General features: G+C 47.6%; 3 protein-coding genes across 10 annotated transcripts; 1 reads left to right on the top strand and 2 right to left on the bottom strand.

The window, feature by feature from the left end:
• The first annotated feature begins 28563 nt into the window (after nucleotides 1–28563).
• TEX48 (testis expressed 48) lies at nucleotides 28564–34202 on the top strand. The gene is made up of 4 exons (XM_046021824.1): nucleotides 28564–28579; nucleotides 31567–31689; nucleotides 32918–33046; nucleotides 34099–34202. Exons 1-4 carry the CDS (start codon nucleotides 28564–28566, stop codon nucleotides 34200–34202), a joined length of 372 nt encoding a protein of 123 aa, XP_045877780.1.
• Nucleotides 34203–47161: 12959 nt separating this feature from the next.
• On the bottom strand, nucleotides 47162–74724 carry TMEM268 (transmembrane protein 268). 8 transcript variants are annotated; one of them, XM_046023599.1, is made up of 11 exons: nucleotides 72932–73936; nucleotides 70067–70407; nucleotides 69804–69951; nucleotides 69367–69554; nucleotides 64557–64666; nucleotides 62279–62386; nucleotides 60782–60931; nucleotides 57127–57237; nucleotides 54985–55065; nucleotides 53886–54071; nucleotides 47162–50489 (listed from the first exon to the last, which is right to left on the bottom strand). In XM_046023599.1, exons 3-11 carry the CDS (start codon nucleotides 69812–69814, stop codon nucleotides 50310–50312), a joined length of 1125 nt encoding a protein of 374 aa, XP_045879555.1. In that variant the 5' UTR covers nucleotides 69815–69951; nucleotides 70067–70407; nucleotides 72932–73936; the 3' UTR covers nucleotides 47162–50309. The 8 variants fall into 8 exon arrangements, with proteins under 8 accessions (XP_045879555.1, XP_045879556.1, XP_045879563.1 ...); XM_046023600.1 differs by lacking the exon at nucleotides 70067–70407 and having other exon boundaries at nucleotides 73659–73936; XM_046023607.1 differs by lacking the exons at nucleotides 69804–69951; nucleotides 70067–70407; nucleotides 72932–73936 and adding an exon at nucleotides 74693–74724.
• A 6846-nt stretch (nucleotides 74725–81570) lies between these two features.
• On the bottom strand, nucleotides 81571–89059 carry ATP6V1G1 (ATPase H+ transporting V1 subunit G1). The gene is made up of 3 exons (XM_046023461.1): nucleotides 88895–89059; nucleotides 85318–85418; nucleotides 81571–82362 (listed from the first exon to the last, which is right to left on the bottom strand). Exons 1-3 carry the CDS (start codon nucleotides 88974–88976, stop codon nucleotides 82189–82191), a joined length of 357 nt encoding a protein of 118 aa, XP_045879417.1. The 5' UTR covers nucleotides 88977–89059; the 3' UTR covers nucleotides 81571–82188.
• Nucleotides 89060–106037: the final 16978 nt, after the last annotated feature.

Raw genomic sequence — 106037 nt, forward strand, 5'->3', positions numbered from 1 at the left:
GTAGGGAGACTCTGCCGGTTAAAATCAGAGGCCTCAAAGCAAAATTTCACTCCCCCATTTTGGGGGGTGGAGTAGAGGAGAAGGGTCAACTATGTTGGGGCACAGGTCACATGGTAAGAAGAAAAAAATGCCCTCCCTCCAAGCAGCAAAAGGGGGTTCGAGAGAGCTGTTGTTTGTTGACATAGCTCAAAACTGAAAAGACAGAGGGAGCCAGAAGGTCCTTCATTTAATGGCAGGTGGAAAACCTGACATCCAGAAGAGGGAAGGCGTGGAGCCAAGGTCATACAAAGATTATTGGTGGAGCTCAGATCAGAAGCCAGGAGGCCCCCCTGGAAGGGGAAACAGGCATGTAGTGTTTGAGCCTTTGGTTCAGAGGGAGAATGAATGTGAGGGTGAGGAGTTGTGCAGGTAGGTGGTGGTTAAGCTGCCAGAAGTCCTGTAGGGGATGCCGGCCCAGGTCCTAGAGATGCTGGGGAGGGAAGAAGACCAGAAGACAGGAGCCGTCGGGCCCAACAGAGCCCATGCACGGGAGCAGCCTCTGGGGCTCTGGGAACGGAGCTCTCTCACATCTGGGCGCAACGGGGACTTCCCCAGAAGCTGGGCCTGGGGACGCCTCAGATTAGAAATATGGTGGGCACACCACTTGAAAAAGAAGGGGTCCTGGGGTGAAGGAAAAGGCAGAGAAAGGCGGCAGGGGGAGTGGCTCAGCACCGGAGGGACCTGTTATAAATTCCAGCTCTGTGCCTTCCGGGGGCATGGCCTTGGGCTGGCACACCCCGATGCTTCCAGTTCCTCCACTCTAAAATGGAGACCATAAATATGCATCTTGCAATAAGCGAAAGGTATAGAAGAAGGACTTAATAGCTGTTACTAGCTCCCGAATCCTGAGCTGAAAAAAGACCCCCACGCATGCGCACACGCATCCTTCAACAAGACTTGGGGCTGTTTTTGGATCATCCCCTTATCTGTCATCATACTGATGGGTCTTTCGAGGACGTTCAGTCTTCAGTCGTGACCAAATCTGGCTCTCCAATGGCCCAGACAAAATCTCAGTGGGTTGTGGAATCAAGACACTCCAGACTTTCCCTTCCCCCTCATTCCCACCATCCCTGGCTGTGCCAATGACAGCATAGAAGACAAGAGCATGGGTTCTGGAGTCAGGCAGCGCTGGGTTCAAATCCTGCCCCCGCCTCGAATTGGCTGGGCAAGTTTGGCCAAGTGCCCACATCTCTAAGTCTTAGTTTCCTTTTCTGCAAAACTGCAATAACAACAAAGACCTATTTTGTAGAGTTGCTGTGAAGCTTAAAGAAGAAGGCATTAGAGCCTGGTTGGCCAGCATTTGTGGTCGCTGCTGCTGGGAATACCACTGGACACCATGAATTCAGGGCAGGCTGCCTTCCCCGGGCAGGTGGCCAGATGTGGTGAGTCTTAGACATTCTGCCTCGGCTGTGTAGTTGTGCTATGATCCTGAGCAAGTCACTGACCTCCCTGAGCCTCCATTCCCCTCCCCTGGAGAAGAGACCCAATGCTGCCCAGAGCTCCGAAGGCTTCTGCAAAATCCAGCTCAGACAATGGAAATAAAAGCAGTTAGAAGACTCTGTGGCCTGCCTCCCTCCAAGGATGATGATTATTCAGATGTGACTGGATGTGTGATGCAAAAATGCTTTCATCCCACAATTACCCAGCATGTGGGTAAAAAAGAGATAAAAATTAGTAACGGGAGAGCTAAGAGGAAATCAAAGGATTCTAAAAGCTTTGAATGGCATAAAAATTCACTGGAAGTAGAACATCAGAATTTCATCTGAACTGGTTTTCGGTTGCTCTCAATCTCTTTCTGCTGAGATTCTTTTGCTGTTTATTTTCTAAGAACATTTCGCCTTTTTTCTCTCCTTACTAAACCCTATCAACATTCCATCTAAGAGCTTTAATAAGAAAAAGCATCCATCTGACTTGTCAGAAGCCAAAATAAAATCACACAAGATGACGTACACGAGGCCACTCCAAAGCAATGGAGGCTGTTCCCATGAATGGGATGAGGCATTCCAGAACCCCTTAAAAGCATCAGTCCCAGAACAGATCTTGAAAAGTAGCTAGGAGCAGGGCACTCTGCATTTCTTTCGGCCTCTCAACGACCCAAGAGGTCGGGTAGATTAGAACTGATTAACATGGTTTTAGTGTTGACCAACCGGAGTCTAGGAGGAGTGAAGTGACTTGCCCAAGGTCACACTGGGGTGGGACGGGAAGGAATACTTGTGTCCCTAAAGGGCTAGATCCATGCGCCTCCAAGCAGGAGACCAAGAGTCCCCACACAAAATCCGCTACTCAGGGAGGAAGTCAAGACCTCAGTCTCCTCCTGGAGAGTGAATGTGACTCAGTCTCCCCGGCCCGACTCCCCCACCTCCGACCTCCTCCCAACACACAGAGCAGCCCAGCTGACCGCAACTGGGCTTCCGACACCTGCTCCAGGTGGGCAGGCCTGGCGGTGACTGGAAAGCAAGCCAGAAGGTTCTGCCCCGCAGTTTCCAGGATCTGACGTGTTTGCCTGCTGCTCACCTGCTGAGGGAAATCTCTCCCCCAGACCTCGTCAGCAGGTTTACAGTAAAGTCATCTTCTATAGCTTCCAGCCCTGGGTCCTGATTCGTCATGTCCCCTCCCATTTCCCTCTGAGGTGGGAATACAGAGATCGCAGAAATGGGGGAAACTACTGGCATGTTTTGAGCCCCACAAGGGCCTGTACATCTAAGCTACCAGCATCCCCAGACTTCTAGGAGTTGGGGCAAGAAAAAAACCCAGAGACCATCTAATCTAGGGAAAGGCAAACTTTTTCTGTAAAGGGTCAAAGAAAGTCAGGTTTGGTGGGTCACATCCCTTCTCCATGGCATATTCTTTATTTTTTAAAAAACACTCTAAGATTATAAAAATCATTCTCACTCAGGACTACACGCAAGGCCGCCTCTGGCAGAATTAGACCTCAAGGCTGTGGTCTGTGATGCCTGATTCATCCAACCCTCCCATTGCACAGATAGAAAAACTGAGCTCTGAAGGGTTCATAGTACATTTGTCCAAGGTCACTCAGCATAAGGACCGTCACTCATCCTCAGATCTGACTCCCAGACCAATCTGCCTCTAGAATGAAAAATACTTCATTTTATTCTATTTTTTCAAAAAATCTGTTAACCCCTAGTTTTCAACCAAAATACTTGATTAATTGCATTTTTGATATTTAATAATACAAAGACTGCATTCATGCTGTACATGAATACAATCGAAAAAAACCGTTATTGAAAATCAAAACTAGCTGTGGTGGTTTCTGCCTCCCAAAGGCAAGTAAAAGCATTCCTATTAGGATGCCGGGTGGCTTGGTCAGTTAAGCATCTGCCTTTGCCTCAGGTCATGATCCCAGGGTCCTGGGATCCAGCCCTGGGTCTCATCAGGCTCCCTGCTCAGCGGGGAGTCTGCTTCTTCCTCTGCCCCTCCCTTTGCTCCTGCTTGGTCGCACTCTCTCTCTCATGTACTCTCTCTCTCTCACATAAAATCTCAAAAAAAAAAAAATCCCATCAGAAGAAAGATACATGTGTGCGGTGACCTCTTCTGTGGCAGAGCTGGTAGGGAGAGAGAAAGGACAGGCTGACATTTCAACCCTTGTCTTGGTTTTGAAACACTAAGATGCTCTACTTAATGAAAGGAGAATTGGGGGCCCAGGGGTGGAGGTCCAAAGAATGGATAGGAAGAGGGAGTTAGAGGAGAAACAGGACAGCAGAGGGACGTGAGGACGTGGTGTGGACGGACCAGTAATATCAGGGATGTCTAATGTTCACATTAAGGGCTTTGCATTAATAGGATCTAACCCCCCCCCACCCCTTTATATCCCTTGAACATCTCCTAGAGTGTGCCCCACACCAGAAGCCTTCCTTGCAGGAGCGTCTGTGTTGTTTTTTGAGCGGACTGAAGGAAGGCGGTCATGGAGAATGGAGAGACGAGGCCAGCACACACAGAGGCAGTCCAAGGACAGAGGGAAAACATCCAGTAGAACCCATCTCAGGAGAGGTGGTCCGGGGAAATAGGAGCCTCTCCTCACTACAGAATCATGTGCTCAGTATCCTTTCCCCTTTCTTCTTGCTGTCAGAACCCCAGTCCTATTGGGGGCCACAGAGTGCCCGACCCTGTTCACGAGCCTCAGTTTCCTAGAAGGAACAAACATGGCTAACAGCACCGCAGCCTGTCTCTCGTCCTCTTTCTTTCTCCACAGAGATGGAAACGTTCTAGATCTGCACAGACTTCGTGCAGGAGACACCCGCTTGAAATGCTGCTAGCGTGACCGAGCAACTGAATTCTTTGTAATTTTTATTTTTATTGAATTTTGATTCCCCTATCCCCTACATTTCAACAGCTACTTTCGGATAGGAGCTTCCTTGTGGGACAGCTAGGTGAGAATCGTATACTCTCTTGCCCTGATTAGGAGCCGTTTACCTCCAAACTCACTGTGTAAGAAACATAAGTCCCGAATTTTTAGTCATTGTAAATGGAGTTTTCTGGTGCCTGCAGTCAAATGCATTCTAACTGGCAGTACCGGGAAGAGAGACGGGGAGAGCCCCAGAGCTCCCACTGTCCAGGAGATCCTATCCAAGCCATCAACCCCATTTCATCTGTATCTCAAAGGACATCAGCTAACATCAGGGTAGGGGAATATGCAAAACAGAAGGGAAGGGTGGGGGGTGCCTGGGTGGTTCAGTGGGTTAAAGCCTCTGCCTTCAGCTCAGGTCGTGATCCTGGGGTCCTGGGATCAAGCCCCGCATCGAGCTCTCTGCTTGGCGAGGAGCCTGCTTCCTCCTCTCTCCTCTCTCTCTGCCTGCCTCTCTGCCTACTTGTGATCTCTGTCTGTCACATAAATAAATAAAATCTTTTTAAAAAAAAGAAGAAGGGAAGGGTGGAATGGAGCCGTCCCCTCCCTCACCTAGATTCTCTCTCAGATTCTCTCTTTGACCAAAGACCAGGCAGTGGGGGAAGCTGGCAAACCTAGGATTGCAATGAATATAGAGGCAGAGGTACAGGGAGGCTGGCCCAAGGGAAGATTTGGATCCTTTCCCTGCTGCACTCACCTGGGGAAGTCACCTCTTCTCGCTGAAGCTCATATCCCTCCTGTGTAAATGGAAGGCCATCAAGCCCTTCCTGCCTAGCTCAAGGCAATAATGTGTAGGGCCCCACTAAGAAGGGTTAGAAACACATTTCTACACATTTCATACACAGGGAAGTGCTAGTGAGGAAATCCCGCAAAAGGATGTTCTGGAAGGACAGGAGGCCTCCTAAAGTCCCAGCACCTGGCCCGAGACACAGGAGCACCAAACATTCTGGTCTGGTTGGCTCTCCAAGCCCAGATTCCATCTTTCAGCTGGAAAGAGTTCCACCAGCCTTGCTCAGGGCCAGAGAGGTGACATGGGGTGGCCCGGAGCTGGGGGAGTCCAGTTCTCCTAAACAAGGCACAAGGCACCCCCGGCCCTTGAGTGACCGTGTCAGGAGGCCCCTGAAATGATAGCCAATCAGTGCCCATGGACAGATGCAACCTGAGTCCTTATCACCGCCCCACGGGAGGGATTTGCAGCCCCCACTGCATCACGAGGGGGCAGATCCAAACACAGAGTAGGCAGATTAGCAAGGCTTCCAAGGTAGCTTCTAAGTGGGGAGCGAGGAAGAACGGATCCCCTCCCAGGCAAAGCAGAGAGAGGAATGCAGAAAACAGTTTGGACCAGAAAATCAGCCTGTCGGTCGGAAGTACAGTGAAAGGCTTATCCATCCCCCACCTTTGGCCTTTACCTACCAACAATGCCAAAGAGATCGGTGCTGCAGTTAGCTACGTATTGTTCTAGGACAATCTCCCTTTTAAAGAGACCTAATCATGACTCTCAGAGAAAGATAAAATCAATGTGCATCAAAGATTTTGTTTAGCTCCTTAATTAGGGAGGGAACCGGCGGGATGCCACGACTAATTCACAGAATCACACAGACACAAATGAGAAGAAATGCTGCAGTGAAATCATAGAAAAGGCACACCGCTGGCTTATGCCACAGGGGGTGTGGTAAACCAGTTGTACTTCCACGGGAAAAAAATCATTTGTCTATCCCCGAATAAGAACCTTTTGCATTGCTCCTGTTACCTACAACTGACACAGTTTCGAATTAGTTCCAAGGTGGTGAAAGGCACAGAGGCCTCAAAGACACCTCCTTTTCCACTGAAGACACCGAGTCCTGTTTTCGGGCCGGGTCAGAGGCAGGCACCATCGGGCCTTCAGCATCTGGGTCATACCTCTCGGAGATGTCAGTGGGATTGGCCTTCGCAACGGATGCCAACGTTCCAGGAAGCTCAGGCTGTTCTAGGTCGAGGGCAAAGGGGACGTAAGCACTAAGGAGGTGTGATATAGAATTCTCCAGCTCAGAGAGACCAAATACTAAGGACTTTATCTTACAGAAGCAGAAACTGAAGCCCAGAGAGGAAAGGGTTTTCCCCAAAGACACCTTATCCTCTACTGAATACAATTTTTTAGGCAGAGGAACTGAAAAAGGAGATGCCAAGGGGCTACTCATACCCCCGGACCTCAGGAGGGTGACCAAGGAGGCCCATTCCCCCTCCTTCCCCATGAGCATTCCATCCTTGAATCATATTTGCAAAACAGGGGTAGTAATAATACCTCTCTCCCAGTGCTGGACATGATTTTATACAGCATGATTTAGATAAAATGCCTCCCAGCAGGTGCTCCCCTGGAGTCATTTCCCTTCCCCTCCAGAGTAGCCCTGTGACCCCAGGGCAGTGACAGGGGTCATTCTGCTTTCACTCCCCCAAGGGGTGGCAACAAAACAGAAAGACAGAAGCCTCTTGCTCAAGATGAGTCACACGCTCCTTTCTGGCCCAGATTCAATTCCACTGGAACAGCCTCGGGCTACCACCGCATTTCCTGTGCCAAGCTAGCCCATTAAAATCAATTTGGGGGAAAACACACAAAAAGAAGCAAGCACACAAAAAAGTAAGTCTAGCAGTGCCTTCCACCAGGAGGGGCTCAGGGGTAGCGGTCAGACGGTGGGTGGTAGAGACGGCTAGGCAGCAGTGGGAAGGGGGGAGCCGGAGCCCCAGGGAATCGTCCCCCCCCCAGCACAAGGAACCCACAAACAGAGACACTGAGTTTGTTTCCCAGCAGGCTAAAGTCGGCATGACCTTCAAACAGCCCGCAGGGCAGGGCTCTGTGCGTCTTCTGAGTCCTGATATGACTGAGCACCCGTCACAGAACCATGTTGCGAGCAACTCGGGCTCAGTTTTCTGCCACAGTCTCAATTTCGGGGCATCCCTGATTTCCCTCTGAAGAAGCCCCAGACTAGAAAGGGGTAGGGTTTGGTTTGGTTTGGTTCCAACAGGCAACAGGGCAACAGGGCCTTTCCCCTTCTCTGAGAGGAAAAGTGGGCAAAAAGTGTCAAAGTTGGACCGGAAAGGACCCCCAAAGCTTCAGGATCCTGCCCCCTGACTTCTGTGGGGTGAACCAAAAAATCCAGTGCGGGGCAGAATCCTGGTTCTTCCAGGACTGATCAACACGCAGACCTTGGAGGAAGGTCCTTCACAGTTCTTCCTACATTTTGGAGTTTACAGACCGGTTTTTGTCCCATCAGAGAAAATCTGACCCTGTTATGCCAGGTGAGGAACTGGGGACACGAAGTTAAGCCAGGACTAAAACCCACATCTTCCATCATAGATGTCCGCTGTAGCGATGGGAAACTGAGGTTGTGGAAGGGAAAACAACCCGCCTGAGGACACCCAGCAGGTAACCAGCAGGACTGGGATTGGAACCTGTGTCCGTCCCCACTCAAAGCCCTTTTGTCTTCTACCAAAGACTTGCTTTGCTCTTATTGGAGATCTCTAACCCCAGAAACTCTCTCTGTGGCGTCACAGACATTGCATCTTAGCTCAAGGATGACAAATAGATTTCCCCTCAGGTGGATGGGTTGGCAATGGCTGCCTGGAGTTCCCTTGTTGAGAGGACCCCAGGCAGACATGAGCTCAACAGGGGAGGCAACACTCACTGGGCCATGTCTGCCATCAGTATTAAAGGTAGACTGGTCACTCTAGATTTCCTGTTCCTGTCCAGATTCTCTTTTCCCTCCCTTTTCTCTTGTGTCGAGTGGCATTACCGTAGGCAGACCACGAACATGGCAGATACAGTCCAATCTGGAACGCAGTCTTCTCCCTGAGATTGACAATAAGACAAATGTTGACTTTCGACTCCTGAGAGCCGCCATCTTTAGAAGAATTCCAATCACTCTTGGAAAAAACCAAAGTTCACAGCTTGAGTTCACAGCCACCCTGAAAGTGTGCTTCCCACTATGCGAATTTAACATATTTCTCTGTAGCTAAGTGGATGGCTACTCCCAGTTCTTCCCCACCTTGTAATGATTATTAGGACTACATATTCTTTTTGCTTGTAACTTGACACTATCTCTGAGTAGAAAAGGTAAAGTATGCATCTGAGCCGGTCAGCACCCGACTTGGCCATAAGACTTGTTTTAGCCAATGGGTCATGGGTGGAAAGGACCGCATACCCATTCCAGATGACAACCTTAAGAGGCATCACATGCTTCTGCTCCCATCTCTTCAACTCCTGTTGCGTGCCATGGTAAGAGTCTCCCCCAAATAGTTTCTGCCCTTTCACTTCATGTTCTTGGAATGAAGACATGGGAAATAGACCCAAACTGACCCCCTTCCTAGTGCAAAGCCTTGCTGATCCAAGCAAAGCCCAACAGAGCCACATGGACGGACTGCAGATCTATAAGAAAAAGATACGCGATTAAAGCCACTGATGGGGGGAGGGTATTGTTATGCAGCCTTATCAAGCAAAAATAATAATAAAACACAGACTGTTATTAGGTCATTCCATCTAAAACATAACCTCAAAATTTAACCAGTATTTTCACGACATGTGATACAGACAAATGGACACATATTTAATTTATATAGGTTGTAAATTGACACCATGACATCTAGCTGCACATCAGTCTCTTATGAACTTGGGCAAAATGAGTCTGCTGCCAGGACTGATCCCTGCTTAGGAGATCTTCAGAGATTCAAACCAGGGCCAAGAGCCAGAGATACGAAGACAGGAGTCACAAAAAAGAAGACAAACAAAAGTCCACTCAGTGCTGAGATGTTACGAACAGCAAAGGGTTTGGGGAATTATGTTTCCTCGCTGCCCCCTCATGTCCCTGGGAATATAGAGAAACAGACGTTCTCAGACAGCAAGGGTGGGTCACATTTGTACGAGGTGAGAAAGAGTTGGAGCTTCCTTTGCAATTGCAGAAGGCTTTGAACAGAGTTTCACATGGATCCTCAACTTAGGAAGCTGATTAGAATCTGAGCCATGTCCAGCTTGCTATTCTGCCTAAAACCTGTGTGAGCGCCAGGGCCCTTCCTGTTCAGCCTGTGTCTGGTCCCCTGGGATGAGGGCTACCTGGAAAGCTGTCCTAGCAGAGGAAAGATGGAGGAGGGCAAAGAAGAAAGAGTGATTCTCCGTAGAGAATGAGGAAGCGAGGCGAGTTTAGGGTCTCTAAAGGTTCACTCCCAACAGCACGTTCCAGATGCTTCCCAAACCAGCACTCTAGAGTTAGTCATTTTCACCCTATCTAGAACACAAACTACAGGTAATGAAATCACGGTGAATCGGGATCCCAGAGGCACGCCCAATCCTGCCCGCCATCAGCAAGTGAGACCGGGACTGTTGCTTCTCTCCGAAGACTCCAGATGCAAGGTTTCGTTCGGCTCAATCAGCAGGTGCATCTCCTGTATTAGAAGGCATCATTCTGCCCACAGGCATCGTTACCCCTTGTGAATCAAAGTGACAGGACCAGAGTCCCTGGGCCACACTCCTCCTAAGAACTATTTGCCCTCTGACCAAAGGAGATTTGAGGCACTCCCGGGAGCCCTTCCTTCTCACAGCTGTCAGCGCCGGGTGCTGACTCCTTCAGTCTCATTCTCAGACCGAGTTCATAATGACAGGAAGTCGCAAACAAGACTGCACCAAGACAAAGAAGGCCTCTCTTCCATACTCCAGTACCAGCCACAGAGGAAAAGGCTAAAAAGATTGAGACAGAATAAGACAGACCTTGGATCTATTTAACAAACTTACAGGGGTGAGGCTGTGCGCACTCAGGTAATGAGCAAATAAAATAACTTCTGTTCCACTTTTCCCTGGGGCAACATCATATGACTTTGTTTTCTCTCTTCTGAGAGCAGATAGAGAAATATGTTTTGAATTAGTGCTTCTAGGAACTGGCAAGTCACCATTTAAAGGGACGTGACCTGTGTAGGATGGAAGGACAAGATCTGATGCAATGTACTGGGAGCCCCGAGGAGGATCCAGTGTTCCAGATGGTCCCCTGAGACTGACCAAGTCTCTCCTCTCCTGGTCCTCAGTATTCCCCAGAATTGGAGGATTGGGAGAGGATCGGAAAAGACCAGCTCAGGCATTCAAAAACCAGCTTCTCAGAAATTGCCCTGCTTTGGTGCCCTTGACCCTGAAAAATCAGCAGGATCTGCAGATGCCAAAGAATTGGATCTAACTGTTTGCTTTTAAACCAGCTAAGCAAACAAAATATTTACTTTTTGTTGAAGATTCAGGAAAACTGCCGGAATCACTTCTACAACAGAAGGAAAATGACCAAGTGTGTTCATCCTCACACCATCCAAACAAATTAAATTTTTCCCTGACTTTGAGGGAAACATGGTCACGCTTAACTGCTAAGTCTCTTGCATCAGCTATTATGAAATTTAAGATCATGAATTTTCGCATTAACGATGTTTTGCTTTAATTTCCACACTAACCATCATTTTATGACTTTATTTTTTACTCCAGGCATCATTTTACGACACACAAATATTTAAGCATTATTGTAAAAGTGTTTGAAGCAACTAATGAGAAAGGAGGTTCAATACATATAATAGAAAACTAAATTACCAAATTTATGGCCATTGGAGGAATTTTCATCTTCTTGGAGGATACATTATCATTGGCACCTGGGTTGCTCAGTCCGTTGAGTGTCCTACTCTGTTTCGGCTCAGGTGGTGATGTCAGGGTTGTGAGATCGAGCCTTGCGTCAGGCTCTGTGCTTAGCTCTTTTCCTCCCCCTGACTCTCTCTCTCTCTCTCAAATAAATAAAGAAAATCTTTTTTTAAAGGAATATATTGTCAGGAGTTCAAACATGAAGACTGAAAGAAAAATGTATTTTTTGTAGCTTCCTCTCTTGCTGACAAGTACTATAATACTTAGAAATCGCCCAAAAGAAGCTCATATTGGTGGTGGTATTTTTTCTGGCTTGGCAGAGGCAGCACTGAAACCCAGGTCGCTTGCTTCCTAGTTCAGTTCTCAGGCCACAGCACAACTGTCTTCATGTTATGAATTAGCTCTTGCTGAAAAGGCTTCTTGTCTCCAAAATAGAACTCTTCCCAACCACTAGGTAAAGCTTGTGAAGACTTTCATAATGACTCATGCAGAAGCAAAGATTCCCCAGCACAGAAGCAAGTCATAATATAAACACCCCACCGCCTGGGGCTGTGACAAAGCTCTTGTCCTGGGCCACCATGGGCAGTCCCCAAACCAAGATGGCCCCAGCACGGCTAACCCCAGAGAGAACCAGAAACAGGAAAATGCCCTCTAGTGCCTCCTTTGCCCTTATCATGGACACAATAAAGAGCACTTCCTCCCACTGTCTGCCCTTTTTCTATCTCTCTTTCCATCCATCCCGCTCTCCCTTTTGTCTGTCTGTTGTAGATCGGATGCATTAAGGCCCCATTTCTCATCCCAACCTATGCCCATATCTTTGCCAGGTAACAGTCAAACTTTCCCCCTCTCTGTCTTTGGCTCTTACCCTGAAACTTGCTTTGGCCAATGGGATGTTAGCAGACATGTCACAACCAAAGGCAAGAAAAATTACCTGCACATTTCCACACATTCTTTCTGGTCTCTTCCACAAGTGTGGGCTAGCCTGCTGGGATATGAGACACACATACAGCAGAGTCAAGCACCCCAGCTACAAAATCATGGCCGCCGTTGATCATCCAGTAGCTAGCCAACTCCCCAGACGTGTGACCAGCTCAGCCAGTTTCAACAGAGCTGCCTAGCTGACCACCCCAGACATGAGTAATAAACAGGCATTGTCATAAGCTACTGAGGTTTTGTGGTTATTTATTACTCAGCACTATTATGGCAACAAATAACTGATACAAGACCCAGGAACATTTTTCCAGTGTCTTCTACATCTTAGGTTGACTTCTGAACAGTAGAGGAAAATCAGTCATGGCCCTTCCTCTTGGGATCCCAGTCTACTGGAAAAGATGCAGAGAGCACCTCTCTATCTAGGAGGATCGTGTCCCACCATCCTCTAGCAGAACTCCCAAGACCTATGTCTTCTGTCCTCTTACCAACAAGAAAATTGATCTGAAGGCAGAATGAGGTAGTGGGATCTCATTAAAAACAAGGTGTAGGTGCAATTGACAAATAATTTTTAGGAAATAACAGCTGTTAAACACATGGTTTTATTCTCCCACATAAAAAGCTCAGAGGTGAGCATGCAGGGATTTTATTGTGTTGTACAAAGCCATCCAGGATCCTGATCTGGATGCTCCACCATCCTCACCATGGCTTTCACCTCAAAATCCATGACAGCTGCTCAAGCTCCAGCTCTTACCTCCACATTTCAGCCAGCAGGATGGAGGAAGGACGAAAGAATGTGCCCAGAAGTCACACAGGACACTACACCTTACATGTCATTGGCTAGAACTTTGACTCGTGGCCACCTCTACTGCAAAGAAGACTGGAAGCGAAAACTTTTTTCCAGACAGCTTTACGCCTAGTCACAAACTGGAGCTTCTGTTATTAAAAGGGAAGTGGAGGATGGAAATTGGGGGAAAATTCGTAGTTTCTGCTGTAAGTACAAACAGGGTTTTAGATCAAAAAGACCTAAGTCCCCATGATGGCTCAAGCAGGGGCTCAACTTCTAACCTTGGGAAAATGCTTTCCTTCTTTGGGCCTCAGCACCCCAACCTTTATCTTGGGGAAGGCAGAAGTTCTGAAAGCCTCTTAAGTCTCTCCTGGCTCTTTCCTTTCCAGGATCATAGGATTCTGAAGGGATTGGCCCTCCATCAGATGCTGGCAGAGATCCACCTGTTTATTCACCCCAGTGACATTTCCCCTTCGGTCTGAAAGCATTTACGGAGCAAAGAGGTAAGCATCAAGCATGAACTAGCATCAGACATACAGAAAGACCACATGAGCTCTCTCGTGGCGGCTTTTCCAGTTACATAGAAGTGGCTGTCTTCCTAGAAACTTCTTGGCTGGTCTGAGCCATAATAACCCCCAGGCATCTAGTAATGGTCAGAGAACAAAGATCAGATTATGCTGTTCAACTCCTACCCTGGACCCAGTACATGGAAGCTGTGTGACTCAAAAAAATTTGAGAAGGGAGCAGTCAGATATTCAAAATCCAGCCAGGCACTATTTATGTGGCCCTCTTTGGAGAGAGGGAGAGAAAAATACATTTTAATGTATCACATCAAATTACATAGCTTATATGTGTACTTTACAGAGGGAAGAAATCTTTGTTCAGAATCTAATTAAGACCTTCTGCAATGCAGTGTTATAAAGCCTTACAGTTACCTTGTGGGCTGAGACAATATCTCAAGGCTTTCAAATCTTATAGAGTAAAAGTGTCTTCTATCTAATACACATAAAAACAGCTTCTTTCCAAAAATGCCCAGATCCATAGGCTGTGTCTTTATCTACCTGGAAATCATCATTACCGGATTTGTGGCCAAAGTTATTACATTTTTATAAATGAGACTCATTTAATTTCCAACTCCAAAATCCTCCTACTTTGATATTCAAGTATTTATTTCTCTCCCCCCTTGGGAGAAAAAAAAATTCAGAATCTCACTGAAACGCAGAACATTCTGTCTGCCATGAAATTTAGGGCTGCCTGAATTTTGTATGAAATGTCTGAATAACAAAAATCAAAATGGCAACATTAGGTATGGAATGTTGACCCAGAACTTTCAGTTCAACATCTCAAAGAAGACTTAAAAAACTCAAAGAGGTATTATGATATCATTTAGAGGCAAGGACATCGAGGCTCAGAGAAGCCACATAACACATCCAAGGTCACACAGCCAACTGTGTGAGTTGGGATTTCATCCTTGGTCGTTGCTCCAGAACAAAGCACTAAGTACAATCCCTGGCACATGGTTAAGACTCAGAAATGTTACTATCCTTCCAACTCCCCCATGAAATGATCCTTGCCTATATTTGGGCAAGGCGGTCCCAAGGTGGGATCTAACCACATGTCATGCTGACTTGCATGGGAAAAGTCACTCTCCTATGGGGTACAAGCCCCCCACCAACCTACCAAAGACCAGAGGATTTGTCTTATGTTGTTGGTTTCTGAGAATGTTGCATTTCACTTTTCAGGGTTTCATCACAACAATCTTAAGAAATCAGCTCTTCCATATCCCCAGAGAGCTACTAAACCATCTTGGAAATCAGTTAAGTAAAGGGTTAAGTGAAAGGGTTAAGTGAAGAATGATCATGAAAAGAGTGGAACCCCTCGTGGTCTCAAACCTTCCTTCACAAGAGCAGCTTCTAACGTATCCACTGCGGGAACTGAGGAAGCACATTCAGGTGGTCAGATGTCGGAAATGGAAAGGGGGCTGCATGTTGCATGCCAAGTATTGGACAGAGAAAATTCTGGAAGAACGGAAGTGGAAACACCAGTAGATAAATCCACTGACTTGGAAACATTGAATTTCCTTCTTGACTGTTTTTACAAAATTTTTTCTGCAAGAATTTGGTGTTTGCCTAATCACACAGTGCTCTCCTCTCCCCCTAGAGCTTATCTCTGTGTGAGAGTGTGTTTTCTCCCCCCGCCTCTGTTTACTTCTTTCAGTCAGCAAGGCAACAAGAAAGTGAGTTTCTTACTCAAATCCGGTCTTATCTATGCACCATCTTCCATGTCTACATGGCACCGTGCTGGGATCTGTGTGTAACAGAAGGAGATACCGTCAATGGTCCTGACGAGGGAGCAGAAGGCTGACTGAGGACAAAGCACAAGGCTGACACCTCGCAGTCTCCCCTTCACTCCCACTCCTGGGTGGGACAAATGTGACATTGTTTAAGAATCTCCCAACTATCTTAATATTAATGGCTTGCTAAAGGGGAAAGACAACCTTGACACCTGCAAGGCCTCCAGTATCCAGTATCTTTTTTTTTTTTTAGTTTCACCGTTAGTGTTTATTTGACTTCAACATGATCTTTCCTTGTATAATTTTTTTTAATTTTTTTTTATTTGTTTATTTACAGCATAACAGTGTTCACTGTTTTGGCATCACACCCAGTGCTCCATGCAGTATGTGCCCTCCCTATTACCCACCACCTGGTTCCTCAACCTCCCACCCCCCCCGCCCCTTCAAAACCCTCAGGTTGTTTTTCAGAGTCCATAGTCTCTCATGGTTCATCTCCCTTTCCAGTTTCCCTCCACTCCCTCTCCTCTCCATCTCCCCATGTCCTCCATGTTCTTTGTTATGCTCCACAAATAAGTGAGACCATATGATACTTGACTCTCTCTGCTTGACTTATTTCGCTCAGCATAATCTCTTCCAGTCCCGTCCATGTTGCTACAAAAGTTGGGTATTCATCCTTTCTGATGGAAGCATAATACTCCATTGTGTTTATGTACCACATCTTCCTTATCCATTCATCCGTTGAAGGGCATCTTGGTTCTTTCCACAGTTTGGCGACCGTAGCCATTGCTGCAATAAACATTGGGGTACAGATGGCCCTTCTTTTCACTACATCTGTATCTTTGGGGTAAATACCCAGCAGTGCAATTGCAGGGGCATAGGGAAGCTCTATTCTTAATTTCTTCAGGAATCTCCACACTGTTCTCCAAAGTGGCTGCACTAACTTGCATTCCCACCAACAGTGTAAGAGGGTTCCCCTTTCTCCACATCCTCTCCAACACACATTGTTTCCTGTCTTGCTAATTTTGGCCATTCTAACTGGTGTCAGGTGGTATCTCAATGTAGTTTTAATTTGAATCTCCCTGATGGCTAGTGATGATGAACATTTTTTCATGTGTCTGATAGCCATTTGTATGTCTTCATTGGAGAAGTGTCTGTTCATATCTTCTGCCCATTTTTTGATATGATTATCTGTTTTGTGTGTGTTGAGTTTGAGAAGTTCTTTATAGATCCTGGATATCAACCTTTTGTCAGTATCCAGTATCTTGTAGGTCCTCTTTAGCATATGAAAGTTCTATTGAAACCTCCCTTTCCCTTACTTTCCCCCAACCCCATGGTACATAACCTGCCATCCCTCACAACCCGGGGCAGCAGCTCTTCCTGTCCATGGGTCCTGTCCCCGTGCTTTAATAAATCACCATTTTGCACCAAAGGTGTCTCAAGAATTCTTTCTTGGTCATCGGCTCCGGATCTCACCCCACTGAACCTCACCTAGATTCTAGAACGTCATCAGTACTGCTGAAGATTGCCCACTTATCCTTTGGTCTAGTTACCCCATTCCCTCTGGGTCAGGTAAAATGATGGAGCTCCGTGAGCATAAAAGCTCCCAGAGGGAGCCCAGGGATGTGGGTGGCCACCCAGAGGCAACCCCGTGTGACACCAGGGAAGGCACAGATGTCCTTCCAAAACACAAAACACAGTGCAGAGCAACAAGCAACTTTACACACACGGGTCTCCTCACCCTGGGTGAGGCAGGAATTGTGGCTGCCATCTTTGACAGGAGCAGATGAGACACAGAGAAGGGAAGTGTTGTACCCTGAGCGGGAAGAGCAGAAGTGTGACTCCATCTAAGGGTGAGTAATCTTTGGGGCCACGGACCTCCTAGATGACTTGGTGTTAAGGGGAAAACATCCTTGGAAGGAATGGGGGAAGCCCACATTTGGTCTCTGCATTACACGCTGCCCTACACTACCCCCAGCTCTGCGGTCTCTACCCGCTCTCCCAGAAGAGGAGGGAGGGAGACTGTAACTCAGCACCAAGAGGGATTGCCCACCAGGCGTTCCTGAGAACCTAATCGGTCACCATTGTGCAAAGCCTCAGGAGAGACTTGTCAGGGGCATGTATCCCCCCTCTTCGGGAGCTCAGGCCTCTCAGTCGCGGCCCTGAAAGACCCAGAATGAAGCCCTCTGTCTCTGCACCACAGTAAATCCTGCCACTGTGAAGTTTCACTGTAATAAAGAGATGATTCAGGAATGACTCAGAGAAACCACAGAATTTCAGAGACGTTCTCCTGGACCCACAGCAGGTACAGTGATGCAAGCTTTGTCTTCCTCCTCCAGCCTTTGTACTTGGTGTCAGATCTGAGTAATAAGTGATATATTAAATGACTGGTGACAGTCCTTACCCTTCCTTCCTCCCCACCCCCACCACACTCAGAAGCCTGCCGGCATGACAACATTTCAATACCAAAACCTTCACCGAGAACAGTGAAACTTTTCTCCTCTTCATTTTCCCACAAGTCTCAAAATGATACTGGAAATTTTTTTCTGTCTCCAGTGTAATCGAAAAATATGTTTTTATTTAGAAGCCATCCAAAAGTCAAGCCTATTTTTAGAATGTGAATTTACAGAGGATTTTTCCAAAGGGTTCTTAAGTATTGATTGTGTAAGAGCAACAAAAGGGTTTTATTTGTAACAATCACCCTGGGGCTTTGGAGGGGGCCCAGAGGTTAGGATTCCTGGAAGTTGAGAAGCCTAAATCCTTTGAAAGAATAAACCAAATTTCCAACTTAGAAAGTATGGACAAGAGATGATTTCACATTCAAAACGATGTTCTGTAGAAGGGACACATAAATTCGTCCCATAACGTTTACTATATAGGTCACAGATCTGCTGCCACACAACAAATCAGTATCTCCTAAATTCCATGTAGTCCCACAGTATCGGGCTTCCCCTTCTTACCTTTCTCATCATTTCCTTAATCTTTGGTTTTCAACCCTCTTATTCTTTTACACTAAAACAAACGTATAATGACTACCAACCGTGGAAAAGTTCCACACAAAAATAAAGTTAGTAGAAACGAAACAAAGTGCTTAAGTTCTGGTCTCATGTGGTCGGCTGCCAAAGACTCTGAGCCTGTAGGCTGTTTTCTTCTTGCTGAAAAGAGAGATCAACAGCTATTTATAAGGCTTACAGAGCAGGCAGCCTCTGAGATCTCTCCCTCCCTGTCATCGAAAGGACTGCATTGGTATGATCTCTTACATGTGAAAACTACAAAACAGAACAAACTCAATAAGGTCATGGGTGTAAAGAACATATTGGTAGTTGCCAGAGGTGAGGGGTGTGAGGGTTTGCGAAATGGGTGAGGGGGGTCCAAAGGTATAGCCTTCCCGTGATAAAAGAAATAAGTCACGCGATGCCATGTACGGCATGGTTATTACCATTAATAACATCGTATTGCATATTTGGAAGTTGCTAAGAGAGCAAATCTTAAAAGCTCTCATCACCCAAAAACACATTTTTGTAACCACTTAGGGTGACAGATGGTAACTAGACTTACTGCGGTGATCATTGCCCAGTGTCTAGAGCCATTGCATCTTGATGTTGTACACCTGATACTAGCCTAGAGCTACTTGTCATTTATACCTCCGTAAAAATAAATAAAAATAAAAGCAAAAGGACTAAAATGAGATTCTCTCCCCATGCTAGGATTTAGCGCTACATAATATCATGTCCATGTTCAACCATACATCATCCTACTTCCCACCAGGGACTGTGCCCCACACTTCGGGAAAATATTGTGGTGATGCCCACACCTATAGCAACATCCTGCGGACTGTAAATGATCAGAGCTCTTGTTCAAACAGAAGTCAACTTAAAACTTAAAAGAAAGTGGAGTGAGCAATCTCTGTCTTTCCTCTCATGTGGACAGTACCTTGTGTATGTAAGGAGACCTCATGCCCTGTGTCTTACTTAACCACAGGTTAACCACCCCAGAATTCAGTGGCGACAGTCACTTATCATCATTTCCTTGTGCAGGACTTGCATGGGGGTTGACTGATCTCATCTGGGCTTAGCTGGGTTGTGCATCTAGAATGACCCTGATCTATGCCTCTCATCCTTCTCCTGGACTAATGGGTAAATGGGACCATATTCTTTTGTGTCCATGGCAGAAGAGGAAGGGCAGAAGTGGTCTGAAATTCTAATACTGTCCTTTTGCCCACAAACCACTGACCAAAGCAAGTCACTTAGTCGAGTCCAAAATCAAAAGCAAAGAAATATACTCTGCCCATGTTCCATGTTATGGTGCTATGGCAAAGGAATGACCATAGGTGGGAATAAAGAATGGGAAGGAACAATGCCATCGACCACACTCCATATCTCATTTAACCTTTCCAGAAATCTTCATTTGACTATCCCTTACAATATCAACAGCAACATGCTCAGAAGTAAATTTAAGTTCCTACATTTATGATCAACTTATTCTCCATGAGAGTGCCAACACCATTCAATGAGGAAAGAACAGTCTTTTCAACAAAAAGTGCTGGGTCAACTGGATATTCCCATGTGAAACAATGAAGTTGGACCCCAACCTCACACCAAATACAAAAATTGACTCAAAATGGATTAAAGACCTACATGTAAAAGTTAAAACTATTTAACTCTTAGAAGAAAATATAGAAGTAAATCCTCATGACCTTGGGTTAGGTGTTTGTTTAGACATGACATCAAAAACACAAGCAACAAAAGAAATAATTAAATTGAACTTCATCAAAATTAAAACCTTTTGTGCTGAATTCAAAGGACACTTCCAAGACAGTGAAAAGACAATCAACCAAATGGGAGCAATATTTATGAATCATATACCTGATAATGGTCTGGTATCCAGAATATCTAGAGAACTTTTAAAACTCTGAAAAAAAAGGTTTTTTACAGTCAATCCAACTTTAATTTTTTTTCGGAAGATTTTATTTATTTGACAGAGAGAGAGATCACAAGTAGGGAAAAAGGCAGGCAGAGAGATGGGGGGAAGCCGGCTCCCTGTCGAGCAGAGAGGGATGCAGGGCTCAATCCCAAGACCCCGAGATCATGACCTGAGCCGAAGGCAGAGGCTTAACCCACTAAGCCATGCAGGCACCCCTCAATCCAACTTTGAAATGGGCAAAGGATTTTAATAGATATTCCTCCAAACAAGATAAACACATGGCCAATATAGACATGAAAAGATGCTCGACATCATTAGGGAGTAGGAGAACACAAGTCAAACTATAATGAGATACTACTTCATACCTACTAGGATGGCTAAAATAAGACACAGACAATAGCAAGTGTTGCCAAGGATGTCAAGTGAATGGGACCTTCGCACATTGCTGGAAGCACTGAAAACAGTACAGCCACTGTAGAAACAGGTGGGCAGTTTTTCAAAATGCTAAACATGGAGCTATGTGTGATTCAGCAATTTCCCTTATACATGTAGAGAGAGAGAGATACACATAGATCTGTATGCAGATGTGCATATGTCTATATATCTCCAAGAACTGAATCTGTGTGTTACACACACACACACACATATCTCCAAGAAAAATGACAACGTGGCAATTAAAGACTTGCACACAAGTATTCACAGCGGCGTCATTCACAGAACCAAAAAGTGGAAACAACACAAATGTCCATCAACAGGTGAATAGATAAAATATGATATATTCATATGAGGGAATATTGTTTTTTTAAGTATTTTATTTATTTATTTGAGGGAGAAACAGTGCAACAGAGACAGTGAGAGAACATGAGCAGGAAGGAGAAGGAGAAGCAGGCTCCCTGCTGAGCGGGGAGCACAAAGCCCGGCCTAATATTAGGACCCCAGGATCACGACCTGAGCAGAAGGCAGTTGCTTAACTGACTGAGCCACCCAGGTGCCCCAGGAACATTATTTGACCAAAGAAATGAAGGACTGATACATGTTACAATACAAATGAATCTTGAAAAGGGTTATGGTAAGTGAAAGAAACCAGACACAAAAGACTACATATTGTAGGATTCCATTTCTATGAAATGTTCAGAAGAGGCAGATCTGCAGAGACAGAAAGTACAGGTCTAGTCGTCAGGGGTTGGGAGGAAGAGGAACAGAGAGTAACTACTAATGGGTATGGAGTTCCTTTGGGGGTGACTGAAATATTCAGGAATTAGTGGTAATAGTGGCATGACTCCATGAACATAATAAAAACTGAATTTTCTAGAAGTGTGAATTTTGTGGCACATGAGTTATATTTCAATAAGCTGTCATTTTAAGCATGAATTTTAAAAACAATCCAGGGGCACCTGGGTGACTCAGTCGTTAAGTGTCTGCCTTTGGCTCAAGTCATGATCCCAGCGTCCTAAGATCGAGTCCCACATCAGGCTCCCTGCTCAGTGGGAAGCCTGCTTCTCTCTCTCCCACTTGCCCTGTGTATGTTACCTCTCTTGCTCTCTGTGTCAAAAATAAATAAATAAAATCTTTTAAAATTTTCAATTAGAAAATGAGTAAAAGGCACCAACAGATATTTCACCAAAGAAGGTGTGTGGGTAATGAACAAGCCCAGTAAAAGGTATCCTACATCATTAGCCATTAGAAAAATGCACATTCGATTCTCAATGAGATACCAACACACACCTGGCTAAGTGGAGAAAATAAAAAATGGTGGGGGTTTAAAAAAAAACCCACTTGAGCAGATGCAGAAAAATAGAACCACTCATACCTTGCAATAGGAATGAAAAATGGGACAGTCACTCCAGAAAATAATTTGACACTTCCTTTCAAAAGTAAAATTGTATTTACCATACAATCCAGCAATAACACTCTGGGGCATCTCTCCGAGCTTATTTTCACATGGAAACTAGTCCTTGAGTGTTCATAGTAGTTTTGTTTGTGACAAAGACCAGAAACCATTTAAACATCTCTCGACCCATGAATAGTTAAACACACTGTGATCCGTCCATACCATGGATTATGACTCAGCAGTTCTAAGGAATGCACTACTAATACACACTGTAACTTGGATGAACCTCAAATTATGCCGAGAGAGAGAAAAAAAAAAAACCCAGCAACCTCAAAAAGATACATATGTACTGCATGTTTCCATTTATGTAACATTCATGAAATGACAATTACAGAAATGGAGAAGCATTGGTGGTTTCCAGGGATTAGAGGTGGTGGAGAAAGAGGGTAGGTGCGATAAGAAAGGGGTAATACACAGAAGCCTTGTGGGGATGGTATTAAGTGTCTGGATTGTGGCACAACACAGGAACCGTACATGTAATGAAATTACACACAGCAATGTACATGTGGACGTGCCAATCCACGTATAACCCGTACACTTTGATTAGCTCTGTGGATTTTAACAATGTTCATTTCCTGGTTGTTGTTGTTTTTTTAAGATTTTATTTATTTATTTGACAGACAGATATCACAAGTACGCAGAGAGGCAGAGAGAGAGAGGAGGAAGCAGGCTCCCCGTAGAGCAGAGAGCCCGAGTGGGGCTCGATCCCAGGACCTTGGGATCACGATCTGAGCCAAAGGCAGAGGCTTTAACCCACTGAGCCACCCAGGCACCCCCATTTCTTGGTTTTGATACTGTTTGTGATGCAAGACATTATTAACATTGGGGAAGTCTGGGTAAAGGGTTTACAGGATCTCTCTGCACATTTTGCGACAACTTCCTACAAATTTATGATTATTTTCCAAACGAAAGTTTTCAAAAGCCTGAATTTGTCCTCATCCAAAATGTGCTCCTCCCCCTGACTTCTCCCATTTCTCATCCACAGAAGCGAAAGCTAGACACAAAGTAATCTGCCCATACTCCTCCTCATCCTTCCCTCTCAATGTCAAATAATAATAATGACGATAGTGACAATGAAAATAATAAAGCAACATTCATTGAGTGCTTCTTCTCTAGACTTCTTACAGCATGCATGGCTGAATTTATTCCTCACATCAACTCAATTACCTTTAGAATCATCCCATTTTAAAAGTAAGGAAATGAAGGGTCCAGGGGCTAAGAACTATGGTCAAGGTCGTACAGCAAGCTAAGACAGACCTCTCACCTGGCAGTCTGACCCTATTGCCCATGACATATGGAATCACATATTGACATATTGACAGATTCAACATCCATCCCCTCTCAATGCTGGCCAGTGTCTTAGTTCAAGATTTCATGATTCTCTGCCTGGACCAAGAATCAGTAGAGGAGCCTGCTGACTAGTCACCTACCCCAGACCCAAAGGGAAGTAAGGAAGCATACCATATATCTTTGAATGGTAAATGACCCCAAACAGAACACACTCCCCCAGTTTCTCATGCAGAGAAGTCTTAAAGTATTTTTGCCAACTTGCGTAGATAAATGTTCAGTGCTATGGGTGAAATAAACCAACCTCCAGTTACGGGAATGCAGTACGATATGTATTCACAATGGCATGTTACATAAAATACATGAATTTGGACATACTGCTATCTTCACCCACTTTCTGAAACAATTCACAGACAACTTTAATATTAGCCTTCATCTCACACTGCTTTCCAAAGTCAATTATCTCCATTTCTTATTTGAAAAATGATGCTTTTGAACCCATTTATGATGCTGTCCCTGAAGAGCTAAAGGGACTCATTCATACAACATCGAGAAAATTTAGGTTTTTTATATTTGCTCTATAGGTCAGTGGTTCTCAACACTGAAGGAGAATTAAAATCATACCATATTTAAAAAGACAAGGAAGGGGCGCCTGGGTGGCTCAGTGGTTTAAGCCTCTGCCTTTGGCTCAGGTCATGATCTCAGGGTCCTGGGATCGAGACCCGCATCAGGCTCTCTGCTCAGCGGGGATCCTGCTTCCCCCTCTCTCTCTGCCTGTCTCTCTGCCTGCTCGTGATCTCTCTCTCTCTCTCTGTTAAATAAATAAATAAAATATTTTTTTTAAAAAAAGACAAGTAAAAGTCAAAAAGATCATACTGTATTATAAACTTCCAAGCCCCCAAAGACTAGATCTTCATCGTTCTCAACACAAAAAAGGGAATGATCATTATACAGTGTGATAAAGGTGTTTGCTACTGCTATAGTATTGTACAGTATTACAATATTGTAATAAATATTAAATAAATTTGAAAATGGTAAATTACAATTACATTACAGATATTCATGTATCAAACCAACATGTTCTAGACCTCAAGCTTACACAATGTTACATGTCAACTATATCTCGATTTTTTTAATTGGGGGGACCACCTGGGGAACTTTAAAAACTATCAAGGCCCACATAGTGAGTTTACTGGCCTGGAGTGGACATGGGGTGTGGCATTATTTCAAGTTCCTCCCGTGACTCCAAGTGCAGCCTGGGCTGAAAACCACTTGTTTACAGGCATCGAGATCTCCACCAAGTATTTCTGTGGCTCTCGGTCTTGTTTAAACACAAGAATCACCAGGAAAGTTTTGTAAAAATCCTGAAGCTCAGGCACCACTCCCCATTCCCCCCCAAAATACTCTGATTTAGTTAGGTTCCGGGGCATTCTTACATTATAAAAACACCTCAGCGGGATCTCATCTGCGGCCAGATTTGAGAACCTTCGACACTGCGTCTTAAGAGTATTGCTTTATAAGTGAGGTTCAAAAGGCTGTTTTACCTACCACCCAATACTTATGACGGTAAGGTCACACCCCTCTCCCAGGTAAGTCCCTCCCCCATTGACCCCATGACTACAGAACTGCATGGAATGGCTTGGTTGTGTATCAGGTGACTTCTATAAGCATCCAAAGATAGCACTGATTAAGAACCCTTCAACCTAATTTGGCTTCCCCAAATAGTGCCTGGTTGTCCTACATAAAGGAATTGGAAGAGTGCCCCTTAAGGTGAGAGATTTTGTGAGCACTCAAATACAAAGCAATTCTCTTTTTATCTGATAGATAGATTGGGAAGATGTCGCTTTATTTTTGCACGTTTTATTAACAGCTATTTCTTGAACGCTTACTATAGCTAGCACCATGCTGAATGTCTTTTATCTACCTGATCTCACTTCATCCTAAAAGTATACCTAGACCATGCAATCAGCATTATTTCCATTTTGTAGAGTTGAAAGCCAAGAGGTGAAGTCCATTTGTCCAAGGTTAGCACCCAGCAGGTGCACAGAGACAGAAGGTGGACCCCATCTCTTATGTCCAGCACTGGTCTGCACCTTCCGGACCAGCTGTCCTCGAGTTGCTTCCACGGGAGGCTTCTGGACTTCTGTTCCAGTGCCCAGATGAACACCACGGCAGAGGGCATGGCCTCATGGACAGAGGGTAGGACCACCAGAGAGAGGATCCACGGTCCTCTCCCCTCCTTCCTGAAGCTGTGGTCCAGTCAAACCCCACTGTTCCCAGCATTCCCTGGTTCCCTGGCTCTGTGACATCACAGCCTCCTCTCTGCTCTGCCAGCTTCAGGTGAGTCAGCCTCAAAGGTTAGATCTGAGACCAGAAGGCAGTATTTTTTTCTGTACTTAAAGGGACAATGTCTCCATCACTCCTGGACTCCTCTGCTATAGGAAGCAGACACTACCCCTAACTTGCCTTGACCCTACCATTTCAGTCTCCGGGCCCCAGTCTCCCTACTTGTGCTGAATGAGCCCTAAGTGCTCCTCCAGGTCCAGAAGCCTTCCTGTTGGACCTCGTTGGATCTTTCTTGGTCTAGATCAAGTGCTGTGAGTCACTGGACACCTGAGGCTCCCAGTCCCCTGGGCATAACCCAAGGGCCGTTTTCTTTGGCTCCTGTCTCCATCTAGAGGTGGGCAGTGGTAGTGCAGGAAACCTCGCACCGTCCTCCCACAGCTAGCCTCAACTCCACACCACTGTGGTCCGCATCAGCATTTAACTTTACCATAACTTTTGCAATGTACCAGGGAGCTGAGCTAAGCACTTTCCATTGTTAGTTAATCCTCACAACCACCTTCTAGGGTAATCGTCATCCCCATTGTACAGATGAAAAAACTGAGCCTTAAAGGAAGTAAAATTCTTGTAAATTTCATAGCTTAATAAGTAGTAGACCCTCAAGAATTATCCCCCAAAGAATGTGCCTGTAACTGCTACACTAGCTTCCTTGAAAGCCTTTCCATTTCTGAAGAGGTCTCAAAAGTCCAAACTCTTTGCTACCAAGACTCAAAGAGTTTGTGCTCCCCTTCTTTTTCTCACGAAATTGCTGGCTGGAGTAAAAGTATGGAAGGCGTTGATGCTAGATTCAAACAAACCTACAGTTAAACCCGTGCTGCACTGCTAACAGGGAATGATCTCCAGGCTGTTTGTACCTCTGGGAGCTGCTGTAGAGAAGAGACCTCCATTCAGTGTGCGAAATAAAAACTGAATTTCTTTCCAGTTCAACAAGAGAGGATCAGGCTTTTATGACAAAGTCAAAGCTAATGGCTGACATACAAGGGGTTCCGGGAGATGGAGAGTTAATGAGAGGTGGCATTTCAGAGGCAGGATTGCTTGGGAATGGTACACCAGCAGCTGGGAGATGGTACCTACTGTTGTGTACTTTGCACTTTCAGGAGAATGGTCACTAAGGCAAAGTTTCATTAACAGGTGAGTTTAAAATAGGTTCCAGGAGATTAGCTGTTAACCGTGGTTACAGAGCAATCTATGTTAGGAGACTGGGAACTTCTTATTTATTCTCAGCTGCCCCCTTTTGGTCCTCCCTCAACCAAAGCTTCAGGAGAGACCCTCAAGGACTGCACACATGTTCAACCACTGCTGTCCACTCTCCTTGAAGACCCGGTTTCCCTTTTCGACCGACAGCGATCTGACGTTCAATCTGAGCATCAGCTAGCCTGATGTCTTTTGGTTTTGTCTCTGAATCTTCTACGGAGCTATATGTTGAGCCAGCGGCCCCAGGAGATCCTTTGGCTCTCTGGACCACAGCCACTGAATACAGGGAGAACAATATTCATTTAAAAAGCATGGAGCACTGGGTGTGATGCATAAACAATGAATCATGGAACACTGAAAAAATAAAGTTTAAATAAAAAGAAAAAAGACAATAATAATTAAAAGTTTAATTATTAGATTAAATAATTAGATTCATTAGAAGAAGGGTCTGGGGCACCTGGGTGGCTCAGTGGGTTAAGCCTCTGCCTCCAGCTCAGGTCATAATCTCAGGGTCCTAAGATCGAGTCCCACTTCAAGCTCTCTGCTCAGCAAAGAGCCTGCTTCCCCATCTCTCTCTCTGCCTGCCTCTCTGCCTACTTGTGATTTCTCTCTGTGTGAGAATCCAAAGGTATTCTGTTACCCATGGGAACTTGAGCTAAGGGTTTGCAGCTGGTTGGTTGCACTCCAGAGTTTGGGCTGTCTTATTTGCTATGTCAGCCAAAGTGAGAGAAAAGGAGCACCTTGGGCTGTCCAGCTCCTATGGACAACTCTGTCCTCAGAAGTCTGGTCCACCCTATTGATATTTGATAGCCTGGAAGGGTTCCATTCCTTCCAACACCATGTGAGACGACATAGTCCACTGCAGATGTTGGGGAGTTGTACACGTGGAATGGTCCAAGTACTCATCACACAGAATAGTCCTGGTTCTGGTTGGCATTGAAGACCCTGCTTTCCACCTAAGAAATGAATCATGTCAACAAGCAGTATTGTCTGTCTATATTTGTGAACAATTCCCCTTGAGAGTTTAGAGGAAGGGCAGGAATGTGTTGAATGCTAAGGTCTCCTCCGAGTGGCATCCCTGGGCAGATTTGAGACAAGAGTCCTTCCCATGGCTTTCTGCTCACAGTAAATACAAGGGTCTTTATCAACAGGCTTCACATTCTTTATGGACAGAGGAGTTTTGATTCCTCTTTATTTCAGGAGCCAACTGTTTTCTCCAAGAGGCCATTTCTGATTAATCTTGGAGGACTCTTTGGAAATGATCCTGAGATCTAAGCTGGCATTTCCCATTCCAATTTATTTTTATCTAGGTTCCCTATTTTAGGTCTGAGTCTTTCACAGAGAGAGAAGGGAAGCCTCCTTCTACTTAAGCTGTTGGTCTGCCCTAGAATTTCTTGGAAAGTGTCTCGAAGTCTATTACATTAAATCTCCCAGTAATTCATCTTGACTTTGTTTGCCATTTTGAATCTTCGCTCAATCTACCCAGAAGAGGAAGCCTTTTCAAATACTTTCAGATGGTACATTTCCTATTTTTCTTCCCAAGTCCACTTTTTTGAGTTATGTGTCAGGGGGTTATTTAAATCTTCTGGCCTGGGCGCCTGGGTGGCTCAGTGGTTTAAGCCGCTGCCTTCGGCTCAGGTCATGATCTCAGGGTCCTGGGATCGAGTCCCGCATCGGGCTCTCTGCTCGGCAGGGAGCCTGCTTCCCTCTCACTCTCTCTGCCTGCCTCTCTGCCTACTTGTATCTCTCTCTGTCAAATAAATAAATAAAATCTTTAAAAAAAAAATAAATAAATAAATAAATCTTCTGGCCTTTTCCATCCTGCTGCTCCTAAACATGTTTCCCCCTCTCTGAAGGTCAACCATTAAGTGAAGTGATGGGTACAAATATGGTGGTCAAGACGGGTGAGAATAACTAACAGAATCCCGAGTTCAATACAGCCGCTTTCTGTCATTCTGAAATTTGGAATGATTCTAAATCTTTGCCCTCAACTCCTCTGTTACCCAGGGTTTGAATTCAGTCTCTCGGGACCCACCTCCTGGTATAGGGGTTTGGGGGGGATAGTGTATGATGTTGAGGGTTCTTTTCTACAGAAATGAAGGGAATTTATTTAGGCAGTCATGGGAAGGAATAGAAAGAGTGTTAAGTGGGTAGTAATGATGAAGCTGGGTGGAGAGAGAAAAAGAGATGTAAAGAAAGTAGGTTTCAGAAGGTTTGAGTAGGAGTACTTTTTTTTTCTTTCTGAGGCCAGAACCTACCAATCAAGGAAGCTCTCTCTACTGAATATTTGGTATTTTTGTCTTCTCTTTTTTCTAGAGTCCCTCTGAAATCTCTTATTTTTGACATTAAAGGTTTGCCATACTGCCCATAATTTCAAGTCACCTGGTGAAATTTGTCCATTTATTGATGTACGCACACACTTGAAGGGACATAGAGTGAGAGTGTCTATACGAAGCAGGAGTTTTTCTAAGAAGAGGCAGCAACTTTGGTGTAAATGAGACCATGGCAAACAGGAGAGGACACACCACAGTTGACCTCAGTTATGCATAGTGTCTTGAATTTCATGCCCTAAGAGAGCCCAGAAGAAGTCATCTGATCAATAACCTGGAAATCCTCACTCCAGAACATGCACTGAGGAAAGTGACCTTTCATTAATTAAGCTAACAAGAGAGAACAGGGGCTCATGAAGGTTTGTGGGAACCCAAGGCAGAGTTTTAACAATTACCTTTCTACCCACTGATCACCGCCTAATGGACCTCTCACCGTGAGTCCTCAGAGCTGACCTGTGGTGAGAGCTTGTCAGACCTATGCTTCCATTCCTTCCTTAGGAAACACTTCCTTCAACATTCAATATATGTGAGGCAATCTGGAACAAAGGAAAATCCCACAAGGCAAGAATTTACAGGAAGGAAATTGAAACTAAAGCAAGCAGCAGAATAAACATATTAATGGCAAGGATATTTGCTAAATGGTGCATTTCCAAAACAAAAGACCTCATTGCCTTATATAAATTTCTATCTGTTTATCAATCCTAAGAAGATACAAAAAGTTCATCAAAGAGAGCTCAAGGAAATATCAGAGTTCAAATCGTGTCAAAAAACTCACTTGGCAGCAAATCCCAAAGACTGTTGGAGATGGGGGCTCACTGGACCCCTGGAGGATCTCTTGGGTCCAAGAATCCCGCAAAATGGAGACATTCATATGTGTCTAGTCGGCTAGATGTATCTAGCCACAATACAGAAATTGTGCTATTATCAAATAGCATATGTGCCAGAAGTTAAAGATTTTGTATTAATTTAAGAGGTCAAGGGTAAAAGAAGCAAAAGATGTTAGGAGACTGTTGTTCTAATTCAGGCAAGAGATGATGGTGGCTTGGACCAGGGGAGAGCAGTAGAGAAATTGAGAAGCGAGTGTCCATGAGTGAGGCAGTTCACACAGGGAACTAGGTCTTGTGAGGGACATCAGCCAATACCATAGTAAGAATTTCCTAAAAGGGGGTCTTGCCATGGAAGGAGGGAGTGAGAATAGGAAGTATCCAGAGACAAAGGAGTTTGGGAGTAAAACAAGGTTTTATCATTCTGGACCAACAGAACCAGAAAGATCCGTGAAGGCACCATCTAGCCCAACTTCCTCTTCTCCTTGATGAAGCCCCTGAGACTCAGAGATGCACATGGACTTGCCCGCAGCCAATCAGAAAGTTAGTGGCAAACTGTGGAAAGAACCAAGATGCCCTTCAACGGATGAATGGATAAGGAAGATGTGGTCCATATACACAATGGAGTATTATGCCTCCATCAGAAAGGACGAATACCCAACTTTTGTAGCAACATGGACGGGACTGGAAAAGATTATGCTGAGCGAAATAAGTCAAGCAGAGAGAGTCAAGTATCATATGGTCTCACTTATTTGTGGAGCATAACAAAGAACATGGAGGACATGGGGAGATGGAGAGGAGAGGGAGTGGAGGGAAACTGGAAGGGGAGATGAACCATGAGAGACTATGGACTCTGAAAAACAACCAGAGGGTTTTGAAGGGGTGGCCGGGGGGGGGGGGGCGGGGTGGGAGGTTGAGGAACCAGGTGGTGGGTAATAGGGAGGGCACGTACTGCATGGAGCACTGGGTGTGATGCCAAAACAATGAACACTGTTATGCTGTAAATAAAAAAAATAAAATAAAAAAAAAAAGAAAGTTAGTGGCAGAACCAGGACCTAAACCTGCATGACTGAGCTTCATTGCGTGTTCTCCTGGGAGCTAGACCAGCTGGAATATTCTGGAGCCGATGAACCACATGGAGGGATGGGAGAAGGGATGGAATGGCCATTGACTTGGCATTTATTGGCATTATTGTATGCCAAGCACTATGGGGGGGGGTGACTTTTCACATATTTAACCCTTTACTTCTGCAGCTAGATACTTCATTCCCACTTTTCCCATGAAAAGACTGAGGTTCAAGAAGGTTAACAAATCTACCCAAGAATACGCACCTAGAAATGGGGCAGAGCGTGATTGTATGTTGGCATAAGCCAGGATTTTGTGGTCAGGGGATTCTACCTAGAGTGTGAACACAGGTAAAGGACTAGCGTTTTTCATTCACAGTCTTATGTTTATTTAGGAAACAGTCCTGCTCCGGGAACTGGGCTCCAAGTCAAGATCAGCTGAGTCAACCAAGCGCCCCCTACAGGCAGAGCTGGCAGAGTAAAATTTCAACTCCTCTCCATGGGTGAGAAAATTACGTAGAGAATGGGGAAATTCATTCTAAGAGAGGACAACATACACAGACGGGTCTGGGTCTTGGGGGTGGGGAAGGCTATTCTATCTTGGGCAGACTGACCCAATATGACCCCCATCACGCTGAATTTCCAATGGCCCCCGTCCCTTGACCTCCTCCAGCAGCCCACCAAAACCTGGCCTCGAAGATCTTCTGCTTATGCTGCAGAGACTGTGAGGAGCCCCACGCCATGGACGACTCCAAGGTCCCCAATCAAACCCAAGAGCATCAGCCATCGAACTGCAGTGGGTACCAGAAAGGAACAACCCCCCGCCTGACCTCTCTAGACCTCCTTGTGTCCCTCCCCCTTCTGCTGAGATTCCCTCAGATGTCCTTCAGCTTTTGAGTGCTAATTCCAACCTAAAATCAGGTGGGGGCTTCCTAACCCAAACCCATAAACAACAGGCAGGGAGACCAGTGAGGTGGTGAGGACCATCCCATTAAGAGATGGAGCCATTCAACAGCAGGAGAGAAATTCTTGTGGCAGATTTTACCAGAAATCCATCCGGGGGGTCTTTCAAATACTCCCCCTGGAAATAATTTCACAATAAAAGCCCAGAGCCTTAAAAATGTCTATCCCTTTTTCCAAGACAATAACCAGGATGGTGACTGAGCCCCTAGTATGCACAAGGCACCGTCTAAGCATTAGGGACCCAGCTGTGATCAGGTAAGTCCCCCCGCTGTTTCAGAGCGGACACGGAAGAACAGCAATATGATTTGATCCCTACAATCTCTGAGAAGGGGACGTGATTACCCAAAATGGATGTGTCATTTTGCAGCTCTGAAAACAGGCATAGGAGGGAAGGGATTTGCTGTGGTTACGCATTTAGTAAAAGACGGAGGTATTTGTTACAGGATACAGCTCAATCTTTTGCTCTACTTTTAAGAATTTAGAAGTCTGTATTAAAAAAAGTCTCCTGTACAACCACATTCACCATAACGGTGTTTATGTAGTGAAAACAACCTAAACACCCCCCCACAAAAAAGGAATATTGGTTAAATGACTCTTGAATTATCCGCAAAACAGAATATTCTACAACCACTATTTCTTAAAATTTAGTGACCTGAGAAAAATGTTTCTGATACATCATATATGAAAAAAAGTAGAATGTCTACATGACATGTAGGATATAATGGGTTCTGCAAAATTACGCACGAGAAAAGATGGGAACTGTGATCACATCTGAAGGGATGGGCGTTTGGGGCATTTCTATTTCGGCTTCACACTCTTTGATATTTTGCAGCTTTTCTGTAATGGATATGCACTCACATTTATAAGCAGAGAAAAAGGTAAACTTCATGTTTTGGAAAAATTATATATTATTTTGAACCCAGCATGTGCGTAAGAGAGCAAACACTCAGCAGAGCAGGGGAGGGAGACCCGGGTGACCCCCACCCCATCAGAACCACACCTTCACCTCCGTCACCTCCCCTGACCCTCCCTGCCCAACGGTGTGGAATTATCACCATCAGGCTTGCAGAAGGTGGAGCTGACCAGCAAGGGTTCCAAGCATGCTCAGGAAGCCTCCAGCTTGCCTTTGGGACAACCTCTGATCCACCCAGAAAAGAGAGCCTCTTCCATCAGCAACAATGAGTGTGAAGGTGAGTCCTGAACAGGGGTCCTAACAGACCAGGAACCCCCATGGTCCCGATGACTAAATCCCACAGATACATGAGCTAAGCCAAATGGGGTGACAGGAGAGACGGGACCACTCCCACCAGGAAGCTGCAGTCATATTCTGAGACCTGCCTGCATAATCTCCCGAGCTAGGAATTACATGAGGAGCTGCGGGTCTGGGAGGAAAGGACACATATCCAGGCTTCTCTTCTAAGCTCGTGTCTGCACTGGCCACTAGAGGGGAAGTCCCAGGAAGGCAGCTGTGCACCACCAAACCCAGCCAGGTGCATGCCAGAAGATGCTATGGACTAGAGGGTAGTTCAGCGGGGGGCAAAACACCTCAGGGTCATGGAAGAAGGACAGAAGCCCAGTCCAGGAAGAAAAAACGAGACCACATGGTTGTGCACCGACACCACCTGGGTGACCCGGCTTACCTCACGAGCACCCTGGGAGGCCAGCTGCTGAGCGCCAAGGACCAGCCCCACCCAGACATCACAGAATTCTCAAAACAACTACACCTCCCTTGCAAACAGTTTCACATAAAGTCCAATTGCAATAAAAGTCCAGAGGGGTTTCTCCTGGGCTTGAATCCAGGGTAGGGCCTGGGAGCCCTACGAGCTCTGCCCCTCCCTCCTTGTGCCTCCCAACCCCTACAGGGATCCATGGAACAGTTTAAAAACCCACCTCCCATTGTATAGAGAAGACTGAGGCCCACGGGTAAAGGGACTTTCCAAAAGTCCATGGGAAGTAAGGTTGGTGTTAGAAGCAGGATGGGCCCGTTTCTCTCCCTTCCCAAGCCACTGCTCTTTGAAAGTCCCCTGGTCCTCATTGAATACACCAATGAAGTTCAGATACGGAACCTATGGACACGTGTCCCTGTCGCAAAGGACTTCTGAGCCCCGGCCTGGGGTCCAGGTGGCTCACCCAGTATTCCAGAATCTGATCATGCTCAGGGCTGGAGATGACCAGGATGGGCCATCCGAGCCCAAGGCAAAGGTTCCACCCAGCATCATAATTTCTTCCTTTCTTCTTTTAGAATGGAATACACGTGTGTGCCCAAAAGGTTTTTACAAGAGAAACCTGAACCGCTACTCTCAGGACCACTGGCCATTCCAACCATGCCACATAGGGAGACCCTGACCATTCTAGTCCGCAGCTCCCAGGCAGGCCTCCAGGACTGCGTGCTGCTGGAGGGGCTCCGGGAGGAAGGGGGCGGTGAGCAGGGGCCATGAAGACAGATTCAGAAACTCCCCCAAAGGAGAAGACGTCTGAGCCACCTCTAAGCCACCAGCAAGAATTCCTTCGGCTCCTGAAAAAGCTACTGTGGGGGGAGCTGCCTCCCATTAAAGCCCTTGGTGATATCACGGGACTGTGTCTCCTCCTTCCCCCTCCTCACCAGGGAGGAGCTCTTTCAAATGCCTTACTGTTGTTAAATACATGGTCCCATCTAACTAAGTTAAAACAGAACACTTAAGCTTTATGGATAGATTTTTTCATCTTGAATTTATCTTTTTATTAAGATTTTATTTATTTATTGGAAAGAGAGAGAGAGCAGGAGCAGAGGGGCAGAGAGAGAAGCAGACTCCCCACTGAGCAGGGAGCCCAACAGGGGCTGGATCCCAAGACCCTGGGATCATGACCTGAGCTGAAGACAGACACTTAACCCACTGAGCCACCCAGGTGCCCCCCCATTTTGAAATCATCTTGAACTTACTGGAAAGTTGCAATAGGGACAAAGAACCCATTTACCTTTTACCCAGATTTCACAATTGTTTACATCTCCCCCACTTGCTCTAGCCTGTCTTTTCTCTCTTCCTGTTATTTTTTTCTGCACTACATGAGAGCGAGTGGTGCACATCAGATCCCATTACCCCTGAATGCTACAGTGTGCATTTCCTAAGAACAACGATATTCTCTTACATAACTTCAGGACAGTTCTTGAAAACATGAAATTCAACACTGATATACTATTACCATCAATTGCCCCCCAATGTTTTCCAGCTGCTTTGATGCTCAGTACAGGATCGAATCCAATATCATGAGTCCCATGTCATCATGTCCCCTCTGTGTCTTCTAATCTGGAACAATTCCGTCCTCCATGAGTTCCCCATTTCTGAAGCACACAGGCATGATTGTCTTACAAAGCATCCCTCAATTGGTGTTTAAAATACCAGTTTTGCCTGTGTGGCAGGAAGACCATGGAAGGGACACTGCATCCTCCCCAGTGCATCCTATCAGGAGACACATGGTGGAGGTAGGTCCTGCCATTGGTGACATTAACTAGATCCCTTGTTTAAGGTGGTTTTTGCTGCCAGCCTTTTCCACGGCAAATGACTGTCTTTCCCTTTGGAATGAATGAGTCATTTGGGGAAAGATTCTGTGAATCTCCCATTGCTCATCAAACTTTCACTCACTAGTTTAAGTGTCTAGAACCCCCCCTGAGAAGAACGTGCCCAGCTAGCATACTATTCTAGGATAGATAAGAGATGCATGAGTTGGGCACCTGGGTGGCTCAGTGGGTTAAAGCCTCTGCCTTCAGCTCAGATCATGATCTCAGGGTCCTGGGATTGAGTCACGCATCGGGCTCTCTGCTTGGCAGGGAGCCTTCTTCCTCCTCTCTTTCTCTGCCTGCCTCTCTGCCTACTTGTGATTTCTCTCTGTCAAATAAATAAAATCTCTGCCTACTTGTGATTTCTCTGTGTCAAATAAATAAATAAAATCTTTAAAAAAAAAGAGAGAGAGAGAGAGAGATGCATGAGCCAGGACCACCGAGCCAATCTGATGGGCATGGTGGAGATCACGGCATTGTGGACAGAGGGAAGAACCACTGGAGAGAGGATCCACAGTCCTCTCCTCCTCCTTGATGCTGTGGTCCAGTCAAACCCCTCTGCTCCCAGCATTCCCTGGTTCCCTGGCTCTGTGACATCACAGCCTCCTCTCTGCTCTGCCAGCTGCAGGTGAGTAAGCCTCAAAGGTTAGATCTAAGACCAGAAGGAGGTATTTTTTCAATGTCTTCATCATTCCTGGACACCTTTGCTATAGGAAGCAGACACCACCCCTAACTTGCCTTGACCCCACGGTTTGTCTCTGAGCCCCAGCCTCCCCCACTTGTGCTGAATGAGCCCTGGGGCTCCTCCAGCTCCAGAAGCCTTCCTGTTGGACCTTGTTGGGTCTTTCTAGGTCTGGCCCAAGTACTATGGATCACTGGACACCCGATGCTCACAGTCCACTGGGCATAACCCAAAGGCCCCTTTCTCTGCTCCTGTCTCCATCTAGAGGCGGGCAGTGGTAGTGCAAACAACATCGCACCCACCCTGCCCCAGCCTGCATCTCTCCTACATCATCCCCGGGCAGTTATGAAACACTTAACACGTGCCAGACACTGAGCTAAGCTTGTCACATCTTTACACTACCCAATCCTCACCACAACATTCTGGGGTAGGTTTTACCATCCCCATTTTACAGATAGGAAAGTTGAGGTTCAAGGAGGTTAAATTGCTCTAAATGACCCAGCAAGGTGAGGCAAGAATTACATTCCAACTTATCTCACCTCTTAACTGCTGCACCGCTCTGCCAAGCTTCAGGGGAGCCTTTCCGCCTAAAAGCCACCTGCTATCAACTCTCCGGGAAGGAAATGGTATTTCTGAACATCTCTCTGCCCCTGCAAGTGTCAAGGTGAGGCCCTGGACCACAGAGCCTCTGGAACCAGACAAAACTACATTAAAACCCCAGCTGCTCCTCTTGGCTGTGAGACCTGACAGGCACTTTCATGGGGCTCCGTTCCACCATCTGAAAAGGTAAATGAGCTCAGAGATGTCGAAGGACCTGCCCAAGAAGCACAGTGAAGGTGAAGGTCAGTGTCTGGGACCCTGTGGCTCTTCCTCCTGCCCTCTTAACTTCCCACTGGGGACAATGAGGTCAGTACAGAATCAGGATGTTTCTATCCATTTCTATGAGCACAGAGTACGACGCCTGTTAGTGGAAGGGACAATAGGGATAATGGTGTGTCTATCGTCCAACAGTCAGAGAGGGCTTGTGTGTTGACTCTGGTCACACTGAGAGGGCACTCAATCCATGCAACGCCCTGTGCTTGGTGCTGGGATGCAAAGGTGAATTGGACGCATCCCTGCCCCCTCCAGAGCAGGAATCTCTCGCTCATATTCACTGCCATGTCCTTCACCTAGTGCCTGGCACCAGTAGTCCTCAACAAACACATGCAGGACAAGTTTTAGAATCACAGATTGGAGTCTAGACTCTCACAACTAAGCAGCTAGTGAAAATAGTGTCCAGTCAACAAATATCTATTGAATACCTGCGATGCGCTTATGCAAAAACAGACAATGGCCATGACCCACAGAAGCCCACAGGATCTGTGGGAACACAAGAGAGGCCCCTAATTCCTCCCGGTTGGAAGAGACGGCTTCCAGGAGGGAGCAGCCCCTGAGCTGAGTCTCCAGGGGAAGGGTGAGGGACTGGGAACACGGAGGTGGAACAGCTTGTGCAAGGGCACAGTGGTGACACACTGAGAGCAAGTTTGGGGCGCTGCCGGGAGCACCCACAGCTGGAGGGCAAGGGGCCAGGCTGGGAGAGAATGAAGCTGGCAGAGCCAGACCACAAAGTAGTTTCAAGTAGTAGAACAGGGGAGCCACTGAGGGACAGAGGCTGAGGATGAGGATGGGATTGGCACAGGAGACAGAGCGGCTTGTAGGTGAGCCAGGGGCCAGCAGGGAAGCTGTGTCACGGGGGGCCCCGCCAGGGCAGGGGGTGGAGGTTGGCAGGCAGTGGAGGAGATATTCATGGGTAGGATCACAATGCCTTGATGACTGACTGAATGTGGAAGGAAGGGGCCAGTAGGAGAGGGGGGTCCCCTTCTCTGACTCCACACAAAGTGGATAGTGGGACCTGATCCCCAAACAGGGGACATGGGAGGGAAAGAAAGAGTTTATTTAGGGGAAATAGGGGATTAAGTAGGGAGAAATAAATAGGGGAGATAGGCCTAAATAGGGGGAGAAGGCCTCACGAGAAAAAGTGACCTTTACTCCAGGCCTTGGAGGAGGGGAGGGATGAGTTCCGTGGATCTCCAGGGAAGGGCATCCCAGGCCAAAGGTGCAGCTGGGACAGAAGGAAGGAGAAGGTGGGAGGAGACAGCAGGGGAGGGGTGGGTGAAGGTAGCGCTGAGATTATAGATTTTTTTCCAGGGGAGGATCAGAGAAGGACTTCGACTTTGATTCTATGATCTGGCACGGGGAGACTTCGAGCAGAGGTGAGACGTGACGTGACTTACATCCTAAGAGAATACTGCTGTGCTGACACTAATGAAGACCAGGGCAGAAGAAGCGGGGACACCAGTCAGGAGGCCACTGCAATGACCCAGGTGAGACAGGGTGGTGGTCAGGAGAGGTGCGAAGTCAGTGCCCAAGGGGGAGGCCCTGGAAGGCACCCAACGTGCAGGGAGTGCATACAGCTGCCATGATGGACATTCCCCGGAGTGGGTCTTTGGCTACAGGGAAAGGGAGATGAGAACAGGAGAGGACCAGAGGACAAGAAGAGAGAAAGAAGTTTGGGAATAAGACAAGGACACACAACTTTGGGTCATCAGCGCTTGGAAGTATCTTTGGAGAAATGGTGCAGCCCAATCACTGCCTGTTAGATGGGTGCCTAGGCCCAGAGATAGACACGGACAAGCCCAAAGCCACATAGCAAATTAGTGGCAGAGCCAGGACTTGAACCAGCAAGGTTGAGCTGGGTTATCGGCTGATCTGCAGATTCAACAAGGCACCCCTACAGGTAAAGACTGGCAGGGTCAAGGCTCCAATGCCTTTCCACGGGTCAGACAACCGTTTACAGGAGAGGAAGGCCTGGTCAGACATAGATAGGCCTGGACATGGCAGCCCCAGGGAGCTACAGGAGGTCTGGGAGGGGAAGGGGCTTGATACCTTGGGAGAGGCTGGCCCTGTATGACCCAGCGCTTAAACAACAATGGGCTTCTGGGATTGGGGCTACAGAGCCAGACGCCCCAATGCCCTTTCCTCTTCTCACAGCCCATCAAGACATGGCGTCAAAGATCTTCTGTTGGTGCTGCCAGACCAGCGAGGAGTCCTCTACTACCACTGTCTCACATAGTGCAAGGATATCCCAGCAGCCTCAGCCACGGACCTTTAGTAGGTCCTGGGAGGGGGCGTGCGGTAGTGGGCAAGAACACGGGACTTCCCTCACCGGGCTTCGGTCTCCCCAACCACCCCCTGCCGCGACACATCAGATTTCTTTCAGTCTTTGAGGGGTGTGGGACTTGTTATCCAAGCCCGTAGCAGTGTAGCCTAATGATTATTTATTAGATATGAGATATTACTTAAGCCCCCTGGTGTTGGTCCTACATACTAGTTAAATTCTGCCTCAGCCACTAGCTGAACTTGAGCATGTCACTGACCCTCTCTCTCTCTCTCAGCTTCAGCACCCTTCCTTATGAACTGGGGAGAATGCGAGTACATTTCCTACCTTTCGGGCTGTTGGGAGGATGAGATGGGCCAACCTATAGACGTGCCTAGAATATGGCCCCACAGTGAGAAGGCACTCCACAGACGCTGACTGGCTATGTTCTGGGCAGGTCCAGCAAGGCTCTGCTGACGTAACATGTAACCACAAATGCTCACTTGCTCAGCCCAACTTGGGGTGTTTTTAGCTCCAGCAAGCAGAACTTTTTTTTTTTTTTAAGCCATCCATAACATGAACAGTCCCCACATGGGACGTGACCCAGACTGTTCATCCACCCGTAACCCAAAGCCTTTACCGAGGATCAACCTTTTCCTTCGCCCTTTCAGATCTGAACACAAATCCTCGTAAGAATGGTCTCCAAAAGAGATACGTACACCACCCCACCAACAAGTGGATGCTGAAAGCATGCACTCTCAGGAGACCCTGAGATTTCTAGACGGCGGCCCCCAAGCTGTGCGGCTGCCTGAGCAGCTCCTCCGGGAGGAAGAGAGTGGTGAGCAGGAGCTATGAAGATGGATTCGGAAACTCCCCTGGAGGAGAAGACATCTGAGCCACCCCTGGGCCACCACCGAGAGTCACCGCAGCCACTGCGTGAGGAGCTGCGTCCAATTAAAGTCTCTCGTTGCATCGCAGGACTGTGTCCCTCCTCCTTTCCCTTCCCCCAGCCCTGCTTCCGAGATTCCTTTGAATGTGGAGCAATTAGAACCGGGTATCTCTTGTAAAAGAAATATGGTCTAATCATCCTCAAACGTTCTGTCACTCCTAACCAATCCAGCAAGGAAGTGCTTAGGAGAGGCAGGGGAGAACTAACCGGTGGCTCTAAATGGACACTGTAATACATTTTGAGAGCTTGAGGGCACCACTGTCATCTGCTGTGTGACTCCACTTGGTGCTCAGGGCCGTAGTGAACAGTGGGGCAGGTTGTGCACAACTCTGCGACCGACCAGCAGCCCCGGAGCGATGCATCACTGGTGCCGAGGGACCGAGATGTTTGTGGAAACGCAGAGCACGCAAATACGAGTTACATGTCAGCGACCCCACGTGGCTCCGACTTCAGCCAGTGAACTGGCACAGAAGCTTATCACTTCAACCTAACAGGACAATCGGGGGGAGCAAAAGAATGGGCAGCATGTGGCAACCAACTTGGGGTTTGGGGGAAGGTTTCTTGGAAGAGATGGCTGCTTGAGTTTTCTGAGCATTGAAAGGGAATTTACCAAGCAAACAGGAGGGGGGATCGTATTCCAGAAGGGGGGAACAAAATCAACGAGGTTGGAGAACAGAGGTAGAACATGGTAGGGTGTGGGGGTAGCCACCTTCCACGTTTGGAATGACACGAGTAAAAGCCTGAGCCAGGTTGGGGTGGGAGGGGAGCGGGGCAGGGGATCATTAAAAGCTCCCTGGGAAGGAGGTCGGACCCTCTCCTGAACATGATGGGGGCACCACAGATGAACAAAATGACATAGTCTTAGTTCTGATTTTTGTAATATGGACACGGTGAGTTGTTAAGAAGACAGCTTCTCCAACTAGCTCTCCCTGGGCTGCCCCCCACCTCAGAAAGGACAGAAAGAAAACGATGTCTTATGCCCTAGCACTGCGGACAAAAACGCACACCTACAATGGAAAGCCCATCCTGGCTGCAATTTAAAGGATGGAGATCTGAAGGAGCGTGTAAATTCTGCCATGTCGCTGCTTTTTCCAAGTGCTTTATAAATATCCACTCCCCGAGCATGATAACCCAACAAGGTTAGTACGCACAGGGTGCTAGTTTTACAGACTAGGAAACCGAGACACAGAGAGCTTACAGAAGTCTCTGAAGGTTACACTAAAAGCAGGGGCACAGCTGAACCTTGAACCCAGGAAGTCTGATTCTGGAGTTGACCCTCTGAACCAGTTATGCTGCCCCTCACAGTGATGGGGGAGTGACATCCAGGCATTGCTCTTGGCTCCCAAATGGACTATTGACATTGCCTGCTCTTCGAATAGGGAGCTGGGCCCTGGAGACCTTTTTCCTTTGGCAACTGGTGCAATGTTAAGCTTTGTCAGTAGGAGGCGCTGGAGACACTGGAGGAAGAAGGGCTTTCCCCCCTGGTTCTGGTGTGCTCATCTTAGCTGGCTCCTGCAGCCCACACTGTGCCTCCAGTCATGTGGTTTTGGTCGTGCGTGTGGCTTCTTGAGCACCTAGTTCCTGCTGTGCAGAAGGTTCTCCAACATCAGGCTCCTGTAGTGAACACAACTTTCCAGCACCCAGATCCTGCATGGTGGTAAGTAGTGCTTAGCAGGCCAATAGCTTCTCCCAGTGCCCACCAGCAAACTGGGAAGTCCCTCCATCTCTCTGTGATAGCTTTCCTTGGCCCCTTAAAGTGTAGGTTTCCAGAACATTCTATCAACTCAGCAGCTCAGAAATTTCTCTGCACCCAAGAAGCCACAGCTATGTCCTTCCCAACAAGGTCCAGATTTCAGCTGGGGATGGGGTGTGGAGGGCTCTCCCTTCAGGGCTGTTTGCACCCAAGGGGGGGGGGGGGTTGCTAGCTGTTCCTTCCACATGCTCTTCTATATTCTTTGGTGTCTCTTGGCTTCTTACCTACCCATCCATTATTCAACTTCCCTGTTACACTTAACCATTCTTTCTACCAAACTTCCCATATTCAAATGACCATGTAGTTTTTTGCCTTCTGATTGGACCCCAACTGTTACAAACACCTCAGGAGAGGAGGCCGGGGCAGTCAGGCAGTCAGCCAGTGACCTGGCCTGAACTAGGCCAGCAGCCTGGGAGGGAGAGGAGAGTCCCGAGTTACAGTTGATTTCTCAGGCAAAGCTGGCCAGTTCCGAGCTCAGAACCACACAGAGAAGAAGGTTCTTGACTTCTTCTGCCACCCAGAGAACTGAGACAGGAGGTGGGCTTGAGGCCAAGTTGACAGCAACCAGAAGATCATTTCATCCTGCCCTAGGTCAAGCAGTAGGAGCCTGTGGGATGTCTAGAGGACCACCACCAGAAGGAGGCTGGAAATACATAGCCAGAAAGGATAAAAGAACAATGGCAGAAGGAAGCAGGAGGGCTTGCGAACTGTGTGTGCGTAATCAGTTCACTAGCCTCGAGCTCCTGTTCCACTAGGGGAAGCCTCCCCAGGAGCGTCAGTCAGGGGGCCAGTACGCTCCCCTGGGGCCTCTCTATCCCTGGTCCTCTTCTGCTGCCAGTTGTCGCACTGCACACCCGGGACCCACCCTCTGAACCAGATGCTTATCCTATCCGTTCCTCCCCGCCTGCCATGCCAAGGGCTCACCCTCCTTCCCCAGAGAGCCCCCACGTTCCTGATGTGCTTGAACCACAGCAGGTGGTCCTGAAACGTCACTTCTTGCTTTGATCATTTTGGAGGTCTCCCCAGAGGGAAGAGAAGGGGCTCACATCTTAGGAACTTGTCAGAGGGTTCTTGGCCTTGGGGTGATCTCTTTCTTTTAAGGATTTTTAAATAATGACAGAATCCACAGCTGGATTTGACCTCTGACTGTGGCAGACTAGCTTGTATCAGACCAACCCTCCTGCTGAGAGCAGCTTAAAAAGCTGTAGTCTGGGGGTTTGGTTGTTGTGTTTTTTTGAGTTTTCTTACATCTGTTTGAATGCATCAGAGAGCTCCCAGTGCAGTGAAGAGTTGGACCAATGTCCTGGAGAGAAAGGAAGTACAGAGGGATGAAATATACACTGAGTGTCCTGACCTCCTCCAGGTACCTGCCAATTCCTAAGTAGAGTCTAAGAGGCTGAAAAGCTGGAGTGAAACTTCAGCAGACTCACAGCTTGGGGTAACCAAAATTGGAGTTTGAGGGCTCACCCTGTAGGAGGAATTCACTCTAAAGGAAGAGTCCTGGTTATAAAAGTTTAAAGAACAAACAAACAAGGAAGAAAACAGGTTTTCAGTTAAAATCACTGAAGGGTAAGTCAGGGCTATCCAGAAATAGACCAGGCCTTACTAAAACTGAAACTCGGGGCGCCTGGGTGGCTCAGTGGGTTAAAGCCTCTGCCTTCGGCTCAGGTCATGATCTCAGGGTCCTGGGATCGAGCCCCGCATCGGGCTCTCTGCTCCGCGGGGAGCCTGCTTCCTCCTCCTCTCTCTCTGCCTGCCTCTCTGCCTGCTTGTGATTTCTGTCAAATAAATAAAATATTTAAAAAAAAAAAATAATAAAAAAATAATAAAAAAAAAAAAAAAAAAAAACTGAAACTCAGAGTCAAATCTATCCCAACCCTACTTTTCTCAGAAGCAAAAGTAAATCCACTCTAAAGGAATATCTGAAGTCTTGTGTATCTCTTCAATTGTTCAGTTTTTAAAGAGTCTAGCATTCAATCAAAAGATACCAAGAACACCAGAAGATAAGAAAAGACGGGGGCACCTTGGTGGCTCAGTGGATTAAGCTTCTGCCTTGGGCTCAGGTCATGATCTCAGGGTGCTTGGATCAAGCCCCACATCAGGCTCTCTGCTCAGCAGGGAGCCTGCTTCCCCCTCTTTCTCGGTCTCTGCCTCCTTGTGATCTCTATCTGTCAAATAAATAAATAAAATCTTAAAAAAGAAAGAAAAGGCCAACTAACTGAAAAGCAAACAAAACACCTTTCACCGAAGAACCAGAAACTGGAGTCAGCAAACATCCACTTTAGCATATTGAAGAAAGGGGCACCTGAGTGGCTCAGTCAGTGAAGTGTCTGCCTTTGGCTCAGATCATGATCCCAGGGTCCCAGGGTCCTAGGATTAAGCCCCGCATTGGGCTCTCTGCTCAGCGGGGAACCTGCTCTTCCCTTCCAGCTCCCCCATGCTTGCATTCCCTCTCTCCCTCTCTCTCTCATAAATAAATAAAATCTTTTAAAAAGTAACTAACTAGGGGCGCCTGGGTGGCTCAGTGGTTAAGCCGTTGCCTTCAGCTCAGGTCATGATCTCAGGGTCCTGTGATCCAGCCCCGCATCAGGCTCTCTGCTCAGCAGGGAGCCTGCTTCCTTCCCCTCTCTCTGCCTGCCTCTCTGCCTACTTGTGATCTCTCTCTGTCAAATAAAAAAAAAAAAAATCTTAAAAAGTAACTAACTAAATAAAGAACATACTGAAGGAAATAGGTGACAAGATGGGTAATTTCCTCTGAACACTGTAACCTGTATTAAAAAGTCAATTAAACATTTTAGGACTGGATCCCAGGCAAGCTGAAATGAATTCAATGGAAAGGCTTAACAACTGGTGGTAACACAAAGGAGGGCGGGAGGAATGAAGTAGAACTTACCAGTAGAAAATGTTCAGACTGAAAAGAAAAAAAAAAAAGAAAAAAGAAAAAAAGCAAACGTTCAGACTGAATCACAAAGAACTAAAAGCATGGGAAACGCCAAAAGCCATTGAGCTGCAGAGAAAACGTGTTGGACACATGGCAGGAGAGCCTCAGAGGGAGATGAGAGAGGGTCAGGGATTCCAGATGCCCACGGAGCCCCAGCAGGAGAGAAACAAAGGAAGCTATGCCTGAGTGCAGGCACCACCCCTGTCCAGGCCCCCAGCAGAGAGCAGATCTGAACAGCCACGGACAGAGAGCTGACTTTGCAAACACAAACAAGGAAACCCAAGGACATCTTCCAAAGTTGGTGTGGTTGTGGGGCTTTTTTGACATCTTCCAAAGTTTTAAAGAAAATAGCGTAATGCCCTAGAATTCTTGAGGCACCAAGAATATCTTTCAAAATTCAAGACAAAACAGAGGCTTTCTGGCAAACAGAAACTCCACCTGTCACCCAAGGATCTGTTCTAGAAGGAAAATGCCAAAGATAGTTCTAAATGTATGCAGTGCTCTCCTGGACTAAAGAAAAATTCCAAAAGTAGCTCTAGGAAGAGGAGAAGAGTCTTGGATACATGTGTGGAAATGCAGAAAGAAACAAAGAAAGAAAAAGGTAACATAAAGAGTAATGAAAAGTAAACACAGGGATAAATCTAAATGAGTGTTGGCTATGAGCTACTTAATAATGTCTGTGGTGGTGTCAGACAGAGAACCGAGAGGCGGTTGGGTGGCTCAGTCCGATAAGCACCTGCCTTCAGTTCAGGTCATGATCCTAGGGTCCCAGGATTGAGCCCCGCATTGGCTTCCCCCCTCTTCTGCTTCTCCACCTCCCACCCGCTTGTGCTCCCTCTCTCCCCCTCTCTTTCTCAAATAAATAAATAAATAAATTTTTAAGAAAGAAATATCTTTTTTTCTAATATTTTATTTATTTATTTGACAGACAATAAATAAATAAATAAAATCTTAATAAAAGGGGCGCCTGGGTGGCTCAGTGGTTAAAGCCTCTGCCTTCGGCTCAGGTCATGATCTCAGGGTCCTGGGATGGAGCCCCGCATCGGACTCTCTGCTCAGCGGGGAGCCTGCTTCCTCCCTTCTCTCTCTCTGCCTGCCTCTCTGCCTACTTGTGATCTGTCAAATAAATAAATAAAATCTTTAAAAAAAAAAAAAAGGCAGGGAATTGATTCTTTTCAATCCCACACGTCCACAGGAGGGGCACCTTAACTACAAAAACACAGATAAATTGAAAGTAAAAGATGCACAAATATATACTGTATAATCTCTAATCCAAAGAAAGCTAATGTGTCAGAGTAAATTTTAAGGCAATAATCTAATAAAGATAAGGAGGGACACTGTATAAAGACGAAAGGGACAACCCATTGGGAAGTTCTAACAATCCTACATTTGTCTGCACGTGACAACAGAGTGAAACTTGTCAGAAGTGAACTAAGAGATACGTTCACCCAAAAACATACATGTAATTGTTCACAGCAGCATTATTCACAGAAGCCAAAAAGTAGCAACAACCCAGCTGAAGAAGGATAAACAAAATGGGATATAGCCATATAATGGAATATTATTCAGGAGTAATCAGGAATTAATCATTAACCATAAGGAATAATGATACATGCTATAACATGGAGGGATCTTGAAAATATCGTTACTGCTAAAAAAAAAAAAAAAAAAGCTGACACAAAAAAAAGGACATATAGGTGTGATTTCATTTATAGGAAAGGTCCAGAAGGGGAAAATCCAGAGACAGAAAGCAGATCAGTGGTTGTCAGGGCTGGGGAGAAGGGATACGGACAGGGAGTGCCTACTAATGGGTACGGGCTTGGGGGGGCGGGCAAGGAAGGCGATGAAAATGTTCTAGAATTAAATAGTTGTGATGGTCAGGCAATCCTGTGAACATACTGAAAACCACTGAACTACATACTTTAAAACGGTGAGTTCTGGAGGGCACCTGGGTGGCTCAGTTAAGTGTCAGATTCTTGGTTTGGGCTCAGCTGGTGATCTCAGTGTGGTGAGATCAAGCCCTGCACTGGGCTGCTCATTCAGCATGGAGTCTGCTTGGGATTCTTTTCCTCTGCCCCTCCCCTCACTCACGGGTGTAAGCGTTCTCTCTCTCTTCTGGAATAAATAAATACTTAAAAGAATGATTTTTAGGGGTGCCTGGGTGGCTCAGTGACCTGGCCTTCAGCTCAGGTCGTGATCTCAGGGTCCTGGATCGAGCCCCACATTGGGCTCTCTGCTCAGCAGGGAGCCTGCTTCCCCCTCTCTCTCTGCCTGCCTCTCTGCCTGCCTGTGATCTCTGTCAAATAAATAAATAAAATCTTTTTGCAAAAAAGTGATTTTTATGCTATGGGAATTATATCTCCATTTTTTTAAAACCATGTAATAAAAACAATGTGTCAGAAGTAAAAGGCAAAGCAGACAATGTATCATCATACTTTCCCTCCCCCAGTCACCAATAGAACAAGCACACCGGAATGGGTAAGTTCTCAGAGCTAAACAACGCAGGTCTGAGCCTGCACTGGCAGACACAGGGAGCAAAGAGCACGCAGCAGTGGCAGGGAAATGCAATCGCTGATGGAGCCCTGACTTGTGACCACACTGACCACACTATGGACCAGACCTCGTACTTCCCAAGCAACACCTCGGTTAATCCCTCTGTTCTCACACCCTCCCTTACCGATGAGGAGATGGAGGAATGGGAGGATTAGAGATTGTGGGCAGGTGGCCCGAAGTCATCAGCTTGCTGCTGCACTGTCTCCTGGTACTGAATTTCAGAGAGACTGGACTAGAAGCTTTATTCATGTGAACATGCCCCACAGTGCTGGAGTAACTGAGGTCTGATGCAGACCGAATAAGCATTAACTGTTAATGACCTACTACATCAATAAATATACAGCCTGGGCACCTGTGGTATACAAGACACGGTGAGAGATTAAAAATATATACATATGTATACAGATAGCAACAATTTATTGTACTCTTACTCAAGCTTGCAGCTCAAAAGTTGCAAGTACTTTACATTTCATCTTCACAATACCTGCCTCGGAGGTATACTTACCTTCATTCCACGCGTGAAGAGTGACACCCAAGGCTGGGAAGAACGCTGCTCCAAGCGGCAGAACCTGGATCTGAGTCAGTCTAGAATCCAAGCTCTGAGTCACACCCTCCGCTCCCCAGTCCAGACACCACACCGCCCGCACTGCCTCCCTGCCTGTCCTCGGCACACAGCCTTAAAGCGAAGCACAAGTCCGTTTACGGATTCTGATCCTTACACAACCCTGGGAGGCGGGCAAGCCAGAAATCACAGGATTTTCTGAACGAGGAAACCAAGGGGCAGACGCAAAGGAAGTACGTGGGGACACACCTGAATGCTCCGCCCACCAGATGAGACCACCAGACACTCTGCAGAGGAAAAGGCAGGAAAGAACCCCTCCAGGCGGGTCTGTAAGTCAGCCTTGAACTGGAAGAACAGCTGTTCTGTCACGTAACAGACACATTTTTACTCTCTTAGGAGATATACCAGGGTTTTATGGGAGGACAATAAAGACGGGCTTCCACAGATCCCATTCCCAGCCCACATCTCCTCTCCAGCAGGTGAGAAGGACCGCGATAGCCTGAGCACAGATGCCCTCAGAGAAATCTCGAAAGGGAAATGTCTTACAATGCCCACCTTCCCGGGGTGGGTCTATGTCCACGATTTCTCTTCTCTGGCTCAGAGAAAGCAAACAGTCAGACTGGTCTCTTACACAGCAAGTCACCCACACGATTCATGTTCACCAGATCCACTTGTAAAGGAGTAAACGGGCCCTTGGTCAGTGATGTAGCCAATGGTCATACTTCTAGGAAGCAGCCTATCCGGGATAAGAATCCAGGTCTCCTGCTCGCTAAGCCCGTGTTCTGTCCAAAGGCCCATCAGGTCTGGGCCACCTCAGTCATGCAAAGCTAGAGGACCTTCTACATGTAGATTAAAACATAACAGGCCAAGGGCTAGACTGCAACAGAAGAAGTCAGAACTTTGGCTTTGGAAGGGTGATTAAGGATCATCCAACCTGTCCATTGTCTACCCATTTTTATAGAGATGGGTAAATTGAGGACAGCTAGAAACGTCAGTCGGGACCAGAACCTAGGTCAGTGCCAACCTCATCATTCAATTGAATAGAGAGCACAATCTGCAAATGTTACTATGGAGATGACAAAGCACTTGATCCATGGGATCTTTTTTTTCTTTAGCAGCTCCAGGCCATGCAAAAAAGCTGTAAGGTAAGATCTTTGTCCTTCAGGAGCTTACTCTAGCTCGAAAAACACACATGCACATAGGAAAACAGAATAACCTAAAATCTCAACAAAGGCAGCAGCTACATAAGAATTTAAAGGAGGCAGAGAAGCAGGGCATGCTCTATGTTGAAAGGCTTCCTGAAGGAGGGGTAAGTAACGCTGGGCTTTGAAGCATGCATAGGAGTTCAAAAGACACAACAGAATACAGGTATGTTAGTCCAGGACAATGTTTCAACTAAGCAAGAAGTTTTGTGGGAGATGAAGCCAAAGCTACAGATGAGAGCTGGGTCCTGGAGGCTGGGGAGCCTTTCCATGCCAAGGCATGTCTTTGATTTGGGCCTATGGACCAGTTGGTCTTCAAACTTACTCAGGAGCAGAGAACCTGGAAGGCCCCAAGCTCTTCATGGAACACCAAAGGTGACAGGTTTGTGCTTCATTCCAGGACTGTGTTAGTGTCAGAAAACAGAGAACTGTGGCTCGAGGCCTGAAGGACAAACCCACAACCACAAGCATGCATGCCTTTAAACAAAATACACCCTCAGATCAGACAGAATCAATCTTTTCCAAAGAGTTCCATCAACAGTCACGTTCTGCTGGCTTCTTTCCTCTGTCCCCTGGACATCTGTAGCAAACAACATGGGACCATTGTTTTTCATAGAATACAGGGCAGGAGAAACTTGAAAGTGGAGAACATTCTGAGAACTACTTCTTTCCTTCAGATTAGGAATTGTAGAGGGCCAAGGCAATGCTACTGAGAGCAGAGTCCTCTCCAAGGCTCAGTTTCCCCATCTGACATGAAGTAGTCAAGGATTGGGAGCATCATCGGAGACCAAGCTTTGGATGCATGGTTGGCCCAGTGGGGACCCTCTTCACATTTCCTGGGCTCTCCAAACAATGAAAGGCCTGGGAGAGTGGTCTTCCATCTGCAGCACTAAGAGTACCAGCTTGGCAACCAGCAGCTTCTGGAAAGGCCATGGGTCAGCCTGGGACGTCAACAGGCCTTTCTGTGCAGAGTCCTGGAGCGAGCATGGCACCCCTGCTGCTGACATGAGTAACACTCTTCAGAGTGCTTCTAGATGCTTCTCTCCTCACCTGGGGCTCGCCGTCAGCCAGCTGGGGCTCCAAGCCTTCCAGACGTCTCACGTTCCGTCTCACCGGAAGCTGGGTGCCTTCCTCCTTAGGTCACCTGGCCAGGAAGGGGCAGCACCCAGGGCCCAGGATATGGGCTTCTATGAGCTGGCAGGGGCAGGGAATCCTCGCAGAGTCTGTGTGTCGTGTCCCCACTGCCTGGGGGAGTTGTGAGGTCACTAGGAGCCGGATGTAGTAGCCACCAAAAACCGCCAGCAGCTGCTGGGCCATCTCCTGGAAGAGGCAGGGGAGCAGAGTGAGGGCCGCTGAGAAGCATCTAATGCACAAGGGGAAAGCCAAGTGGTCCTCACCACCCCAGAGCAGCAGTGATGCTTACTGGGAAGAACCCTGTCAGGTCCTCACCTGCGGCTCTTGGGAGACACCTGGAATGGTCTGGACCCCCAGCTCCACTACTCACCCCGTGGGCTGCCTGCAGCCTCAGTTTCCTCACCTCTGAAATGGGTGACCTCACTGCTCAGAGGCAGTAAGAATAACCATAAAAAAGCTATGGAGCCTCAAAGCACTAGAGAAGTGACCGCTGGGGGCACCTGGGTGGCTCAGTGGGTTAAAGCCTCTGCGTTAGGCTCAGGTCATGGATCCTGGGATCGAGCCCAGCTTCAGGCTCTCTGCTCAGTGGGGAGCCTGCTTCCCTTCCCCTCTCTCTGCCTGCCTCTCTGCCTACTTGTGATCTCTGTCTGTCAAATAAATAAATCTTTAGAATAAAAAAAAGTGACCGCTGATTTATACCAACCAATCACACGCACACGTGCACTGTTCCCAGCTTCAGATGACTGCGAGACTACAAAGTGCACGAGGTCAAAGTGATGCATTTGAAGAAAATCATTAGCAAACAGGGATGGGGCAAGGGAATCACCCCCACGATGGCAGCGCAGGGTCCTTCAACTCATCCCAGGCACCTGCCGGGTTTCCTGGGACACGTACTCCCACGGTACCTAGAGTTTGCTTTTAAAAAGCAGAGATTTATCACAAGAAAGACAAATATTGTATCTATGAGTCTACTTATATGAAACAGGTGGTCGTCCATGCAGAGAGACAGAAGGTAGAATGTGCTTTCCAGGGGCTGGGGGAAGAGGAAATGGGGAAGTCCGTGTTTCCTGGGTATGCAGTTTCAGTCTGGGGAGAAGAAAAGATTCCAGAGATGTTTGATGCGGAGGCTCACACAACAAGGCAAATGTATGCAAATGTATGCAAATGTACCCTGAACTGTACATTTAGGAACAGTTACGGTGGCAAATTTTCTATTTTGTATATTTTTACTGTGATGAAAAAAAAAAGTAAAAAGAAAAAAAATTTTTAATTGGATTTAATGCATGCTCTTATTCACACATTTGGTCTCTAAAGTTCGATTTGTTGGACTGGCAGCTGGGACCCCATAGGAAATGCTCCCACCAGCCGGGCACTGAGCTTGTTTCGCAATCCCTGCATCCAGGATGAAAGTAATAAAGTAAGGTGCGGGTCACATCAGGCTGTTCATGTCAGGGGAATCAGGATTTCCGAATCAAAGGAGCTGAGTGACCATTTCCGCCTGGTACCTTCTGACGACCATGACAAGTCGCCTCCCCTTGCTGAGCCCTTTTCTTCAACAGCGGAAGAGAGAATATCGCAGCATCTAGCTGGTCTAGCTGGAGGAAGGATTAAAGGAACTAATCGATAGAAAGCCTCCCGCCTCCCGCCTCGTACTCAGTGTCCCCAATATCACCATCGTTATCACTATTCTAGAAAGCAGAAACTCCACCTCCCTCTGTAGGGTTGCTGGTTCCTTTAAGTCATCCTTGGTGCTAGAAAAGTACTGAAAATTCCAAGGAGCCTACCACTCCCTAACTCAGACTGGTCTCCTGGCCAATCTTGTCTAAAATCAAGAGCATAAGAGGCAAAGAACTATGGCAAGAAAAATGTACTTAGAATTTGCAGGGCTGGCTTTTGTTTGGGGCTTGGCTACCTTCTCCCTTGCTCTCTGACCTTGGGAAGGTCAGCTGACCTCTTGGAATCTTTTTTCACCCAACCAGGAAGAAGGAAAAACAATCCATACCCGGGAGGGTACCTTGAAGGACTTTATGCATGATAAGAAATCTGTTAGGATGCAAGAGGTGATGATAACTATTTTTCTGTCTTTCACAGGGGCTGGTTTCCTATTGAAATATGACGGTCTGTCTGGCCCACGCTGAGACTTGGGCACTGATTATATTTTCCTTACCTAAGTTATAAAGGGAAGCTACTTTAAAAACATGTGCACACACACTTGATATTCATGACAGGATATTGTATTATCATTGGTTTGAATGAATTTGAAAAAATAATTTAAAAAACCCATCAGATTTAACAGGCTATGTCATATAAACCCAGGCATGCCACAGCAAAGTATATGACCTTATCAATCTTTTCTGTTCTTTAAAAAAAAAAGTCGGGGGGGGGTGCACCTGGGTGGCACCTGCCTTTGGCTCAGGTCATGATCTCAGGGTCCTGGGATCAAGTCCCACACTCCTGCTCTGCAAGGAGTCTGCTTGTTGCTTTCCCTCTGCCCCTCCCCACCACACTTGTGTGCTCAATCTCTCTCTCCCAAGTAAATAAATAAAATCTTTTTAAAAAAAAGGAAATAAAATGAAAGTTAAAATAAAGTCAGTGGAGGGGCGCCTGGGTGGCTCAGTGGGTTAAGCCGCTGCCTTCGGCTCAAGTCATGATCTCAGGGTCCTGGGATCGAGTCCCACATCGGGCTCTCTGCTCAGCAGGGAGCCTGCTTCCCTCTCTCTCTCTCTCTGCCTGCCTCTCTGTCTACTTGTGATCTCTCTCTGTCAAATAAATAAATAAAATCTTTAAAAAAATAAATAAATAAATAAAATAAAATAAAGTCAGTGGGATTCAAGTGAAGAGATTAATATATTTATCACTTTCTCTTTTGAGGAGTCCCATTTGCTGGATGCCCTAGGGGCCCACCAAGGCAAAAGGGAAAGTCTGGGCTGGTTTGGGCCTTTAGTCCAAATCTATTGCCTGAAAAGGAAATGCAAGTGCATCCCTCCATCACAGAATGCCTGAGGGTACCCCTTGGTGCATGTTTCCCAGATAGTGAATCTGTCCTCATGGAGGACACAAGCTAAAAAAAAAAAATCAGATATCTGGTCTACCAGCACTTGGTCATACCCAGCAGAGGTGGGTGGCAGGAACTGACAGAACTCTGGGGCTGGGGGGCACTGGAATTCAACAGAAATGCATATAAGATTTATATACCCGACTGCAATTCAAGTATATGGATGGATAGATGACAGACTAATTGAAAGACAGATTTTTAAAATGACCCAAATATTCATGAACACGTTTATGGCTCAGTAGGCTACGACCCAACAACATGCAACTAGATATCCCATGGAACTACCAAAGTATTTAGAAATGTGGGAAAAAGACCAAGCAGTAGAAAATAATTCCTATAAACTATTTTTAAAGTGCTAGAGTAAGGAAAAAAAAAATACTGATAACTACTAGGCTAGAAGATTTGTATGGCCCCTACCAACTCAGCAAAGTCATGTTCCCTAAGATTGACAACTTGAGGCCCCACACGGACTCCACACAGATACCCTGGGAGGGAAGGTGGCCCCAAGCATCCCAGGTGGCCCTTACCTCCGGCTCAGCCTCAGGAACAAGCTGGCGAAGCTCAGTCTGCATGAGGGGCCGCTCCTCGGGATGAGGGCCACTGGGCAGGAGAGGCGCTTCCTCCAGCAGGTTCTCAGGCCCCTCCCCTGTCTCGGGGCTCACCCCAGTTTCCATGACAACACACAGCTGGCTCAATCTGCTTCTCAGCAAGGACTGCAAAAGAAAGAGAGAGGGGACGTGGATGGTGTCCCAAGTCGGGTGGTGTGTTGGAGGCTGAGTCACTCCCTGCGCTGCAGACCCACAGAGGATGGACGGAGCCATCTACAGACTCAGGTGATGACCTCAGGACAATCTGGAACTGAGCCACATTCAAGAGGTCTGATAACCACCTACAAGATTCTCTACGGTCTCTACAAGCTTCCAAAACACTCTCCCTTCCACGCTCTCATTCGCTCTTCACAGCAGCCTGGGTCATGTGTACCTGCCGATGAGCAAAGCACAGCTCAAAGGCCTTACCCAAAACCATACAGGGACGAACGGGCTGGGATCAGGCTAAACCACAATCCTGACCTCAAGACTCAGGACAGCCCTTGCAGGGCCCAGGGAAAAGTTGATCCCAGGGAAGGAGCCCAGGACTCAGAGACAGGAGGGCTGTGCTCCAATCCTGAAGTCACCAACCGTCCCTGTGGCTGCCTTCGATGGGGGCTGCAGGACTTGTCAGAGCTTCAGTGTCCTTGTGTGTGGGATCAGAGCAAGAGCACCGTGATCATAAGTGGTAAAAGGCATTTCAAACATGGGAAAGTCATCTAAATACGTGGTATTTCCCTCTGCCAGAATCTTTATTATTTGTTATCTTTATATTAGTTATTAATATAATTATTATGTTGTCAATAAATATATGCACACGCTAGGAAATGTGGAAAATGCAATTAGTTGAAAAGGAGGCTAATTGAAATCTAGTTAAGAAGTAACAATTCCCGAGGCAAAAACAACCCCTGATTATATGTAGGCATTCCTCCTTCCAAGTAATGTTTCCTTAGACATTTGTCTAACCTTAGGGAAATACAATCTGCACAATTTGGCTTCCTGGTTTATTTATGTTTGTTTTTAACTTATGGTATCTTACCTCCTGGCTCATCTTCATCTCTTGAATGTGGTCACACAAAAACTGCACACAGTCCTCCATGTCGAAGTAGACAAACCAGAGCTGGGGAGAGAAGCCATAATGGCGGAGGCTCAAAGCCAGCCTGACCTTGAACTCTCCATCCCTGACACTATCCTTCACCTCCTGCCTCCTCGCCCAAGGTCCGCCACTCTGGGGATGAGCAAATCCACGCAGTCTCTGGTGGGACCATGCCTCTCTGCTCTCTCCCAGAGTCTCATGCATAGCAGGGACTCCTTTGTACAGCTGGGAGAAAAAGGCCTCGCATGCGCATTTGGAAAATGTCAAACCCTGTTCAAAATGGCCACCGCTCCATTTGCTCCAAGTCTCTGAGCATCCCAGAGAGACGCCAGACCATCCTGGACATCGTGCATTCATCTGGGGCTACGACCTTCATCCTTAGGGGCCGGGGTGCCCTGCTGTCTGGAGCCCCACAAGCAGATGAGTGAAACCTTCCAGTCACCCAGCCCCACGGCTCAAGGCTCAAGGAAGGAGAGCCAACCTGAGTGCTCTGGGAGGAGGGGAGTGGGGTAAATTTTTACCTACCATTACCTCTCCTTCCCCCTCAACCTCACCAGTCCCCAGAAGGTCAGCAGAAACGCATCCAGGCCCAAACCCTCCACGTACACTCATTACACATTGTTGGGTCCACCCTGGCCTCACGTCACAACGGAAGTTCTGTGAGACACGGGTGGCCCACACCTCACGCCTCCAACCACCCACCACTTCCTCTGGATCCCAGACCTTCCTCCTCCCAGTGACAGACCCATGGGACCCAGGGTCTCATCCCTGTTGCCGTCTAGTGTCTCTCATTGTCTTGGCTCCAAGGGAACCTTTGTAAGACAAATTTCTTTTTTGCTTTTTATTATGAAATCTTCCAAGCACATACAAAGTGGGGCAGATGACCTCATTGGCTTCCAGCTGCCCATGAGCTTGGGTCAGTGGCTCTCAGTTCATGGCTACTCTCGTTTCATCATGACTCACCCCTCAGACCATCCACACCCCTCCCCATCCCCGATACAGTGAACGAAAATCCAAGATAACCTATCAGCTCATCCTAAGACACTACTTTGAAACTGAAGTTATTTTTCAGCTATATTTTGAAAGACAGCCCCAGTTATTTTCAAGGATGTGCCTGTACATTAGTCATCCATCCATCCATGTGTTCAGCTAACACATGCCAAGGCACTCCGGTGTGACAATCCATAAAAAGGATTCGGGAAAAAATGAGACTCAAAGGACCCCTAGATTCCAGGAGCTCCCAGTCTATGATGTCACACTTGAATTACCAGAAATCTTGTGACATCATTGAGCTCAACACATGCATGCACACGCACACACATGGGGTCAGGCAAGATCCCCTTCTGCCCTACACCATCTCAGGTGTGCTAGACCCCATAACACAGGGATCTGCGCCTGTCTGTGCTCTGCTGCAGCCTCAGGACCTAGAACAGGGCCTGGAATGTCGATAAGTATTTGTAGGATGAACAGGTCACGTACACAAGGAGCTTGTTCCCAGGTCCCGCCTACATGCCCACCCCTGGGCTCCGAGGAGAGGGGGACCAGTGAGAACGTGGATGTGGTGCTGAGATCCAGCAATCCTACTGGGTAGAGGCCAGCCAGGGTCAGGAGACCTGGGCCCCAGCTATGTGCCAGACCCCCTGTGTGACCTCATACTTGTCACTTAACATATTCCCAGGGCACTTGAACCAAAAAAATGTACCAAGCCAGGTAGACAAAGCCTCAGGGTCTGTGACCTGCCTCTCCAGGAACCTTGCGTGGGCCCCTGAGGGCTCGCCGAAGGGCCTGGCCCAGAGAAGGTCCCCTCTGTCACCTGAATAAATGCTGAATGAGGAGCATGGCTTAGACGGTCTCCAAGCTTCCTTCCAGACCTGCCCTGCACAGCTTCTAGGCTATGGGTCACCACCCAGAGATGGGTTTCTGGGAAGAAGCGCTGGAGCAGGGAGAAAGGGAAGGGCTGCCCACACTCGTCTCATTAGCAGAACCCAAGATACCATGCAGACAGGGGGATCCGCAGGCCCCCTCTCCCCATCAAGCCAGCCCTAACGCAGGTCCCCAAGCCGAGGTCACTCTTAGACACAGTACCTGAATCACACTCTGGCAGCCTTCCACTGTGTCCGTCACCCCTAGCAGCACCCGGTGTCGCAGGAGGGCTCCGTTGGCAGCCGCCAGCCTAAGGTCTGTGTTGTTGTTAGCCTGTAAGACAAACACGGGTCTCGTGGCCGGATCTCCACACTGCCGGGGAGCTCCTGGGTCCTGAGCAATACTCACACTGTACTGCCTCTAGACACTGTGGGGCAGTCCTGGCCTTTGAGATCTATGCATCACGTCCCCTATAAAATGGGATCGCGGGGTTTGGGGGACAATAAATTCCATAGTGTCAGACAACCCTGGGTTGAAGCCCAGCCCTGTTAATTCCCAGCTGTGTGGCCCTGGACAAGTTATGCTGCTTCCCCAAGTCTTGCTTTCCTCAGTTGCAGAATAAGGAAAAAGAGTGTCCCTGACTCCTGGGAACATGGTAAGCTTGAACTTCACTATGTGTGAAGCACTTAACCCAGCGCCCAGGACACAGGCCAGTATGTTGACAGAGATATCTGCAGGGGGAGGGTGTGGGTGGGTTTGAAAGCTGCTTATTTAATGTAAATAAAGCACCCACTTTCCAAAGCACTGAGCACAGTGCCTGGCCCTCGGAAAGAGACTCCAGGAATCCATCCCCTTCTTTCCTACCCAAACCAACCAGACACCATAGATCTAGTAGACTAAGTAGATGCTCACTAAACAGGCTAAGGTGGGGAGGAGGGAGGAGCGAGAGGAGGAATGGTGTCAGGACCCAAAGTGCTGGTTTGAAGTAGAGACCCCGTAAGGATTTAGAGACGCACCAGATGATGACCCCATCATGGACAATCCAGGCCCCTACGAGGGCAGGACTCCTGTAGGGAGCTTTTGAGAATGCAAGAAGGCCCTGTGGTCGTCGCAGGGATAGGAAGAGCAATGCTGGCACTTAGGGACAGGGACCAGGGATGCCTTCCACTGAAGCCCGTGAGAGACAATCCACACTCGGAAGAACAGTCTCCCACCCCCCAGACTCCACCTTCCCCACCGCGTGTGAACACAGGTAAACCTACTTAACAACTCTGAGCGGCCAACCCAGCTCCATTTGGCATGGAAACATAGTGTTTTTTATCTTTTAAATGGATCTAAAATAGAGTGAATTTTCCAGGGATGCCACGACTATGAAAACAAGGGCTTAGTACATTCTGTTTCGCCTGGAGACTTAGCAAGGGCTATGCGCCCTTTCCGAAACTTGCGCCTGCGGGAGTTCAGACCCTGACCCTGGCTCTGCCTCTCACTGCCTGATAACCTTGGCCGAATTACCCACTTCTCTGCCTCCATCTCATCTCCAAAAGGGGAGAGAGACGCCCTCACAGTAAGGAGGAAATGAGCCAACCCACACAGAACTCCTGGAAGAATGAACACCCAATGCCCGTCAGCTCCTGACATCAGTTTGATGCTGATACTGAGTCGAAGTCATTTTCTCCGGTCCCTTGTTGGCCACAACTTCCCACATGCTTTAGCAACGTGCTTTTACTCCGTCGGCGATTCAAGGCAGGGTCTTATGGGCCTTCACGGACCTTCCAACCCTGAGAAGGGCTCATGACACCCCCAACAAGGGGAAAACAAGGCAGTGTATGCAAAATGCTTGGGCTCTCAAGGATGCTACGGTACAAGCAGGACAGGAAGCGGGACAATGGTGGTCAGGAAGCGGGCGCTGAAAGGTCCAAGTGATGAGGGATCTGAGGAGGAAGAAATCCTCGAGCTGAGGCAAGAGCCAGAAGCCCGTGTGACCACAGACTGGGCACTGATCCTCTCCACGCAGTGGCTTCCCCACGGGCGAACAGAGTCAATAATCCTAACAGTTAGTACTTGCTGAGTATTTCCATTATACCAGGCACCATTGTAAGTACTTGGCACATATTAAGTCATTTAATTTTCCCAAAAACCTGATGGGGAGCCACTTTTTTTAAAATATAAGTTCTACACCCAAAGTGGGGTTTGAGCTCCCGACCATGAGATCAAGAGTCATATGCGCTACCAACGGAGCCAGCTGGGCGCCCTGTGGGAGCTACGATGACTATCCCATTACACAGACAAAGAAACTAAGGCCCCAAAGGGTCAGTAACTTACCCCAGCTTGCAGAGGTAGCCAACGCCAGAGGCAAATCTGCCTCCTTGTTTAGTTGGCAGTCAGAGGTAGCAAGTGCCAAGCACAGAGCACATAGTAGGTGCTCATTAAATGGTGGTCATTATTGGGAGTGAAAGAACCTCCTTGGGTTCCCTGAACAAGCAAACACGGATGACAGGAGGGCCACCGCATTCCCAGGGCCTCCATGCTGCCCCTCTGAGTAAAGACACGGGGTCCTCTTCATCTCGGTGCTGTGAGTACCAGCCGAACAAGGCAGGCACAGAAAAGGTCACAGAATGGCCTCCGTAGGCATCTCTGAACTGCCTCCTTGAAGCCCCTGACAGGTGCCACGTAGCTCCCTTGCTCTGGCTAAGACAGAATGCTTTACTTCTTCCCCTCGCCGAAAGAAGTTTCTTGCTGCAGGCGCGGCCAGTTTAATTTATTTTTTATATGCCCAGCACAAGAGCCATGAAAATTGCAACAGAGCCCAAGGGCAGCATCATTTCGTCAGCCTTGTTGCAAAGCCCAACAAAGATCTTTTCAGGATGATTAAGCCATAAAGTTCCTAGCTGTCCCTATGAGCACAGGAACTAAACGTAATTCATACCCCGAACTCTGACCACACTCCCCAGCGTCCCTCTCCTCCCGAGTCAGGCAGGCACAGATCTCCGAGTCCAACTCCGTGCCAGGAGCCAGGGGAGCTTCTTAAGCAGCTGGAAAGGCAGTGGCGGTGTGGCAGGCAGAGTGATGGCCCCCAGAGGTGCCTGAGTCCTACTCCCCAGAACGTGTGACCAAATCACGTTACACGGCAAAAGGGGAATTGAGGTCGTAGGTAGAAATAACGTTGCTAACTCGCTGACCTTAAAAAAGGGAGATTGTCCCAGATAATCCTGGAGCTCAATGTAATCACAAGAGGCCTTAAGAGTGGAAGAAGGAGCCCAAGGACTCAGAGTCAAAGATGTGGGAAGAGCTAGACCCACAATTTTGGGCTTTGAAGATGGACAAAGGAGTTATAAGCCAGAGAATGGAGGGGGGACTCCAGCAGCTGGAAGAGGCAGGAAATCCATTCTCCCCTAGAGGTTCCAGAAAGGACGAATCCCTGAAGTACAGAAGTCTAAGATAACACATTGTGTTGTTTTAAGCCACTGTGTTTCTGGTCATTGGAGATGGCAGCCATCTGCAGACCGCCGATGCCGTAGGATACTGACGGAGAACGTGGCCTGGGATCTAAGTGCCCTGGCCTTGAATGCCAGCTTGGCCATTCTTAGCATCAAAGGGCTCGGTGAACCCAAAGGGCCCTCCTCCCCCGCCCCAGATGCTCTCCAAACACAGCTTGCTCCCAGAAAAACAGCCCCCAGGGATTAGACAAGGAAAAACAGAGAGGAATTAATCACACATGTGATGTCATTTCTTTCACTCACTGGGCATAAGGGCCCGATGAATTGTCATGGTTGGAGAAATTCTCTGAGGAAAGGAGAAGAGAAAGGTGGGAATTGGGATTCTCCTGCCAGCACACCCTTTGCGGAGGGAGCATCACTGGGCTCTCCCGACAGCTCACCTTCTTCTGGTGTCTCTCGAAGATGAGCACGAGGGTCAGGGTCAGGCTCATGGCGGCCAGGGTCACAAGGAGCACACCCACCCAGTGGTGCCCCAGGGCAAACATCTGGCTGGTGGAGTAGATGTTGGCCCACACCACCACATAGAAAACCTGCGAGAAACCAGACAAAGAGCACGATCAGGAATACAGGTGGTCGAATGACGCTGCTCCGTTCAAAGGGAGACACCTTTGGGACACATCTGACGCCCTCCTCAGAGACCAAGAGCTCACAGGGCCAGGAAGGGACAGATTGGGGTCTGTGAGGAGGAGCCCTTGTTCCTTGTCCATAAGAAATAGTAAAGGCAAGTGGTCAGGAGAGCTCCTCCGAATCCCTGCTTACCCTGATTTGAAATAAAGTAGAAGCAGGACAGGGGTTTGGGAGTGAGATAATTTGAGTCGGAAACACACACTGATCCTTCAACCACTACATGTGGCCTTGGACAAGTTATTAACAATGCTCTGGGGGTGCCTGGGTGGCTTAGTCGGTTAAGCCTCTGCCTTCAGCTCGGGTCATGATCTCAGGGTCCTGGGATCGAGCCCCACATCAGGTTCCCTGCTGAGCGGGAAGCCTGTTCTCCTTCTCCCTCTCCCACTGCTTGTGCTCCCTCTCGCTGTCTCTCTCTATCAAATAAATAAAATCTTTAAAAAAAACACACACACACAAAGAACAATGCTCTGAGCCTCAATCTCCTCATCTGTAAAATGGGGATAATACCTGCTTCACAGGTTGTTCTAAGGGTTCATCAGACAACATATGGAATAGCCTAGCACTTGTCAGAGAATGACCACATACCAGGGGCCATTCCTTTCCCTTCTCTAGCAGCAGACATGGGAGTCAAGAGCACAGAGAAGTGGCAGATCTGAGTGGTTAAGAGCACAGATGCTGAAATCAGACTGCCTGGGTTCAAATACTGGCTCTGCTCTTTGTACCTCTGTGTGTGTGTGTGTGTGTGAGTCTGCAGAGCTATAGGCAGATAGGAGGTTTCTTTGTGTATGTCTTCACGTGTAGACACACATGCACACATTATGTCTTCACGTGTAGACACACATGCACACATACATATAGAGACTTCTACACACTCCTGCATACATGATCAGAGCTAGAACGGACCTATCAGCTGAACAGATGGGGGAACCAAGTCCCAGGGAGAAGACAATTCTTAACCAAAGCCAGACACTGAGTCCAAACTTTCACTGGCAGGTCCTCAGTTTGTCAGTCCCAAACTCTGGCCTCAGTAAGCTCTGCCTCCCATTCTTTACACGAGGATCTGGTTTCGACTCTCTCATATCGATTTCCTTATACCACATCCAGGTCCGTGTATCCTGCCGTATCCCAGACAGCTGGACCCCCAGCCCCAAGTCCCTTACCCACACCAGCAGGCTCTAGAATACAATGTCAAATCCAGCCGTGCCACAGGGCACCGCAGCAGGGTTGGCGCGCAGCCCCCTCCCCCTTACCACAGCGAAGGCCAGCCGCATGGGCCTGGAGTTGTAAATGATGTATCTTCTCACTTGGGGCTCCAAGAGGGCGCTTTCAGCCAAGCTCCTGTACTGGTCGGCAGGGACCTGCTTGACCGAGCGAGGGAAAGAGACCAATCAGCCATGGAGAACCACTCCCACCTCCTTCCTGCATGCAAGCAAGTCATTACCAGTTCATGTGACTGTCAGGTGGAAGGGGGATCAGGCACAGTCCAGGCTGCCCCGGAAGGCAGAACAAGGAGCTCGGAGTGCTCAGAATGGCAATCATAGGATGCTGCCCTCAGCTCAGGGAAGGCTGGGCGCCATTGGGGAGGTGGGGCAACTTGAGATCCAAGAGGACAGCCTGGGGGGATCCTGCAGCCCAAGGCTCAGGACCTCGCGGCAGACCCATGATAGCTTAGGTTAAGGCACAGACCCTGGAGTCAGGAGCCTGGGTCCGAAACTTGGCCCTTCTATTCATGGGCCAGGTGACCTGGAGCAAGGAACCCCACTTCTCTGAGCTTCAGGCTCCTCTTCTGCAAAATGAGGACAATAAGAATATCTACCTTGGGGGAGGCGTGCATATTAAATAACATACCACATTGACAATGCTAACATGTGTGCTATAAATGTGCGTATACATAGGACCTTGGGGGGGACCTTCGTTCCGCCTACTCCAGTGGTTATGCGCTGCTTCAACAGATGTGTGTATACAGCCCACGGTACTGAAAACTGCCATCTTCCCGCCCCCCAGCCCCTGAAAAGATGGCACAGCACACAAAGGCCCTATAAGAGTGGATTGCTTAAGAAAACAGAACTTAACCATTAAAGATGATATTTAGAAACATGGTAGAATAATACACAAACTGTTCCCCAGTTAAGAAAACCCCATCTGGGGGGCAGCCGGGTGGCTCAGTCATTGGGCGTCTGCCTTCGGCTCAGGTCATAGTCCCAGCGTCCTGGGATCCAGCCCCGCATCAGGCTCCCGGCTCCGTGGGGGACCTGCTTCTCCCTCTCTTGTTCCCCCTGCTTTTGTTCCCTCTCACATCTCTCTCTGTCAAATAAATGAATAAAATCTTTAAAAAAAAAAAAAGAAAGAAAGAAAAGAAAAAAGAAACGAAAAGAAAACCCCATCTACAGACAACGGTTTAAGAAAAATGTTCTTTTGGACAAAGGCTGGAAGGGACTAGAGGGTGATAAACCAGCCACCGTTGCTCCTCTGCCGTTAGTACCGTCAATTGGAAAGTTTCCCTTTAAGTGATAAGATGTTATTGAAACACAAATGCAATTCAGTTTGAAAGAAGTAAACTTTCAAATCTTCAGGCTCAAATTAGCAGTGTATCTTTCCCCTCCCCAACCAGTCCTCCCTAGGTGGTGCAGGGGAGGGCCTGGTGACTGGGAAGACAGACACCCCACCTCGGGCTACTTTGTAACAACAGCGACACCTACAATGTACAGAACATGTACTACGGGCCAGAGACAATGCAACCATCCCTCAAGCAGTATTTTCCTTCCTCTTCACTAAAACCCTATGTAATAGGGATGACTATGGCCCTCGTTTTATAAAGGATGGAGCTGCCGCTCAGAGAGGTTAAGTCACCTGCTGGACGACACACAGGCAGGAAGCAGAAGAGCTGGATCTGCACCCAGACCTACGGGGCTGAGAAGCCTATGTCTCAAATCACTATGCTTGAAAGCATGGCATTACCATCTAATGAGTTCAGGCAACTTTCCTTTGAATAGTCAGCTCCCTCTCCAGAAATGCCCTTCGTCCTGTCTACCCAGCAAACTCCTCTATTTTTCCTTCAAGACCTCAGATCAAGTATCTGTTCCTCCGTGATGCTTTCCGAACCAGGACTCCCCCAGATGAGTTCATCATTTTCTCCTGAGAATGGCTTCAGCACCTTGGATAGTCCTCTACCTGGCACGGGACAGATCCCGCTGTCCTGATTTACCTGGCGCAAGACCATCACACTGCACTCCATGAGCAGTGTGAGCACAGGCGCTGGGTCCTGGTCACCCCCACGGTACCCAGCGCTCAGCTCAGCACCTGGCAAAGGATGGGCACCCCCAAACACGTATCCCTTAAGTGAGGTATCAGGGAGGAGGGGACCCTTCTCATACATTTTCCTTAGCTGCCCTATCCTATGAAGCACAGAGTTGGTGTTGAGCGAATATTCTGGGAACAACTGGCTGAAAGGACAGATGGACGGGCAGACAGGCGGGAGGCGAAAAGGAAGGAAACATGGCGGAGGCTCTCAAGAAAAGCAGCACTCACCTGAATGCCCCAGGTCTGCAGCTGCTCCTCGGCGGCGCCCAGATCAAAGGAGATGGGTGCGCAGGTGTTGTCGATCCGGAGAACCGTGAGGACCTGGCCATTGCGGAGCTCTGAAAGCAGACCAGAAGCTTCACTTGGCTTGGTGAGAATGACTGTGCACGAGCCCAGAGCCTGACGGCATCACCTCCTCTGGCCATGAGGCCCTTCTCATGGCAAGGAGCGGGGACAGCGTGGCGGCCCTTGAGTCCCTATGCGAGAAGCACTGAACTTGACAGGAGACCCCTGCGGAGGCAGAACTGGGACCAGAGCGTGGAGGCGATCCAGACACAAGGCAAGACCACAGAAGGAAAAACTTGCCAAGAATGGGAGCTGTCCACACAAAGAATTGGAGGTAGTGAGCTCCCCATCATGAAAGAGACTTAACAACTAACTACCTGGAGAAGGTGGCGTATCAGACATTTATATGATCACCGCAAAGGAAGCTCACCCCAATATGACACACCCAGTGGGCTCCGTCTGACTGAGGCAGGCAGAACAAGGGCCCCCAAAGATGTCCCTGCCGTACTCCCCAGAGCCTGTGAAATATGTTCCCTCACACGGCAAAGGAGAATGAAGTTTACAGATGGAGTTACAGTTGCTAATCAGCTGGCCTGAAATAGGGAGAGCCTCCTGGACTGTCTGGGTGAGCCTGATGTCATCACAAGGCTCTTTAAAAATGGAAGAGGAAGGCTGTGGCGGAAAGGTCGGGAGGGGTGTGATGGGGAGAAGAAAAGCACGGAGATGGAACACCACTGGTCTGGAGGTGGAGGAAGGTTCACAGGCTGAGGAGCTGTGTGGATTCTAGAAGCCAGAACAGGAAACAGACTATCCCCTGGGCTCCTGAAGGAGAGCAGCCTTGCCGACACACTGACCCCAGGCCTGTGGCTCGGTGACGCCAGTCATACTTCCAACCTCCAGAACCATAAGAAGATGGATCTGTGTTTTGCGAGCCACTCTGTGGCAGCAAAAACCCACTGTGGGGATACAGCACCACAGAACTAATTTACTGGTAACCCGTCCTCAGGGTGTCTGCAACTCATTCAACATTTCAAATGCACCGATTGAATTAAGTCTGACCTCAACAAACACGCCACACATTAGCCCAGCCTGGTCACAACAGCTGTCTAAACACTCCCGCAGGACGGCGAGGACGGCAAGGAGGCCAGCGGCGAGGAGGCCAGACCAACGAGGTTAGCTGGGGCGAAAGCTCTGGACTGAAACCCCCTCAGGCCCACGGAGGACTGGCCATGGAATGAAGCCACATCTACCTTCCATTCTGAGTGCAGAGACTCTGGACAGGAGGATCGAGACCTCCTTCCACCACAGCACCAGGCCCCGAGAGCCGCCCATCAGGTCAGCAGCCATGGGGCCGGGGAATGCCAGTGTTCGGCCATGCAAGGCTGGGGACTGGATCTGCTGGCACATTTTCTGTGGGCATGGCTCAGAAGATAAAGCAGCACAGAAGAGATCAAACCATAAGTATGTTAGCTGCCGGCCCAAATCTGTCACCTCAGAGGCTAGCTCTGCACAATCCCTGAGTCTTCAAAGCCAAATGACTAGTCCTACCTTCCTGGGAATTCCTGGCCCATGTACTCTCTCTACTTCTTCACGTGGCCTCTCTCTGGGCCCTGCCAGCTGGGCCAACAGAACACCTCTTGGCATGTCCAACACAAGCCTGGGCCAGGCTACCTTCACTCTCCATTGTGCCCTTGTGGCGGCCTCCTCGTTGGTGTCTCTACACCCACTCCTCCAGCCTACAATACACTCCCCACACAATGGCCGTCCTGCGAACTGGAAGACATCAGTCCTCTAAGGAAAACTTTTAGTAGTAGCTTTTTGGAGCTCTACTGACAAAAACCAACCTCCTCAACACACTCTCCTAACCCTTAAGGGAAACAGCCTCCTGCTAAACTCACCTCAGGCCAGTCAGTTCTGTCTCACCACATAAGCCTCCTTTGTTCTTGGAACACGGAGTGTTCGCTCCTGCCCCAGGGCCTTTGCATATGCTGTTCCCTTTCCCTAGAACACTTCCATTGGACTTCACACAGTTAAATCCTACTCATCATGGGCATCTCAACTTATTAGCCACTTCCTCAGGGAGTCTGCCCCGACACTGTCCTTAACAGATCAAGTTCTGCTAAACCTACTCAGAATGGCTCTTACATTCTTACATATTTATTTAATTAGTTGAGTAAAGTCTATCTTCCCCACCAGACTATGTACTCCCACACTGGTTCTGCTCATCACTGAATCCCCTGAGCTGGGTTCAGTACAGTAGGCAATAAATAAATGTTTGATGTATAAATGAATTGACAGGACAGAACTCTGGTCCCCAACCCCAACAGAGTTCTTTTTTTATGCCCTAGGGTATCGCCTATGAGCTCAAGGGTGACAGGATATTCGACCCCCGGCCAAAAAGAACTTTACTTGCTTTCCTCTTCTTTATTTTTCCCAAGGTCTTTGCAAGAGGTGAGGGGTGTGGAGGCAAGGTGGCAAGGTGGGGGAAGCAAAAGCTAGAGAGCTTTAGGATTCAAAGTGTGGCCCAGCCTCTTGCTCACAGAGGAGCCTTGAAGAAGTGACCTAAATCCCTGGCCGGCTTCCTCACTTGAAGGGGGGTCATATCCACCACAGAGGGCTTTACAGAGAAGTCAGAGGATGAAAATAAGGGTCTGGCACAACATAACTGGCCACTATTGTTGCCCATTCAAAAGCAAGCTTGCCAGGACTCGGAACTTGCCATAAAGCAAACACACTCCCCCCACCCCGCCCCTGAGTGGATTGAGTCGTATTTCTCCTGACCCTCCCACACCTGCTCCAGGAAGGATTTAAGGTGACTTCATAGAGGTAAAATGGGACGAGATAAAATTATAAAATTAGATTTAAAAATAAGCAAATGAGAGAAACTGGACAAAAAGGAAATAAAGGCTGTAAGAAGACAGAATCAGATAAAGTAAGACCAAGTGGACTTGTTGAGTCCACACCTGGCACTGGGTTTGGGCTTCAGGGTCCCAATCTCATCCCATCCTCTGAGAGAACCTCAAAGACGGAAACCATTATCATGGAAAAGGGAACAAAGCCTCTGACAAACAGACCTGCCCAAAGTTACCAGGGAAATGAAAATGAGAAGGGGAAGCAGCTAGATCCAAGGCAGTGCCCAAAAGGCAGGCAGGCAGGACCACAGACTAGCTCTGCATCTCACGGCACAGAAGAGAAAACCCACACGCACCAGGGCAGCAGGCCTACGGAACATCAGCTGCTCCCCCAGCCTGGCTCTGTGCACCCCGAGGACAGCGCCCGGCCCAGCAATGCCAAGACTTCCTGCCGCGTCTGTTTGCCTTTCGAACCAAGTTCCTGGATTCTTAGCAATAATCTCTCTCATCTGTTCCTTAGAGTGGGAACAGCAAGTCTCCACTTAGAGGTACTTTTTTTTACACCTAGATAAGAACAAGAACTTGAAAAGCTACCAAAGAAGTGGGCACTCGCACAAGTGTGTATGCATGTGGGGGTGGGGGGCAGGGAGCAATTTCCTCCCTCCTCCAATGGAGCTCCTTTGCCAAAAACCAGTGGAGCACTGTCTTCCAAGTTCCAAAGGAATATTATTTCACCCCATTTCATTCTACTGGTGTGTGTGCGTGCATGTGTGTGTGTGTGCATGTGTGTGCGTGTGGGTGCGTAAACCGCTTTCCCAATACCAACAGTAAAAGAAACCCTGGGTAGCTCACTCATTAAGCATCTATCTTTGGCTCAGGTCATGATCCCAGGGTCCTGGGATCAAGCCCCACATCTGGCCCCCTGCTCAGTGGGGAGCCTGCTTCTCCCTCTGCTACTCTCCCTGCTTGTGTTCCCTCTCACACTTGTCTGTCTCTCTGTTAAATAAATAAATAAAGTCTTAAAAAAAAAAAAAGAAAGAAAGAAAAGAAAAGAAACCCTTGTTTTTAAGAAGTTTTAAACCTAACCAGCCACAATTCAAAATGCCTACACCTAGCCGCCCATTCATTCTGCTCACTCAACAAAATACTTACTGAGCATCTAGGGCCAAGCCTGTGCTAGGTACTGCAGACGCAGGGATGGGCAAGACAACTCAGAGCCCCTGCCCTCATGGAGTTGACATTCTAGTGGGGAAGTTGGACATTCAACACTTTATGACACAGGTCATTACTTAATTACAGACTAGGATAAGCACTATGGGGAGAAACAGGAATATATCAGGGAGTCCTGACTTAGGATTCCCCATGGAAGGGATATCTGAACTGAGCTCTGAAGCAGTACTAGAAATTAATCAGAGGAAAGGAGGCAAGCAAAGAGCATAACAAGCAGAAGAAACAGCAGATGCAAAGGCCCTGAGGCAGGACTGCATGCCAGGGGCAACAAGAACCACTAACACAGGACTTGCAAGCTGGTGATGGACAGATCTTTGCACTAAGCCCCATGGGAAACACTGAAGCAGAAAGTGACAGGGTCTGTTCTGCATTTTTAAAAGTGCTCTCTAAATGCCACCTAAATAAAGAGGCAAGGAGGAGAGATCAGCTAGGAAGATACGGTGACAGAGGTCCAAGCAGAAGGTGATCGCGACTTGGTCTCCAAGATGGGGATGGAGAGAATGGATAGGAAAGACAGTCTGGCCTGTAAACGTATCCCAAAATGTCCACCCCCAGCTAAAGGTCCTTCTCTACTCTCTACCGCTCTTTACTTCCCTCCCTTCCATCATGTTATGTGAGTCCATCTCCTGCATCCTGGGGAGAGGGGGAGGGGAAAAGGGTCATGACCTTACCTTGGCCCCAGCCCGGAGGACTCCCTCCAGGCAAGGCACTCCAGCCAGGGGAGGAGGCGGGCAATGGGCTGGCTGCCCCGCTGGGGCCCATCTGTGGTTCACAGGCCATAGCAGGGAGCCAGCTGGGCTCTACTTCCCCTTCTTGGAGCTGTGGTTCATTCTGGAGCAGCCAACGCAGCTTTGCTTGCCTTCAGAAAACAGCACAAGAAAGAACGTCAGGGCTGGGCAGGCTGGGCGCCATGGCCTCTCCAAGACCAAAGTCATCCCAAGGCCAGAGAGAGCCACCGAGAGTCATTCCCCTGACTTTGCTCTTTCCAGTCATGCTGGGGGCATTCTCAGGAGTGAAGAGAAAGAAATAAAACCCTCCTCGAAGGGAGAACTGAGAACTTCCCTCTGGTCTTGGGTCTTCTCCAGCTCAGACACATGGAGGCACTTACCGGGAGCTCATGACCTGAGCACGCCCTAGTCTCAGGCATCTGGGAGTTCTGTTCTCTTACTGAGAGCACCCAGGCACCCCAGGCAGCCAGGCACAGGACCAGTATATCCATCGTGGAAAGCCTTGTTTATGCAAAGGATCTCAAATAGCTTCCCAGAAGTCATTACAAGATACAAATGAAAAAAAAAAAAAAAAATCAGGATGGCAGGAAATACAGTTTACAAAAAAATAATAGTAATAACAATCATGAAGAACAAAAAATACCCAGATATTCAGGTGATCAGGGTCCCTAGCAGAGGCAGCAGAAGTCTGTGCTGAAGGGCATGGGCTCCAGATTCGGAGTAATCGGTGTGAACAACACTTACACCATCTACTAGTTTTATAAACTTGGGCAAATGGTTTAGCCTCCAAGAGATTTAACTATATATGGCATAGACAAGGGCATCTGGAACAAAGGAGCCATCCCGCAACTACTAGTTCTCATTGTTGGTGTTTAGAGGTTTGGTGCAGTTGCCATGCCTGAGCCAAGAACTTGGGTTTGAGCTTCCTGGTAGCCAAAGCTAAAAGAGAAATACTGTCAGTCGAGCAGTGGTAGTTCCCGTTCTCTATAAGGAGACAAGAAACAGGACGGTGAGGAGAGCAATGCATCTTCCTGGCATCTAGCTCCGAGAGATCTGGGAAAATGCTTTTTCCAAAGCCCTGGGAGCTGGGTCAGGGACAGCACAGTGGCATGATCATGAGCCTAGGGCACTTTCGTCAGTAAAGCAGAAATGTCCTTCGTGGGGATTTTCTGGACGCCAAAGCGGAGTTTCCAGTGCCAGATACTCTGGCTGGAGCCTGCCCACTCATTCTTTCAGCTATGTGTCCACGTGGGACCCTGAGAATCACCCATCGCCAAGGAAAACCAGGCCTGAGTCTCTGGGGTGACACACTGGCCTAGCTAACCGTCTTGGTGAAAAATCCAGCGGAATTGGGTTTTGCTGCCATGGTTCCTGACGCTGGTGAAAACAAGTATCCAGTTGGCCCACATCTGCTTGGTTCCAAGCTGGCCTGAGGGCTGACCGTCATGGAGCAAGTCCCCTAAAAAGGGGAGCCGGACTCCCATATCCCCACCGCCCTCCATTTCTCTGTCTTTTAAAAAGGACCAGCTACATAATTTGTGGGGCCCAGTGCATAATGAAAATGTGGGGTCCCTAGTTCAAAAATGACAAAGAATTTCAAGATGGCGACAGCAGAACATTCCACCAGATAAGGGGGCAGCTTCCCACGCAGGGACCTGTGTGACCCAGCAGGCTGCAGGCACCTCGAGCCAGCTGTGACTTTAAGGTCCCAGAAGATCAGTTGGGAGCCCCCTCCACCAACCAAGAATATAAAAAATGAACCACTGACTAACAAGTATCACACACTTGCCCTGTACCGGGCTTAGGCCAAAAATCAACAAAACGTTATGAAAAAACAAGGACTTGAACACCAAAGAGCCTGGGTCTGAATCCCAGCTCAGCCGCTCGCTCTGTGCAAGGTATTTACTTCCTCCCGGACACTTGCTGTCCTCCCCTGTAATCAGGCTTCAGGGAATCCCACCCAGTCCAGCTGTCCAGGGATGACATCCAGAACCCTACTCCCTCAACAGGCCTCTTGCCTCAGAAGGAGAGAAAATTAAGAGGCAAAGATGTAAAGAAACCTGCCCACGGTGGGGTGGCTGGAAGCTATAGGGCCCAGAGGGGAACCCAGGCCATCTGACTCCAGAGTCCAAGCCCATAATTCCTAGGCTCTGACCCTTAGGACCCAGGCCTGGCTGTCTCTGAGTCTGTTCTTTAATTCACCTTTAAAAAAAAAAAAAAGAAGAAGAAGAAGAAGAAAGAAAAAAAAAAGAAAAAAGTGGTGATTGGGGCAAACTTCTACTGGCTTCTGAGATTGCATCTTCCCCCTCCCCTAGCCGGAGCCTGCCCGCAGCAGGCATTCCCAAACACTACTGAGCATTAACCAGTCAATTGCACCACCCCTCACTTCCTTCCTCTTAGTTTGCAAACCACCACCACCCCCAAGAAGCCTAAAAGCAACAACAGCCGGAGGAAGTGAGCCCAGCATTGACAATCTCAACCATCTCTGAAGCCCTTCTCTGCCTCCTCTGTTCACCTCCTGGGCCCACCAGGCAAACAATCCTTGGGCTCATTTCCCAGACAAGAAAACTCACTTTTCCCAGACATCTCGGGGATGTCAGAGCTAGCAGCCTGCAGCCCAGAGAAGCTGCACCGGAGTCTCAGAGAGGCCTGTGGGACCCAGCAGCCCACCCTCCCTACTCCAGGCAGGAGGAACCACCCACAGGCTGGAGCTGTCCAGAGAGACCCCCCACCCCCACCCCTGGAAAGTTTCCCATAGTTGCAAAATCCCACAAGGAGGCATTGCCTTTGAGGAGAAATCCCAGCACCCCAGCTGGCCCAATTAGCCTCCTGCAAAGTCTCAATCAGAATTCATTCATTCATCTGAAATAACGAGTAATAGTTAAATAATAGTTTAAAAGTATCCCTAGGGTCCTGCCATCTCCCAGCCGTGTCACCTGGAGGGTGTCACTTAACTCTCTCTGCCTCAGTTTCTTTTTTTTTTTTAAAGATTTTTTTATTTATTTATTTGACAGAGAGAAATTACAAGTTTTGCCTCAGTTTCTTTACATGTAAAAGGGGATAATATGGAAACTGAAGCTAAAGGAGTTCAGGCACGTATGTCACTCAGAGCAGTACAGATAGGAATTCGAATCTGATTTGATAGGAATCAGAGTAGGGGCAAATAGGAATCGTCCAAGGAATACAGCCGTCACTATTTTTACTCCACAAACATTCCCTAAGAACCTTGAGGTGTCAGGCCCTGTGTTATCTCAACTCAAACACCAAAAATAAAAGCTAAAGTCCTCGGTCAGTCTTCCCTTGCCAAGAGTCCCAACTAGTGGGAAAGATGAACTCAGAGAAAGAGAAAAAAGAGACAATGACCAAACAAGGCAGTCGGAGGGAGCGGGCAGTTCCTTGGGGTGGGAGAAAGGTTTTGCAAAGGTGGAGGTGAGAGAAGGGACTGCCAACCACAGACAGGTACAGACTAGAGGCCAGGATGGGCCCAATGAGGGCCCTCCGCACTCACCCTGCAGCCTCTGGTCCAACCTGGAAGCTGTAGAGGGTGGAAGAGGGGCTGGCAAACACCGACCGGCCGTGGGCACACGTGGATCCATCACCTTCCCATGTATCCTGGGCCTGCCATTCTGCTCAGCCCTGCACCAGCCCTAGGGGGACTGGGGAGACAGAGCCAGACACCAGGGCGGAGGCAGAGCCAGCAAGTGAACACAGCCCCGAGGCTCCTGCAACTAACTGGTCATCCACTCCCCGTTTCCTTAGTTTCCTTTGCTGATTCTGCATTTTAACCAGACCTTCCAGTCATGCTTCTTTTTTAATTAGCTGGTGAGCCCCCGCAAAGGGAGATATCCTTAAGTCCCTGAGCAAAGGTCTCCATTTCTGGAGACAGAATGCCCGGTCTCCCCAGGAACCGTGTGCCTCCCTGGGATGGAAGTGCGAGAGAGCGAGAAATAGCTTACAGTTTTCACAGATCAGGTTTTGTTTTTGTTAAATTGGAAAGCCCCAACAAAAGGCCGTAAGAGGGCCTGTCACAGAAGTTTTGGGGTGGAAAAGCCTTGAAAGACAATAGGTCCTAGCTCTCCATTTTGCAGATGAAGAAAGTAAGACCCAGAAATGAAAGTGAACTATCCAAGGTCAAAGAGCCAGCCGAGGATGGAGTCTGAGCGGTACAGGGTTCACTGGGGCCGGGATGTGCTACCACATCTGGCCCTGGCCTTGGCCTTGGGCAGCAGTCTCACCCGGATCTCTGCCTTCAAGTCCTCTCCGGGGTCGGCTGCCCGGGTCTCTCCTTCTCCCCGGAAACCCCCGCCCCCGGCCCGGGCTCCGGGCCCCCAGGAGCCGCCGCAGAGCCGCTCCCACGCCCGACACGCGCGGGAACCAGCTCCAGGCGCCGGGTGAGCCCGGCCTCGCCCGCGCCGCGGACCCCAGGCCAGGAGAGGACGCCCAGGCGGCCGCGTAGCTCCAATCCGGGCTCGCAGCCGCCCGCGTCCGCGCAGCCACCCGGGCGCGCGCCCCGAGCCGCGCACACTCACCGCCGCGCCGCCGCCGCCGCCGCCGCCGCCGCCGCCCGGGGACGCGGAAGGTCGCGGCCGCCGCAGCCCCTCCACGCCGCAGCCTCCGGCGCCCGCGCCCTCCCCGCCCGCCGCGCTCCCGGGTCCCACCCCCGGCCGGGCCGCCCCGCGCCGTCACCCCACCGGGAGGGGCCGCCCGCCGGGCTCCTGGGGCCCAGAGGGAAACTTGCTCCCTTGCATCATCCGGGCGCCCGCCGGGAAGCGCCTCCGCGCCCGCCCACCGCGTGCGCGCCTCTGGGCCCGCGGGTCCCGGGGCCGCTCCTCCTGAGCCTCCGCACCTGGGGTCTCCCGCCCGTCTAACGCAGGCGGGGCACCCGGCGGATGAGGCGGTCTGGGGACCAGAAACTTCTCGGGGGGGCTTGCTCTCGAATGAAAAATCCTAGGCGCATCACGATGAAGAGCATCTGCCCGGGGATCGGTCTGCCTGAGCTCCAAGCCAATTCTGCCCGCTTTCTAGATCCTCCCCGGCCAAGCAGCTCGCCTCGCGGTGTCTTCGTGTTCTGGACACAACAGATCATCTCATGGGCCTGTGTAAAGCTCTCATGAGACAGTCTGTATGCAGCGTTCACAGCCCCAGACACAGGAGAGCTGCTCCCTTGGCACTAGCTGCCGCCCCCACCTGTACCACCTGGGACTCCGAGAGGTCTGCAGCAAGAGGTGCCCCCCCACCCCCGCCAGCCGCGCCCCGGGAAAGCACTGACCTTGTGTATTACTCCATAGAGAGTTCCCTGGCATCACCTCGTGATGGAACACTCCGCTCTGCCTCCCTTCTCAGGGGCCCATAAACCTCCAAATATTGCAGGAAGGCTCCCTCTTTCCCAGAGGACACATGGGGGTTCCCGCTGGCTCCCTGGCCTTGCTAGGATGGTCACCACAGGGCTGCGGACATGCCACAGCCTGCATTTCTACAAGTGGACTTGCTGAGTCAGAATGGATGCATTTTTAATTTCAACAGATGTTGCCAAATTGCTGGGGGCCTCTGAGGCCACAAGACTTAGTTGGCTGTGGCCCGGCCAGAGGCAGAGGTGAAGTGCTCCGGGGCAGAGAGCACAGATTGAGGAACAGAGCCGCAGATACTGTCCAGACACCCTCACTCCCCAGGCGAGTGAGGATGCGGACAGTAGGTAGCTAGAGATGAAGTTCATTCGTTTATTGGGCAACGGAGGACACTGGGTATCTGCTAAGTGTTGGGCATTGTACCAAACAGCAGTGAACACGGTACACAAGATTCCTATTTAGGTTGCCTAATTTCCTAAAACACGATTTGGGGGTGTGGGAGTGAGAGCCCATGGGATACTGGAGCTTTCCTAACTGCTGATGCGACCTTGAAAGGGGTCTTGTGACAGGTGTGTGGCCCAGTCAGCACCCATTCAAATCCCGCCTCTCCAGCAAGGCCCACCTCCTCCCTAAGGCCAGATAGCGAACTCCTGCCTCTTCTGCCAGGTGACCTTGACTCCGCATTCTCACTGCATGTTACTCCAGCATGAACTCCCCTGTGGACACATCAGTCCTGTGCTGGGAGGCACAGCAGACATGGGCCTTTGGAACTGGCTGTCCAGGCTCCGGCATAACCGACACAGGAATGTGCACAGGCAGGCTTACCCCTTTGAGCTTTGGTTCCCTCCTTTCTGGAAGGGGAACGGTATCTGCTAGGCTGAGAGATGGTAAGACTTAGAAGATGCAGCGCCTACGGGGAAGGCTTTGGTGGAAGTGAGCGGCATCCTTGGCCAGCCAGGCAAAACGCCTCTCACCTTTCTGGAACGTCAGCATACAGTGAGTCCTGGCACCAGGGCACCAGGCAGTAGGGGCCCCACACAAAGAGAGAGAGGTGAAGAAAATCCAGGCAAAGGTGAGTGAAACCTAGTCAAGTTCTCTGGGGAGCAGGCTTCAGTGGCACTATCCGGACGGATTCACAAGGCTCTATGTGGTGAGCCCAAGCCCGTCCCCGCCCCAGCCTACCCTGGACTGTTTACCCGCTCTCCCCTCAACCCAAAAACCCCTAAGTTCCAAGAACACAGAGCTCTTCTCAGTTCCTCCTAAACCCCATGCCCTCTCTCACTTCTAGTTCCCACGGTTGCCATTCCTCTCCATCTGGAAAGTAGTCCCAAACCCCGTTCCACCTCAACACCTGACTGATGGACCCATTCTCAGGTCTCAGGTGAAAGGGCACTTCTTCTGGGAACCCCGTTCCTGTCCGGACCCCAAGCCAGTCACCCCCCCCCCGCCCCCCCGTACCAACTTTCTCCTTGTTTAACCCACAGACACACGGAGCATGTGATGTGGTCATTGTTCAACGTCTCCTTCCCCAGAAAAGAAGAAACCTTTGGCGCCCACAGTCCCAGCTGTCCCCCAGCCCCCTGCCTTCAGGATGTGCTACGGGCATCTGAAGTAGTGAATGCAGCGCTGCGAATGGAATCATCAGGCCTTCAGCTACAGGTAAATCCAAGTAACCACAAGCTCCAGCCAGAGCCACCACTACTCAGCAGTTGCAACATCTATCGTGTTTGCAAGGGTTACAGACGCAAGTCTGAGGGCTGGCTACCGACTCCCTGCCACCCTGAAGTGAGAAGGAATGCGGTTCTTCCCCGCCTGGCGGAGTCTTCAGGTGTGGCAGCAGATGGGACATGGGGAGCCTCAGAACCGCTGGGTGAGTGAGTAAAAAAACAAAGCACAGGAATTAGTTCTTAGGCTGCATGTTCTAGATTCACTGACTTCCTGACTCTCTTAGAAACATACCACTTATGCCATGGCCTGAATAGTTTGAACAACATCACACAGAGATTCAGGTCAGGAAGCCAGGCAGACCCAGGTTCAAATCCAGACTATGTCACTAATTGGCTCCGTGACCTTGGGCAAGTGATTTTACTGCTTCGTGCCTCAGTTTCCTAATGTGTAAAGGGGAATCATACCTACCTCAGAGAGACAGTGGGAAAATTCAGTGTGTATATAAAATGCCTGGAATTCTTGCTGATATAAAATTGATGTTGGTAAATGCAAGCTATTTTTAAAATTATTTCCAAAGCCCACCCAACAGAATTTTCACTGGAGAGCAACTCCATTACATTGACTTGAAATCCTGGGTGCCACACTGTGAGGTGAGCTCTCCACGACGAGATCTACACAATATAGGTCACCAGCACGTGGGTGCTTAGAACTAAACACACAGCTGTCCTTGTCAGAAGGTGTGCGGGCAGTAAGACAAGTCACGTGCTGTTGTCGGGAAACTGGGTCGAAAACCAGAAGAAAAAAAAAACAAAAAACTCTGAATTCCTGTCAGGAAGGCCTGGGGTGTCAGGCATCTGTTTCTACACAGCACAGGAAAGCAAGAGCCACAGACGGGTACAAAGAGAATAAAAGAAGGAGAGGGTGCATCTGGCTGGGAGAGGGGGGGACAACTGAAAGTACTTGGGCTTTTAACTAGAGATTTCCACCCTCTGGTCTTTACCCTCAAAAACTGCACAACAGTAGCCAACCCAGTCGTGTACTTGGAACAACCAGCCTGGCTTCGCCCCTAATCTTATCTTCAGCTGCTGCCACATGTTCCAGAATGCTGCCACTCTTCCCTTTGTAAGTTACTTTCAAGTAGGAGAAGTGGGGGGGGGGGGGGGGGCTGTGTGCCCCTGGCCCTCCAAGCCCACCCATCCCCTTCACTCATGCCCTCCAAACACAGTGAGCTATGGCCTTGAACTGACATCTGACCTGCCAGCCAGTATCATTTGAAGTTTTTCAAAAGCCAGAGATGATAGATGTTGACATGATCTGGCAGCTTCCTCTCCCAGAACTGCTGGCCAACTCTTTCAGTAAAGACCTGTCTCTCCTGCTCTTCAGAGGCCTCCAGGGGACGGGGGTGGGAGGGAGCAAAACTGGAATTGCCTGCCTGAGTGGAAGCTCTTTTCAGAGCCACTGAAGTGGTAGATCAGTTGAGAGGAGAAAAACACTCTGAGACCTGCCAGACTGTCCCTGAAGGGGAGAAAAATATAGGAGAGGTCAAAGACAGAAGAGCAAGCCAGACTCGACAGAGCAAGTCCTTCTCACCAAGCAGCTTCCATTGACTTCTGGCACCGTCAGTCTCCTGGTATAGAAGACCAAATGTGCCAAGAACATCGGCTGTAGCCTTAGGAGGCTGAGGCCTCCACCCACTAGTCCTCGGGAAAAGGCTGCAGGCAGAGCAGGGAAGGTTTTCCTTTGCAGCCTTCAGGCCGATCTGATTGGACTTGCTGCCCATTCTGCCACTTTCCTGCTCTGTGACCTTGAGCATGATAGAAGCCTCTCTGGGCCTCGGCTTTCCCATGCCCGAAAGTGGGATCACGCGCTTGAACTGCAAGAGCACTGTATGTTGACCGAAGCACCTGGAACCTAGGCTCCCTCCCTTGAACCACACAGAGGTTCCATGTACGGCCTCTGGCAAACAGCATCACCTTTCAGAAACTCAGGACGGGGGGGTTTTCTGCCCATGAAGTGGGAATGGTACATCTTCAGAGAATTTATAGGTATTACACACAAGGTCTTTCTAGAAGCCATTTTATGCCTTCCACCAAGAACTTAAGTAGATCTGAGCACTGGCACCAAACAGAATGGCCAGAGTTTCTGTGCTTGTAATGGGCAGTGCTGAGGGCATCCTGCTCTCTACACACTGGGTTCATGTGACACGAAATTGCCCGGAGGAGGGACGCCTGGCTGACTCGGTCTGTGGAGCATAATCTCTTGATTTCAGAGTCGTGATTTCAAGCCCCACGCTGGGCAGGGAACCTACTTAAAATAAAATTTAGAAAAAGAAGAAATTGCCCCGAGGAGCAATTAATCTGGGATGTGAGAGATGTCAAGGGAAAAGGATCACACAGGTGAGAAGCATAAAAGCGGAGATCCATCTGCTCGGTGCCGAGCGCAGGCCGTGATTGGCACAGATGCTCAGCTAGACCGCCAGGCTCGGTCTGGGCCCCAGCACCACTCATCCTTGCAACCTCTCTGCCTCACAACCCGCAAAATAAAGTTGCTATGTGGATCGGGTAATACCAGTACAGTTCTCAGAACGTCAGCCAGCATGGAGAAAGCTGTTAACTGTAGCATTGTTTATTCACTGAATATCCAAATATCCCTGGGCTCTCCCTTCTTAGACCCCTTGCAGTTAGGCTGGCTCACGGACCCCTGCTGGCCAACTTCAGGACCGGGGCATGTAAGAGCTGGTGCCTGTCTGCCAACTTCTCCTTCCTCTGCCGCTGCCATCATGGAAACCATGTGCTAAGATGGCAGAAAGGCAAAGGGAAGGAAACTGAGTCACTGACACCCCAGAACAGCTGCCCTGCAGTCATCCAACTGTGTAAGAAATAGACCTTTGTATTTAGCCACTGGGATTTCAGCGTATCCTATAGGGACCAGTGACCGCTAGTAATAGACATGCAAATCAAGGATGATTAGAGGGAAAAGGAAAAATTTTATAAAAATTAGAAAATTTTCGCTGAGTACCTGGAATGTTCCAGGAATCACGGGTGGTACTTTGTTTTTAAGAATTACTCTAGGACATGGTTCTTAACTGGGGGGTGGTCTGGGCCCCCCGGGGACACCTGAAACAGGTGTTCTTGGTTGTCACAGCTGAAGGGATACTACTAGCAACCAGTGGGTAGAGACCAGGGACATTGCTGAAAAACCCTGGAAATGAAAAGTGCGAAAAAAACCCAAACAAACAAAACCCTCCCGTCACAGCCCAGACCCTTCTTCTGAGATTAACGACTCGCACTAGTATGTGAATATCCTTTATGTTCAATGGGAACAAATCACACACCGTTCTACATATATGTGTGTATTAGTTCATTCCACGTCAGAACCATCCTCTGCCTTAGTGGCCAAAGAACCAAACAGATGCTAGTTTCTCATGTCGGGCCACAATGGAAGGCCCTCCCCAAGGGAGATTTTAAAACTTTTGTCCTGGCGCCACTCCCAGAGATGGTTTCAACTGGCCCAGCAGGACACAAACACCCAGCATTTTCCCTGAGCTCCACCAAGCTTGAAGGCTAGAACTAGTTCCCCCCATCTGTGCTCCAGCAACCTCCAGACCTCTCTGGGCTCACTCTCCAACCGGAAGACCTTCTCCAGTCTCACTTCCTCTATTCCCTTCCCTGCCCTCTAAACCTGTTCTCACCTCCCTTAAACCACCTCCGCCATCCACCACTACTGCCCCTCTTTCCCCTACCCCTCACAGCCACGTCTTTCCACTCACTTGACATTCCCTACACTCTTCAGACCATTTAGGTTCCTCTCTCCCAGACCACCAAGCTTTCAGATCTTACCTCTCAACCGACCCTAGACCACGCTCCTAAAGGACTTAAGTTGCTTCTTCAACTTTACCAACGTTCAGCCGGACGGCTAGAAGTGAAGAGTCAGGCAGAAAGGTATGTTCAGTAGAACCCTATGAACCCAGGATGAAAATACTGGTGGCAAACAGGTTAGATACTGCATCTGAACTGGTGAATGCAGGTGTTGCTTCTTCATGCTCCTCCGGTTTGGGAAATCCGAATTTGCAGCAGGCAGAGATGGACTTTGCTGCACTCAGCAACACCAGGAGTCAAGTCCCAACCAATCCGGGTACCGTGTGGAACACATTAAGATGGAGATGTTTACTAGATATCCAAACCAAAATAGCAAATACGCAATTGACAGCTCAAGTTCAGGAGAGAGAAGCTGAATATAAACTCAAGTCTTCAACAGAGGTGGTGTTTAAATCCATGAAGAGAAGGTGGGTTTCAACAAGGGAACGAGCACAGAGAAGTTCAAGAACAAAGCCCTGGGAAAAGGGAGTTAGAACTAAAGCACGAGAACTGAAGCTACGAAAGTGCCTCAAGAAGAACTGATCGACCCTGTCAAACAGGACTGGAAGTCAAGGGGGAGGAAGACTGTACCTCTCAATGCAGTCATCACTGCTGACCTTGACACTCACTTTCAGTGGAGTGGCAAGCCTGACTAGAGTGTTTTCACAGTCAAAACTGGAAAAGCTCACACGGAACTCTTTTGAGGAATCATACTATAAAAAGGAACAGTAACTAGAGACAGACACAGCCTAAAATCAACCCACGCTGAGTCTCATAAAATGTGATTTTTTTCAAAGGGCATCTAATGCTCTCGTCCTTTCTCAGAACAAGCAAGGAAATCCCAGGTTCTCTTCCAACTGTTCGCATCTAACAGAAATTACGTGGCCTCTAAAGACTTCAGGCTAACGGAGAGTCACAGAGCATTTCACTCTTAAGAGCTAGTGTGAAGTTCCTATAGATACTACACATATCATGTAGCCCACCAGGGAAGACAGATGCTTGATAACTTGCCCACGGCTATCCCAGTCCAGGGTGCTCTAGAGAAAAGGCAAACTGCAGACTTACTACTGGTCGGATGCTGTTTTCTGAACCGATTGCTGGGTGATATCACAAGTGATTTCCTTCCTGCTCAGATACACACCGCAAGTATCTTCTGAGTATGCGTGCAAATGTGTATGTGCTACCTGTGCTAATTTAAGTTCCTAAGAAGTTCTGCAGAACGTCTGGGTCGAAGTGCACTCTGCATTACCAAAAAGAATGAACCAGAGCAGGGGAAATGCATGACAATGTCTTTACTTTTAAATGATTATCAGTACACCAAGTAATAACATGTAACAAGTTCTTGAATTCTATCATCTAATAATTTTGATTAAGAGAAACTAAAAGCAGCCCAAACAATATATACTAGTATTCGCTGTTCTACCCTTAGCCAGAAAGGACTATTTTAAGGCTGGCTGCTGCTTCACACAAGTTACAAATAACTATTTACTACTTTTTCATAGATAAAGCCCCTGACCTTCAAGAAAGCTTTAGGGAAAAAAAATTTTAATCCCTTTCTTTCTTTTAAAAAAAAAAAAAATTTTTAACTACATCTAAGAAAGTAAAGTACTGATATATATGTTGCTTGAGCTAAAAGGCATAGGAAAACAAACCACGTATACACATTAAATTTCTAAATATGAGGTAAAAGGAGAAAATCTTTGGATAAGCTCTACGTTTATACAAAGAAGCTAGATTTGCTATTCTCCAAGAAGTGAAGGGAACTACTACATAATATACAGAAATAATTTAATGCCTTTTCCCAAGGATGTAACTACTCAAGCTATGCTGAAGCTTCGTTTTCCATGAAGGTATCTAACATGCCAATCTGCACGCAGAGCTGCTCCTTCCTCCCCTTATCCATTTAGGCGGTAGTTTTCGTGGATTTCTGGCCGGATGTCACAGACAAAGGCCAGGAGGTTATCCAGGACTTCATCCCTATTCTGCAGGAAGTAGGTCTGCAGGATGGTCATCTTCTCCTGGGTCTCCTTCTCCACTTCAGTGCTGCAGCTGCCGTGGGATCCCAGAGCCTGGAGTCGGGAGGGTAAGGACACACAGCGAAGGTCAGGTTGGCGCTCGAGCTGGCGCCTCCTTAGTTCTGGAGCAACCGAATTTCAGCAGTGAACACAAATAATCAGCAGTGGGCCATGTAACCTCGTGATTGAAGAGCATGTGGGGAAGATGGTGTTCCTGGTTAATAGGAACAAAAACTGAGGCAATCACTTTGGTGGCCAACCTTTGACCATCTATCAAAAGGTAAACTGCACAGCATTTCCACGGCTCAGAAATTACCCTGGAGAGCAATATATTCACACGCTCCAGAGTCTAACGTACAGCCCTAACCAAAGACTGGAATGAACCCAAAGATCCAATACCCGAGAACTGGTTAAACAAATTATGGTGCATCTCTACCAGAGAACATTCTCAGCTATAAAGAAAGATAAAGTAGATGTGTGCAGCAAGACGGAATGAACTGTAAAATATGCAGTTTAAGGAGAAAAAAAGCAAGATACAAAATGGTGTCAGTGTGGTTAGTAAATGTGTTTCCTTGTGTGGTTTTAAAAGGGAGAGATAAATCATGATATATTAAAAAAGAAAGCCAGCTGCTTAAAAATAAAACAAAAATAAAATAAAGTAAAAATAAACACAAGAGGATGCAGTTTTGGAGGAACGGTTTCTGCATAACTGGTTCATGTTCCAGCTCTTACATTCAGCAGCAGGTTCCCCAGTATTATGAATACACGACATCTATTCTTTCAAATATAAATATTCTAGCAGAATATGCTAGAAACTATTAATAGTGACAGTTTATGAGGAAAATTGAAGGTCTGGGTGGGAGGGAGACTATCTTCATTGTCGCCCTATTTTACTGCTTGAATTTTTAATCATGTCTTACTCTTTCATCTCCATTCACAATTTAACACACACTTTAACACACAGTGATGGATAAATTTTCTTTTATCCTCAGTCTTCACGGTATGGCTGGCTTTCTGTCAAGTATAGGCCTACCTTGTTAGAATGAGACCTATCAGGTTCTTCTTCTTACTACAAGCCCTTTATTAACAGGTCAATAGCAGACGGAGAAAGCCGTAAAAAATACTTTTCTTGGAGGCCCCTGGAGAGGCAGGCCCTGTCGGAACTTACCAGACAAGAGAAGGCAACCCAGCCAGAGGCAGAATGGAGGTTAGGGCTCTGTCCAGGGAGCAGCTGGCCCAGGGTGCTGAAAGAGGGGATGGCTCGGACCTCAGGGAGGGATTGCGCAAATACTGAGGCCACACGGGGAGTGATGGGGTGAGGGGTTCCCACAGGAAGCCCAGAGCACCGTGTTCCCCTGCGTGGGCAGACATGCCTCCATGCAACTTACATAGAGAGCAAAAGGAGGGGTCCCCCGGAGAGTTCATCCTGGAGCCTGAGGAAATAGCTTAAGGAAGTCTCCCTATCAGGTTCTTGAAGACAAACTTTTGTGTCTGACCGCTTCTATCGTCTAACCTGCTCCTGCCTCTTTCCGTGTGCATTAACTCTAGCCCTCCCTAGCTGTACACACATGACAGCACACAAGGGGACAGCCTTCTCTCACGTGTCACCTAGTCCTCCTTAACCTGCACGGAGGCCATCACTCCCTTCTCAGAGATAACGAAACCAAAGCTCAAAGAGTTCAAAGTGAACATGTAAAGATTCGAACCCACGCTTCCTGAATTCACACTTGGGACTATTGTAACTTTTCATACTGGCGTAACAGAGAGGCATTTCATGTTAGCTCAGTTGCTAATTCTTATTTTTAAAGGTCCGTAACCCTACTGGGGGTGGGGGTAGGGGAAGGGGGACATGATCTCTGTTCTGTGAATATAAACCACAAGCCAGGCCTCAGTCAGCTGTGTCCAAGCTGAAGGGGTTACACTGAACACCGATAGGAAACCTCAGAGCTCATGTCTGCCCCACAGCATTGCTCCTGTCTCTGTAAGCAACTACAGCATCGACGTACAAATAAGCCAAGGCAGGTGCCCTAACATGAGGACTGCTACAATGTTTTGTGGACAGTCTGACCACTGACAGCACCAATCTGCCTCAGTTCAAGAGTCAGGGACATTTCAAGTTTGAATAGCACTGAGGCAGTCCAAAGATGGAGGACACTTTTGCTACTTACTGCAACAAGGGAGGCATGTGCCCTTCATCACTGGACTTGGGCCTGGGATGGTGTGTGTCTGAAACCAGTGAAGGTCACAAGGTAGAACTTGAGAATGAAGCCCACAAAGACAAGGGCAGAGCTGAGAGATGGAAATAATGTCCTGAGAGCATTACTGAAGCTCCTGGATCAAAACAGAGTTAGCCTTTCACCTGGGTCTTTAATTACAAAAGCCAATAAATTCCATTTTGTGTACACTAGTTTGAATTGTTTTCTGCCACCTGTATCCAAGAGTACTGATAGAGTTTCTTTCCTCTGTGAAGCCCTCCTCCAGCCTTTTCCCTTTCCAGAATTCTCCCTGCTTCGTGACCTGTTGTTCTACTACTATTGCACGCCATCTTCTGCTTCATAGCCCAGCCCACACTGTCACTAAGTGTCTCTACCACACTGGAGTGGGCTCCAGCTGATGGACATTATGACCGCTACAGCCCCTCTTAAAGCTATAGGTCTGCGTGACTCGCACTTTATTACTGTCTCCCTGACCATCAGACTGTAAGCTAAGCTCCATGAGGCAGGGACCGTGTCTATTTCTGTTCACAGCTGGTTCCCTAACATCGGGCACAGGTTAACATGCTCAATAGATATTTATGAAATGATCTGAGTAAATGAAGACTAGGATTCAAAGTTAGTTAAAAACTGATCACCTAAGAGACTCAGCCTGGACATTTAATAGTCAAAATTTCAATTTTCAACCAGAATCACAATCTCCGAGCCCTGATGCGTATTTTGAGAACCTGGGGGAAAAGGGAGAAGAGGAAAGCCTCAAGACATGAAAGCAGTAATGAATATAAGCCAGGCCCACCGCAGCTTCCTTGGCCTTGAACTCCTTCTCTCTTTGCAGGCGGTATTGTTCAATTTCAGCCTGAGCTTCTTCTTTGGCCTGTTTCAGTCTCCGGTTCTTTCCTGTTTTCAAAGGAAAAAGCTACATCAAGAAGTGGTTAAAAGACAAGGAGAGGAAGGAGAGACTAAGATGGTAAATTCTATCAGTAAACAAGGAAAAACTTTTATTAAAGATACAGTCCCAAGAGACATGCATAGAAGAGGGAATTCAGAGATAACTCAAGAGTATAGGTTCCTGCCCTCTCCAGGCTGTACTTGTGATTAGGTAAAAAGGACCATCTTCCGTAACTACAGACTATAAATGATGGAAAAAAATCTGTAATGTGTCAGAATATTCTCTCAATCTTCACTACTCAAAACCAAGACAAAATGGGGGATTTAGCCATCTGGGGAACTCTTCCTCTTCCCAAGAAGTAAACACCTAAGGATCCCACTGATTACAACTGGAGCTCTGCTTAGAAGCTGAGCAAGGAGACTAATATGCTCCCAAGGGACATCAACCTAAAATGTAACTAATGAAACAGATGATGTAATATTGGAAACGAAAAACCATACCTGTGCGCAAGGAAATAAGTAATGAAAGTAGTTCTGGGAAGGAATCCGGAATGGGGAACCTTGGACGGTTAAGACTGCACAAGCATCTAAGTGAGGAAATACAGGTACTCTGATTTCTTGAAGAGAATAAACATACAGCTTGAAAATTTCTCTAGATGCCATCAGAGCCTGTATGAAAACAGACCACAATGCCAAACAACACATAGTCTTTGCTTTGAATCTTTGCTCACCGGATCAAACTTCTCCGATACCCAAATGGGGATGGGAAGAAGAGTCAACCTAGGCATTTACTTAATTCAGAACATAAACCATCCTGTGTCTAAGAGTAAGCTTTATTAAACATCATTGTATATCAATTTCTCAAATCCCACTCAAACCATGTGGGCAAATGAAACTAAATTTTACCTCCCACCGCCTAATGAAGAACAGGATGTATAATGACTCCACAATATCAATGCTCCGTGACATTTCTGGTAAAAACAATCAAAAGATGTCCCTAAGCACCCAGAGACTGCTTCTGCAAGCGTATTTTACTCCAGTCTTATTTAGGGCCTACTGCTATCCACGTGAGCCTACTTCTACCCTGTCCTCCACATGCCATCCTCCTCATCAGCTACATTCAATGCCATTATTACAGAGCCAAAGATCTTTTCTACTCTACAAATAACATTTATGGTTCAAACATTATTCTAGCTCCACATAACTTCACAAAACCACTCTCCTCGTCACTCCCAATCCCCACAGCTCTCTGAATTAAGATAAAACCACTCTCTGCACACCAGATATCTTCAAAGTTCAATTCTGATAGGCTTCTTTGAAAACCAAAAATAAATATTCAAACAGGAAATCACATTTCTTTCAAAGTTTATTTTTAAGGGAGCCAATATTTTGTTTTACTCCAATAAAATAAACTGTAACACAATTCAGTTTTGTGGTCCAAAGCAACGATTTCACAAAAAATGTAGGCTGGACCATTTTGTCACATCGATTCCTAAATGGACAAGTTAACCGTAACTACAGATCAAGAAAGGCAGTGAATCTTTTCAAACTGTAGTTTCATCAATACTTCTGTTCCTAATTACTGCAAATTCTGTAATGTACACCAGCTATAAACTCACTCCTTTAAAACAGATTCATTCAGTAAATACCTAATAGCTATCGGAGATACACAAGACCTTGCACCAAGCTTGATCAGAGAGAGAAAAATGTAAAACATGATCCCTACCTCCAAGACCCTCAGAATTATTCTTACCATACTCCAAGTGTTTGTTCCTGCACCTCCCCCAAATTACCTCACATGCTTCTCAAAAGACACAACTTCTGTTACTAATAAGCCATCATGGGACAGACTCTAAGTCATTCTGGAAATACTTTATAAAGAGCGTGATGAGAAACAGTCTATGAAGAACACAAAACTTTCCAGTCACCAGAGCAAGAGTAAAAGGCTTGTTCCCGTCTCCAGTTCCCTCAAAGAAACCTTTTCCTATGAAACACAGAATATCACACAACAACCCCTCATCCAGAAATTACAAGAGCCACGCTTGAAATCTATTTGGGTGTGGAATAAAAGTTTAAGTCTTATAACAGGAGAAAGACCAAGGAATTACTAAGACTAACAGTTCTTGCTATTTTATCCTTGCATGGAAAAAGAGACCTCTAGGCTATTATGCTGCTTCCCAGGTTATGGTCAAATCCTTTCTCTAAGCCTCATTTCACCCATCTGTATAAAAGGGAAAAAATACCTATCTCACCAGATGGGAAAATGAATAGATACAGCTGAATCTGCACATAGTCCCTGCAACCCCGGAGCTTACTCTAGTGACTGAGCCATATAAAGAAACAAGTTATTGCACAGCTATGACAGAAATAAGCTCTTAGAAAGGACTCCTGGCCTAGCCCGAGAGGCGACGACAAGCCAGGGAAAGCTTCCTGGAAGAACTGCTGCCTACATTTTAAGATGTGAAGGACAAATAAGTGTTAGAGAAAAGAGAGTAGAAACTAGAAAAAAGCATTTCCAAACAGAGAAAAGAGCGATGCAAAGGTTGGTAGGTCACACAGGCATCACAGTGGTTCAGGATACCTGGAGAAGAGAACCTAAAAATGAGATAAGGGAAGAAAGCTAGACACGGGTCCAAAAAACGCTGCCTGCACCCTCTGAAGGAATCTGAGCTTTACTCTTCAGGCACTACACGTTTGCTGACTGTGATCTGCATCCCAGGGAGGGCTCTGACTGCAGTGAGGAAAATGGACTTGAAGGAGGTGGCCTTCTCCCACTCACCAGTCTAGATCAGAACCACCTGTGAAGTTCTTGAGCAATCTTACATTTCTCAACTCTAGCCTTCATGTCACCTGCAACTAACCCACCCAGTATCTGCTTCCTTCTCTGGGACTCCGAATACCGTGTTGATGGAGACACTGGTGCACCACGCCAAGGCGTCTGGCACATATTAACCACATTAAAAAACAAAACAACAACCCTTTTTTAAAGAAATTAACGCATCAGGCTGGTACCAGAGCCTCAGAAAATCTAATGTCCCGGGCTAAGATGCTAGCTGTAGGGAGGGGGGGAAGCGAACAGCCATAATAAACATCTAGGCGACTGACTAAACCTGGCGAAGAGGAAGAGACGTGGCAAAAGGGCTGTTTCCAGCCTGAGCAACAGCATGGATGGCAGCTCTGCACACCGAGACAGAGCAACACAAAGGAGCAAGTGACGGGCGAAGACGAGTTCCCTTTGAACAGCCCATTCCACACCCCCCCCACCCCGATCCCAAGAAGATCATCCTACTATTGTTTCTTCGTCCTATCTACCACCCCACATCGCAGCATCCAGACGGCCTACAAGCCTTCCGGAGTCTCACATCCAGACAGCGAGACTCACAAGCTTCCGCGACGGTCACCACCCCTCCACGCCTCAGTTTTGAGGGCCTTATCCACGATCTCTGCACCCGCGCCACGCCCGACCGCCCCACCCCGAAACTCACGCTTGCGGGCCTCCGACACCTTCTCGGCAGCCCGCTTCTCGGCCTGCAGCAGCTGCTGGATCCCCTGCGACTGGCTGGCCATGGCGGTGGCGACTCGAAGGCCGAGGGAAGCGGCCTAAATCGGTTCGAGCGGGTCCCTCGGGTCAGCTGACCCAGCCGCCTATGATCTGCGCCTGCGCTCTGCGCCGGCGCCCCGCCCACCATCACGTGACGACCGCAGCGCCGCGTCAGCTGATTGCACTCGGCGTCTGGTGACTGGAGAGGGAAGGGGTGGGGCGGGAAAGAAAGGGCCGAGCGTCGCGGCTGCGCCTGCGCAGGATCTGTCTTCTGTCTTTCACCCCTCCCCCACTCGGCCTCGTCCTGCTCCAACGTGTGGGTGTTCGTTCTCTGGTTCAGTCGCTGTGGCGCCACGTCGTTATTGCTGTAATCCTCACTTTGCAACATGCCCGCATTAAGGTCGGGAGAGAAGGAGTCAGGCCAAAACACAAATAGCTTCCCGTATTTTGCACCGTTTCACTCTCTCTCCCCTTTCTGGAATGTTCCTTGGCACTTGAATACATTAGGAGGCATGTTAAGAAAAGTCCTACCAGGCTCGGGGCATAGAGCATGGATTGGTAATAGGGTACTTGGGGACAGATCTAACATTAATATGCTGTGTGATTTGGGGGAAGATGCTTTCCTTCTCTGTCCCAGTTCAGGGATGAGTTGGACTATTTTCCATAAATATTTAATGAATGCCTGCTGTGATCCTAGACCACTGTTGGTACTGAGGAAATAGCAGAGAGCAAGACAAAGTCCCTGGTAGAGTGCAGGGTTGATGGAGGGGAAAAAAAAATTTGCAAACTGATAAAGTAATGAAGGAAAACCAGAGCACTTTAAGAAAGAGGGGGATGTGGAGGTGGCTGTGAGGGCTTTTCCACGGAAGTGACATTTAAAATAAGATCAAAAGAGTAAAAAGTTAGCCAGGAAAAGATAGTGGGGCTTAGTGTTAGAGAAAGATAGGGTTGATTAGTGGGAAAGGACCAGCATGTGTGGATTTAGGGGAAGCAATTTGGCACAGAGATATCCCCCAGCACAGATAGGTAGATAGGAAGCCAATAGTTCAGTTTACAATATGACAGATTCTGCCTGAAGACTTGATTTGCTCCTGACAGCAACTCTAAGGTAATATTATTAATTCCTTTCTATATTAACGAAACTGAAGCTCAGGCGGGTTAAGTTAACTTGCCCAAAGTCACTCCCCTATTAACTGTCAGATGGGGTATTTGAATGGACCCAGGCTTACAGAGTGGAACATCTGATCCACTGTGCTCTTCTGCAAGAATCTGGTGGATTGTGGGAAGAAGGAGATGGTCTCCTGGAGTCCACCAAGCACTGGGAACAAAGGAATGCCAGAACTTTTCCACAGAAGCATCTTCGCACTGGAGGAGGAGCTGGATTCAGGGCTCAGGACATTTTCCTTTGATGGAAGTTAGAGCTGAAGGCTGGAAAGAAGGCTGAAATCCAGAACACCTGTTCTTTCCTGATAGAAGAAACTGTGCTTGACTGGTCTCTGGAACTTTAAGTTCAGACAAGGATTTTCGGGGAAGATTTGTCATTTTCGGTGTTCTGTGAAAACATAATTCATCCAAACAATTAACAGAGGATACTTCTAAGTAACGCATACTTCTAAGAGTGGAAAAAGGATTAAGAGATGATGGAAGCCCAAAAGTGGAAATAACCCAAATGCCTATCAGCCAATGAGAAGATAAACAAAATGTGGCATATCCACAAGATGAGATACTATTTGATCACGAACAGAAGTAAGTACTGATACTTGTAGCAATACGGATGGACCTTGGTAACAATACGCTAAATGAAAGAATGCAGGCACAAAGACCATATGTTGTGCAGTTCCACTGATGTGAAATGTTCAGAATAGGCAAATGTATGGGGACAGAAAGCAGGTTAGTGGCTTGACAGGAGCTGGGGGAGAGGGAAGGAGGAGTGATGGCTAACTGATCTGGAGTTTCTTTTGGGATGGTGAAAATGTAACAGCATGAAGTAGCAGTGAGAGTTGCAGGTCTTGTGAATATACTTAAAATACCAAATTTCTGATGGCACAGTTGTGAATTCTGTCACAATAAAACTGTTAGGGAAAGAGAGAGAGAGAGATGAGGAGGGGGATGGGTACGAAGCCTAAGCCCTTGCAGGTTTCTCCTCTGTTGTAAATGTCAGGAAATGAAAGCTGTTGTTTTTATCTGGCTGGGGGGTAATTGTTTGATTTACCAATCTGGTCCTCCATTTAGCAAAAGCCTTCACATTAGGGTTCCGCTAACAGCCAGCTTCCTGAAAGCATGGAAATATCTACACATTCCAGATTTTTTTCTCTTTTCTTCTCTTTTTTTTTTCTTTCTTTGCTTGCAACATTTCAAGTTTATTGTATAAAGAGAACAATACTAGACAATCCATCTTCTAAAATTTTCAGACTGCTTTGTATTTTCTGGTTATCTGAGTGGGTGTTAGTTGTCAGGACTTGGGCACTCCGGGGAGATGTCCCCAAATAACCAGGAAATGAGGGTGAAGCAATTGCTTTTCAAGGGAAGCCTTGAAGTCTTGAGCCTGCATTCCAGAGGAAAAATTCGCAAGGTCATCTGAAGAATCCCCAGTGGATCCCAGACTTTGTACCCCAGATGAGTGGAAGTATTAACACATCTAAGAAAAGACTGTCCATTCAGATCAGATGTGTGGCTTTTCAAACACAACTGGAAAGGAGGTGAAGGAGTAATGATGACCTTCACAAGCTCCAGGTCAGCAATGACTCAGGGAACTGGGGCCTGTCACTGCCTTGCCTAAGGAAACTAGACAGCTGGGTTCAAATCCAGCTCTGTCATTTACTTGCTGGGTGACCTTGAGCAGGTTACTTGACCACTGTGAGCCTCAGACTCCTTATATGTTAAAAATGGGTGCTGAGGGGCACCTGGGTGGCTCAGTGGGTTAAAGCCTCTGCCTTCGGCTCAGGTCATGTTCCCAGAGTCCTGGGATGGAGCCCTACATCCTCTCTCTTTGCCTGCCTCTCTGCCCACTTGTGATCTCTGTATGTCAAATAAATAAATAAAATTTTAAAAAAAATGGGAGTTGATCACCATTGAATAGGGTAATTGTGAGGGTTAAATTAGTTAATACATGTAACTAGCTTAGAATGTACTCACCACTCCTAGTAACACAGGTATCTGAATCCTGGTGATAGTGAATTCTCAAAATAATCAATGGGCCTTTTACTTTTATCTCTCAACCTAGTGTACTTAGTGGGTGGAAATTTGCCACAGATAAAGTGACTGCTCGAGAGAGAAACTTTGCAGGGTCAGTACTATAGTTGAACAGGTTGTTCACTGCACAAGGAAGTGAGACTATGCTCAAATCCAGCCCATGCTGTGCCTACTCTTCCCAGAGGGAGCGGCTTTCTCTAATTCATTCGAAGGCTCTATGTGGCCACGCAGGAGTCCTGCAACAAAATCCAGGGTGGGCGGCCTGACTTGCCCCATGGGAAACTCATAAAGGAACTAAATGCCCCAGTCCCACTCCCAACCCCACGCAGGGCCTCCTATGAGACAGCTTCCTGACTACTTCATATACATTTTGCACATTGGAATGCTGATGATAATAGTTAACCCTTACTCTTCCTTGACTAATACTGAAAATAATTCTCAAGAGACTAAGATTACATTCTCAAATCTTACTGGTGTTAGAGAGATAATATTTATCCTTCAATGAACCCAGTTATCTGTGTGTTGTTGTGACAGTGATAGGGTTCAGGACATGCCAACCCAAAATATGGCATCTTGCCATATTGAATATTTTAAACTGAAAGAAGTTGAGAATCAACAGTGGCAGGAAGGACTCTTTGACCCTCCCTTGAAGCAGGTCATGAGACCCTCATGTGAGAGACGCCCTTCCTCCTCCCAAGGAAAGGAACATCCTTATCTCCAGGACCCCAACAGGCTTCCAGAGGAATCAGGACAACGGGCCTTGCTAAGTTTTCTCCAGTTTCCTACTCTTAGCTCATACCCCTTTTTGTCCTAACACATTTGCCGTGACTTTCCACTCTTCATCAAACCTAGTATTAAAAACACTCAGGTTTAAACACTTCCTTTGGTCTTCATTTCCTTATGAAATCTCCCATGCCACTTAGAACTTCTCTCTTGTAAATCTGTCTTTTATTACAAAGACCCAGCCAAAAACCCAAGTTGGGTAGAAGAAAGATATTTTCCTCCCTCCCAATAGCATTTACTTGCCATTTCCATCTCTTCACAGACACAGATCTGGGATCTACTTGGGTAAATTCATTCCTCTGTTTTCCTGGAGCTAAGTAGCATGTCTGGAAAGTGGATCAAGGAACAAAGCATTGCAAGTTATTCCTAGAAATTAATTACAAATGAGTCTGAACAAAGCCACAGGCAAAGAGATATGAATAGTGACACCTCATTCATTCATTTGTTCATTCATTTAAAAGTGTTTATTCAGCACCTGGTTTGTGCCAGACTTCAGCAAGCTATTGTGTATGAACAAAACAGACACATTCCTTGTCCTTCTGGAGTTTGGAATTCATGGGGGAGACAGCCACACAGAAATGCCTACCAATGAGTACCTAATTTTGAACCGAGTTATATGTTCTACAGTTGGGCTATCCAATATGGGAGCCACCAACCACACATGGCTCTTGAGAAATTACAATGTGGCTAGTCTTAATTGAAATGTGTTCTCAGTATAAAATACATACCAGATTTCAAATGCTTTGTATCACAAAAATGTGAAATATCTCATGATATTGACTGTAAGCAGACTTGATAATATTTAGGTATACCAGGAAAAATAAAATGGCTTCTTAAAATTAATTTCACCACCTCATGCCCATTAGGATGGCTACTCTAAAAAAATAACGAGTGTTAGCAAGGATGAGAAGAAATGGGAACCCTTGTGTGACGTTGGTGGGAAGATAAAATGGTGCGGCTATGGACGTATGTCCAGCAGCTTGTCAAAAAAATGAAAAGTGAAATTACCATATGATTCAGCAATTCTATTTCTGTGTATATATCCCACAGAAATGGAAAGCAGGGTCTTGAAGAAATATTTGTACATCCCCATTGGTAGCAGCGCTATTCATAATAGCTAAAATGGGGAAGCAAGCCAAAGGTCCCTGAGTGGATACACAAACCATACAAAGGAATGTTATCTAGACTTCCAAAGGAAAGAAATGCGGCTACCACTACAACTAGGATGACACTTGAGGACATTCTTCAGTGAAAGAAGTCAGTAAAAAAGACAAATACTGTGTGATTTCACTTATCTGAGGTACTTAATCAAACTCCTAGAGACAGAAAGTAGGACGGTGGTTGCCAGAAGCTGGGGATGATGGGAATGGGGAGTTGTTTAATGGGGAGAGAGTTTGGGTTTTGCAAAATGGAAAAGCTCTGGAAATTGGTTACACCACGATGTGAGTGGGCTCAACACCTCGGAGCTGTGCACTTGAAAATGGCTCAGATGGCATGTTTATGTTACGTACATTTCACCGCAGTTAAGAATTACAAAATTACAACACAAAAATCTTGAATTTCACCTTTTATTTTTACTTTTTTTTTTTAATTTGCAGATGGGAAAATTTAGTATTACACATGTGGCTTGCCTTGTATTTCTATGGTGCTACTCGGAAGGAAAAGAATTTTGATCTCCATGGATTTTTGTTTTTTGGGAAAGGAGGAACCATTCATTAAAGTAGTGACAGAACACTTGTTTGCTCAAAATTTAATAGTGCTTCACATGTAATGTTTGTGAAACAATTTCTGTTATAATGTTTATAACCCCAAATTTCAACAGATTACAGGTTTATGTAACAGTCACTTGTCGAACACATAGTTGACAACCTTAAGGAGAAAATATATCAAAGACAAATATATATTATATATTATGGAAGTTCTTATTGTATGTATATCATGGAAGAGACATTTATCACTTTTTACATATTCTAGAAGACATTCAAAGGAAGGTAAGTCATTTCAAAGTAGTCTGTAAACTTCTGGTGGTCAAGGAATCTCCGGGGTTTTTAACTAAGGAACCTGATCCATACTGAAGAGGAAGAAGTAACCAGACAAGTCTGAAGTGTTTATACGGGGGTGGGGTTCAGGTCAGGAGGGTGGAGAGCTTTCCAGGCAGAGAAAACGACTCAGGCAACAGTTTTCAGGCAACAGGCATCGTAGAACATTCCAGAAAGAGCAATGAAGGCTGGAATGCACAGATGGAGATATAGAAGACCCTAAGGTGAGGAGTGGGCACGAGCCAGGTCAGGTGGGGCCTGGAGGCCTTGCTCAGGACTTTGATCTTTATTTCAAAAACAACAGGAAGCCAGCAGAGAGGGGACAGGACTGCATTTGTCTTTGGAGAAGGTTGCCCTTGCTCCATCTGTGTGTATATGTGTGTTTTTACTCATTTATGTACTTACTTATTTTGAAGACTTTATTTTTAAGTAATTTCTGCACCCAACGTGGGGCTCATACTCACGAGCCCGAGACCAAGAGTTGCATGCTCCATCAACTGCGCCAGCCAGGCACCCCGTTTTTATTTTTTAAGTAACTGAGGCATAATATCTAATTAAATGTAGTTTAATATTTATATTTTGTGTGTGTGAAATGGACCATGTTAAACATTCTCTGAGTCCTGTGATCCTGGAAGACAGCAGCAGTTCAGAAATCTCCCTAAGCTTTGTTTTCCAAAATCCCCCAACCTTGTGTATTCCTAGAAATGACTTACCCAAAAGAACCGCTCTTCCCCCCACATGATTTAGATAAGACTCCCTGCACACTCGTTGTCATGACTACCACAGATTCACAGATGACTCCATCCTTTACCTGTGACAAAGCTGAACACAGCCCACCCTCCCACTTCCCATTCTTTGTCTCACCAATGATTAAGATTAGAATTGTTTGTCCCTCCAAAACCAGCCAGACACAAAGATAAACATTTCCTGTTCAGCTGGCTGAGACTTCCTCTGACTGCAAAACAGTTCTAGCTCGACAGTCGCCCTACCTGTAACTTGTCTATTCCTCCCTCCAGGTCTAAGGTAAAGCTACCCTGCCAGGGCACTTTGATCTTCACACCCGGATGGCTCTCTCTATTGTGATAACTTGAATAAAAATGTCTTCTTAATTCCCCAGTGCATTTTGCTCTGACAAGATCTTTCCGATAAACATTCATAAACCAGAACTTCTTGGTTTGGAAACTATGATTTTTTTTAAAGATTTTATTTATTTGACAGAGAGACACCGTGAGAGAGGGAACACAAGCCAGGAGAGTGGGAGAGGGAGAAGCAGTCTTCCCGCTGAGCAGGGAGCCCCATACAGGGCTCGATCCCAGGACCATAGGATCCTGATGAAAGCCAAAGGCAGACGCTTAACGATTGGGCCACCCAGGCGCCCCTGGAAACTATGATCTTATGTACATGTATGTACAATGCAGCAAGGATGGATTCATTTCGGTTGACCGTACCATTCATTGAGCATCTTCTACGTGCAAAGCACTTTGTGAGGCTTTAGACTGTGGGATGAATAAACCTGCCAGGAGCCATATACAATTACCTCAAAGTAAATTGTTATCACCACAGTTTTCATTGAGCACTTATAACAACCTTTCAAAAATGATATCCTCCAGGGGCGCCTGGGTGGCTCAGATGTTTAAGTGGTTGCCTTCCCCTCAGATCAGCATCTCAAGGTCCCACCATCATCAAGCCCTACATTGGGCTCCCTACTCAGTGAGGCGTCTGCCTGTTCCTCTGCTTCTCCCTCTGCCTGCCCCACTGCTCGTGCGCTCACTCACTCTCTCAAATAAAATATTTTTTTAAAGATTTCTTTTTCTTTAATGATATTTTTTATTTGTCAGGGAGAGCCCATGCAGAGGGAGAAGCAGGCCCCCTGCCGAGCAAGGAGCCCCTTGTGGGACCCAATCCCAGGACTCGGGGATCATGACCCGAGCCAAAGGCAGATGTTTAACTGACTGAGCCACCCAGGCGTCCCATCAATAAAATCTTTTTTTAAAAAAAGAGGAAAATTATATCCTCAGGCATTATTATCTCTTTTCTTGGCCTTCGTTTTCTCTTCTGTGAAATGAGAATAATAGCGCTTCCCTAGAGGAGTGTGACAGGGGTGGGGTTAGGTGGTCAATGAGATAACGCATGAAATGTTAGCCTGTTATTATGGACTACGTGGGAAAACAGTTTGGTCTTCTGAAAGGAGCGGTTGCAATCTACAAGAAGGACCTCGATCACATTCAGTGTCTGCCCCTCTCGAAGCTCACTTTCTGAGCCAAGCGGCCAGAGGCATGTCCTGCACAGGTCATCACGCTTTTGCTCATACAGCCTTGCAGCCCTGGTCTAGCAGAGCTGTCATTGCCCCACCCAGTTCCCCGTGACCTTTTAGGGGGCTCTAGCCCATTTCTAGCTATCAGTATCTGCATCTCTCAGCCTAAGACTTTTTTCTTTTCCAGAATTGAGGAACCATGATTCTCCCCAGGTAGAGAGACAGCTGAAAGGGACCAGGAATTGACATCCCCCAGAAGCAGCCCTCATCCAGTGACACTGGGAAGCTGGAGTAAAAAGACCTCCTATTCCTTGACCTTCAAGTGGAACAATTCCGAGGCAAATGTTTTGTGTTGGGTTTTCCCTAGGGAAGTCACTCTAGTCTCTCAATGCAGTACCTCCATAATGGACCTCCCCTTCTTTGGGTCACTTCTGCCCTCCCCTACCAGTCTGCCCCACACCTTCCCAAGGAAATCTTGTACTCAAATCACTGCTTCAGGGTCTGCTTCCCAGAGGACCCCCACTAACCCCTAGGTTCAACTGGTTAGACAAAGATTGAGCCTTGATCCAAGATGGCTACCAACCATTGGCCAGAATGCTACTCTGCACGAGATTATGATTAAGCAAAGCCACCTGATTCTTTTTCTTGGGGAGCAGAGAAGAAAGAAACTAAAGGAGGACAAAGAAGACAACAACAAATGGGCTGGATCCTGGGAATAGTGGCCCGTGGCGTCCTGAGGGAGGCTGGTGGTGACTGTCCACACCCCAGTGATGCAATTTCCTGGGTATGTGTGTGTCTCTGTGCAGTTTTTGCCAACTTCCACCACCTGAGTCAAAGCATGGTGATCCTCACAGTCCTGAGAAGTCCGATTCGCACAGATGTCAGGGTCAGATGGACCCGAGTTCAGACCCATTCTGCGTGGTCTCCTGCAGATAGCCTAGAGCCTCTGAGCCCCAGTTTCTTTAGTTCTGCATGGGATTAATACTAACCCTCTTGCAGGTTTTTGTGAGGGCTAGATAAACAGATGCTAAGCAAGCTGGTACATTGTCAGTAAACATAGCCTTGTCCCTTACCTGAGATCTTCTAGAAGTACAGGCATCTACAAACAGTGCCTGTCTTCTGGTCACCATGGCGACCCTAGACAAGCTCATAAATTTCCTCTAATGAAGCTGAGATATTTTCACTTTTCCCTGCTGTGCTTGTCTGTGTCTTGGATAGATTAAAAACTCCCAGAGGAGTCACATTTTAGAGTATGCAGCCAGGCCGTTTATAATCCATATTATCTACTGTGATATGGGCGAAAACAGTCAAATAGGGAAACAGAAAAAGGGTTCCATTTAGTCTTCCCTGAGCACAAAGGTGCCTCTGTATTTTAGATGGTTTGGGGAACATCTAGAGGGTGGGAAGGAGAGCAACTGTTGGTTGGTTTTAGAAGGAAGAGCAACCTTTGGCCAGTTGGTGTAATTCAAGAGACCACCAAGCTCGCTGCCTGCCTTGATGCCTTTCATTCTGCCTTCCCTTCGAAGGCAGTTTATAATTCATCTCAGTTCCTCTTGAGTACATGATTATAGCAGATCCTGAGCTAAGCAGGAGGGTCCCGGATATGACACTGGCCTCGGACTGGACCCAAGGAGCTCACTATCAGCAACAATTTTCCTTCTTTGTAAGATAAAAGCATTGGACCAAGTGATTTTTAAATCCCCTCTCATCTTGAAATTCTATAATTTTTTAGGACTATGAGGGCCATGCTAGGAGGAAGCCCCGTGAAGAGAGGCTTTACTTGAAGACAAAGATCAGGATGGGAAAGGATGGACATATCATGGGTTTTTGTAACAGATCTAAAATATTACCAGAATCTTCCCCTCAGTTTAAAGGACTATCCTGTAACTGGGACTCTAGCGTGTGAATAAGGACGCTGCTGAGATTCGGAATGTCTGGGCCAGATCTCCCTAGTCAGCTCAGCTTTCACATTCGCTTTGATATAGGAGTCTGTCCCAATGCCATTGACACGCTGGAGAACAACTTGAACATAATACAAATGTTTATTTCATCCACAAGGAACACAAGGTGAAGGCAGAATTCGGCACCCTCCTGAACCAACTTTGTGTACCAAATAAGACAAAAATCAGGACAGAGGCAAGGAGACACTTTATCTGAAAGGTTTTGCAAGGGGGGAGGAGGAATAATGTCCTTAGGGAGGACACTCCCACTGTGAGATCTGCAAGGCTTTCAAAGATTAAGCAAAAGGATTTTTCTTTTATGGAGAGAAGTAATCAAGGCCCACAAGAGCCAAGCATGAAGAGAAGGATGAAAGGCTGGCATGATCAGACAGAGTAGCTCAGAGGACATCTGCCTACACTCAGGAGGACCCGAAGGAGGGGCTGTATGCTGACTCAGGTTGTGAGTGGTCCAACAAAGTTCAGGGACCGGGGGAAGGAGAGAAAGCTTAACCAAAGTTTGGTTAACAACCGTTGTGTTCCAACTGACCAGTGGGACAAAACAACTCAGCTAATCATTTATAAGGCAAAAAAACCCCACAGAATTTGGAGGGTCTGTGTCTGATCTTACCATAGGTTAACAAGGGGTCCTCTGTGAATCTTACCTAAGTCACATGGGAAGTGTGGTTCTCTGCAGTAAGCTGCTTTCAGAACACAAAAAGGAGAAGGGGGTTCTCTCGTCTTCCCTGTTTTCCAGGATCAAAGGACTCCAGTTAAGTTCAACATTGTCAGTAGGATTACACAAAACACGCACATACATACACCTCAAACGTCACCAGCTGCCTGAGTTCTTTCCCCCATCTGGAGTTAAAGCTGTCTCTCTGACTTCAGATAACCCCCTCCCACCACTTCACCATAACTCACAAGCTGTAACCTTCCCCCACTTGTACAAGCAAATTCCAGGTCTTTCTCAAGGTAAGGGGCCATATGTATTGTGGTACTGATGTATTTCTTCACCATTTGACATGTGCAAGATTGTGACATTAGTTTTATTAGGTTCCTTTCTTTTTTTTTTTTAATGTGTTACTGAAAAAGGTTTTGAGTATGGTACCCTAAGTCCATTTCCCCCATCAGCCTGGGGTTCATCGTTGCATCATTTTACATCACACGATGGTTTTCAGGAGCTCAGGTAGTATTAGAGCAGAACTGACCATATGGGCAGCGGGTCCAAAAAGCTTCCTAGGAGGTAAGCGCCCAGAGCCATGCTCTGGAGTGAATGAAGCACATTCCAGGGTCTCCCACACTGTCTGTGGTGCGGATTCAGGGGAGCAGCACTCCACCCTTGAAGGCTGTCATGATTCAAGACAGTCGGGTTGGGTGGTGGCTGAGATCCAGAGCTTGCTCTGTCTGCCAAGCCCACGGTTCTGTCTGCTCAGAGGGAGTTCCCTGAAAAAGCAGGAAGGAGACTGTGAAAAAGCTGAGAGTTTTTAATTGCATTTGGAATTGGAGTGAGTTAATTAAATGAACAAGATTGTATCTTAAACACCAAAATGAGACCCTGCTAATAACCTAAAAAAGCACTTCCAAACCCCGTAGAGTTAATTCCTAGTCTTCTCAAACTGTTCCCAAGAAGATGGTATTTATTAATCACTCGTGGCCCTAGGCAACTCGTGACCAGGAGCCCTGACTGCCCCAGACCCTACCCAGGCGGCTCTGAGGCTTCAGGGGACCAAGTGTGTCTGCACCTTCAGAGTCCAGGATGCCACGGATGGCTCTGACCCAAAGAGAAGGTAAAATCGAAGAATCTCACCACAGTGAAATCATGGGTGTGTGACAGTGGGAGCACCTTCTCGAAGAACTAAAGCTATTTCTGTATTAAGGTAATCACACATCCCAGTGCATCCAGGATAGACCTGGTTAATGTGACCTGGCTAACGTGACCCCCGATAGGCAACAGGGCTGCCATATTGTACCCCTCTTTGGGCACCATTCACCATGTTTCATGTGAAGGTGTGGACACCGTCTTCTTTAGCTCCGAGGAAGGAGGAACCCAGGACCACTTTTCTGGCACCCTCTCTGATCACTCATTCCTGACTCTGCATCTCTTAATGATTTTCTTTTCCCCTGTTCAGGTAGTAGATGAGAAATTTTGCAAGCCAGCTGGCTAAACAGATATCAAACTGTGCAACAAAATGCCAGCGCCCTTTGTTGCAAACACCCCAACTGGAGCCCTGGGCTTGTCTTAGTCTTTGAGAGGGAACAAGAGGGTCTCCCTGTCTGAATGTAACACTATCCACAAGGCCAAACACCTCCTCCTCCCTCAGTCTCCTGAATTGTAGTACCCATTCATTCATACTCATAGTTGTATATTCATTCAACAAATAGTTATGGAGCATGTGCCTGTGTTAGGCACTGGTGATTTCAGTATAATCTAATGAAAGAGAAGGAAGAGGTGATCTTTTTGGCCTGGTCAAGGGTATTGCCTACTCTGAGCCTTTCTCAATCCCTCATTCGCCTGCAGCTAGAGTAGGTCACCTCCTTCTCCAAGCCCTGGTGGTAGACCAGGTTCATACATACCCCTAAGAGAGACCTAAGACTTCAGGGCTTCACTGGCAGCCCTTAGGCATACTTTTTTGGCTACAAGTAACAGAAAACCCGCCCACAATGGCTTCAATAAAACAGACATTGACTACTGTACCTAGAAAGACAAGGAGTCTGAGAAGCCAGGGCAGGTCAGAGACCCAGTGAGATCCTTCAAGGTCCCAGTCTCTTTCTAACTTTTGGTTCCTCCTTCTTAAGTTGTTAAGAGTTTTTTTGTTGTTGTTGTTGTTTGTTCTTCATGTTCACACTCATCACTTCTCAAGTTCCCACTATGGCCATAACAGGCATAAATCCTCATACCGATTTCAGGAAGAAAGAAGGTGCATAAGCAAAACCCCTTTTCCTTCTGGGACTCTGCCTTTTTTCTAGAAAATGAGGGCTGTAAGCAGACCTCCCCTCTGGTCTCTTTGGCTAGAGACACTCAGAAAGAGGGATCGGATTTCCAGGGCTGCCTTAGACATATGGTGACTCACCTCAGGGCCGGGGAGGGATCTCTTCCCTTCCTACTCCCCACGGAAGGAGGTAGAGGGTGGGGAGCAACCACTAGGCTCTTAGGGTGGCCAACCTTGACCATGTGTTTTCTCTCAAAGCTGGTCAGTCCCTCAGGGCCTCTCATGTGTTTTCTCTCAAAGCTGGTCAGTCCCTCGGGGCCTCTGCCTCTGCCATGCCTGCACCCATCTTGCAGACATCCAAAATGGCGGCCCCTCCTCTCCTGTCTCTCCCAGGAGTACAGCACTTCCCATAGGAGCTGGATAGCCCTTGATATATGTTCGTAAGGAAATGACAACCCAAAAGAAAAAAAAAACTTGTTTTATGGAGGGCGTGGAGAGAAGAATTTGGAAGGAACGTGTTTCATAGACTTAGTGAACAAATAGAACCCATAGACTGGGAGTCCTTTGCCAGGAAACCATGACTGAGCGTCCAAGGGTTCCATGAACCCTTGAAACTGCATGAAGCATTTGCATAAAAGTGTATATGAATTTTGGATGGGGGGTGTCTTCGGTTTCTCTGAAATCCTGAAAGGTTCTGTAACAACCAAGAGACTTGGAAGCCCCACCCTGAATGGCGTGTGACAACACTCTCTAATCCCCCACTGGCGTGCCAGGAGCCAGTGTCTCTGCTGAACTGTAACCTGACTGGGCAGAACACCCAGAGCACCCAGGATGCCCCTGGATTCCTACAACCTCTCTTCCTAGGTCACAGACTCCATCTGTTCTATTTTTAAGAGGCCAGTCCAAATGGCGTTATTATTCTGCCTTCCAGCACAGCCTGGAAAGAATCTCTCACCGTGACTCACCACCATCATCCTTCCCTGAACAATGGTCTGCGAGCTCCGTCACTCACTCTTGATGACACACTGGACTGGAAAGGGCTGATTCTAGGCGAGTGGTGGTGTGGGTATATGGAATACTGAGGATGGGGTAGAGGGAGGGAGGTGGGGTAGACGTAGAGCTGGTACCCACCGGCCAGATTTACCCTCCCCGTTCGGAGGGAACAGAAATTTACTTATAGGGGTTGGAGGCTGGTGAGCCACCCATTAAGTTCCAAACAGCCTCTGCAAGGCCCAAAGCTGGTATGTGGGAATGGGGAACTAAAAGAAGCCCCTCTCCTCCCCTCCCTCAGTAGGCAGCTCCTTCCCACTGATCACGATGGAGAACAGGCTGCTGCTGAGTCCACTTTGGGGGGCTGAGTGAGCTCACTAGAGGATAATACCCCAGCCGCATAATTCAGAGTGAGACCAGACTGAGGAGAGTTTCCCCTGTTCAGCTGCCCTGATTTGCACCCCGGTTAAGCCCAGAACTTGTTATGTGGTCTTGGGACGCATGTCTGGTTCTTGGTTGGTTTCCTTAAAGAGAAAGTTACATGGCTGGTTTTTTACTGTTGTTTCCAATAGCCTCTGACCACATGAAGTAACTCTGGGAGGGTTTCAGTGAGGATCCTGAGAGGCTAGGAGGAGAAGCACCTTGGAGGACTCACAGGAAGCCCCCAGGGAGGAAGAAAGAGACAGACCCTGGCCCCTGGATATCTCATTCCAATGGCTTTCCAACCAGGCAGCTCTCTCCAATCGGAGAGCATTGTCCACATCAGCATTGTTTACTCTTACCTACAGACTCAGAATCTCGCAGAGGTTGGGACCAGCTCCGGGACTTTTAGAAAGCTCTCCATGAAATGCAGAGGCAGCTGGTGTTGGAGATCCACGATATGAGCCAACCCCACTGTGCTGCTGACCATCCTTTTCTAGCCACTCCACTGTCTGCTCTGGAGATGCCCATTCCAGGGGCGGTCCCCACTTCAAAAGGAAAGAAAAAGACTTCCAAAGTCAGGAATCTCTCAAAACAATGGGCTCCAGGCCTCCACTAGGTCCTCTGGGGGCAGTACATCTCCTGCTTCTAGCAACTCCAAGCCCACTAAGTACATCTCCTGCTTCTAGCAACTCCAAGCCCATCTTTTGTCCTGCACTGCCAGTCCTCTCCGAGAGGCATTGTTCCCAGAGCCACAAGTCTATCAAGACCCTGAGTGGAAACACGTCTGTCATTTAGCTGGTGATAGACACGATACCAAGGACAGTGTACTTACTATCACTGGAGAAAAAAATCGAATGGGTTTCTGAATAACCATGGAATGGCTCACACAGTGCACAGGAATTCATTATCAAAGTTGGCTCTGCTCCTCTCAGACGTGCCTTTGGCACTCGGTTCTGAAATTTGCATTCCTAGATGGAGGATGGGGCTGCAGATAGCAGACGGCTGAGATGGTGTGGGGAAGGGAAGGATTCAGAAGCGGGCTGGGTGGTGGTTGCCTAGGAAAACACCAATATCAGCTGGAATTGTTGAGTTATCATAGCAGAGTCTATGTGGTTTCAGAAAAACAAAGGTATTTATTAGCATTCATGGAATGGCCTGGAGTTATATCTGATTCAATGTCATAAACTATCTTTCTTCGGCTCCTGGTTCTGCTTTCCTCCGAGGGGCTCCGGTCTTGGCCAGGTCTGTCCAGTATGGCAGCAGAGATGGTCCCTGTGGCTCCAGGAAGATGGGATACCAGTTTAGCCACTCCAGGGAAAGAATTCCTCTTTGTCCTAGAACACCCAGCAACAGATTGAAGGTGGGATCTCATTGGCAGTGTGTCATCTGGACGTCTCGGAACAAAGCACAGTGGTCAGGCCTGACATGGAAAGGTGAGGTCAGTTCCATTCAAACCACATGAACTGGCAGAATGGCAATGGCTTCTTAAAGGAAAATCCGTTTACTGTTATTAAAAAAGATGGGGGGCCAGATGCTGGGAAGGTACTCAGGCGCAGGAATGAAAAGCACATTCTCTGCCTTCTCTCACATGCAGTGCTCATTTCTACTATGGATTTTTCTAGATGGTTATTTCTTTACTCTTCTCCACTGGTAATGTGCTTTGGGGATATCATCTTGACATAGTCACTTAATAAATCCTTGTAGAATAGAGTAAATAACACAGAACCGGGATTTAAGAATCCTGGTGTTTTTGTCTCGATCCTGTCCCTAACTTGTATGTAAACTTTGACCAGTGCCTTCTCCTTGGGCCTCTTTCTGATACACCAGAGGAGGGGTCAGCAACCTTTCTTTGCAGAGGAGCAGAGGGTAAATATTTTAGGCTTTGTGGGCCACCGGGTTCCCAACTACTCAGCTCTGCATTAAAGCACAAAAGCAGAAAAAGGCCATATGTGAATGAACAGACATTGCTGTGTTCCAACCGCATGTCATTTACAAAAACAGGTGGTGGCCCACATTTGGCTATCTAGCCTTAGTTTGGCACCTCTCTAACACCTGGTTCTTTATTTGCTTTCCCGATTGCCGTGTGACAGTCCACTCAAACATCTAGCAGCTTCAAATAACAGCGAACATTTATTTTGCCTGTGAACCTGTGATCTGGGAGACGCCCCCTCTCTGCTCCAGGCACTTTCAGCAGAGGACACTCCCTGGAGGCTGGAGGAACCACTTCAAGGCAGTTCACTCACGTGCTTGGCAAGCTGGTGCTGGCCAACGGCTGGGAACTCTCTGGGGCTTGATACTGTTTCATGTCGGCTTCTTCGTGGGGCTGCGTGGGCCCCTGCAGTTGTTTTCATCCAACAGATGGGAAGTAGAAGCGGTCAGAGTCTCAAGGCCAAGTTCAGAAGCTGGCATGGTGGTGCACTCTTGGTCAAGCAGTCCCAGAGCCTGCCCGGATTCCAGTGAAGGACACACAGTTGCTTCTTCTCATAGGAGGAATGTCAAAGAATGTGCAGTCATTTACAATCTGTCGTCGTGAACT

The sequence above is a fragment of the Meles meles genome, chromosome 11, assembly GCF_922984935.1.
Source record: "Meles meles chromosome 11, mMelMel3.1 paternal haplotype, whole genome shotgun sequence".
Classification (NCBI taxonomy): domain Eukaryota; kingdom Metazoa; phylum Chordata; class Mammalia; order Carnivora; family Mustelidae; genus Meles; species Meles meles.

Excerpts from the sequence above, each read along its gene's own strand:
- ATP6V1G1 (XM_046023461.1), bottom strand. The coding sequence starts at position 88,976 with ATGGCCAGCCAGTCGCAGGGGATCCAGCAGCTGCTGCAGGCCGAGAAG. Across the intron at positions 85,419-88,894 it reads GGTGTCGGAGGCCCGCAAGC|GAAAGAACCGGAGACTGAAA; the intron begins GTGAGTTTCGGG and ends CTTTGAAAACAG. Across the intron at positions 82,363-85,317 it reads TCAAGGCCAAGGAAGCTGCG|GCTCTGGGATCCCACGGCAG; the intron begins GTGGGCCTGGCT and ends TCCCGACTCCAG.
- TMEM268 (XM_046023600.1), bottom strand. Across the intron at positions 60,932-62,278 it reads TGCGGCTGGCCTTCGCTGTG|GTTTTCTATGTGGTGGTGTG; the intron begins GTAAGGGGGAGG and ends GGTTTCTCGCAG. Across the intron at positions 55,066-57,126 it reads GCTGCCAGAGTGTGATTCAG|CTCTGGTTTGTCTACTTCGA; the intron begins GTACTGTGTCTA and ends TTCTCTCCCCAG.
- TEX48 (XM_046021824.1), top strand. Across the intron at positions 31,690-32,917 it reads GCATCAGCCATCGAACTGCA|GCTTGCAGAAGGTGGAGCTG; the intron begins GTGGGTACCAGA and ends TATCACCATCAG. Across the intron at positions 33,047-34,098 it reads CAGCAACAATGAGTGTGAAG|AATGGAATACACGTGTGTGC; the intron begins GTGAGTCCTGAA and ends TTCTTCTTTTAG.